Below are 144,179 nucleotides of genomic sequence, written 5' to 3'. Positions count from 1 at the left end.
CATCTTCTCACAGCAAGTATCTTCCCCATCGTTCCCGATTGGCTGACCATCTTCTCACAGCAAGTATCTTCCCCGTCATTCCCGACTGGGTGACCATCTTCACACAGCAAGTATCTTCCCCGTTGTTCCCGACTGGCTGACCATCTTCTCACAGCAAGTATCTTCCCCATCGTTCCCGACTGGCTGACCATCTTCTCACAGCAAGTATCTTCACCATCGTTCCCTACTGGCTGACATCTTCTCACAGCAAGTATCTTCCCCGTCGTTCCCGACTGGCTGACATCTTCTCGCAGCAAGTATCTTCCCCGTCGTTCCCGACTGGCTGACATCTTCTCACAGCAAGTATCTTCCCCGTCGTTCCCGACTGGCTGACATCTTCTCACAGCAAGTATCTTCCCCGTCGTTCCCGACTGGCTGACATCTTCTCACGGCAAGTATCTTCCCCGTCGTTCCCGACTGGCTGACATCTTATCACAGCAAGTATCTTCCCCGTCGTTCCCGACTGGCTGACATCTTCTCACAGCAAGTATCTTCCCCGTCGTTTCTGACTGGCTGACCATCTTCTCACAGCAAGTATCTTCCCCGTCATTCCCGACTGGCTGACCATCTTCTCACAGCAAGTATCTTCCCCATCGTTCCCGACTGGCTGACCATCTTCTCACAGGAGGTATCTTCCCCGTCGTTCCCGACTGGCTGACCATCTTCTCACAGCAAGTATCTTCCCCGTCGTTCCGACTGGCTGACCATCTTCTCACAGCAAGTATCTTCCCCATCATTCCCGACTGGCTGACCATCTTCTCACAGCAAGTATCTTCCCTGTCGTTCCCGACTGGCTGACATCTTCTCACAGCAAGTATCTTCCCCGTCATTCCCGACTTTCTGACATCTTCTCACAGCAAGTATCTTCCCCGTCGTTCCCGACTGGCTGACATCTTCTCACAGCAAGTATCTTCCCCGTCGTTCCCGGCTGGCTGACATCTTCTCACAGCAAGTATCTTCCCTGTCGTTCCCGACTGGCTGACATCTTCTCACAGCAAGTATCTTCCCTGTCGTTCCCGACTGACTGAGATCTTCTCACAGCAAGTATCTTCCCCGTCATTCCCGACTGGCTTACCATCTTCTCACAGGAGGTATCTTCCCTGTCGTTCCCGACTGGCTGACCATCTTCTCACAGCAAGTATCTTCCCCATCATTCCCGACTGGCTGACAATCTTCTCACAGCAAGTATCTTCCCCGTCGTTCCCGACTGGCTGACCATCTTCTCACAGAAAGTATCTTCTTCGCCGTTCCCGACTGGCTGACCATCTTCTCACAGCAAGTATCTTCCCCGTCATTCCCGACTGGCTGACCATCTTCTCACAGCAAGTATCTTCCCCGTCATTCCCGACTGGCTGACATCTTCTCACAGCAAGTATCTTTCCCGTCGTTTCCGACTGGCTGACATCTTCTCACAGCAAGTATCTTCCCCGTCATTCCCGACTGGCTGACCATCTTCTCACAGGAAGTATCTTCCCCATCGTTCCCGACTGGCTGACCATCTTCTCACAGCAAGTATCTTCCCCATCGTTCCCGGCTGGCTGTTCATCTTCTCACAGCAAGTATCTTCCCCGTCGTTCCCGACTGGCTGACCGTCTTCTCACAGCAAGTATCATCCCCGTCATTCCCGACTGGCTGACATCTTCTCTCAGCAAGTATCTTCCCCGTCGTTCCCGACTTGCTGACATCTTCTCACAGCAAGTATCTTCCTCGTCGTTTCCGACTGGCTGAGATCTTCTCACAGCAAGTATCTTCCACGTCATTCCCGACTGGCTGACCATCTTCTCACAGGAGGTATCTTCCCCGTCGTTTCCGACTGGCTGACCATCTTCTCACAGCAAGTATCTTCCCAATCGTTCCCGACTGGCTGACCATCTTCTCACAGCAAGTATCTTCCCCGTCATTCCCGACTGGCTGACCATCTTCTCACAGCAAGTATCTTCCCCGTCATTCTCGACTGGCTGACATCTTCTCACAGCAAGTATCTTCCCCGTCGTTCCCGACTGGCTGACATCTTCTCACAGCAAGTATCTTCCCTGTCGCTCCCGACTGGCTGACATCTTCTCACAGCAAGTATCTTCCCCGTCGTTCCCGACTGGCTGACATCATTTCACAGCAAATATCTTTCCCGTCATTTCCGACTGGCTGACATCTTCTCACAGCAAGTATCTTCCCCGTCATTCCCGACTGGCTGACCATCTTCTCACAGGAAGTATCTTCCCCGTCGTTCCCGACTGGCTGACCATCTTCTCACAGCAAGTATCTTCCCCATCGTTCCCGACTGGCTGACCATCTTCTCACAGCAAGTATCTTCACCATCGTTCCCTACTGGCTGACATCTTCTCACAGCAAGTATCTTCCCCATCGTTCCCGACTGGCTGACATCTTCTCGCAGCAAGTATCTTCCCCATCGTTCCCGACTGGCTGACATCTTCTCACAGCAAGTATCTTCACCGTCGTTCCCGACTGGCTGACATCTTATCACAGCAAGTATCTTCCCCGTCGTTCCCGACTGGCTGACATCTTCTCACAGCAAGTATCTTCCCCATCGTTCCCGACTGGCTGACATCTTCTCACAGCAAGTATCTTCCCTGTCGTTCCCGACTGGCTGACATCTTCTCATAGCAAGTATCTTCCCCGTCGTTTCTGACTGGCTGACCATCTTCTCACAGCAAGTATCTTCCCCGTCATTCCCGACTGGCTGACCATCTTCTCACAGCAAGTATCTTCCCCATCGTTCCCGACTGGCTGACCATCTTCTCACAGGAGGTATCTTCCCCGTCGTTCCCGACTGGCTGACCATCTTCTCACAGGAGGTATCTTCCCCGTCGTTCATGACTGGCTGACCATCTTCTCACAGCAAGTATCTTCCCCATCGTTCCCGACTGGCTGACCATCTTCTCACAGCAAGTATCTTCCCCGTCATTCCCGACTGGCTGACCATCTTCTCACAGCAAGTATCTTCCCCATCGTTCCCGACTGGCTGACCATCTTCTCACAGGAGGTATCTTCCCCGTCGTTCCCGACTGGCTGACCATCTTCTCACAGCAAGTATCTTCCCCGTCGTTCCGACTGGCTGACCATCTTCTCACAGCAAGTATCTTCCCCATCATTCCCGACTGGCTGACCATCTTCTCACAACAAGTATCTTCCCCGTCGTTCCCGACTGGCTGACATCTTCTCACAGCAAGTATCTTCCCCGTCATTCCCGACTTTCTGACATCTTCTCACAGCAAGTATCTTCCCCGTCGTTCCCGACTGGCTGACATCTTCTCACAGCAAGTATCTTCCCCGTCGTTCCCGGCTGGATGACATCTTCTCACAGCAAGTATCTTCCCTGTCGTTCCCGACTGGCTGACATCTTCTCACAGCAAGTATCTTCCCTGTCGTTCCCGACTGGCTGACATCTTCTCACAGCAAGTATCTTCCCCGTCGTTTTCGACTGACTGAGATCTTCTCACAGCAAGTATCTTCCCCGTCATTCCCGACTGGCTTACCATCTTCTCACAGGAGGTATCTTCCCTGTCGTTCCCGACTGGCTGACCATCTTCTCACAGCAAGTATCTTCCCCATCATTCCCGACTGGCTGACAATCTTCTCACAGCAAGTATCTTCCCCGTCATTCCCGACTGGCTGACCATCTTCTCACAGAATGTATCTTCTTCGCCGTTCCCGACTGGCTGACCATCTTCTCACAGCAAGTATCTTCCCCGTCATTCCCGACTGGCTGACCATCTTCTCACAGCAAGTATCTTCCCCGTCATTCCCGACTGGCTGACATCTTCTCACAGCAAGTATCTTTCCCGTCGTTTCCGACTGGCTGACATCGTCTCACAGCAAGTATCTTCCCCGTCATTCCCGACTGGCTGACCATCTTCTCACAGGAAGTATCTTCCCCATCGTTCCCGACTGGCTGACCATCTTCTCACAGCAAGTATCTTCCCCATCGTTCCCGGCTGGCTGTTCATCTTCTCACAGCAAGTATCTTCCCCGTCGTTCCCGACTGGCTGACCGTCTTCTCACAGCAAGTATCTTCCCCGTCATTCCCGACTGGCTGACATCTTCTCTCAGCAAGTATCTTCCCCGTCGTTCCCGACTTGCTGACATCTTCTCACAGCAAGTATCTTCCTCGTCGTTTCCGACTGGCTGAGATCTTCTCACAGCAAGTAACTTCCACGTCATTCCCGACTGGCTGACCATCTTCTCACAGGAGGTATCTTCCCCGTCGTTTCCGACTGGCTGACCATCTTCTCACAGCAAGTATCTTCCCAATCGTTCCCGACTGGCTGACCATCTTCTCACAGCAAGTATCTTCCCCGTCATTCCCGACTGGCTGACCATCTTCTCACAGCAAGTATCTTCCCCGTCATTCTCGACTGGCTGACATCTTCTCACAGCAAGTATCTTCCCCGTCGTTCCCGACTGGCTGACATCTTCTCACAGCAAGTATCTTCCCTGTCGCTCCCGACTGGCTGACATCTTCTCACAGCAAGTATCTTCCCCGTCGTTCCCGACTGGCTGACATCATTTCACAGCAAATATCTTTCCCGTCATTTCCGACTGGCTGACATCTTCTCACAGCAAGTATCTTCCCCGTCATTCCCGACTGGCTGACCATCTTCTCACAGGAAGTATCTTCCCCGTCGTTCCCGACTGGCTGACCATCTTCTCACAGCAAGTATCTTCCCCATCGTTCCCGACTGGCTGACCATCTTCTCACAGCAAGTATCTTCACCATCGTTCCCTACTGGCTGACATCTTCTCACAGCAAGTATCTTCCCCATCGTTCCCGACTGGCTGACATCTTCTCGCAGCAAGTATCTTCCCCATCGTTCCTGACTGGCTGACATCTTCTCACAGCAAGTATCTTCACCGTCGTTCCCGACTGGCTGACATCTTATCACAGCAAGTATCTTCCCCGTCGTTCCCGACTGGCTGACATCTTCTCACAGCAAGTATCTTCCCCATCGTTCCCGACTGGCTGACATCTTCTCACAGCAAGTATCTTCCCTGTCGTTCCCGACTGGCTGACATCTCCTCATAGCAAGTATCTTCCCCATCGTTTCTGACTGGCTGACCATCTTCTCACAGCAAGTATCTTCCCCGTCATTCCCGACTGGCTGACCATCTTCTCACAGCAAGTATCTTCCCCATCGTTCCCGACTGGCTGACCATCTTCTCACAGGAGGTATCTTCCCCGTCGTTCCCGACTGGCTGACCATCTTCTCACAGGAGGTATCTTCCCCGTCGTTCATGACTGGCTGACCATCTTCTCACAGCAAGTATCTTCCCCATCGTTCCCGACTGGCTGACCATCTTCTCACAGCAAGTATCTTCCCCATCATTCCCGACTGGCTGACCATCTTCTCACAGCAAGTATCTTCCCCGTCGTTCCCGACTGGCTGACCATCTTCTCACAGCAAGTATCTTCCCCGTCATTCCCGACTGGCTGACATCTTCTCACAGCAAGTATCTTCCCCGTCGTTCCCGACTGGCTGACATCTTCTCACAGCAAGTATCTTCCCCGTCGTTCCCGACTGGCTGACATCTTCTCACAGCAAGTATCTTCCCCGTCATTCCCGACTTTCTGACATCTTCTCACAGCAAGTATCTTCCCCGTCGTTCCCGACTGGCTGACATCTTCTCACAGCAAGTATCTTCCCCGTCGTTCCTGGCTGGCTGACATCTTCTCACAGCAAGTATCTTCCCCGTCATTCCCGACTGGCTGACATCTTCTCACAGCAAGTATCTTTCCCGTCGTTTCCGACTGGCTGACATCTTCTCACAGCAAGTATCTTCCCCGTCATTCCCGACTGGCTGACCATCTTCTCACAGGAAGTATCTTCCCCATCGTTCCCGACTGGCTGTCCATCTTCTCACAGCAAGTATCTTCCCCATCGTTCCCGGCTGGCTGTTCATCTTCTCACAGCAAGTATCTTCCCCGTCGTTCCCGACTGGCTGACCGTCTTCTCACAGCAAGTATCTTCCCCGTCATTCCCGACTGGCTGACATCTTCTCTCAGCAAGTATCTTCCCCGTCGTTCCCGACTTGCTGACATCTTCTCACAGCAAGTATCTTCCTCGTCGTTTCCGACTGGCTGAGATCTTCTCACAGCAAGTATCTTCCCCGTCGTTCCCGACTGGCTGACATCTTCTCGCAGCAAGTATCTTCCCCGTCGTTCCCGACTGGCTGACATCTTCTCACAGCAAGTATCTTCCCCGTCGTTCCCGACTGGCTGACATCTTCTCACAGCAAGTATCTTCCCCGTCGTTCCCGACTGGCTGACATCTTCTCACAGCAAGTATCTTCCCCGTCGTTCCCGACTGGCTGACATCTTCTCACAGCAAGTATCTTCCCCGTCGTTTCTGACTGGCTGACCATCTTCACACAGCAAGTATCTTCCCCGTCATTCCCGACTGGCTGACCATCTTCTCACAGCAAGTATCTTCCCCATCGTTCCCGACTGGCTGACCATCTTCTCACAGGAGGTATCTTCCCCGTCGTTCCCGACTGGCTGACCATCTTCTCACAGCAAGTATCTTCCCCGTCGTTCCCGACTGGCTGACCATCTTCTCACAGCAAGTATCTTCCCCGTCATTCCCGACTGGCTGACCATCTTCTCACAGCAAGTATCTTCCCTTCGTTCCCGACTGGCTGACATCTTCTCACAGCAAGTATCTTCCCCGTCATTCCCGACTTTCTGACATCTTCTCACAGCAAGTATCTTCCCCGTCGTTCCCGACTGGCTGACATCTTCTCACAGCAAGTATCTTCCCCGTCGTTCCCGGCTGGCTGACATCTTCTCACAGCAAGTATCTTCCCTGTCGTTCCCGACTGGCTGACATCTTCTCACAGCAAGTATCTTCCCTGTCGTTACCGACTGGCTGACATCTTCTCACAGCAAGTATCTTCCCCGTCGTTTTCGACTGACTGAGATCTTCTCACAGCAAGTATCTTCCCCGTCATTCCCGACTGGCTGACATCTTCTCACAGCAAGTATCTTCCCCGTCGTTACAGACTGGCTGACCATCTTCTCACAGCAAGTATCTTCCCCATCATTCCCGACTGGCTGACAATCTTCTCACAGCAAGTATCTTCCCTGTCGTTCCCGACTGGCTGACCATCTTCTCACAGCAAGTATCTTCTTCGCCGTTCCCGACTGGCTGACCATCTTCTCACAGCAAGTATCTTCCCCGTCATTCCCGACTGGCTGACCATCTTCTCACAGCAAGTATCTTCCCTGTCATTCCCGACTGGCTGACATCTTCTCACAGCAAGTATCTTTCCCGTCGTTTCCGACTGGCTGACATCTTCTCACAGCAAGTATCTTCCCCGTCATTCCCGACTGGCTGACCATCTTCTCACAGGAAGTATCTTCCCCATCGTTCCCGACTGGCTGACCATCTTCTCACAGCAAGTATCTTCCCCATCGTTCCCGGCTGGCTGTTCATCTTCTCACAGCAAGTATCTTCCCCGTCGTTCCCGACTGGCTGACCGTCTTCTCACAGCAAGTATCTTCCCCGTCATTCCCGACTGGCTGACATCTTCTCACAGCAAGTATCTTCCCCGTCGTTCCCGACTTGCTGACATCTTCTCACAGCAAGTATCTTCCTCGTCGTTTCCGACTGGCTGAGATCTTCTCACAGCAAGTATCTTCCACGTCATTCCCGACTGGCTGACCATCTTCTCACAGGAGGTATCTTCCCCGTCGTTTCCGACTGGCTGACCATCTTCTCACAGCAAGTATCTTCCCCATCGTTCCCGACTGGCTGACCATCTTCTCACAGCAAGTATCTTCCCCGTCATTCCCGACTGGCTGACCATCTTCTCACAGCAAGTATGTTCCCCGTCATTCTCGACTGGCTGACATCTTCTCACAGCAAGTATCTTCCCCGTCGTTCCCGACTGGCTGACATCTTCTCACAGCAAGTATCTTCCCTGTCGTTCCCGACTGGCTGACATCTTCTCACAGCAAGTATCTTCCCCGTCGTTCCCGACTGGCTGACATCATTTCACAGCAAATATCTTTCCCGTCGTTTCCAACTGGCTGACATCTTCTCACAGCAAGTATCTTCCCCATCATTCCCGACTGGCTGACCATCTTCTCACAGCAAGTATCTTCCTCGTCGTTCCCGACTGGCTGACCATCTTCTCACAGCAAGTATCTTCCCCATCGTTCCCGACTGGCTGACCATCTTCTCACAGCAAGCATCTTCACCATCGTTCCCTACTGGCTGACATCTTCTCGCAGCAAGTATCTTCCCCGTCGTTCCCGACTGGCTGACCATCTTCTCACAGCAAGTATCTTCCCCGCCGTTCCCGACTGGCTGACCATCTTCTCACAGCAAGTATCTTCCCCGTCATTCCCGACTGGCTGACCATCTTCTCACAGCAAGTATCTTCCCCGTCATTCCCGACTGGCTGACATCTTCTCACAGCAAGTATCTTTTCCGTCGTTTCCGACTGGCTGACATCTTCTCACAGCAAGTATCTTCCCCGTCATTCCCGACTGGCTGACCATCTTCTCACAGGAAGTATCTTCCCTGTCGTTCCCGACTGGCTGACCATCTTCTCACAACAAGTATCTTCCCCATCGTTCCCGGCTGGCTGTTCATCTTCTCACAGCAAGTATCTTCCCCGTCGTTCCCGACTGGCTGACCATCTTCTCACAGCAAGTATCTTCCCCGTCATTCCCGACTGGCTGACATCTTCTCACAGCAAGTATCTTCCCCGTCGTTCCCGACTTGCTGACATCTTCTCACAGCAAGTATCTTCCTCGTCGTTTCCGACTGGCTGAGATCTTCTCACAGCAAGTATCTTCCCCGTCATTCCCGACTGGCTGACCATCTTCACACAGCAAGTATCTTCCCCGTTGTTCCCGACTGGCTGACCATCTTCTCACAGCAAGTATCTTCCCCATCGTTCCCGACTGGCTGACCATCTTCTCACAGCAAGTATCTTCACCATCGTTCCCTACTGGCTGACATCTTCTCACAGCAAGTATCTTCCCCGTCGTTCCCGACTGGCTGACATCTTCTCGCAGCAAGTATCTTCCCCGTCGTTCCCGACTGGCTGACATCTTCTCACAGCAAGTATCTTCCCCGTCGTTCCCGACTGGCTGACATCTTCTCACAGCAAGTATCTTCCCCGTCGTTCCCGACTGGCTGACATCTTCTCACGGCAAGTATCTTCCCCGTCGTTCCCGACTGGCTGACATCTTATCACAGCAAGTATCTTCCCCGTCGTTCCCGACTGGCTGACATCTTCTCACAGCAAGTATCTTCCCCGTCGTTTCTGACTGGCTGACCATCTTCTCACAGCAAGTATCTTCCCCGTCATTCCCGACTGGCTGACCATCTTCTCACAGCAAGTATCTTCCCCATCGTTCCCGACTGGCTGACCATCTTCTCACAGGAGGTATCTTCCCCGTCGTTCCCGACTGGCTGACCATCTTCTCACAGCAAGTATCTTCCCCGTCGTTCCGACTGGCTGACCATCTTCTCACAGCAAGTATCTTCCCCATCATTCCCGACTGGCTGACCATCATCTCACAGCAAGTATCTTCCCCGTCGTTCCCGACTGGCTGACATCTTCTCACAGCAAGTATCTTCCCCGTCATTCCCGACTTTCTGACATCTTCTCACAGCAAGTATCTTCCCCGTCGTTCCCGACTGGCTGACATCTTCTCACAGCAAGTATCTTCCCCGTCGTTCCCGGCTGGCTGACATCTTCTCACAGCAAGTATCTTCCCTGTCGTTCCCGACTGGCTGACATCTTCTCACAGCAAGTATCTTCCCTGTCGTTCCCGACTGGCTGACATCTTCTCACAGCAAGTATCTTCCCCGTCGTTTTCGACTGACTGAGATCTTCTCACAGCAAGTATCTTCCCCGTCATTCCCGACTGGCTTACCATCTTCTCACAGGAGGTATCTTCCCTGTCGTTCCCGACTGGCTGACCATCTTCTCACAGCAAGTATCTTCCCCATCATTCCCGACTGGCTGACAATCTTCTCACAGCAAGTATCTTCCCCGTCGTTCCCGACTGGCTGACCATCTTCTCACAGAAAGTATCTTCTTCGCCGTTCCCGACTGGCTGACCATCTTCTCACAGCAAGTATCTTCCCCGTCATTCCCGACTGGCTGACCATCTTCTCACAGCAAGTATCTTCCCCGTCATTCCCGACTGGCTGACATCTTCTCACAGCAAGTATCTTTCCCGTCGTTTCCGACTGGCTGACATCTTCTCACAGCAAGTATCTTCCCCGTCATTCCCGACTGGCTGACCATCTTCTCACAGGAAGTATCTTCCCCATCGTTCCCGACTGGCTGACCATCTTCTCACAGCAAGTATCTTCCCCATCGTTCCCGGCTGGCTGTTCATCTTCTCACAGCAAGTATCTTCCCCGTCGTTCCCGACTGGCTGACCGTCTTCTCACAGCAAGTATCTTCCCCGTCATTCCCGACTGGCTGACATCTTCTCTCAGCAAGTATCTTCCCCGTCGTTCCCGACTTGCTGACATCTTCTCACAGCAAGTATCTTCCTCGTCGTTTCCGACTGGCTGAGATCTTCTCACAGCAAGTATCTTCCACGTCATTCCCGACTGGCTGACCATCTTCTCACAGGAGGTATCTTCCCCGTCGTTTCCGACTGGCTGTCCATCTTCTCACAGCAAGTATCTTCCCAATCGTTCCCGACTGGCTGACCATCTTCTCACAGCAAGTATCTTCCCCGTCATTCCCGACTGGCTGACCATCTTCTCACAGCAAGTATCTTCCCCGTCATTCTCGACTGGCTGACATCTTCTCACAGCAAGTATCTTCCCCGTCGTTCCCGACTGGCTGACATCTTCTCACAGCAAGTATCTTCCCTGTCGCTCCCGACTGGCTGACATCTTCTCACAGCAAGTATCTTCCCCGTCGTTCCCGACTGGCTGACATCATTTCACAGCAAATATCTTTCCCGTCGTTTCCGACTGGCTGACATCTTCTCACAGCAAGTATCTTCCCCGTCATTCCCGACTGGCTGACCATCTTCTCACAGGAAGTATCTTCCCCGTCGTTCCCGACTGGCTGACCATCTTCTCACAGCAAGTATCTTCCCCATCGTTCCCGACTGGCTGACCATCTTCTCACAGCAAGTATCTTCACCATCGTTCCCTACTGGCTGACATCTTCTCACAGCAAGTATCTTCCCCATCGTTCCCGACTGGCTGACATCTTCTCGCAGCAAGTATCTTCCCCATCGTTCCCGACTGGCTGACATCTTCTCACAGCAAGTATCTTCACCGTCGTTCCCGACTGGCTGACATCTTATCACAGCAAGTATCTTCCCCGTCGTTCCCGACTGGCTGACATCTTCTCACAGCAAGTATCTTCCCCATCGTTCCCGACTGGCTGACATCTTCTCACAGCAAGTATCTTCCCTGTCGTTCCCGACTGGCTGACATCTTCTCACAGCAAGTATCTTCCCCGTCGTTTCTGACTGGCTGACCATCTTCTCACAGCAAGTATCTTCCCCGTCATTCCCGACTGGCTGACCATCTTCTCACAGCAAGTATCTTCCCCATCGTTCCCGACTGGCTGACCATCTTCTCACAGGAGGTATCTTCCCCGTCGTTCCCGACTGGCTGACCATCTTCTCACAGGAGGTATCTTCCCCGTCGTTCCCGACTGGCTGACCATCTTCTCACAGCAAGTATCTTCCCCATCGTTCAAGACTGGCTGACCATCTTCTCACAGCAAGTATCTTCCCCATCATTCCCGACTGGCTGACCATCTTCTCACAGCAAGTATCTTCCCCGTCGTTCCCGACTGGCTGACCATCTTCTCACAGCAAGTATCTTCCCCGTCATTCCCGACTGGCTGACATCTTCTCACAGCAAGTATCTTCCCCGTCGTTCCCGACTGGCTGACATCTTCTCACAGCAAGTATCTTCCCCGTCATTCCCGACTTTCTGACATCTTCTCACAGCAAGTATCTTCCCCGTCGTTCCCGACTGGCTGACATCTTCTCACAGCAAGTATCTTCCCCGTCGTTCCTGGCTGGCTGACATCTTCTCACAGCAAGTATCTTCCCTGTCGTTCCCGACTGGCTGACATCTTCTCACAGCAAGTATCTTCCCCGTCATTCCTGACTGGCTGACATCTTCTCACAGCAATTATCTTCCCTGTCGTTCCCGACTGGCTGACATCTTCTCACAGCAAGTATCTTCCCCGTCATTCCCGACTGGCTGACCATCTTCTCACAGCAAGTATCTTCCCCATCGTTCCCGACTGGCTGACCATCTTCTCACAGGAGGTATCTTCCCCGTCGTTCCCGACTGGCTGACCATCTTCTCACAGGAGGTATCTTCTCCGTCGTTCCCGACTGGCTGACCGTCTTCTCACAGCAAGTATCTTCCATGTCATTCTCGACTGGCTGACATCTTCTCACAGCAAGTATCTTCCCTGTCGTTCCCGACTGGCTGACATCTTCTCACAGCAAGTATCTTCCCCGTCGTTCCCGACTGGCTGACATCTGCTCACAGCAAGTATCTTCCCCGTCATTCCCGACTGGCTCACCATCTTCTCACAGGAAGTATCTTCCCCGTCGTTCCCGACTGGCTGACCATCTTCTCACAGCAAGTATCTTCCCCATCGTTCCCGACTGGCTGACCATCTTCTCACAGCAAGTATCTTCCCCGTCGTTCCCGACTGGCTGACCATCTTCTCACAGCAAGTATCTTCCCCGTCATTCCCGACTGGCTGACATCTTCTCACAGCAAGTATCTTACCCGTCGTTCCCAACTGGCTGACATCTTCTCACAGCAAGTATCTTCCCCGTCGTTCCCGACTGGCTGACATCTTCTCACAGCAAGTATCTTCCCCGTCGTTCCCGACTGGCTGACATCTTCTCACAGCAAGTATCTTCCCCGTCGCTCCCGTCTGGCTGACATCTTCTCACAGCAAGTATCTTCCCCGTCGTTCCCGACTGGCTGACATCTTCTCACAGCAAGTATCTTCCCCGTCGTTCCCGACTGGCTGACATCTTCTCACAGCAAGTATCTTTCCCGTCGTTTCCGACTGGCTGACATCCTGTCACAGCAAGTATCTTCCCCATCATTCCCGACTGGCTGACCATCTTCTCACAGCAAGTATCTTCCCCGTCGTTCACGACTGGCTGACCATCTTCTCACAGCAAGTATCTTCCCCGTCATTCTCGACTGGCTGACATCTTCTCACAGCAAGTATCTTCCCTGTCGTTCCCGACTGGCTGACATCTTCTCACAGCAAGTATCTTCCCCGTCTTTCCCGACTGGCTGACATCTTCTCACAGAAAGTATCTTCCCCGCCCCCGACTGGCTGACATCTTCTCACAGCAAGTATCTTCCCTGTCGTTCCCGACTGGCTGACATCTTCTCACAGCAAGTATCTTCCCCGTCGTTCCCGACTGGCTGACCATCTTCTCACAGCAAGTATCTTCCCCGTCATTCCCGACTGGCTGACATCTTCTCACAGCAAGTATCTTCCCCGTCGTTCCCGACTGGCTGACATCTTCTCACAGCAAGTATCTTCCCCGTCGTTCCTGACTGGCTGACATCTTCTCACAGCAAGTATCTTCCCCGTGGTTTCCGACTGGCTGACATCTTCTCACAGCAAGTATCTTCCCCATCGTTCCCGACTGGCTGACCATCTTCTCACAGCAAGTATCTTCCGCGTCGTTTCCGACTGGCTGAGATCTTCTCACAGCAAGTATCTTCCCCGTCGTTCCCGACTGGCTGACCATCTTCTCACAGCAAGTATCTTCCCCGCCGTTCCCGACTGGCTGACCATCTTCTCACAGCAAGTATCTTCCCCGTCATTCTCGACTGGCTGACATCTTCTCACAGCAAGTATCTTCCCTGTCCTTCCCGACTGGCTGACATCTTCTCACAGCAAGTATCTTCCCCGTCGTTCCCGACTGGCTGACATCTTCTCACAGCAAGTATCTTCCCCGTCGTTCCCGACTGGCTGACATCTTCTCACAGCAAGTATCTTCCCTGTCGTTCCCGACTGGCTGACATCTTCTCACAGCAAGTATCTTCCCCGTCGTTATCGACTGACTGAGATCTTCTCACAGCAAGTATCTTCCCCGTCATTCCCGACTGGCTGACCATCTTCTCACAGGAGGTATCTTCCCCGTCGTTCCCGACTGGCTGACCATCTTCTCACAGCAAGTATCTTCCCCATCATTCCCGACTGGCTGACAATCTTCTCACAGCAAGTGTCTTCCCCGTCGTTCCTGACTGGCTGACCATCTTCTCACAGCAAGTATCTTCCCCGCCGTTCCCGACTGGCTGACCATCTTCTCACAGCAAGTATCTTCCCCGTCATTCCCGACTGGCTGACCATCTTCTCACAGCAAGTATCTTCCCCGTCATTCCCGACTGGCTGACATCTTCTCACAGCAAGTATCTTTCCCGTCGTTTCCGACTGGCTGACATCTTCTCACAGCAAGTATCTTACCCGTCATTCCCGACTGGCTGACCATCTTCTCACAGGAAGTATCTTCTCTGTCGTTCCCGACTGGCTGACCATCTTCTCACAGCAAGTATCTTCCCCATCGTTCCCGGCTGGCTGTTCATCTTCTCACAGCAAGTATCTTCCCCGTCGTTCCCGACTGGCTGACCATCTTCTCGCAGCAAGTATCTTCCCCGTCATTCCCGACTGGCTGACATCTTCTCACAGCAAGTATCTTCCCCGTCGTTCCCGACTTGCTGACATCTTCTCACAGCAAGTATCTTCCTCGTCGTTTCCGACTGGCTGAGATCTTCTCACAGCAAGTATCTTCCACGTCATTCCCGACTGGCTGACCATCTTCTCACAGGAGGTATCTTCCCCGTCGTTTCCGACTGGCTGACCATCTTCTCACAGCAAGTATCTTCCCCATCGTTCCCGTCTGGCTGACCATCTTCTCACAGCAAGTATCTTCCCCGTCATTCCCGACTGGCTGACCATCTTCTCACAGCAAGTATCTTCCCCGTCATTCTCGACTGGCTGACATCTTCTCACAGCAAGTATCTTCCCTGTCGTTCCCGACTGGCTGACATCTTCTCACAGCAAGTATCTTCCCCGTCGTTCCCGACTGGCTGACATCTTTTCACAGCAAATATCTTTCCCGTCGTTTCCGACTGGCTGAGATCTTCTCACAGCAAGTATCTTCCCCGTCGTTCCCGACTGGCTGACATCTTCTCGCAGCAAGTATCTTCCCCGTCGTTCCCGACTGGCTGACATCTTCTCACAGCATGTATCTTCCCCGTCGTTCCCGACTGGCTGACATCTTCTCACAGCAAGTATCTTCCCCGTCGTTCCCGACTGGCTGACATCTTCTCACAGCAAGTATCTTCCCCGTCGTTCCCGACTGGCCGACATCTTCTCACAGCAAGTATCTTCCCCGTCGTTTCTGACTGGCTGACCATCTTCTCACAGCAAGTATCTTCCCCGTCATTCCCGACTGGCTGACCATCTTCTCACAGCAAGTATCTTCCCCATCGTTCCCGACTGGCTGACCATCTTCTCACAGAAGGTATCTTCCCCGTCGTTCCCGACTGGCTGACCATCTTCTCACAGCAAGTATCTTCCCCGTCGTTCCTGACTGGCTGACCATCTTCTCACAGCAAGTATCTTCCCCATCATTCCCGACTGGCTGACCATCTTCTCACAGCAAGTATCTTCCCCTTCGTTCCCGACTGGCTGACATCTTCTCACAGCAAGTATCTTCCCCGTCATTCCCGACTTTCTGACATCTTCTCACAGCAAGTATCTTCCCCGTCGTTCCCGACTGGCTGACATCTTCTCACAGCAAGTATCTTCCCCGTCGTTCCCGGCTGGCTGACATCTTCTCACAGCAAGTATCTTCCCTGTCGTTCCCGACTGGCTGACATCTTCTCACAGCAAGTATCTTCCCTGTCGTTACCGACTGGCTGACATCTTCTCACAGCAAGTATCTTCCCCGTCGTTTTCGACTGACTGAGATCTTCTCACAGCAAGTATCTTCCCCGTCATTACCGACTGGCTGACATCTTCTCACAGCAAGTATCTTCCCCGTCGTTCCCGACTGGCTGACCATCTCCTCACAGCAGGTATCTTCCCCATCATTCCCGACTGGCTGACAGTCTTCTCACAGCAAGTATCTTCCCCGTCGTTCCCGACTGGCTGACCATCTTCTCACAGCAAGTATCTTCTTCGCCGTTCCCGACTGGCTGACCATCTTCTCACAGCAAGTATCTTCCCCGTCATTCCCGACTGGCTGACCATCTTCTCACAGCAAGTATCTTCCCCGTCATTCCCGACTGGCTGACATCTTCTCACAGCAAGTATCTTTCCCGTCGTTTCCGACTGGCTGACATCTTCTCACAGCAAGTATCTTCCCCGTCATTCCCGACTGGCTGACCATCTTCTCACAGGAAGTATCTTCCCCGTCGTTCCCGACTGGCTGACCGTCTTCTCACAGCAAGTATCTTCCCCGTCATTCCCGACTGGCTGACATCTTCTCACAGCAAGTATCTTCCCCGTCGTTCCCGACTTGCTGACATCTTCTCACAGCAAGTATCTTCCTCGTCGTTTCCGACTGGCTGAGATCTTCTCACAGCAAGTATCTTCCACGTCATTCCCGACTGGCTGACCATCTTCTCACAGGAGGTATCTTCCCCATCGTTTCCGACTGGCTGACCATCTTCTCACAGCAAGTATCTTCCCCGTCATTCCCGACTGGCTGACCATCTTCTCACAGCAAGTATGTTCCCCGTCATTCTCGACTGGCTGACATCTTCTCACAGCAAGTATCTTCCCCGTCGTTCCCGACTGGCTGACATCTTCTCACAGCAAGTATCTTCCCTGTCGTTCCCGACTGGCTGACATCTTCTCACAGCAAGTATCTTCCCCGTCGTTCCCGACTGGCTGACATCATTTCACAGCAAATATCTTTCCCGTCGTTTCCAACTGGCTGACATCTTCTCACAGCAAGTATCTTCCCCATCATTCCCGACTGGCTGACCATCTTCTCACAGCAAGTATCTTCCTCGTCGTTCCCGACTGGCTGACCATCTTCTCACAGCAAGTATCTTCCCCATCGTTCCCGACTGGCTGACCATCTTCTCACAGCAAGCATCTTCACCATCGTTCCCTACTGGCTGACATCTTCTCGCAGCAAGTATCTTCCCCGTCGTTCCCGACTGGCTGACCATCTTCTCACAGCAAGTATCTTCCCCGCCGTTCCCGACTGGCTGACCATCTTCTCACAGCAAGTATCTTCCCCGTCATTCCCGACTGGCTGACCATCTTCTCACAGCAAGTATCTTCCCCGTCATTCCCGACTGGCTGACATCTTCTCACAGCAAGTATCTTTTCCGTCGTTTCCGACTGGCTGACATCTTCTCACAGCAAGTATCTTCCCCGTCATTCCCGACTGGCTGACCATCTTCTCACAGGAAGTATCTTCCCTGTCGTTCCCGACTGGCTGACCATCTTCTCACAACAAGTATCTTCCCCATCGTTCCCGGCTGGCTGTTCATCTTCTCACAGAAAGTATCTTCCCCGTCGTTCCCGACTGGCTGACCATCTTCTCACAGCAAGTATCTTCCCCGTCATTCCCGACTGGCTGACATCTTCTCACAGCAAGTATCTTCCCCGTCGTTCCCGACTTGCTGACATCTTCTCACAGCAAGTATCTTCCTCGTCGTTTCCGACTGGCTGAGATCTTCTCACAGCAAGTATCTTCCACGTCATTCCCGACTGGCTGACCATCTTCTCACAGGAGGTATCTTCCCCGTAGTTTCCGACTGGCTGACCATCTTCTCACAGCAAGTATCTTCCCCATCGTTCCCGACTGGCTGACCATCTTCTCACAGCAAGTATCTTCCCCGTCATTCCCGACTGGCTGACCATCTTCACACAGCAAGTATCTTCCCCGTTGTTCCCGACTGGCTGACCATCTTCTCACAGCAAGTATCTTCCCCATCGTTCCCGACTGGCTGACCATCTTCTCACAGCAAGTATCTTCACCATCGTTCCCTACTGGCTGACATCTTCTCACAGCAAGTATCTTCCCCGTCGTTCCCGACTGGCTGACATCTTCTCGCAGCAAGTATCTTCCCCGTCGTTCCCGACTGGCTGACATCTTCTCACAGCAAGTATCTTCCCCGTCGTTCCCGACTGGCTGACATCTTCTCACAGCAAGTATCTTCCCCGTCGTTCCCGACTGGCTGACATCTTCTCACGGCAAGTATCTTCCCCGTCGTTCCCGACTGGCTGACATCTTATCACAGCAAGTATCTTCCCCGTCGTTCCCGACTGGCTGACATCTTCTCACAGCAAGTATCTTCCCCGTCGTTTCTGACTGGCTGACCATCTTCTCACAGCAAGTATCTTCCCCGTCATTCCCGACTGGCTGACCATCTTCTCACAGCAAGTATCTTCCCCATCGTTCCCGACTGGCTGACCATCTTCTCACAGGAGGTATCTTCCCCGTCGTTCCCGACTGGCTGACCATCTTCTCACAGCAAGTATCTTCCCCGTCGTTCCCGACTGGCTGACCATCTTCTCACAGCAAGTATCTTCCCCATCATTCCCGACTGGCTGACCATCTTCTCACAGCAAGTATCTTCCCCGTCGTTCCCGACTGGCTGACATCTTCTCACAGCAAGTATCTTCCCCGTCATTCCCGACTTTCTGACATCTTCTCACAGCAAGTATCTTCCCCGTCGTTCCCGACTGGCTGACATCTTCTCACAGCAAGTATCTTCCCCGTCGTTCCCGGCTGGCTGACATCTTCTCACAGCAAGTATCTTCCCTGTCGTTCCCGACTGGCTGACATCTTCTCACAGCAAGTATCTTCCCTGTCGTTCCCGACTGGCTGACATCTTCTCACAGCAAGTATCTTCCCCGTCGTTTTCGACTGACTGAGATCTTCTCACAGCAAGTATCTTCCCCGTCATTCCCGACTGGCTTACCATCTTCTCACAGGAGGTATCTTCCCTGTCGTTCCCGACTGGCTGACCATCTTCTCACAGCAAGTATCTTCCCCATCATTCCCGACTGGCTGACAATCTTCTCACAGCAAGTATCTTCCCCGTCGTTCCCGACTGGCTGACCATCTTCTCACAGAAAGTATCTTCTTCGCCGTTCCCGACTGGCTGACCATCTTCTCACAGCAAGTATCTTCCCCGTCATTCCCGACTGGCTGACCATCTTCTCACAGCAAGTATCTTCCCCGTCATTCGCGACTGGCTGACATCTTCTCACAGCAAGTATCTTTCCCGTCGTTTCCGACTGGCTGACATCTTCTCACAGCAAGTATCTTCCCCGTCATTCCCGACTGGCTGACCATCTTCTCACAGGAAGTATCTTCCCCATCGTTCCCGACTGGCTGGCCATCTTCTCACAGCAAGTATCTTCCCCATCGTTCCCGGCTGGCTGTTCATCTTCTCACAGCAAGTATCTTCCCCGTCGTTCCCGACTGGCTGACCGTCTTCTCACAGCAAGTATCTTCCCCGTCATTCCCGACTGGCTGACATCTTCTCTCAGCAAGTATCTTCCCCGTCGTTCCCGACTTGCTGACATCTTCTCTCAGCAAGTATCTTCCCCGTCGTTCCCGACTTGCTGACATCTTCTCACAGCAAGTATCTTCCTCGTCGTTTCCAACTGGCTGAGATCTTCTCACAGCAAGTATCTTCCACGTCATTCCCGACTGGCTGACCATCTTCTCACAGGAGGTATCTTCCCCGTCGTTTCCGACTGGCTGACCATCTTCTCACAGCAAGTATCTTCCCAATCGTTCCCGACTGGCTGACCATCTTCTCACAGCAAGTATCTTCCCCGTCATTCCCGACTGGCTGACCATCTTCTCACAGCAAGTATCTTCCCCGTCATTCTCGACTGGCTGACCATCTTCTCACAGCAAGTATCTTCCCCATCGTTCCCGACTGGCTGACCATCTTCTCACAGCAAGTATCTTCACCATTGTTCCCTACTGGCTGACATCTTCTCACAGCAAGTATCTTCCCCGTCGTTCCCGACTGGCTGACATCTTCTCGCAGCAAGTATCTTCCCCGTCGTTCCCGACTGGCTGACATCTTCTCACAGCAAGTATCTTCCCCGTCGTTCCCGACTGGCTGACATCTTCTCACAGCAAGTATCTTCCCCGTCGTTCCCGACTGGCTGACATCTTCTCACGGCAAGTATCTTTCCCGTCGTTCCCGACTGGCTGACATCTTATCACAGCAAGTATCTTCCCCGTCGTTCCCGACTGGCTGACATCTTCTCACAGCAAGTATCTTCCCCGTCGTTTCTGACTGGCTGACCATCTTCTCACAGCAAGTATCTTCCCCGTCATTCCCGACTGGCTGACCATCTTCTCACAGCAAGTATCTTCCCCATCGTTCCCGACTGGCTGACCATCTTCTCACAGGAGGTATCTTCCCCGTCGTTCCCGACTGGCTGACCATCTTCTCACAGCAAGTATCTTCCCCGTCGTTCCCGACTGGCTGACCATCTTCTCACAGCAAGTATCTTCCCCATCATTCCCGACTGGCTGACCATCTTCTCACAGCAAGTATCTTCCCCGTCGTTCCCGACTGGCTGACATCTTCTCACAGCAAGTATCTTCCCCGTCATTCCCGACTTTCTGACATCTTCTCACAGCAAGTATCTTCCCCGTCGTTCCCGACTGGCTGACATCTTCTCACAGCAAGTATCTTCCCCGTCTTTCCCGGCTGGCTGACATCTTCTCACAGCAAGTATCTTCCCTGTCGTTCCCGACTGGCTGACATCTTCTCACAGCAAGTATCTTCCCTGTCGTTCCCGACTGGCTGACATCTTCTCACAGCAAGTATCTTCCCCGTCGTTTTCGACTGACTGAGATCTTCTCACAGCAAGTATCTTCCCCGTCATTCCCGACTGGCTTACCATCTTCTCACAGGAGGTATCTTCCCTGTCGTTCCCGACTGGCTGACCATCTTCTCACAGCAAGTATCTTCCCCATCATTCCCGACTGGCTGACAATCTTCTCACAGCAAGTATCTTCCCCGTCGTTCCCGACTGGCTGACCATCTTCTCACAGAAAGTATCTTCTTCGCCGTTCCCGACTGGCTGACCATCTTCTCACAGCAAGTATCTTCCCCGTCATTCCCGACTGGCTGACCATCTTCTCACAGCAAGTATCTTCCCCGTCATTCCCGACTGGCTGACATCTTCTCACAGCAAGTATCTTTCCCGTCGTTTCCGACTGGCTGACATCTTCTCACAGCAAGTATCTTCCCTGTCATTCCCGACTGGCTGACCATCTTCTCAGAGGAAGTATCTTCCCCATCGTTCCCGACTGGCTGACCATCGTCTCACAGCAAGTATCTTCCCCATCGTTCCCGGCTGGCTGTTCATCTTCTCACAGCAAGTATCTTCCCCGTCGTTCCCGACTGGCTGACCGTCTTCTCACAGCAAGTATCTTCCCCGTCATTCCCGACTGGCTGACATCTTCTCTCAGCAAGTATCTTCCCCGTCGTTCCCGACTTGCTGACATCTTCTCACAGCAAGTATCTTCCTCGTCGTTTCCGACTGGCTGAGATCTTCTCACAGCAAGTATCTTCCACGTCATTCCCGACTGGCTGACCATCTTCTCACAGGAGGTGTCTTCCCCGTCGTTTCCGACTGGCTGACCATCTTCTCACAGCAAGTATCTTCCCAATCGTTCCCGACTGGCTGACCATCTTCTCACAGCAAGTATCTTCCCCGTCATTCCCGACTGGCTGACCATCTTCTCACAGCAAGTATCTTCCCCGTCATTCTCGACTGGCTGACATCTTCTCACAGCAAGTATCTTCCCCGTCGTTCCCGACTGGCTGACATCTTCTCACAGCAAGTATCTTCCCTGTCGCTCCCGACTGGCTGACATCTTCTCACAGCAAGTATCTTCCCCGTCGTTCCCGACTGGCTGACATCATTTCACAGCAAATATCTTTCCCGTCGTTTCCGACTGGCTGACATCTTCTCACAGCAAGTATCTTCCCCGTCATTCCCGACTGGCTGACCATCTTCTCACAGGAAGTATCTTCCCCGTCGTTCCCGACTGGCTGACCATCTTCTCACAGCAAGTATCTTCCCCATCGTTCCCGACTGGCTGACCATCTTCTCACAGCAAGTATCTTCACCATCGTTCCCTACTGGCTGACATCTTCTCACAGCAAGTATCTTCCCCATCGTTCCCGACTGGCTGACATCTTCTCGCAGCAAGTATCTTCCCCATCGTTCCCGACTGGCTGACATCTTCTCACAGCAAGTATCTTCACCGTCGTTCCCGACTGGCTGACATCTTATCACAGCAAGTATCTTCCCCGTCGTTCCCGACTGGCTGACATCTTCTCACAGCAAGTATCTTCCCCATCGTTCCCGACTGGCTGACATCTTCTCACAGCAAGTATCTTCCCTGTCATTCCCGACTGGCTGACATCTTCTCACAGCAAGTATCTTCCCCGTCGTTTCTGACTGGCTGACCATCTTCTCACAGCAAGTATCTTCCCCGTCATTCCCGACTGGCTGACCATCTTCTCACAGCAAGTATCTTCCCCATCGTTCCCGACTGGCTGACCATCTTCTCACAGGAGGTATCTTCCCCGTCGTTCCCGACTGGCTGACCATCTTCTCACAGGAGGTATCTTCCCCGTCGTTCCCGACTGGCTGACCATCTTCTCACAGCAAGTATCTTCCCCATCGTTCCCGACTGGCTGACCATCTTCTCACAGCAAGTATCTTCCCCATCATTCCCGACTGGCTGACCATCTTCTCACAGCAAGTATCTTCCCCGTCGTTCCCGACTGGCTGACCATCTTCTCACAGCAAGTATCTTCCCCGTCATTCCCGACTGGCTGACATCTTCTCACAGCAAGTATCTTCCCCGTCGTTCCCGACTGGCTGACATCTTCTCACAGCAAGTATCTTCCCCGTCATTCCCGACTTTCTGACATCTTCTCACAGCAAGTATCTTCCCCGTCGTTCCCGACTGGCTGACATCTTCTCACAGCAAGTATCTTCCCCGTCGTTCCTGGCTGGCTGACATCTTCTCACAGCAAGTATCTTCCCTGTCGTTCCCGACTGGCTGACATCTTCTCACAGCAAGTATCTTCCCCGTCATTCCTGACTGGCTGACATCTTCTCACAGCAATTATCTTCCCTGTCGTTCCCGACTGGCTGACATCTTCTCATAGCAAGTATCTTCCCCGTCGTTCCGGACTGGCGTGGCGGTGCTCGACTTTATGCCGTAAGAATATGTTTGTGTAAAAGTCTTTACAATGCATCTTCTGAACATGGAGGCTGTTTCTTTCATTTCTAAATTGCTTAATCCTGCAAATGATATCTGCGTACATCGTAGTGTGCAAACTTTGGAAAACACAGTCACATTATATGTAACTGCATTATACTGCAACCTATGCAACGGAGATGGACGGTGCATCTTCTTCTTCGAGAAAAGAGACGTAAATATCAGTCTGTAATTGTAGCAGGAGACTGTGGTGGTGCGAACTTAGACACATGAGTTGTTCCTACTTAAAGTATCTGCCAGCCACACACCTGTGGGTAATTCGCACCCTTTGCACCTCCTTAAAGCGTCAGTGCTTAAACACCAGTATAGCACATTCTTCTTTAGTGATGCGGCTATTTCTGCAAATTGTTATAAAAATTTGTATTTTCGTTTGCATTCCAAAAAATGCTCCAACCACAGAGTAGTAATGCAGCTTTGGTAACACTGTGCAACAATGAAAATGTTTCATGCTTAAAAATAGTAAATTTACATGTATTCCCATCTGATGAATTCAAAAATCACCTTGAAAATGACAGACTAGTTCTTGTTTTGAAGATAAAGTGACATTTCATTTTTTAGAGTGAAAATTTTAAATTTGGGGGATTTTTTTTTGTAGTTTGCACACCTGTCAAATAACAGAACACAAATGCTTTTCAGCTGTTTGTAAGTAATAAACATAGATACCTGTTTCTTTGACTGTGAATTACATATACTTTCTACTCAAATTAATGCAAAACTTGTGGTTTGTGAGTGCTTTTTTAGTGTAAAATTTGTAACAATGCCACGAAAATGTGTAAATATTGTGAATAAATTTTGTTATATTTATGGTGAAATAGCATTTTCCTCACAAAAACGTAATCTGACGCCTCTTGTAAGGACTGACTATCAGTATTATTTCGTTATGAAAGTAGGGGACAAGGATAAGTCTTGGGCTCCACATATACGTTGCAACGCATGTTCAGTTACACTCCGAGAATAGCTAGAAAAACAAGAAACGATCTTTGGCTTTCGCTGTGCCTGTGATTTGGCGGGAGCCTACAACCCATACAGATGACTGCTACTTCTGCCTGACTCCGCCTATAAAGGCAGGATTGTCTATGAAGAAAAGAAGAACAGTTCAGTGTGCGAATCTTCCATCTGCTATTCGACCCATTTCACATTCGGGTAGTTTACCAATTCCTACTCCCACCCGAAAATTGTGTGTTTGAAGTAGAAAATGAAGACAGTGTGGAACAAGAAGAACCAAACAAGCCTTCCACATCCCATGACCCTGATTTTGAGGGAAAAGATGGTAAACCGTACAGACTGAGTCAAGCGGAATTGAGTGATCTCATTAGAGACCTTGGCCTATCAAAGGAGACTGCAGAAATTCTTCAGACTCCGACTACAGCAATGAAATCTTCTCCAAAGTGATGTGAGAATCTCACAGTACAGAAAACGTCACATGGAACTGCTTATCTTTTTTTAGAAGAAAAATAGTCTTGTTCTTTGCTCCGACATTAATGGTTTCATGAAATCTTTGAATCTGAACCATGATCTAACTGAATGGAGGCTATTCATAGACTCCTCCAAGCTTAGTTTGAAATCTGTGTTACTTCACAACAGGAACCTTCTTTCATCTATTCCTGTTGGTGTGGCGATACCTGTAAGACACCGCTAGCCCACGCCTCTCGCGGTGTGCGTTTAACCCCATTTAAATGACGCGCCAAGCGCGCGCCCAGCAGCTGTACGATTAATTAAATAATCGGCGTGATAATCACAGTTAAAATCTCTGGTCCAGAGGGACGTGAAGAGGCTGTGGTCCAGAGAGAGAGTAGAGTCAGTCGACTCTTGTTCAGTCTTAAGAGTCAGTCGAGCTAGAAAGTGTCTTGTGAAACGATCATTCTGTGGATAATAATATTGTGATGATTTCTTTTATATGTGTTGTGTTGTCTTCTTCGATGAGTAAAAAAAAAATATAGGTAAAATAAATTTTTGTGATGTCCATCAATAAGTTCATTCCAGTAAAAATAGAACCACTTCCCTTCACCTTTATTCACCCTTTTTTTCTTTCTTTCCTTTCAACAACAAACAAAAACAAAAACAAAAAATTACCACCCTCCCTTTTTTTTTTTAATTCCGGACATCACACTGGCGACCTTTTACAGGACGCCAATCTTCGGATTTTACTGGAATGAACTTAACAAGGGCAAATTAAAGTAAAATCATACGTGTAGTAATATTTATTGTCTTGTACATTGCCTAAAAAACTGTAATTTTCTCTTTCATGCCCAATATGAAAACGAGAGCTAACGTTGTTTCAAGATTAACAAGATTTCTGCAAGCTTCAACGCAGCGCGGTGAGTAGTGCAAAAGCATTTGTTCTGTATGCCATTGTCCAGCGTGCGCCTCCCGCCTATGCTAACTTTTATTCCCATTTCCCATGCCTTTCCCTAAACAAGAATCATACCCTTTGTCAATGGAATTTCTATTATTGTAACATTGAAATTCAACAGTAGGATATGCAGAAGTCATTGTTATGAGTCAATCCTGTTTGTTACGTCATGTCACCACTTTCAGATTAGCTACGCAAATACGGTTACAACCACAATGATAATTCAGACATTTTTGGAAATGCTATCAAGTAATAGTTATTACCGTCTAACTATTTAAATTTTATTTATCTTTTGTACTTTGCAAGCCATCGCCATTCTGGGTGTACTATTTGTATATTTCACGTTTGTTAATTATTGGCAAAAATGGAACAACAGCAACAGCAAACTGATAACGGTGATGCTACTGTATCATCAGCATCCCCTTTCCTAGGCTTTTCCAGCCCAGAGTCTATGGAATTTACTGCAGGTGTATCACATCAAATAATACTAAGTAACGAAAGTAATTCATCAGGTGACACACCCAATAATCCTGACCCTATGGAGAACGATAGTAGACGTGTCCAGCTAGGGATTTCCCACTCCGATTCTAATTTGCACAACTCTAGTGAAAGGAACAATGATCCAAACATTGATCCGAATCAGTACGGAATTTTAATACAACTTCTTACGCGAAGTATGGATAGCATCCTTAATGAAAGGTTTGATAAACTAGACACTAGATTTGATAAACAGGAGCAGAGTACAAAAGAATTAAACAGCAAAATCGATCAATTGTCTTCTGAGGTAACATCTACTCTGGAAAAACAGGCTAACCAAATCTCAGAACTTAATTAAAAAACGACACAATTGACCGAAAGTTTCAACGAATTGTCATGTCGTGTAAACACTCACGAAAATTCCTTTGTTAAATATCAAACAGTGACAAATTCCGAAATGCAGTCATGTAAAACCAAGTTGGATCAGGTCACGAACGCTCAGGCTCAGGTCAATGATCTAGTTCAGAATTTCGTGCAAAATCAAACCACCTCACAAAATAAAATTTCGATGGATATCGAAGGTATTACTCAACAAGTTAGCGTAGTATGCTTACAACAATTAGAAATGAAAGAAAAAATTTCCCATTTGGAGGAAAAAACAGAATCGCTTTCTTTAGAGTGTAACGCTAACATTGCAGAAAAATCAGTGCACGAATGTGGTATTTGCAACAAGCTCATTGAGCAAAGGGTAGAAACCGCTACAAAAGAGATTTTACACCAGGCCATGTCGCAGGTGCAAACCGAGACCAACACTTTAAAAAACCAAATTTCTCAGTTATTAACTCCCGATTCTAACGTAGTTACCGTTCCGCCTACAACCCCACTCACAACGAGTTCACCGCCTAATTTCACTGTGCAGTTTGTTCCACAGTCTAACAGCGAATCACTTGCGAGCGAAAAACATCAAACAGAGCCGCTCTCAGTGATCGCACAAAACAGTAATTCTCAACCACCCTTGTGCCATGAAGTTTCACCAGGGAACAATAGTTCAGGCCCTATAGTGCCTGCCGGTATTGTTGACGGTAACATGATTAAACATGCCTATTTTCCAACGTTTAGTTCCGATGATACCCAAGCGGTGCACCAGATTGTTTTTATTAGGTCTTTTGACGGAATGTTTCCGCACAACTGGTCAGATGCGGAAAAGATTTTTTTTGTAAGTAATCTGCTGAGGGGGCGAGCATCCAGATGGGGAGCTGAAATAAAAAGGCAAAATTTAACTTTCAAGCAATTTGAAGACGCTTTTCTGCAGGAATTCTGGTCAGAACATGAGCAAAAACAACTTCGACGTGAAGTTCACAATCCCGAACCATACAACCCTCGTAAAGAAACTTTGCGTCAATATTTTGAAAGATACCTGGACAAAACACTTTATTGGTCAAAACCGGCCGATCTTGCCGATGTGATTAACACCTTAAAAAGTCATTTACCCCTGCATTACCAGACACAATTAATTGGTGTTCCGGAAACTAACATCAAGAAATTTCTAGATTATTTGAATGAAGTAGACCTTGTGTTTAGAGGAGATTCAGGGAACACTCCACATATTTATAATGCTAATTCCAACTCTTGCCAAAACAATTGCCATAATTTCAATCAAAATAACAACAGCGGTAACATGTGGAATGCAAACCCGCTTCCTCAAAATCAGGGGCAAAAATCACAACAGCCCAACTTCACACAATATTCGCAGCAATCTTGCGATCCCCGATTCCAAAATTCCAACAATTACAACAGTTTTGGTAATGGTCAATTTTACCGAAAAAGTAATAGTAATGGCAACAGACGCAATGGTAGTTTCAACAACAATCAGTACTCCAGAGGCAACAACAACCGTAACCGAAACAACAACAATCAAAACAGACGTCGGGATGGAAGATACAACCCTGGTTATTTTGAGAGAAATTCGCCATATCAGCAGAATAATTCAAATTGTCAAAATTCTAGAGTCAGTTATCCACCCCCGCAGTGGGGAAACCCGAACTATACACCACACAACTACAATTATATGTTTCCGAATGCACGACACTTTGTACCAACAAACAATGCTAATAATCAGGACTGCGGTAATCAAACTCCACCGAATACCAAACATGTCCATGAACAAAGGACAAATATTATTGAGGTAAGTGATGACCAAAATGCGTCGCCTAATAACGCGGCGGAAAACATGAGCAGACCGGCGTAAGCGCCCAACCCCCGGTCGAGAACGTGAGCACGGGCGCAAATAATCTTGCAAATTGTTTTTTGAGATTCCAAGACGGACACACTATGGAACATGACCTTCTTGCCGAGAATAATAAGTCTAGTAATAACGACAAAGTAAAGGTAACGGTTCAGGCAACTGCTGTTTTATCGTTAGAGAAATCCATTGTAGAAGTGTTATTCGACACTGGAGCGTCAGCAAGCGTGATTTCTAGTTCCCTAAAGGTTCTAAACTTCCGACGTTTCCAGTGCAGACCTGCCGAATCATCGGTGCCACTGGAAACAAATCAAAAAATGTCAAATTACAAGCTCTTCTAACTTTTGTTGTTTCCAACGTGCATGTTCGTTATCATTTCCTTGTTGTGGATAATTTAACAGTTCCATGTCTTTTCGGCATCGATTTCTTAAATCAGTATCGAGCAGTGATTGACTTAGGGAATGGTATCTGTCAATTGACGGTTGAAAAGCAAAGAATTTTGATACCTTTATCTAAAACAATTAATAACAACAATTCTTATCGGTACGTACGTCACTTGAAAGTACAATTTGTGCCCATCACTAATTTTTCTATGACAAACAATTGCAATTCTTCTTACAATGCTGATAGTAAAACTCTGTGGGAAAAGTGTGCCGAAGCCTACCATCTAACTGATTTGCAAAAACAGAATCTGTTTCACCTTCTTCAACAATTTTCAGTAGTCTCTCAAGATAAACCTGGTATCATACGTGGGTATGTGTACAAGATGGATGTCAAACCCCACCTAACATTTTGTCGTACACACTACAATATACCGTGGTCTAAAAAAACCAGCGGTTATGCAGGAAATTAACAGAATGCTACGTTGGAAAATCATAGAAAATTCGCACTCGCCGTATTGCAACCCTTTGTTGTCAGTTTCGAAACCCGATGGAAGCGTGCGTCTTGTTCTCGATGCACGCGAAATCAACAAAATTATTATACCGGTAAATACTCGCCCTGTAAATCTGGACGAACAACTCGTGAAATTTCACAACGCCAAATTTCTGACTAATATCGACCTACGATCGTCCTACTACCAGGTTCTTCTACATCCTGAATCACGTAAATATACCGCATTTTTGTGCGAAGGACGATCATACCAATTCCGTGTTTTGCCATTCGGGTTACGAATAAGTGCAGGAATCTTTATCGAGGCGCTTGACGACGTCCTCGGGCCAGATTTACTTTCACAAATCACTCCCTATGTGGATGATTTAGTTGTGGCGACTGCCACCTGGGAAGAACATGTCGATCTTCTAAGACAAATTTTGATTAAATTCGCCGATGCAGGCGTGACAATCAATTTGGAAAAATCAAGGTTCGCCCGACAACAGATTAAGTTCCTTGGCCACATCATCACGCCGGAAGGCATCAGGCCGGACTCTAAAAAGACTGAAGCAATTCGCAACTTTCCTGCACCCCGAACCAAAAAACAACTTAAAGCATTTTTGGGTCTTTCGTCATTTTTCAGAAAGTTCGTGACACAGCAAGCTCTTAACAGCCCACATCTTCTAAATCTTCTAAAGAAAAATTCCCTTTGGCGATGGACTACAGAATGTCAAGCCGATTTTGAAAAAATTAAACAATCATTAATCCACGCACCACTCCTCTGTCATCCGGACATGTCAAAAGACTTCTGCCTATCGACCGATGCGTCATCTTATGGACTTGGGGCCTTTTTGTTTCAACTGTCTGTTGAACATGATCGAACAATAGTAAAACCTATCAGTTTCGCCAGTCGCACCTTAACTGAATGCGAGAGATCGTATTCAGTTACGGAACGCGAGACCCTTGCAATTATTTGGTCTATGCGAAAATTTCAATATTTTCTCTGGGGAAAACATACACGCATCTATACAGACCACCAAGCTTTATCATTTTTACTGTCTTGCAAATTACTTCATTCCCGGCTCACTCGTTGGTGTTTGTCGTTACAAGAATACGATTTCGAAATTATTTACATCTCCGGCGAAACCAATATTGTTGCGGACGCTCTTTCTCGTCTTCCGCACGATGCGAAAAATCTTTCAGATTTGCATGAGCAAACTTCCGACTTTCAGGTCATGTTAATGTATGACGAATCCTACAACCGCTACTATCACCGAATCTGCAGGGATTTTGCACAGTTACAAGATGCCGATCCTAGGTGGTCTACAGTAAAAACAAAATTATGTCAGAATTCAAATTCTAATCTTCAAAATTACTACAAGATCAACAATGGTGTACTGTTTCATCGTTCCCATCTCGTGTCAGAGCGTTGGTTGGTATGTTTACCGGAAGCTTATGTTGACGACTTCATTTTGTTCACCCACAAAACCTGGGGACATTATGGCATTAATAAATGTGCCGCCAAGATCCTACGCTTCTGCTATTTTCCTAACATGCGACGTAGAGTCCTGCAGGTCATTCGCAAATGTATCATTTGCCAGAAGGCAAAATATTTGAACAAACATGCATCAATTGAATTGCATCCCATTCTTCCAAAGCAACCGCTTGATTTGATTTCCGTAGACATTGGCGGACCCTATCCACAATCCCGCGGTGGTGCTAAATACATTTTGGCTATATTGGACGTTTTTACTAAGTATGTGAAATTGTACGCCTTGCGCACAGCCACTGTTGCGGCTATCATTCGACGCTTTTCGGCCGACTACCTAGCCCGCGTCGGAAAACCTGTCGCTGTCCTAACGGACAATGCATCGTACTTTACGAGTGCAAAGTGGAAATCATTTCTACAAGATTCCGATATTAAACATGTTCTTACTTCCCGATTTCACCCACAGGGTAACCCCGTTGAGCGAATTTTTAAAGAATTTAATCAATTTATGCGCATCCATTCTTCTACAAAACATTCCAAATGGATAGAATACCTCGCTCCGTTCGAGTACATTGTGAACAATTTGCCACATAGTTCAACCGGATTCTCACCTGCCGAGTTATTATCAGACGAACCAGAAAAAAACTCATGGTCAAGTCCCCTGTCTAAGTTGTCTTCGAACGATATTTCTTTGCAGGAAAAGGTAAGGCAAGCTGCCATTACCCTGGCACACACTGCGGAGCTCCGGAAGAAAAAATTTGATAAACGGGTCAGACCGACACGTGTGTTCGAAATTGATGATTTGGTATTGCTCACAACCCATCCCAAATCTACGAGGCTAAAACGTTTGCTTAAGAAATGGCAATTAGTTTACTCAGGTCCATACCGGATCGTCGATATTCCTCACCCTGGATGTTATTTATTAGCATACCCTACAACACAGAAATTTAAAGGACTTTACGCCCACCACCACTTAAAGCAGTATGTAAAGTAAGAGAAAGAGAAAGGATGTGCTAGTTACAGCTAAAATGTTAGTGTTAATTGTTAGTCAATGCAAAGAATCATAACGCATTAAACTATAGCAAATCTACGTTAAACATTACATGCAATCCAAGAACTATTTAATCTACGTTATATTTACTATGCTACGAATAATTTGACTACTAGCCAAGGACAACGAAGTTAGCGACCAAACTTACTCCTTAGACAGGCATTTTCTAGAACAGGAAACTATGTACAAGAAAAAAGATTTTATTATGTTAATAACTGTGATGAAATTGAGAGCCACCAGAATGCTATACTATACGCCAGCATGAGTGAATGATTGTGCTGAAATGAGTGTGAAAGAATGAACGTGAATTTTAGTTTATATGGTAGTTTTTATGATGATGATGAGGATTTCGTTGTGTGTGAGCCAATGATGCCACCACGTAGTATTATTTGATGATTTGCGATTTATATTGAAGCTGTTCTATGAGAAGAAAGGTGAATATTAATTATATGAAGCTGTATGAATGAAAACGATACGTGTGTATGAATACTGATAGATGTTAATGAGAAATGATTCGCCGTGTAGGCAATAAAAAAGGAGAAAGAAAAACTTATTTGGTATGTGCCCTATTTAAAAAACCATTATCTCACGCTTGGCATAAAGAGTTTGTGTGCTCTCCATCGTAACAAACGTAAATTTTGTACATAGGTCATTGTGGGGGAAAAATGTTTATCAGCCACAGCGAAATAAATAATCTGCTTACGTAGCGAATAAAAATTGCTGTCGTTATAGAATCTCATTCTTTACACAGGCTAATTGTGTAGTACCATGCATGCAGGCTGCCTTCGTAAGATTCGTATTCTACATTTACGAAGGTCGTGTTTAATGGTTACGAACTTATGAACTCACTAACATTAACACTATTTAAAAAAAATGTTTTTATCCTGTGAAGTAATTTAGGTGAAATCTAGCACTCATTACTTGATACTGTGAGGGCATGGACATATGTATTTGTGTAAGTGGGATAGTATATAAGTTATGCAATTTTATGTCGTTCTGTCTGGACCAGAGTTAAGAAAATGCGACTCTCATAAAACAATTGCTAGGATACGAAGTCTCCCGCTCTCTGCTCATGTTCTCGACCAGGAAACAAAAACTACACGACTACCGGTACGACGTACAATTCACGATTACAAGAAAACATACTTTAGTGTATGAGATTTTCCTTTCTCTTTCAGCAAAGTGGATAAGTTTTTGAAGATTTGTGTGTGAAGCAGTACGACGCAGCTCTCTTCGTGGACACAGCGATTTTCTTGTCTTTATGGAAACTAAAGCGCATTCATTTTCCTTTACCTACAGGAAATTCATATATTTATTTTACTACGTGATACTCACTAAAGTACACCTCTTATGGAAGGATCCTATAGTCATTTATTAGTACGTTTACTGACCGAATTTTTTTCAGGAATATAAACTACCGTGTCATTAAGCGCGTATTTACCTAAACATGACTGATTCAACGAGTGAATTAAACCATATACGGTACTCACATTGATTCTTGCAAAAATCTTTGACTGATTTACAGGAAGTGATTGACAATGATCATTGAATTTCTTTTTGCTTAAACAGCAATTCGGATCAACTTTAAAGGATGAAACTGAATACAACATGGATTGGCTTGAAGTCAGTGACACTTGCGCAATGGCAAAGTTTATGATGCGTACGTTACGCAAACAGATACACTATTCGTCGCACACATGTGTGAAAACACTACTGTATTGATGAAGATTTTGTAAATATGAATATAACCCAATCCTTCTATCTTGATCCTACTCCCACCTCCTTGCCCACTGCTGGACGATGGATAGTGGGGTAGTGAGGTTTTTGCACTATTCTTTTGTATCTTTTGTCCATTCGTAATTTGCAGCACTTAGGGTCTCTCGTCGAGTTTTGCAGAATTCTTGATGGCAGATGCCATAGATTTCAATATTCTGTAAAGAAGGAGATAGTACTCCGTTAGTGCACATGCACAGCAAGAAATAGATGGCACAACCTGAATTTCGCGTACATAAATATGTCATGTCATGTCTAATTGTAAAATTTTGTAAATGTAAACAACTAGCAATCTCAATATAAATCTGAATTTTGTAAAGTTTCACAGGACACGACTAGCAAAACATGTCTAATTGTACGTTTTTGAAGATGTAAACAACTAGTATTCTCTATATAAATATGAATTTTGGGAGAGTTTCACAGGTCACGACTAGCAAAGTATTTCAATGGCTATGTAGCAACTTAGCTACGAAGAAGTTCATTTGTATTATGTATATTGAATTTCATGTCTATAGTAGGTAATCATTTTATGTATATGTACATGTCCATTTTTTCTATGTAATTTTGAACTTGCCTATTCAAAACTTAAATGTCCTCTTGTGAAGGCTACACACAAAACAGTCTTACTATGTGCACCTAATATAAAAGGAGAAAAGATGCAAAGTGTAATTTTGCTCAAAAGTGAAGTGTCTGTGAAAATGTGTTCTCAGAAGGAACAGGACGTCGAACCTCCCTTCTGAACAGTGTAAAAAAAATCAAATAGTGTTGATAAAGAGAAATCAACCAGTCAAGAGTAAAAATATGATAGAAAAGTGTTTTCCGTACAAAGTGATAAGTTTAATCTCAAATTCTACGATAAAGTGCAATGATGCGTATCACAGTGATCCCTACCTTGTAAAGTGCTTGGAAGTCTGCGTTGTACGGTCTTCGGATGCGGCTACCAGTACTGTCGCGTCCGTCGTAAGGGGTGGCGCCGCCAGACGTGTCACCGCCTATTATACCTCAACAGCGGACCCGAGCGCGAGGCTGTACGCAGTGCCGCGGTGCGTGGTGGATGGACCACTTTATCAAAATTACTGCACTCGTGCACGCACAGCCACTCTTAAACACCAACAATACTGACATGAACTTTGTTGTCATCGACAACTTAAAACCAAATTGTATGACCTTTTGTGTTCTTGTGTCGTAAGCAGATTCATTACCTATTGTCCTGATGTGCAAACTGTAAAGTACACAAAGTTGTGGTGCTGTGACTTTTACTGTGCTTCGCACGACGCACCACACTGAACTGAGGCAAAGCATAGTGCTCACTGGTCGACACAATAAGAACTGTGAATACAGGGTAGCAGCTATTGTTTTAATAACAGGACTGCCAACGGTGCAGGCATCTCTCTAAAAAAAAAAAATGAATCATCCATTGATCAATTTCAAAGTGGCTATTTTTTAATGTGCAACAATTTATGTATATTTACTTAAACTTTGTACTTTAGGCTGTAATTCTTTATATATGTATGTACTTGTCATATGTTTGAAAATGTTGTATAATGCTGGTGCAAACACTGCACAACCTTGTTCGTCAACTCAAATCTGGTACTGCCGCGAAGTTTGAAAAACTTACGCACCAGTAGAGGGGGCCGTGTGACGATACCTGTAAGACACCGCTAGCCCACGCCTCTCGCGGTGTGCGTTTAACCCCATTTAAATGACGCGCCAAGCGCGCGCCCAGCGGCTGTACGATTAATTAAATAATCGGCGTGATAATCACAGTTAAAATCTCTGGTCCAGAGGGACGTGAAGAGGCTGTGGTCCAGAGAGAGAGTAGAGTCAGTCGACTCTTGTTCAGTCTTAAGAGTCAGTCGAGCTAGAAAGTGTCTTGTGAAACGAACATTCTGTGGATAATAATATTGTGATGATTTCTTTTATATGTGTTGTGTTGTCTTCTTCGACGAGTAAAAAAAAAAATAGGTAAAATAAATTTTTGTGATGTCCATCAATAAGTTCATTCCAGTAAAAATAGAACCACTTCCCTTCACCTTTATTCACCCTTTTTTTCTTTCTTTCCTTTCAACAACAAACAAAAACAAAAACAAAAAATTACCACCCTCCCTTTTTTTTTATTCCGACATTCATGGTTTCATGAAATCTTTGAATCTGAACCATGATCTAACTGAATGGAGGCTATTCATAGACTCCTCCAAGCTTAGTTTGAAATCTGTGTTACTTCACAACAGGAACCTTCTTTCATCTATTCCTGTTGGTCATGCTGTTCAAATGAAGGAGACATATGCAAATATGACAGCTCTCTTGGACTCAATTAAATATCATGAACACAAATGGAAAATCTGAGGTGATCTAAAAGTCATTGTTATTCTCTTAGGAATGCAACTGGGTTACCCAAAGCATTGCTGCTTCTTATGTATGTGGGACAGTAGAGATAGGAAATTGCATTATATTAAAGAATACTGGCCTGCAAGAAATTTTCGCCCTAGCGAGAAAAATGTCGTTGCCAATCCTCTTGTGGACCCAAAAGACGTTCTTCTTCCACCCTTGTATATCCAGCTGGGTTTGATGAAAAACTTTGTCAAAGTTATGAACAGAGAAGGATGGGCCTTTAAGTACATAAGAGAGAAATTTTCGAAATTAAGTGATGCAAAAGTTGAGGAAGCCATTTTTGTCGGACCACAAATAAGAAAACTTGTAAAGGATCCTACATTTGACCAAATTTTGGAGCTTTTGAAGCCTTCAAGGGTGTTGTTCATGGATTTTTTAGGCAACCAAAGAGGTGACAGCTACAAGCATTTGGTGAGAGTGCTCCTGCCAGAATACCGTAACCTTGGATGCAGCATGTCCCTTAAGATCCATTATCTCCACTCCCACCTGTTAATGACGAACATGGTGACAGATTCCATCAGTACATTTCTGTTACGGAACAAAGATATCAGGGCCGTTGGAATGAAGCAATGCTTGCGGATCGCTGTTGGTCTTTCTGTAGGGATTCTGCGGAACTCCATCACAAGCGGCAAGCTGAAAGGCGACCAAGTCAGTAGGCGACCACATCAATCTCCTCAGACACGACCATCTGCGAAGTATTTTTACAACAATTTAGAAGTCTTAGTATGTAAGTACCAGTTAAAAAATCAAATGCACGTTCATTGTCGTTAGCATGTATGTAATTAAAGTGTATCCTTTTCTCTCAATCCGTTAATATGTAATACTTCCACCTTGTGTAGATCATAGAAATTAGAGCTAATAAAAATTTTTCATTGTCATATTTGTTTTTCTCCATCGAAAAGTAGTAGGAATTTCCTCATGAAGTGATCGAAACATTAAAAAATTATTTTTTTATTGCCCAGTGTAATAGGAGAAATGCAAGTGGGAAAGTGACGGTATATACAAGAAAAATACTGAGTTTCAAGACGAGTCGGAACTCACGACGTAACGCACACCGTTTAGAGACTGGCTCTTCAAATTGCAAGCATGTGTAAATATGGTGAATAAGTTTTGTTTTCAGTGCATTCCGGAGTGAACTTACATTAGTGACTTAATTAGTGTTTTTTACAATATCATCAAAATACTCTTTGTCGTTGATGCAGAAATGTGGTGGTGATAAGAACTGTCATGGCAGCGATCAGAGCGACGTCACAGCAGGCGGTAATTACAGATATTCCTATTTTTTGCGAAGACGCGTAAATTTCATTCAGAATATGGAGTAGAATGTTTAGGGACAGTTGCGAATTTTGTGAGCCGTTTGGAAGATATTCACGACCACAGGAATCTACAATGCACGTACTCATGTTATTGTTGTATGAAATTTTTGCTCTTTTGTGAGTGTGCCTGAGTTTTAATTTTATGTTTTGAATGAATACTGGTATGAGGTTTTTGAAAACCAGAATTGTTCCATGACGTCTATTGTATTATGTGCTGAAAACCAATCGATAGATTTATTACTGGCAAGTAAGGATTTCGTTCACGTTTACGTTCACTTTCTTTTTTTATGTCCACTTTATTTCTGAGGAAAGAAAGTTTCATTTTTTTGTGATTTCGTGTGAATCGTCCGATACACTCACTATCGTATATTTCCTTGGAGAGTTAACAAAGATGAAGCCATTGGGATATTACGTCAGATTGTACACGATGCAAAAGCTCTGCATTGGCAGCGTTTACTGACACTCTGAACATTCTGGAATATATGGCCGGGTCACATTGTATTATTGGGAAAGGCTTTGAGGATTTATACAGGTGTACTCCAGGGCACAGGTCAGCATTTGCACGCCAGTTGCGCAAAAAAAAGAAAAAAAACTGAAAACAGTGAATAAGGTCACTGTTACAAGAAGCTAAGCTCGCCATAGTCACGATTTTTTTTTTTAAAAATGCGAACTGGAAACTTGCCTTTAACGAGATACAAAACATCAAATGCTCCTTTTTATGTAACACGTTTCAGGTGAAATTTGCAAAGTTTGTCATATGCTACAGAAACATAATACAATTGACGGCATTTCTCTCTTTATTAAAATTACTTCAAAATATACTCCTCTAGATTTTATGTACAAAACAAGAGTTTCATTTCATTTACACCTCGGAGAGTGAGAAGCAGTCAGAGTTGCTCGTAAGAATACACGAGAGAACGTTGCGCTCGTCACCGCTGCGTGTTCTCTCCACTCCGGCGTTCAGGGCGATGCCACGAGGGGTCTGTTGTGCACGATCAAAACTGCAACACACAACACAACACGATTGTGCACGATCACAGCTGCAACACACAACACAACACGATTGTGCACGATCACAGCTGCAACACACAACACAACACCACAGAAAATACAGTGCAAGTCCAGCCTTACTTCACTTCCGTTTTGTAATTTGTAATGTAGGGGGAATTGTAGATATGTCATAGTGCTATGCTTTCAGATGCATGGAGCACGTGACCATGCCGAGGGCGCTCCGCTGCTAGTCTGCTTGTTCGGCGTCAGTCTACGCTCTGCTTCAAGTATGTAACTCACATGACCAGATCTCATTTTCTGTAACGTCGAGACGTGTTGAGTGTGCTGTTCGATTATGTTTTGTACTTTCTGGTAACATATGTCTGAAGATGGGTGTAATCCCCAAGCGCGTAACATGTTCTAATAAAGGAGTCAGTTGAACACCCCATGACTTTATTGCCATTGTACATCACTGGTTGCCAATTATTGACATAAAAAATGATCGCAGGCCCCAGACGGGATTCTGTGTCCTGTATGTCATCATCCACTCTGGTCTAAGAATGCAACGTTATAAAGATATTGGAACTGAAGATACAAAATCACGTTGCTAAGAACAATACGCAGCAGAGATGTCGTCTAATATTGCATGACTGACATGCTGAAAAGGCACAGACAGAACGGAAGGAAACGGACAAGTATCATCAACACTGCTTTTACGGATGACGTTAACACTTTGGCACTGCCCACTAACACCTGAGTGCGCTGGCTAACTTGAAAACGTAACCGCAGGGCTGAAGTGCCCGACTGAGCACGTGTCGCTGGAAAGTCAGTGCCCAGTGGGTCACTAAGACACCTCAGGGCCCACAGCACTACTGTGCAAATCATCTGTTTGTCAAAGCTTTGGTTAGTAGCACACCATCGCCGGAAACAGTGCAGGGTTGGATTTTTCTAAAGTCTGTCTCTCTGAATTCTAGGGACCAGCCATTCACTCGTCGCATTAGCCCAAATTATTCTACAGAATGCACTCTGGAATTCGTGTAATACACACTTTGAACTGCCACAGACAATTTATTTCCCGTTCTACAATGTTACATATCTGTGAGAAAGTAATGTTATGTTTCTTCAACAGGTGGTAGCAGTGGCAAGGAAGTAACTGCAACATGGTGCACGGGCGCTTGAGCTTTGAAGCACGGAAGCAGATAATTAAGTGGTGCTGGAAGTTTGAGAGTGTAGCTACGGTTCGAAGACAGTGGAGAAGTGGGTATGGTACAGAACCACCTTCAAGGTTAACGATTACACGTCTACGAGACAAATTCTAAATTCGCGGAACAGTGTGTGACGTGCATAAAGGTCGATCAGGGCGACCTCGTACGGCTACAAGTGACGATTCCACAACTGCCGTCTCTGAACTGTTTCAGCGTTCGCCTCAAAAATCTCCGAGGCAAGCGGCACGCGAGAGTCATGTAAGCGCCAGCAGTGTGCTACGAATTCTGAAGAAAGGCGAGTTCTGTGTGGCTGGTGCAACACCTAAGTGACGACGACCCATATCGAAGGTTAGAATTTTGTTAATGCGTTCAGGAGATGGTGAGACGTGAACCGGGATTTACGGGTAGCATAATTTGGTCGGATGAAGCCCAATTCAAACTCCGTGGAACTGTCAATAGGCACAATTGTGTGCACTGGGCTGAAGATAATCCTCACATTACAGTTGAGAAGGCTGTGAACTTGCCTGGTGTAAATGTGTGGTGTGGTTTGTCTGCAAGGGGACTCGTTGGGCCTTTCCGCTTTGAAGGTACTGTTACTGGAGAAACGTACCTAACAATGCTTGCTGACTCCATATTCCCTGCCATTCGTGCACTATACGGTAATGATGAGTTTTATTTCCAACAAGATGGCGCCCCACCGCACTATGGTAGGGACGTACGAGCACACCTGGATCACAATGAGCCAGGCCAGCGGAAAGGACGCAGGCGACTGATCGAGTTTCCTGCACACTCTCCAGACCTCACGCCGCTGGATTTCTTCTTACGGGGCACAGTAAAAGATGAGGTGTACCATCTTAAACAGCGTAACCTCGACACACTTTGGAATGAGATTCAGGCGGTGTGCGCAGAAATCTCACTGGACGCTTTGGTGCGATGCGCGGAATCAGTGGTGACTCATACTCAGAAGTGTATTGGTGCTGAAGGCCACCAGTTTGAACATTAATCACATTTGCAAAGTACATTTATTTTTCCAATTAAACTTTAAGCTTTTCATTTCCAGAAATTTAACATTGTAGAATGGGAAATATATTTTCTATGACGCTTCAAAGTGTGTATGCACTTTTTGCCGCACCCTTTATAGTTCACAGCTTACAAGGGTTAGAGTTTCACGAAATTGTCATATTTATTTTCCTTGTGCCTCGCAGAAACAAGTTTAATCATCTTCCAAGGATGAATGTACAGCCAGGTAGCATCCCACCTAGGTCCGAACTTACTCCAAATCCTCGAAAAATTCCAAGTCCAGCTCGGTTCAGAATCAAGTTAAAGTCCTCAGGTGCTAACTGGCAAAAATCGCAAGTCGGAATCCACACTCTGCGTCGGCGGTAAAATTTCAAAGTTCGGAATCGTCCCCTGACGAATCAGATCAAAAATATTAATAAACTCGGAAGAATCTAACTCGATACTTTCGCGAGACAATCAGATCTCGGGCGACCCAGCTCACGCCGAGATGCGTCGCGAAAACCGCCCGAAAGCAACCCGGCCGAGCCAAGATGGCGGCCCGGTATGCGTACTCTCGCTTACCGGCAGGTCACGCGAGACAAATCAAGTGTGTCTGCTTCCTGATCATCTAGAAGTGCAAATCCATTGATACACACAATGAATATATGAAATCACTTCCAGATTTTATCGGTTGAAATTATATTTTTAGTACGCGCGCAGATTTTTGCATAAAATTACGCTTTTAACTTGAAAACTTTGGTTTTGGTGATGTTATTGTTAACAAATATAAAGAACAAGCTGGATTACCCAGCTCCGTTCAGAGTTGAGATGAGGTTGTGCATCAGTTGGAAAAAAAGATAAATTTTAAACCAAGTAAAAAAAAACATTGAAAACATATTCTAACTATTTACAATACTTGTTAATGCATAAGAGGCAAAAAAAATCTGTTGAGAGTATATCCTAACTATTTACAATACTTGATTATAAACAACATTTTTCATTTTGTAATCCGTGAAATATATGCACACAGTTTTCGAGTTTCCAGCTAGGGAGCAAGCTGTCTACAGTTTGCCGTGAGAGAAGCAGTAGTCTTGATGAGGTTCATGCTTCAATACTTTAAAATTTGTCCTTGCGCTTTGTTGATTGTAAAACTATAGGCTATTTTGGCTGGAAATTGCAGCTTTTAAATTGGAAAGCAGTTCAGTAGAGACCAGTGGTATTGTGGGCATAAATGGTGTGTCCTTGGCGCTACCCAGTCACAAGTTCGGCTTCGGTGACGTTGTTCGACAGCTGTTCCACGATCACTCTCGTTCCAATACAAAGTTTTGGTGAGTTGAGATTTCTGAATAGTTTGATCCGAGATCCAATTTTAAGTATAAGGCAGTGTAATGACATTCATGGTACTTGTAAAGAGTTTATAAATTCTCTAGGGAAGTTTACACTTTCTTCATCGTTTACCATTGTTTCGATCACTTGCTACATTCTCTCGTCACCCGAAATTTTCTTTTGAATGTTAAAGTCGATACCGTCGACAATGTTATTTTCAGTTGCCAAAATTGGCCTTCAGTATAGCCAACCGGGATCGGTATAATTGTGAACAATGTCGGGACAGTAGGATGTATGGCTCCGTCTACATCTACGTCTACATCCGTACTCCGCAAGCCAACTGACGGTGTGTGGCGGAGAGTACCTTGAGTACCTCTATCGGTTCTCCCTTCTATTCCAGTCTCGTATTGTTCGTCGAAAGAAGGATTGTCGGTATGCTCCTGTGTGGGCTCTAATCTCTCTGATTTTATCCTCACGGTCTCTTCGCGAGATATACGTAGGAGGGAGCAATATACTGCTCGACTCCTCGGTGAAGGCATGTTCTCGAAACTTCAACAAAAGCCCGTACCGAGCTACTGAGCGTCTCTCCTGCAGAGTCTTCCACTGGAGTTTATCTGTCATCTCCGTAACGCTTTCGCGATCACTAAATGATCCTGTAGGAAAGCGCGCTGCTCCGTTGGATCTTCTCTATCTCTTCCATCAACCCTATCTGGTACGGATCCCACACTGCTCATCAGTATTCGAGCAGTGGGCGAACAAGCGTACTGTAACCTACTTCCTTTGTTTTCGGATTGCATTTCCTTAGGATTCTTCCAATGAATCTCTGTCTGGCATCTGCTTTACCGACGATTAAGTTTATATGATCATTCCATTTTAAGTCAATCCTAATGCGTACTCCCAGATAATTTATGGAATTAACTGCTTCCAGTTGCTGACCTGCTATATTGTAGCTAAATGATAAGGGATCTTTCTTTGTATGTATTCGCAGCACATTACACTTGTCTACATTGAGATTCAATTGCCATTCCCTGCACCATGCGTCAAATCGTTGCAGATCCTCCTGCATTTCAGTAGAATTTTCAGTTGTTACCACCTCTCGATATACTACAGTATCACCCACAAAAAGCCTGAGTTAATTTCCGATGTCATCCACCAGGTCATTTATGTATATTGTGAATAGCAACGGTCCCACGACACTCCCCTCTGGCATACCTGAAATCACTCTTACTTCCGAACACTTCACTCCATTGAGAATGACATGATGCGTTCAGTTATCTAGGAACTCTTCAATCCAATCACATAATTGGTCTGATAGTCCGTATGCTCTTACTTTGTTCATTAAATGACTGTGGGGAACTGTATCGAACGCCTTGCGGAAGTAAAGAAACACGGCATCTACCTGGGAACCCGTGTCTATAGCCCTCTGAGTCTCGTGGACCAACAGCGCGAGCTGGGTTTCACACGATCGTCTTTTTCGAAACCCGTGCTGATTCCTACAGAGTAGATTTCTAGTCTTCCGAAAAGTCATTATACTCGAACATAATACGTGCTCTAAAACTCTACAACTGATAGATTTTAGAGATATAGGTCTATAGTTCTGCACATCTGTTCGACGCCCCTTCTTCAAAACGGGGATCACCTGTGCCCTTTTCCACTCCTTTGGAACGCTACACTCTTCTAGAGATGTAGAAGAGCGCAGCGTTCCAAAGGATTGGAAAAGGGCACAGGTCTATTTCTAAAACTGCGCAAACTGTACTGATGTTTCGTCTTTCGATGGTTTAGCTCTCATATCTTTTGTTACTCGCAGTATTTCTATGTGTGCCCACAAACTTTCTTTTTTAAAAAAGAAAAAAAAAAGCGTGCACTGAAGTCGTCTGCTGGTGTTGACTTGGGGATAACTCGAAGTGTTTGTCGGAAATCTCCCGCCAATATGAGTAGGGCGTCTCCCCCGTCGCTTCTGACTTTCCTCGCAATTTTCTGTCCATGGTTTAGAGTGATTTTCTTCCATATGCCGTTGTGCATTCGTCCCAGAAGACAGTGTTAGCTTGGTTTTTAGCTTCTACCCGTGCAGATGCTCTTGGGGTGTTATATGCCGGGAATCGCTCTTCGGCTACGTTCAGCGGTAGTTGTAGGGCGAAATGAGCAGTCAATCCTTCGGTAGGCGTGGCAGCCGTGTCTGACGACGCCGGCGCTTCGCTTAGCCCACTTCTCCGCCAGCGCCGGATCTGTTGGAGACGCTTTGGAGCCGCCGCCTGGTGCGTCCAGGTGAGTGACTCCGCCGGTGTTGTTGTCAGTCCAGTCCACGACAGCGCCGTAACTTTCCTTTCGATTGTTACTGAGGAGCGGTTATACCCTATCAAGGTATCTCTCTGGCTACGCACAGGAGACTGTTCCTCTTCATTCACTCACTGCACTACTTTTTCGTTTCCTCCCTTCGTCACCTTCGACCGACGACGGGTCTGGCTTTGTACACGCCTCTTTAGGAATCACACGTTTGTCTGGCCTCTCAACAGATACCCCTCCGTTGTGGTTGCACCTACGGTACGGCCATCTGTATCGCTGAGGCACGCAAGCCTCCCCACCAACGGCAAGGTCCACGGTTCCCAAAGAAAGCAGGTGTTGACAGATGTGATGATTACCGAACTATCAGTTTAATAAGTCACAGGTGCAAAATACTATGGAAAAACTGATAGAAACCGACCACGGGGAAGGTCACTTTGGATCCCGTAGATATGTTGGAACACGTGAGGCAATACTGACCCTACAACTTATCTTAGAAGAAACATTAAGGAAAGGCAAACCTTCGTTTCTAGCATTTGTAGACTTAGAGAAAGCTTTTGACAATGTTGACTGGAATACTCTCTTTCAAATTCTAAAGGTGGCAGGGGTAAAATACAGGGAGCGAAAGGCTATTTGCAATTTGTACAGAAACCAGGTGGCTGTTATAAGAGTCGAGGGACATGAAAGGGAAGCAGTGGTTGGGAAAGGAGTAAGACAGGGTTGTAGCCTCTCCCCGATGTTATTCAATCTGTATATTGAACAAGCAATAAAGGAAACAAAAGAAAAATTCGGAGTAGGTAATAAAATCCACGTAGAAGAAATAAAAACTCTGAAGTTCGCCGATGACTTTGTAATTCTGTCAGAGACAGCAAAGGACCTGGAAGAGCAGTTGAATGGAATGGACAGTATCTTGAAAGGAGTGTATAAGGTGAACATCAACAAAAGCAAAACGAGGATAATGGAATGTAGTCGAATTAAGTCGGGTGATGCTGAGGGAATTAGATTAGGAAATGAGACACTTAATGTAGTATAGGAGTTTTGCTATTTAGGGAGAAAAATAACTGATGATGGTCGAAGTAGGGAGGATATAAAATGTAGACTGGCAATGGCAAGGAAAGCGTTTCTGAAGAAGAGAAGTTTGTTAACATCGAGTATAGGTTTAAGTGTCAGGAAGTCGTTTCTGAAAGTATTTGTATGGAGTGTGGCCACATATGGAAGTGAAACGTGGACGATAAATAGTTTGGACAAGAAGAGAATAGAAGCTTTCAAAATGTGGTGCTGCAGAAGAATGCTGAAGATTAGGTGGGTAGATGACATAACTAATGAGGAGGTATTGAATATAATTGGGGAGAAGAGGCGTTTGTGGCACAACTTGACTAGAAGAAGGGATTGGTTGGTAGGACATGTTCTGAGGCATCAAGGGATCAGAAAGTTAGCATTGGAGGGAAGCGTGGAGGGTAAAAATCGTAGAGGGAGACCAAGAGATGAATACACTAAGCAGATTCAGAAGGATGTAGGTTGCAGTAGGTACTGGGAGATGAAGAAGCTTGCACAGGATAGAGTAGCATGGAGAGCTGCATCAAAGCAGTCGCAGGACTGATGATCACAACAACAACGACCAATGGGTTGCTCCATCAGTGGCGAATTCCAGAACATTCTGCAACACTCGAGAGTGTTCTGGATTGTTCCACAACGTTCTGGGATGTTCCCCAATATTTTGGAACAGACCGGAATGTTCCAGACTATTGTCGAACATTCCAGAATATTCCGGATCATCGTGGAACATTACGGAACAGGGTGGAATGTTGTAGAATGCTCTCTAATACTCACGAATGTTCTCGAATACTCCGGAATGTTCTGGAAATTATTAGATCCTCGAAGACACACCTTTGTTCACGGATGGGGGACAGAGGGCTACCACACCGTATAACTCCCTCGATCACACTTCGACTCGTTTCTCAGTACACTTGCGCTTTTATTATATTCTGAAGCGCCACAGAAACTGCTAAAGGCATGCGCATTCAAATGCAGAGATATGTAAACAGGCAGAATAGAGCGCTGCCTATGTAAGACAAGTGTGTGTTGTTAGATCGGTTACTGTTGCTACGATGGCAGCTTATCATGCAAGCCCCCACTGGGTTGCACAGTCCCCTGCTGACGTGAAGGGTCTACAGATTCGTGAGGTTGTCCTGACACCTGTATGCGTCCATCCGTTCTATACAATTCGAAACGAGACTCGTCCGACCAGGGAACATGTTTCCAGCCATCAACAGTCCACTGTCGGTGTTGACGGTCCCAGGCGAGGCGTAAAGCCTTCTGTCGTGCATTCGTCGAGCGTAAGCGAGGGGGCCTCAGGCTCCGAAAGCCCGTATCTTGATGATGTTTCGTCGAATGGTTCGCACGCTGACACTTGTTGATGGCCCAGCACTGAAATCTGCAGCAGTTTGCGGAAGGGCTGTTCTTCTGTCACGTCGAACGGTTTTCTTCAGTCGTTGTCAGTACCGTTCTTGCAGGATCTTTTCCCGGCCGCAGCGATGTCGGAGGTTTGATCTTTTAGCAGATTCCTGATATTCACGGTACACTCGTGGAAATCCCCACTTCATCGCTTCCTCTGAGGTGCTGCGAAACGTCGCTTGTGTGGCAACTGTACCACCACGTTCAGACTCACTTAAATCGATAACTTTCACTATGAGACTTAACATCGGAGGTCATCAGTCTCCTAGACTTTGAAACTACTTACACCTAACCAACCTAAGGACGTAACAGACATCCATGCCCGAGGCAGGATTCGAAACTGTGATCGTAGCAGTAGCGCAGTTCCGGACTGAAGCGCCTAGAACCGCTCGGCCACAGCGGCCGGTCCGAGCAACAGGAGATCTAACAACTGCACCAGTCACCTGTTGCCTTATACAGGGTGCTCCATTGATCGTGACCGGGCCAAATATGTCACGAAATAAGCGTCAAACGAAAAAATTACAAACAACGAAACTATTCTAGCTTGAAGGGGGAAGCCAGGTGGTGCTATGGTTGGCCCGCTAGATGGCGCTGCCATAGGTAAAAAAAAAAAAAGAACCGCCATTTTTTATTACATATTCGTGTAGTACGTAAGGAAATAGTCACAAACGTACAAGTACGTGGTATCACGAAACATTCCGCCACTGCGAACGGTATTTGCTTCGTGATAGATTACCCGTGTTAAAATGTCCGTTTACCAATTGTGGGAAAGGTCGATATGGTGTTGATGTATGGCTACTGTGATCAAAATGCCCAACGGGCGTGTGCTATGTATGCTGCTCGGTATCCTGGATGACATCACCCCAAGTGTCCGGACCGTTCGCCGGATAGTTAGGTTATTTAAGGAAACAGGAAGTGTTCGGCCAGGTGTGAAAAGTCAACCACGACCTGCAACAAATGATGCCCAAGTAGGTGTTTTAGCTGCTGTCGCGGCTAATCCGCACATCAGTAGCAGACAAATTGCGCGAGAATCAGGAATCTCAAAAACATCGGTGTTGAGAATCCTACATCAACTTTGATTGCACCCGTACCATATTTCTGTGCACCAGAAATTGCATGGCGACGACTTTGAACGTCATGTATAGTTCTGCCACAGAGGACAAGAGAAATTACGGGATGATGGCAGATTTTTTGCACGCGTTCTGTTTAGCAATGAAGCGTCAGCATACAGCGGTAACGTAAACCGGCATAATATGCACTATAGGGGAACGGAAAATCCACAATGGCTGCGACAAGTGGAACATCAGCGACCTTGGCGGGTTAATGTATGGTGCGGCATTATGGGAGGAAGGATAATTGGCCCCCATTTTATCGATGGCAATCTAAATGGTGCAATGCATGCTGATTTCCTACGTAATGTGCTACCGATGTTACTACAATATGTTTCACTGGATGACAGAACGGCGATGTACTTACAACATGATGGATGTCCGGCACATAGCTCGCGTGCGGTTGAAGCGGTATTGAATAGCATATTTCATGAGAGGTGGATTGGTCGTCGTAGCACCATACCGTGGCCCGCACGATCACCGGATCTGACGTCCCCGGATTTCTTTCTGTGGGGAAACTTGAAGGATATTTCCTATCATGATCCACCGACAACGCCTGACAACATGCGTCAGCGCATTGTCAATGCACGTGCAAACATTACGGAAGGCGAACTACTCGCTGTTGAGAGGAATGTCGTTAGATGTATTGCCAAATGCACTGAGGTCGACAGACATCATTTTGAGCCTTTATTGCATTAACCCTAGCACACCGAAGCCTTTTTTTCTAACTTGTGTGCCTAAGGCATCGGTTTATAAATGTTGTTAATTGTGTGGGGTGGCGTATGGAATTTTTTGTTAATGATAAATGAAATGTAATGTGGAAAATGTCTTTCCTGGCGATGCACCATATGTGGGGCAGCGGATGGAAATTTTGTTGTTATTAAAATGTTCCTATGATTTATTTAATGCTGTTGTTTGCTGTTCTCAGCACTGGCTCTCTAACTACAATATTGGCAACCAGAAAGTGGTTAACAAAACGTGAAGCCTGTAATTAGAATTCCTAGTGCCCACTTCAACTGGGAAATACACTTATAGCCACAGCTTATAGCTCTGAGGAATTAGGAGACTGTCTGGGATTCATAATCAAAATACGATTCTTTCAAAAATGTTCACTACATTCTGAAATTCAGACCAAAAAGTATCCACACAATCCAACTACCAGAGCAGTTCAGAGTCTAATGCGCTGATGAAACTATAACTGTTCAAATTAAATGTTTAAGTGAATGCTCGCCATAATTTGATGATAATGTTCATCAACGCGACGCTAAATAATGGTAGAATATCTGTCCCGCGGCGGCACGTGAAAATACGACATACGCTAACTGAAGATAGATCATCAAAGTCATACCAGAATTCACACATCACTCGAAAACGATTTCTTGGCTGCGCGTATCCCGAGTAACTTATTACGGCATCCGAGGCTGTTTATAGCAATGACACCGACGCGGCGCGACTCCCGGCACAGGTGGTGCGCAGATCAGCGTCAGGAGAGAACTGGGGCCTTACTCTCTCGCGCAGCGTTCTTATATATGAAGCCGCGGTGCGGACGGCTAAGGGAACGCCTGATCAAATCTGCTCGCCCGACTAGCCGCCGGGCTAGTAATGCTCCACTTTAAGTTATTGAATAAATCATTGATTCCTTTGCTGATGGCCGATGAAGCTCTCAGTTTGAATGTGCAATCAGCACACAGGTAAGTAATCATAATAAAAGTCTGACGTGGCTAAGTCAAATATTTTGGGCGAGAGAATTAATTTAACTGCACTACATGCAGTAGGCGAGCTCTGAACTTGCCCTTCGGAGATACGCTATCGCTATAGTTTTATAGACATTCAGTTGAAACTTGTTACATCTTTATGATTGCAGCGTATCTCCCCTCTACTTAAATTTAAACATCCTAGCTTCATTCATTCACCTACTTAATCTATCTTGCTTCCTTAATTTTTAAGACAAAAACCAGAAAATTATGAATCTCAACTATAATTTTAATTTGTGGGATACAGAACACTGTTTCTACTAAATTATTATGCAAACGGAATCTAAATATGAATTTTTAAGTTTCTAGCTCTTTTCTGTTGCACCAATGATTTTTACAGAAAAACGTCCAAATCTCGAAAATGGTTAAAGTTATTGAACTGATATTCAACACATATTGGTTTAGTATTACTCTTGACATTTTAGAAACGTTTCTGGTTATTTACTTGGTTTTTAAAGTATTGCACAACATTCATGACGTCAGAGCTAGTTACAGTGGACTGGCTGGCACACAATGGAAAGAATGATGTGAATTTTATACGGCGTGAGTAGGCTGCTTCCCTACAATTGTTATAAATATTGGATTGAGCGAATGAAAAATTGACATATTACAATTCAAAATACAGATGTGTTTATATACAATAGACTACTCTCAATCCTCAACTTCAAGGCAAGAGACACACTTCACAATTTTTTCTATATGTGTGTTACAAACATGTTTATGACACTGTCCACAATTCTGTTTTGGTTGACTTAGATTGTTGTACTTGTTCTTCATTGTTTTAGCTTCTCTTACACAAATATGGCACCGACCTTTCCCTGCAGGAGGCTGACGTGCTTCTGTCGTCACTTCTTCGATTTCCTTTTGTAGAATGGTCTCCACTGATTGAACAATGTGGTTAGATAACCATCTTGCATTGTCGCTTCTTTCTTCTACCTCCAATTTCACTATTTCCATCCCAGCTTGCAGAAGATAAAGTTTCCGCTTTTTGTGTTTCTTTTCATTCCATCTCGGATGTTGCTGGATGAATATTGTGTTTGCATTGACAGCACAAATGTCGATGAGAGAGTAGAATACAGACAGAGGCCATCTCTGTGTTCCCCTCTTGCAGGTGTACATACGCGCCATTTGATCAATGGTATCAATTCCACCTTTAGTGGAATTATAATATGCATTTATCTCGGTTTTATTCTTCTTCCTCCAACAGTGCCTTTATCTTGGGGCATTGTTGACAACATCAGTAAGTTTTTACTTGGTTTCGTTTTTACTTGGTTTCGTTTTTGCTATGTAGGACACCAAAGTTAATGGGGGCTTACGTGTTGGGAACTGCACTAACTCACTGCAGGTTTAGAAAATGAATAACAGCTGACTGACATCAACAAACACTTCCTCTGAAAGTAAACCGATTGTTGTGAATATCAAGAATACCAACGAACAAGAAACTAACTTGCATTGTTGTAGAGATGAAAAATAGAACATCCTACTAAGGGAAATTTTCTATAGCGTGTAAGCCTAAGGGGCGGGGGGTTGTTGGACCCATAATAACTATTTATTTTTTCTTTCAAAGCAGGAATGTTCTATAAAATATATTGACACTAACGTTTCATAAAATAGCCAACAAACAATAACTCAAAGGGAATATGTAGTATGAAAGTTACTTGGGCAAAAGCAGAGGACATAAAAAAATCGTGGGTTCAACGAACCCCCCCCCCCCTTAGGCGTCCTAGGGTTAATGTGGTATTTACAGGTAACCACGCTGTAACAGCATGCGTTCTGAGGAATGATAAGTTCACAAAGGTATATGTATCACATTGGAACAACCGACATAAAATGTTCAAACGTACATAAATCCTGTATTTCAGTTTAAAAAACCTACCTGTTACCAATTGTTCGTCTAAAATTGTGAGAGATATGTTTGTGACTATTACAGCGCCATCTATCACAAAGCGAGAAAAGTGGTGCAACTAAAACATTCATATTTCCTTAGGTACTACACGAATATGTAATAAAAAATGGGGGTTCCTATTTTAAAAAAAACACAGTTGATATTCGTTTAACCCATGGCAGCGCCATCTAGCGGGCGAACCATAGAGCCATCTGGTTTCCTCCTTGAAGCTAGACAAGTTTCGTTCTTTGTAGTTTTTTCGTTTGATGTTTATTTCCTGAGATATTTGGCCTGGTCACGATCAATGGACCAGCCTGTATAGTCGTTGCCGACGGCAGCGCCGTCTTCTGCCTGTTTACATATCTCTGCATTTGAATACACATGCCTGTACAAGTTTCTTTGGGGCTTCACTGCATCTCCTACGCTGGCACCCTCCGCTGAGGCGCGGCGCATTTGCGGGCAAACGCCCCCGCCCCTGCTGGAACACCCCCGCCCCCGCCCCGCCCCTGCTGGAACACGCCCGCCCCTGTCGCCCGCCCCCGCCCCTGCTGGAACACGCCCACTCCCGTACCCGCCCCTGCTGGAACACGCCCACTCCCGCCTCCGCCCCCGCCCCTGCTGGAACACCCCCGCCCTCGCCTCCACCCCGCCCCTGCTGGAACACCCCTGTCCCCCCCCTGCTGGAACACCCCCGCCCTCGCCTCCGCCCCGCCTCTACTGGAACACCCCCACCCTCGCCCCCGCCCCTGCTGGAACACCCCCGCCCTCGCCTCCGCCCCGCCCCTGCTGGAACACCCCCGCCCTCGCATCCGCCCCGCCCCTGCTGGAACACCCCCGCCCCCACCCCGCCCCTGCTGGAACACCCCCGCCCTCGCATCCGCCCCGCCCCTGCTGGAACACCCCCGCCCCCGCCCCGCCCCTGCTGGAACACCCCCGCCCTCGCCTCCGCCCCCGCCCCTGCTGGAACACCCCCGCCCCCGTCCCCGCCCCTGCTGGAACACCCCCGCCCTCGCCTCCGCCCCGCCCCTGCTGGAACACCCCCGCCCTCGCATCCGCCCCGCCCCTGCTGGAACACCCCCGCCCCCACCCCGCCCCTGCTGGAACACCCCCGCCCTCGCATCCGCCCCGCCCCTGCTGGAACACCCCCGCCCCCGCCCCGCCCCTGCTGGAACACCCCCGCCCTCGCCTCCGCCCCCGCCCCTGCTGGAACACCCCCGCCCCCACCCCGCCCCTGCTGGAACACCCCCGCCCTCGCATCCGCCCCGCCCCTGCTGGAACACCCCCGCCCCCACCCCGCCCCTGCTGGAACACCCCCACCCTCGCCTCCGCCCCCGCCCCTGCTGGAACACCCCCGCCCCCGTCCCCGCCCTGCCCCTGCTGGAACACCCCCGCCCTCGCATCCGCCCCGCCCCTGCTGGAACACCCCCGCCCCCACCCCGCCTCTACTGGAACACCCCCACCCTCGCCTCCGCCCCACCCCTGCTGGAACACCCCCGCCCCCGTCCCCGCCCTGCCCCTGCTGGAACACCCCCGCCCTCGCCTCCGCCCCGCCCCTGCTCGAACACCCCCGCCCTCGCCTCCACCCCGCCCCTGCTGGAACACCCCCGCCCCCACCCCGCCCCTGCTGGAACACCCCCGCCGGCTGCTCCAGCGCACTCATACTCACTCTGTCCCGGCCTCGCCCTCCGGCCGCAGCAGCAGCAGCAGCAGCAGCACGCTATGAGGCCTATGAGGACCACCGCCGCCGCTATGGCCCCCAGCGTCACGTACGTAGTGCTGCAACAAAGGCAAAACACGGGCCCAGTTCGTAAATGAAACGCATTCCGTGTGCTGTCTGCACAGGTGTTACAGTTCCACAGGCCTCGGTCTAGCGCTGCCTGTGGATCACAGAGCCCCGGGTTCAGTTCCCGGCCGGGTTGTGGATTTTCTCTGCTCAGGTACTAGGACTCTGTGTTGATGTCATCACCACCATCATCATTCGTGACGAAAGGGTACAGTACCGCCCGACATTGAAACTGGTACAACATTCATCGTTATTCTTGTCAGAACAACATTTTTTTGTAATAATAACTCAGTTTCACTTAATACACCAAAGCCGGATACCAGTATACGAAACGATGACAATCTATTTATTTAATTTATCACATGTGCACTCTCACAAAATAAATCCCTTCATCCAATTTGGTGAGATCTGTGAAATGAATGAATGTACGGTCGTCTGCTAACCGCAGATAGTGAATGTGCAATATATGATCATCTTTGAAACGGTCCTTTGGTCACCTTTGGTGAAACCAAAGAGATGAAATTTACCTGAGCTTTTGAGCGCCTGAAATGTGGCTGACCAATACGGTAGCAAGGTGCTCCCCCACTTCGGCGGAGGTAATGACACGTAATCAGCATGGCATCAGAAAACATCGCTCTTGTGCAACGCAGCTAGCTCTTAATTCGCACGAAGTAATGGCCGCTATCGACAGGGGATCTCAAGTTGATTCCGTATTTCTAGATTTCCGGAAAGCTTTTGACACCGTTCCTCACAAGCGACTTCTAATCAAGCTGCGGAGCTATGGGGTATCGTCTCAGTTGTGCGACTGGATTCGTGATTTCCTGTCAAGAAGGTCGCAGTTCGTAGTAATAGACGGCAAATCATCGAGTAAAACTGAAGTGATATCAAGTGTTCCCCAGGGAAGCGTCCTGGGACCTCTACTGTTCCTGATCTATATAAATGACCTGGGTGACAATCTGAGCAGTTCTTTTAGACTGTTCGCAGATCATGCTGTAATTTACCGTCTAGTAAGGTCATCCGAAGACCAGTATCAGCTGCAAAGCGATTTAGAAAAGATTGCTGTATGGTGTGTCAGGTGGCAGCTGACGCTAAATAACGAAAAGTGTGAGATGATCCACATGAGTTCCAAAAGAACTCCGTTGGAATTCGATTACTCGATAAATGGTACAATTCTCAAGGCTGTCAATTCAACTAAGTACCTGGGTGTTAAAATTACGAACAACTTCAGTTGGAAGGACCACATAGACAATATTGTCGGGAAGGGGAGCCAAAGGTTGCGTTTCATTGGCAGGACACTTAGAAGATGCAACAAGTCCACTAAAGAGACAGCTTATACTACACTCGTTCGTCCTCTGTTAGAATATTGCTGCGCGATGTGGGATCCTTACCAGGTGGGATTGACGGAGGACATCGAAAGGGTGCAAAAAAGGGCAGCTCGTTTTGTATTATCGCGTTATAGGGGAGAGAGTGTGGCAGATATGATACACGAGTTGGGATGGAAGTCATTACAGCACAGACGTTTTTCGTCGCGGCGTGACCTTTTTACGAAATTTCAGTCACCAACTTTCTCTTCCGAATGCGAAAATATTTTGTTGAGCCCAACCTACATAGGTAGGAATGATCATCAAAATAAAATAAGAGAAATCAGAGCTCGAACAGAAAGGTTTAGGTGTTCGTTTTTCCCGCTCGCTGTTCGGGAGTGGAATTGTAGAGAGATAGTATGATTGTGGTTCGATGAACCCTCTGCCAAGCACTTAAATGTGAATTGCAGAGTAGTCATGTAGATGTAGATGTAGATGTAGGTGCGAGATGACCTCAAGAACAGCCATGTTTCAGCACTCTGGCGCTGGATCTTGTGTTGGTAAGACCTGTCTTAGGAGTGGAGAGAATGGTATGCGTCTGAAATACTTAAGAGTAATTTGGAATAATTATTTATCTATTTCAGGAACTTTAGGGGGGGGGGGGAGAATTAAATGTCAGGCAGGTAATATTAAGTGAATTGTAGTAATCTTCGGAAGCGACCAACGGTCACAATGAAACCACGTGTAGCAATAAGTTGAAATACTTGCGAGTGCTAGTACTAAGTTGAAATACTTCCGAGTGCTAAAGTTAAGCTGAATTACTGGCGCGTGTGCTATAAGTCGGAAATATTTAAGAAATGGCGTGAGCAGGACTTGTACTGTGTGAGTCTCAGTCTGTGTACGAGACAAAGGATAAAGAGAAGTACTTGTCCATGGTATCAGTTGAGGACTCGTCTGTGTGACGAATATGTTCTTACCATTACTTTGCGTGTTATGTTTCCGTGTGACGCTGGATTCAAACTAGAATACTCTCAGAGTTAAGCAAGGTGAGTCAGCCGTCTATCCAGCAACGCCACTTGGCTTGCATTGCACAGGAAGACGTGCACATATGCTCCAGAGTTCATAGTAGGAAAGAAAAGCTACAAAGTGGGGCAGTGTCGTGTGAAGCTGCGATGAATACTAATTGAAGTGAGAAAGCTGAAACTGAAGTGATTCTAACGTTGCGACTATTCTTTGTGATGTATTGTATGTTGTCAGTGTGATGTATGTCATGCAATTTAAGTATGTGTGGTTTGCATGTGAGAGTAGCAAGATAGGTTCAGAGGCAGTGGGTTACGCATGTTCCTGTTTGCACCGCTCGGTCTGGAGTAAATTTTCGTGATGATGGGTGAGAGAGTCGAAGTTTGAGATGTAGCAAAAGATCCACCATCCTGTCCAGAAAGTGCGCTGCAGCCTTAGATAATTACAAGATAGAGAATCACCAACGTAAAGCCGTGCCCACTGGGCGGAGTTTCTCATGTGTAATTGTTGTATAAAAATGTAATAATAGAATTTATAGGAATAAAAAAAGATAGTGAAAAGAAAAAGATTGGTGGCCTTGTTCTTCGAATAGTGTGTAGTCATGATATCCAGAATTTATAATGTGTGCGGCATTCACATTCAGTGCGATGGCCACTTGTTGATCAAAGCCGTTAAATAAGAAAGAAAATGTGGTACTGCCAGTGCGTAGTGAACAATCAGAGTTGTGTCAATTACTAATAGTCAGATCTGCGTTATCCGTTTCCGTTGCGTAATATTCAAACACGAGAGCAATTTGTAGCTTAACTGTGAGTACTGGGACTCATAATGAGTCGCTGATGGTTCGCGATGAACAAGAAGTGAGTCCACTCGCCCGGCAGACCACTCGTCCTGCAGGCCTGACTGCTTGGTGCCGCAGCATGAGCAAGGCGTGCGGGAGCACGCTACATTGGGCTGAGCTAAACGCCGGACTGTATAAAAGTTAGGGCTTTTTAGAGGCGCTGACGACCGAGCAGTTGAGCACCTTGCCAAACTAAACATCATGATCATACGAAACTTCCTGGCAGATTAAAATGTGTGCAGGACCGAGACTCTAACTGCCTAGCTCGAGTCTCGGTCCGGCACACATTTTAATCTGCCAGGAAGTTTCGTATCAGCTCACACTCCGCTGCAGAGTGAAAATCTCAGTCTGGGATCATCATCGTAGCTGTTAGGGCGAGATACCGTAAGGTGGCAATAATCTGGTACTCACCAAACCAGCAGACCGGGTACTCTGGTCTGTCTATGAAATTTTCCAGGATTTTTGGCTCGTTGCATTAGGCAGTACAGTTGACTGCCTATAGATTGACGGAGGGCGTCGAAAAAGTCCAAAGAAGGGCAGCCCCTTTCCTGTTATAGCGCAATAGGGGCGAGGGTGTCACTGATACGATACGCTAGTTGGGGTGGCAGTCACTGAAACAAAGGCGGTTTCTTTGTGGCGAGGTCAGTTTACGAAATTTCAATCACCAACTTTCTCTTCTCAATGCGAAAATATTTTGTTGACACCCACCTACATAGGGAGAAATGATCATCATAATAAAATGAGAGAAAGATTTAGGTGTTCCCTTTTCGCACGCGCCATTTGAGAGTGGAATGCTAGGGAAGTAGTACGAAAATGGTTCTATGAACCCTCTGCCAGGCACGTAAGTGTGAATTGCAGAATAACGGTGCAGATGTAGTTGTAAATGTAGACGAGAGACATCAGGACTGTTCTCTGTGGCATTCCATAAGTAACAATTCCGGCCCGGCTGTAGCGAGGCTTAACGCCTGCGTTGTTGTCAGGAAACGACATCACGGGAGTGCTTTGAAGATGCCCGATATTCGGGGGACAGTTCTTGCGGAGGGAGGTTGCCTTGCTGTGCTGGCCGCGGGGGCCGATTCTCTTCCACGAGGCTCGCGATCGGGGACGTGCCGGTTTGTGCTGGCGCAGAGATGAAGTGCAGAGACCGATTAGTAGGCGCTGGATCGGGAGCACCGAGCACGAGAAGCCAGAGACACACCCACAAGCGAAAAGGCGCCAACGCTCTCTCGGCAGCACGCACTTAGGCCGCCACCAATGAACGGAGGGCATCGCTCACTCGCTCTCTCACAGTTTGGCATCCGGCAGTTTAGCCGCAGAGTGCGTTTAGTTCGTCACAGGGTATGACAGCACCTAGTGAGCAGATTACAGAGTGACTAGTTTCATTGACTGTATGTCAGTCTGCACGGGTTAAGCCTCTTCCACTTTGCTCTGTCCACAGCCAGTCTTTTCATTTCTGAATACTTGCCTCCTCTGATATTCTCCAGCATTTGATATCTTGTTTTTCCTCTTCCCCCTTTTCCCTCCACCATTCCTTCTATTCCTTCCTTCAATAAACAGCCTCCCCTCAAACAATGTCCAATGAAGCTCCATTTTCTCTTTCTGATGACTTTCAGCATCTTTCTTTCTTCTCCAACTCTTCTTAATACTTCTCCATTCCTTACCCGGACTTCCCATTTCACTTTTTCCATTCTCCTCCACATCCTCATCTCTAGTGCCCCCACTCTTCTTTCATCGCCCTTCCTCAATGTCCAGGTCTCTGCTCCATGCAGTGCAATGCTCCATACATAACATTTGGCAATTGTTTTCCTCAGATTTTTGTTTAGTGGTCCACAAAGTAATTTCTGTTTCCTCTTTCCGTTGCAAATTCTTTTCCTAATTACTGTTGAGAAATACGTATCATCCTTTATTACACCTCTCAAGTAACTGAAGTTATTCACTTGTTCCATCTCTCTTGCACTCCCTGCCATCACAACCGTGTCGCCTGCAAATCTTATACCCTCCAATCTCTGACCCCCTATACAAACTCCTCTTCCATCAAAAATTTCACTAATAGTTTCCTCCAGATATAAACAGCAACCTTGTCTTACACCTTTTCCGAGTTCAATTTCTTCACTCATAACACCTCCGATTCTTACTCTTTCTCTCTGGTTCAAATATAAATGTCTAATTTGCTGTCTATCCTTCCAGTCCATGTTCCCTTAGGATTTCCATCAGTTTGTCCCATCTGACACAGTCAAAAGCCTTCTCAAGATCAATCAACACAACATACACCTTCCTTTTCTTCTCCATGTATCTCTCCCCTAACAATCTCAGTAGCCCAATGGCATCTCTAGTTCGCACTCCTCGCCTGAAACAGAATTGTTCATCTCCTATTACGCAATTCAGCTTTCCATATACCTTCTGTTGAGCGTCCTCAGCAAGGCTTTGGCTGCATGCGATATCACGCTCACTCTTCTATGTTCTTCACACTTTTGCTGTTCTTTTTCTTTTCTATAGGTATTAAGATACTTTCTGTAAAGTCCTATGGTAATTTTCCATTTTATTACACAATTCAATCGACTCCCTTTTCCCTTCTCCAATGACTTTAACAGTTCCGCAGGAATCTCATCAATTCCCATTGCCTTTCAATTTTTCATCTCCTCCATAGTATTGCATTTCCCTTGTCATCATCTGCGATTTTGTCTTCTTCTTCTATCCTAAGGTCTTCCTCACTCGGTCAGCTGTCTGCAGCGTACGAGAAGATGCGGAGAGTATATAGAATGGATATTCTTCCCATCTTCTCATCATTTCTTGGGGTTCACTCACCATTTCACCGACTGCTGCCTCTACTTCCATTAGTCCATTGTTGTTTCTCTTTTCCCTGAATCTCAAATCCATTGCTTCTTTGTACATCAAATCATATTTTCCTTTCTCTAATTCCTCTATCCTGCCACACTTTTCTGTCAGCCATTCCTCCATTGCTTTTGCTGTCTCCCTTCTTAATTCATTATGGACAGACAAAAGTGGAAGAGGCTTAACCCACGGCAAGACCCTACTACTGGTGCTATCAGTTTGCCAGAGGACTATTGCTGATGAGCTTGTACGCCTCCTGTTCCGTCCGTGTTGCAGGAGCAGGACACCGCCCACCCGTAACGTCGCCTCGTCCCCACTTCCTCATGATACAACACTCCACGTAAAAGGGGCCAGCTGCGTCCTAGAGCCGAAACGTATTTAGTGCAGCGCTCAGCTCAGAGCACACTGTTTCTTTCCTGTGCCAAGCGCCGATCCTGCAGGGGTTCGGTCACTCGGGGCTGTGTATCGAGTTCCGCCTGCACGGCTCCACCGCCGTTTATGCCCGGCTGCACGACCCCTGGAGCCGCCAGCTGAGCGGTCGCGGTGTTTCTGGCCCTGTCACTGAGGAAGACGAGGAGTGTGTCACTGTGGGAGACTTGTGGTCTTTTTAATTTATTCCTCTTCAAGTTTCAAATGGCTACACGCTCGACAAACGAATTTTTTATCCCTGCTGGACTTGAAACTTCGTTCATTTACTTCCTGCTTTCGCTCTCAGTGTCCTACGGGACTTTTACTTTTATAAAGTGTCGCTTCAATGAACTTACACTACTGACCATTAAAATTGCTGCACCAAGAACAAATGCAGATGACAAACAGGTATTAATTGGATAAATATATTATACGAGAACTGACATGTGATTAAATTTTCACGCAATTTGGATGCAGAGATCCTGAGAAATCAGTACCCAGAACCACCACTTCTGGCCGTAATAACGGCCTCGATACGCCTGGGCACTGACCCAAACAGAGCTCGGATGGCCTGTACAGGTACAGCTGCCCATGCTGCTTCAACACGATACCACAGTTCATCGAGAGTAGTGACTGGCGTATTGTGACGAGCCAGTTGCTCGGCCACCATTGACCAGACATTATCAATTGGCGAGAGATCTGGAGAATGTGCTGGCCATGGCAGCAGTCGAACATTTTCTGTATCCAGAAAGGCCCGTACAGGACTTGAAACATGCTGTCGTACATTATCCTCCTGAAATGTAGGGTTTCACAGGCATCGAATGGAGGGTAGAGCCACGGGTCGTAACACATCTGTAATGTAACGTCCACTGTTCAAAGTGCCGTCAATGCGAACAAGAGGTGACCGAGACGTGTAAACAATGGCACCCCATACCATCACACTGCGTGATACGCCAGTATGGCGATGACGAACACACGCTTCCAATGTGCGTTCACCGCGATGTCGCCAAACACGGATGCGACCATCATAATGCTGTTAACAGAAACTGGATTCATCCGAAAGAAATGACGTTTTGCCATTCGTGCACCCAGGTTCGTCGTCGAGTACACCATCGCAGGCGCTCCTGTCTGTGATGCAGCGTCAAGGTTAACCGCAGCCACGGTCTCCGAGCTGATAGTCCGTGCTGCTGCAAACGTCGTCGAACTATTCGTGCATATGGTTGTCGTCTTGCAAACGTCCCCATCTGTTGACTCAGGGATCGAGACGTGGCTGCACGATCCGTTACAGCCATGCGGGGATAAGATGCCTGTCATCTCGACTGCTAATGATACAACGCCGTCGGGATCCGGCACGGCGTTCCGTATTACCCTCCTGAACCGACCGATTCCATATTCTGCTAACAGTCATCGGATCTCGACCATCTCGAGCAGCAGTGTCGCGATACCATAAACCGAAATCGCGATAGGCTACAATCCGACCTTTATCAAAGTCGGAAATGGGATGGTTCGCATTTCTCCTCCTTACACGAGGCATCACAACAAAGTTTCACCAGGCAACGCCGGTCAACTACTGTTTGTGTATGTGAATCGGTTGGAAACTTTCCTCATGTCAGCACGTTGTAGATGTCGCCACCGGCGCCAACCTTGTGTGAATACTCTGAAATAATAATCATTTGCATATCACAGCATCTTCTTCCTGTCAGTTAAATTTCGCGTCTGTAGCTCGTCGTCTTCGTGGTGTAGCAGTTTTAATGGCCAGTAGTGTATATTTAGTTACAATCTAACAGGTCTTCGTCCACCGTAAGTATGGTTGATAATAGTGGAAGTATCATTGTTATATTTCAAGAAGTGACTTATTTTGTACGAATGCGTGGTTTCGTGGCGATATACAGGGTGAGTCACTAACTACTGCCACCTAGAATAACTCCAAAAGTGTGACAGTAGGTGAAACGTTTCTGGGGCAAATGTTGCATGGGCCAACAGGGGACATAATATGACGTTAGTTTTCGTTGCTAGGTGAGGTCGGTTCAGCAATATGGTCAACTTATTTTTTTTTAAATGGGATGCAATCGTTTGGTACTTACTTTCTTGTAGCGGCTATCGAGACGAATCCATTTACGTGTAACAGTAAGGTCTTTGAAGGTCAACGAAGATCACGAAGGTCGCAGGAACGTCCGTTTACAGAAGGTGTTCGAAGTGGTGACCTTTAGTATGAATGCAGTGCTGCAAATCTTCTTATCGTGGATTGAGTGGTATTCCTTATTACGTCAGTACTTATCGAAGCACGTGCTCTCACAATTCTCTTTCAGATATATTCAGGTGTAGTCGGAACGTCTTTATAAACAAATGTTTTTTACGAATCACGAATCTCCACAAGAAAAAAAATCCAGAGGCGTCAAGTCTGGCGAACGAGCCGGCCACGACACATCTCCTCCATGTCCAATCCACCTGTGTCCACAACTCACCTCTGGCCACCAGCGACAGACGTGTCGCCCACTCGCCGTGCTGATGCCACGTAATTTAGCTCTCAGTGAACTTGCCGGCCGGTTTTCTAGGCGCTTCAGTCTGGACGCGCGCGACCGCTACGGTCGCAGGTTGAAATCCTGCCTCGGGCATGGATGTGTGTTATGTCCATAGATTAGTTAGGTTTGAGTAGTTCTAAGTTCTTGGCGACTGATGACCTCAGAAGTTAAGTCCCATAGTGCTCAGAGCCTTTTTTTTTCTCAGTGAATTTCGTTGGCGTTCTCCGTAAATGGGAAGGATACCGACTTGTTCTTCCAAGGAATACATGATTCAGACTCAACGATACTAGCCTCACCCTTCCCATTAGTGTTGTATTGGGAAACTGTCAAATAGTGGCACGCCGTACTCGGCGCTTATCTACTGTTTGCACGATATGCGAGAGACGATTGTCAGAGCATGTGCTTCGATAAGTGCCGATGTGATGAGGAATGCCAAAGTCCACCTTCGTATCTCTGACGCGATCCGACATAGCAACAAAAAAACCAACGTCTTATTATGGTCCCCGTTGTCCCATGCAACATTTGTGCCACAAACTGTTCAGCTGCTATCATGCTTTATGAGTTATTCCTGGTGGCAATACTTAGTGGTTCAGCGTGCATGTGAAATTGGAAAACAAAATGAATCTGTACATCACACAAAATATTTTTTTTTCATCAAAGAGCTGAATCCAAGAAAAAAGGTATCGTTTTCCAGAGGACTCAGAAGAAGATTTGAGCTAAACCATCAGTGGCAGATAGGTTAGATTAGATTAATTATTCATTCCATAGACCCATAAAAGAGGGAATCCTCCTGGATGTGGAACATGTCAGATAAACACATTACAAAAATGTAATTAGAAAAACTTGAGTTTCATTAATTCAAATTACCCTCAGTCAATGTACAGTACAATTACGTACGTGAATTAAATTTAAACTTCTAATATTTACTGGTCTAATACTTACATCTGCTTTCATTAAACCCATCATTCAGACATTTGCTAGATTCTTGCCTATTACAACCAAGTATTGTCAAAAATTAAAGTAAATTATTCGTTTCAGTGATCCTCATTTAAGAACAGTCAGATTATGTGCAAGATTTAAAATTAAACTTCCACTATTTACATACTTAAGACTTAGATCTGCTTTCCATACATCCATCATTCACACAGTAGGTAGTTATTTGGCTGTTACAACCAAGTATTGTCAAAAATTAAAGTACAGTAAATTTTCATTAAAATGGTCTACTGCACTTGTTGAGAAACTCACGGATGGAATAGAAGGAGTTGGCCACCAAAAATTCTTTTAAATTATGTTTCAATTGTGCCTTGTCTGAAACTAAACTCTTAATGGTTGCTGGTAAATTATTGAAAATATGCGTTGCTGAATACTGGACTCCTTTCTGGGCAAGAGTAAGCGATTTTAAATCTTTATGTATATTGTTCTTATTCCTAGTGTTGATACTGTGTACTAAGCAGTTAGTTGGAAAAAGAGATGTAACATTTACAACAAACCTCATTAAGGAATAAATATACTGAGAAGCTGTATATACGTTTTTGGATAGGGTCCGCCTTTAGCAAAACACAACTGTGTTTTGAAAAAGGCGGACCCTATCCAAAAACATATATATTGTTAAAGCAAACACGGAAAAAAGAGCTTCAATACCAAGATGATTACTGAGAAGCTGTCTTTAATATGCCCATTTCTTTGAATAGGTTTCGACATGGTGTTCTTGGATTTACACAAATCATTGCTCTTATTATACCCTTCTGTACTCGAAAATGTTTTTCTCTGTTTGTCGAGTTACCCCAAAATATGATACCATATGACATAAGGGAGTGAAAATAAGCAAAATATGTCAGTATTTTTATATTAATATCTCCTATGTCTGACATCATTCGCATTGCAAACACAGACTTGTTTAGGCGCTTTAGCAGGTCGTTAGTATGTTGCTCCCAACTGAATTTATTGTCAAGTTGTAATCCCAAGAATTTTACACTCTCAACTAGCCCTATTTCCATGTCGTCATATTTTATACACACACCAGAAGGAAATCTCTCGGATGTTCTGAACTGCTTATAGTGGGTCTTTTCAAAGTTTAATGACAGTGAATTGGCTATGAACCACTTATTAATGTTTAAAATTTGATTAGCTGCCCTTTCTAAATTTATATTTGATTTACTAGACTACTGGCCATGAAAATTGCTACACTAAGAAGAAATGCAGATGATGAACGGGTATTCATTGGACAAATATATTATAATAGAAGTGACATGTGATTACATTTTCACACAATTAGGGTGCATAGATCCTGAGAAATCAGTACCCAGAACCACCACCTATGGCCAAAATAACGGTTTTGATACGCCTGGGCATTGAGTCAAACAGAGCTCGGATAGCGTGTACAGGTACAGCTGCCCGTGCAGCTTCAACACGATACCACAGTTCATCGAGAGTAGTGACTGGCGTATTGTGACGAGCCAGTTGCTCGGCCACCATTGACCGGACGTTTTCAGTTGGTGAGAGATCTGGAGAATGTGCTGGACAGGGCAGCAGTCGAACATTTTCTGTATCCAGAAAGGCCCGTACAGGACCTGCAACATGCTGTCGTGCATTATCCTGCTGAGATGTAGGGTTTCGCAGGGATCGAGTTAAGGGTAGAGTCACGGGTCGTAACACATCTGAAATGTAACGTCCACTGTTCAAAGTGCCCTCAGTGGGAACAATAGGTCATCGACACGTGTAAACAATGGCACCCCATACCATCACGCTGGGTGATACGCCAGTATGGCGATGACGAACACACGCTTCCAATGTGCGTTCACCGCGATGTCGCCAAACACGGATGCGACCATCATAATGCTGTTAACAGAAACTGGATTCATCCGAAAGAAATGACGTTTTGCCATTCGTGCACCCAGGTTCGTCGTCGAGTACACTATTGCACGCGTCAAGGGTAACTGCAGCCACGGTCTCCGAGCTGATAGTCCGTGCTGCTGCAAACGTCGTCGAACTGTTCGAGCAGATGGTTGTTGCCTTGCAAACGTCTCCATCTGTTGACTCAGGGTTCGAGAAGGGGCTACACAATCCGTTACAGCCATGCGGATAAGATGCCTGTCATCTCGACTGCAAGTGATACGAGGCCGTTGGCATACAGCACGGCGTTCCGTATTACCCTTCTGAAGCCACCGATTCCTTATTCTACTAACAGTCATCGGATCTCGACCAACGCGAGCAGCAATGTCGCGATACGATAAACCGCAATGGCGATATGCTACAACCCAAGCTTTATAAAAGTCGGAAAAATGATGGCACGCATTTCTCCTCCTTACACGAGGCATCACAACAACGTTTCACCAGACAACGCCGGTCAACTGCTGTTTGTGTATGAGAAATCGGTCGGAAACTTTCCTCCTGTCAGCACGCTGTAGGTGTCGCCATCGGCGACAACCTTGTGTGTATGCTCTGAAAAGCTAATCATTTACATATCACAGTATCTTCACCCTGTCGGTTAAATTTATCGTCTGTAGGGGGTAGCATGTAACCTTCGCAGTGTAGCAATTTTAACGACAGTAGTGTATTTATTTCAATGTTTGTGTCATCTGCAAGTAAGACAAACTTGGCATCTGGTAATGTAACAGATGACAAGTCATTAACATACACAAGAAACAGTGGACCCAGTATGCAGTCCAACACGTTCGTACGTGTCTAGGCGACCAGGCTGGCCACATTCGTGTAAGTGGTTTGCCTCGGTGGGCAGAGGGGGCGGGCCGCCGCTCAACACAGCTGCCTGGTGTGCGGGAGGTCCCTGTTTCGAATCCTGGCGCAGCACGCTCTCTCATTCGTCGGCGATGAAACTGACACCGTCAGTCCGTTCCAATTCCTTATTCCTGTCCACCTTGAATCTGCGTATTGGTGATTAAAAAAACTGCACGCAATTCTGAGTAATTATTTTCTTTATTAGCTTGTTGTCAATCTTCTGAAGTCAATGGTACTTGTTTTGTTCAGTACATACCTGTATTGAACTTTTGTAAATCTTTGAACTGATTTAACAGAGGAGTACAGTATTCTTTTCTTAATTCAGTTTTGTTTGTACAAGAAAAGTAATACAAACTTTTAATTTTTCACGCTGTAATCTTAGTAACGGTTACGTGTTTCTGTGTGTTAAAACTTTAGGTTTAGCTGAAATCCCTCACTGAAACCAGGTTTTACATGACCTCGATAGTCGACCATATGCAATAATCCAGCGCTGAGATATTCCCGAGCTACAGCTTTCCACAAACACACCACCCTGGTAGACCGCCCGCTCTGGCCTTCTTTACTGCTCAAGTACGGCCTGGAGGAGACGAAAGTGGCCCAGCGAGCAGAGTTCCAGAGAGACACGGCACAGGAGGGGAAGCGGGCTACAGAACTGACGCGACCACTGCACGTGTGGAACGCTTTTGGGGCCCCGCCAGCGAGCTGCCGAGACCGGATCGATGCCGGACTGCCGCGCTTCTGATCGCTCAAACTGCATGTTTCCGGAGTGAGCGTCGGCTTCCGAGCAGAAGCTGGTTCTACTGGGGGCGGTCAGCGTGCTCCAACCAGGCTGTGTTCTGGATGTCTGGCGAGAGGCAGGCGAGCGATACAGGACAATAGCTCTCGTGATAGTGGCAGGTAATCTGGTTTTCGAGCAGAGCTCGGAAGGTTTCCTTAACCCTGGATCTGCAGATGACAAACTTGCAGCTGTACGCTATGTATGGGAACTGTTTCGTGACAAGTGTAGAAATCCAATGATTCCCAATGATTCGCTCACAGTTGACGAACAGCTAGTCCCATTCCGTGGAAGATGCAGCTTCACCCAGTATATGCTCTCTAAACCAGCCAAGTATGGCATAAAAATATTTTGGTTGTGTGATGCTACGAGGGCTATCCACAAAGTACATAACGCTTTTGTCTGTGTCCGTCAGGGGCGGAGCTAGCGCGACCACCTCGGTGTCGTGGCATTCCGCCGCTCGGTCTGCATCCTGCCGTGCTAGCGAGAGGTTCGTGCTGTACTCTGCTGAGTTACTGTGACAGTTTGAAATGTCAGCCTTAATTGAAAATGCCGCGAAGTGTGAAGTGCGTGCTGAGTGCAAAAACTGCACACCGATAGAGATCTATCGGCAGCCACAAGTTTTGTCCAAGATGGATACCAAAAATCTTGACACAGATTCACAAAAATCAGCGAATGGCTCCAGCGTTAACGTTTTTGGACGCTTACGAGAAAGATGGCGACTCAAGAAAGATGGCGTCTCATTACTCGATCGCATCGTTACTGGTGACGAAACGTGGGTTAAGCATGTAAACTGCGAGACAAAATTGCAGTCAATGCAGTGGGGGCACACAAATTCGCCCCCAAAACCCAAGAAATGCGTGCAGACAATGTCGGCAAGAAAGGTGACGGCGACTGTTTTTTATGACAGAAAAGGTGCGATTTTTGTGGATTTTCTGGAGAGAGGCACTACTATAAACTGTCAAAGGCATTGCCAGACTCTGCACAACCTCAGAAGAGCAATACAAAACGAGCGCAGGGGAAAGCTGGGCTCAGAGACCTTGCCGATTCACAGCAACGCCCGGGCCCACACGGCAAACGCCGCTCGCTGAGTCCTCGAATCTTTCAAGTGGGAGTTGTTTCCTCGTCCGCCGTACAGTCCCCACCTGGCACCGAGCGGCTCCCACTTATTCCCAGCAACGGACAAGTGGTTGGCTGTGCAGCCTTTTGATGACGACGCACAGCTTCGAGGAGAAGTGACCACGTGGCTGGAGGCGCAGGCGGCCGAATTTTACGACGAAGGAATTTCCGAGCTCGTCCATAGCCACGATAAGTGCCTTAATTTAAATGGCAACTATGTTGAAAAGTAGTATTTAAGTGTGGCTTTCATCTACACATAATAATAAAAAATTCCAATACTTCATTTATTCCAAAACCTAATGTACTTTGTGGATAGCCCTCGTACATCTGCATATGCTTTAGACGGAATTGTTTACACGAGAAGGAAGCCCCATGAACCTACTCAGAAAAATCTTGAATTGAATGTGGTGAAAGATCTTGTTAAAGCATTGAAAGGTCTTAAAAAAATATTACTGTTGACAACTTCTTTACTAGTGTGCAGCTGGGAAAAGAGATGCTTCAGAAGCACATTACAGTGGTGGAAACAATGAAACAAAATAAACCACAAATTCCTAATGAGATCAAATCCTCTGCCTCAAGAGCGATTCATTCCTCTTTGTTCGCATTTAGAGGTGACAATACAATGGTGAGTTATGTTCCCAAAAAGAGAAAGTCTGTAGTTCTCATTAGTACAGTGAATCACGACACAAACATTGCTGAAACACGTGCAAAAAAGAAACCAGATATAATAAAGTTCTATAACTCTACGGAGGGTGGAGTAGGTCAAATGGACCAGAAAATTCGTTATTACACTTGCAAGAGACAAACAAGAAGATGGTCATTTGCATTATCGATGAATATGATGGACGTCGCAGCAATGAACAGTGAAATTTTATTTTCCGCCCAACATCTGACATACCATACTGGAAAAAGTGATCAAAGGCGTTTGTTCCTAAGGGATTTAGCAGAGGAAATCGTAACACCACTCAGGGAACTGCGTTTTCAGATCCCTAACCTTCCAAAGATAATCGTTGATGCCATGCAAAGATGTGGTGTTCAAAAAGATATATTGCCAAACCAACTACCTGTTTCAGGAAAAACAAGAAGATGCAATTATTGTCATATAATAAACACACGAAAAGTGCTGTGACATGCATTAAGTACAAAACCAACATTTGTAACAAACACAGTGGCGTTCTTTGTGCTTCTTGTTTGTCACATGTTGAAAACTAAGTAAAGTGCAATTTTATGTGAACAATGAATAATAACTTTTTGTCAAAATATTGCCTATATACATAATATTGTGAATAATGAGCATGTTTTAATTAAAGAAAATTGTTGTAATAAATGTTATAAAATGTAAATTGCAACGTATAAGTGAATTAATAAAATCATTTCTCTATGTTGTATGTAAATGAATGTAACTAATAAAAATTCACTCTTGGAGTTCTTTTTTTAATTAATAAAATGTTAATCTGTTAATTAATAAAATGTTATCTTAGGTATCTTTCAATATGACACTAAATTTGTCAGAAATAAATTTAACTCCAAAGAATGATTATATTAAAAGAGGAAAATTTTAAATTAGGCCAAGCCCTTGGATTCCCTGCATACGCATTCATGTGTGTTTCCGTCACCATTCATCCTAGGGTTAAAGGAAGGTTCACCGACGCAAAGCAGACGCACTCGAGACATAGGCAGGAATGTGGGAAAGTGTAGCGGAACGGTGCCCACAGCGGCGGTCAGCGCCCACACTGAGCCACGCTGGAGGAGGCGCTGCTGTACTCACTTGCAGCACCTGTCGTCGAAGCAGCAGAAGGTCCCGCTGGGGCAGAAGTTGAGCGAGCCGCAGTACTCTGCAACAGACGGAGGCGAAAGTCACAGCGCGCTCAACCCAACTCCAGCGGGATTACGTACCAGAGATACACCAAAAGTAACGTAGTAACGGTACATTAAGCGGGAATATAAATTCATTCGTCTACTCGGAAACATTACATTTTATTTTACTTCCGTGAATGCGTTTTTCGCCTCAATTTCACGGCAGCCACTTTTCGCCACTGCGTCTGAAGCTAATGACGGCGAGTCACACAAAAAAAATTTACCGTACGTCGAATGTTGACAATTATAGAGCTATTTCTATGCCGTCGGTGTTTGCTAAAGTTATCAAGAGGGTTGTATATACAAGGTTACTGGAGCATTTAAATTCACATAATTTGCTGTCAAATGTACAGTTTGGTTTTAGAAATGGTTCAACTGAAAATGCTATATTCTCTTTTCTCTGTGAGGTTTTGGACGGATTAAATAAAAGGTTGCGAAAGCTAGGTGTTTTCTTTGATTTAACGAAGGCTTTTGACTGTGTTGACCACAAAATATTACTGCATAAGTTGGACCATTATGGAGTAAGGGGAGTAGCTTACAATTGGTTCGCCTCTTACTTTAAGAACAGAAAGCAGAAGGCAATTCTCCGCAATATTGAGAGTGGTAGTGATGTTCAGTCCCAATGGGGCACTGTTAAGTGGGGCGTTCCCCAAGGGTCGGTGCTGGGGCCACTGCTGTTTCTTATTTATATAAATGATATGCCTTCTAGTTTTACAGGTGATTCAAAAATATTTCTGTTTGCTGCTGGGACCAGATTGGTACTGAACGATCTTTTGTGCAATATTGTAATTTAGTTCATGAAGTAAGTTCATGGCTTGTGGAAAATAATTTGATGCCAAATCACAGTAAGATTCAGTTTTTACAGTTTCTAACTCACAATTCAACAAGAACTGATGTTTTGATCAGACAGAATGGGCATATTATAAGCGAGATGAAACAGTTAAAGTTCCAAGGCGTTCGGATAGATAGTAAGCTGTTGAGAAACTAAAGCTGCTTTATTTACCATTAGAACAGTATCTGAAATAAGTGATACTTCAACACGAAAAGTAGCCTACTTCCCATATTTTCATACGTTTATGTCATATGGTATTATTTTTTGGGGTAATTCATCTGATTCAAAAAGGGTATTTTTGGCTCAAAAAGGGGTTGTTCGATCTACGTGCGGTGTAAGTTAGAAAACCTCTTGTCGACCCCCTGTTCAATAGTCTGGGAATTCCGACATTGCCCTCACACTATATATTTTCTTTAATGTCGTTTGTTGTTAGCAATATTAGCTTATTCCCCAAGAGTTAGCAGCTTTCACTCAGTTAATACTAGGCAGAAGTCAAATCTGCATGTGAAATGCACTTCCTTGACACTTGTGCAGAAAGGAGTGCAGTATTCTGCTGCATCCATTTTCAATAAGCTACCACAAGAACTCAAAAATCTCAACAGTAGCCCAAACGCTTTTAAGTCTAAACTGAAGAGTTTCCTCACGGCTCACTACTCCTATTCTGCCGAGGACCTCCTGGAAGAGCTCTAAAATTAAGCAAATTCCAATGTGACATTGTTGATTTTCTTTATTTAAACCTACGAATTGTATTTCATTTTATCTGTTTCTACTATCGTGTTATAATTTCATGTATTGACTCGTTCCATGACCATGGAGACTTCTCCTTAATTTGGTCCCAAGGAACAATAAATAAATAAATAAATAAATAGAGGGAAGGGCATAAAAAATTTGAATATCTTTATGCAGCTCGATAAGAAAAAACTCTTATAATATCTCTCTCTCAAGACAATGTTGAAACCTTGTGCTGTACGTCTGAAACGTGTATGAGTCCGTAGCACCACCGTCTGAATTGCAGTGGCAGCGCAGCTGAAGCCATCGCCGCCGACGGCTGTCGCAGGATCCAACTGTGTGGGCAGACCTGCAGCGTGGGAGCGTTTCCGTCTGAAGATGTGAACCAACCGCGCACATGTCCGCCGTCTGCATGTATTTACGTCACTCTAAAGTACGACTGACTGTAACAGTTTACTGGTATAGAGCGCCAGAGACTGACTACCAAGAATTTATTAATACAATCTTTGTAAATGAAAGTATACACAATCTAATATTTCGTTTTACGCTTGTTCTACTGCCAGATTCGTTTAAGGTCCTGTAACGTTGACATTCGTCTTCTTCTCAGCATCGTTTTTCGACACTTATAATCGTCGGATACACAAATTTTTCATTGAGATTGCACATCAGTTTAGACAGAGAAACATATCAATCTGGGAAAAAACGTGAGATTTGTAACATCTCTACGAATTTCCACTTGACGGCAATGTGTGTAACACTGTCCCTCACGCACTTGAGGAATAGACGCTAAATACCTTTATTTCAGGAATACGTGTCTTTAATAATTAAAAATGTTTCATTTCTGGTTTGGAAATATTTTCTTGCATTTTTTCTTCTGTTCACAGCGATTTTCTCAAATTTATTTCGGAAGGAACTGAGGAGTAGCATTTTTATATCAGCCTAAATAATTAATTTATATATATAATTTAATATTTTTCGTTTCAAAAATTACCAAATTCTGTACAGAGAGGACGTCACGTACCTCAACATCGCCATTCTCTTTTAGAAGAACTCTTACTACGATAATCTCCACGTGACAGCGACCTATCGTAACGCTGCAATCGTTCCACGTACGTTGTAGGTACGAACAATGAGGAAATCTTATTTCTTTTATGTCTTTTGGAGTATTCACGCAAACACCCGATGACTGAATGATGGTTTCTAGGTAACACTTACGTACACTTTATTTGCAAGAAACACAAAAAGTCTAAGTAACACAACTAAGAGAGTCTCCTGCCCTGATATACTCGTAAGTACGACAGACAAATTGACAGTCCGTACAGATGTCGGCGGCGGCGGTCGCTACAGGGCTTAAGTTCCGCACGAGCGACACCGGTACAGCACGATACGAAAAGAAAGAACAGACTACAATCGTTTATTACAGACAAGAAATGTTATTGTTCTTCTTGTTGTTATGATCTTCAGTCCAGAGACTTGTTTGATGCAGCTCTCCATGCTACTCTGTCCTGTGCAAGCTTCTTCGCCTACGAGTTACTACTGCAGCCTACATCCTTCTGTATCTGCTTAGTGTATTCATCTCTTGGTCTGTCTCTACGATTTTTGCCCTCCACGCTGTCCTCCAATACTAAACTGGTGGTCCCTTGACGCCTCAGACCATGTCCTACCAACCGATCCCTTCTCCTAGTCAAGTTGTGCCACAAACTTGTCGTCTCCCCAATTGTATTCAGTACCTCCTCATTACTTACGTGATCTAGCCATCTAATCTTCAGCATTCTTCACTTCGAAAGCTTCTATTCTCTTCTTGTCTAAACTAATTACCGTCCATGTTTCACTTCCATACATGGCTACACTCCATACAAATACTTTCAGAAACGACTTCCTGACACCTAAATCTATACTCGATGTTAACAAACTTCTCTTCCTCAGAAACGCTTTCCTTGCCAGTGCCAGTCTACTTTTTATAACCTCTCTACTTCGACCATCATCAGTTATTTTGCTCCCCAAATAGCAAAACTCATCTCCTGCTTTAAGTGTCTCATTTCCCAATCTAGTTCCCTCAGCATCACCCGACTTAATTCGACTACATTCCATTATCCTCGTTTACTTTTGTTGATGTTCATCTTATATCCTCCTTTCAAGACACTGTCCATTCTGTTCAACTCCTTTTGAGCTCCTTTGCTGTCTCTAACGGAATTAACAATGTCATCCACAAACCTCAAAGTTTTTATTTCCTCTCCATGGAATTTACTTCCTACTCCAAATTTTCCTTCTGTTTCCTTTAATGCTTGCTCAATATACATAATGAATAACATCAGGGATAGGCTACAGCCCTGTCTCACTCCCTTCTCAATCACAGCTTATCTTTCATGCCCCTAGACTCTTATAACTGCCATGTGGTTTCTGTACAAATTGTAAACAGCCTTTCGCTCTCTCTATTTGACCCCTGCTACCTTCAGAATTTGAAAGAGAATATTCCAGTCAACACTGTCAAAAGCTTCCTCTACGTCTACAAATGCTAGAAAGGTGACATCTGTGGACTGAGGATGACACGGCGTTCGGTCGGTACCGTTGGGCCTTCCGAGGACTGTTCGGACGGAGTTTAGTAGTATCTCTTGCTCACCAGATGGAAGAGTTTTCTCATGGCTAACATACCCAAGGCTATCAGTCTTTCTAATGGAATGTTGTCTACTCCCGAAGCCTTGTTCCGCCTTAGGTCTTTACGGGCTCTGTCGAATTCTTCACGGAGATCATATCTTCCATTTCATCTTCATTTACGTTCTCTTCTATTTCCATGATATTGCTGTCAAGTACATCACCCTTGTATAGTCCGTCTATATAGTCCTTCCACCTTTCTGCTTTTCCTTCTTTGTTTAGGGCTGGTTTTCCACCTACTCACAAACAATACAAGACAGAAATACGCTGTGCCTGTCACTGGATGCATACAGGTTCAGAGTTTTGACATATAGTACCTGCTCTGCCTCTTGTTTATAGCAATATGGCAGCCACAGCACACCAGAAGTCACTCTGTGTGTTGGAATTATCACGAAGGGAATCATTTGTTAAAGTCGAACACGGATTCCACTTCGATTCAGCAAGAAGCCGCCTCTGCACCAGCAGATTTATGGCTGGCGTACAAAGTTCTTGCAAGTTGGTTGCACATGGAAAGGGAGGAGCTCTCACTGGTCGGCCACGCGCGTCTGACAGAAGTATCGAGCGTATCGGAGACGCGTTATTTTAACAACACTGTCCCACAACGTTCGGCTGGAACAGATGCACAACGAGATCTTCATTGCTTTTGGCCCCCACAGGTCAGCACACGTTGCGATTTTTTTTACCCGCGGTTTTGCATAAGAGTCTTTGTACCACCTATGGCAGATACTCTTTAAAATCTGAGAAAAAGAGTTGTTGAAGCTATCGCTTCAGTAAACATTAACATGCTGATTCGTGTGGGTAATGAAACGGATTATCATTTCTGTATTTCTCCAGCAACGAATGTTGCTCATGGTACAGTCTTCCTTCGTCCACTGGCACAGGCAATGTGTTTTTTTTTTCAGAGTTTCTCTTTTACAGACGCTGGGAATCTGTTCTTTCTTTTTGCCCGTTCCTGTGTTTGCGATGCTCGGTGGGTGCGGAGCGCCTACAGCCGCTGGGGCAGACTACCCGCTCGGCGCGAGCGTCGTGCCGGAAGCATAAGTGGCACGGTGAACGGCGACATACGAGAATAATCTCGTATTTTATATTACTGGTAATTCTTCACGGTACTACTCAAACGAAACAAACATCAAAAGATGTTTTCGTTCCCTTTTTTTATTTAAAGTAATAAGTAATTTAGTGTTTGCAAGTTAAGTTTTTTATTCACAAAATACTATGGAAAAACTGATAGAAGCCGACCTCGGGGAAGATCAGTTCAGATTCCGTAGAAATGTTGGAACACGTGAGGCAATACTGACCCTACGACTTATCTTAGAAGAAAGAATAAGGAAAGCCAAACGAACTTTTCTAGCATTTGTAGACTTGGAGAAAACTTTTGACAATTTTGATTGGAATACTCTCTTTCAAATTCTGAAGGTGGCAGGGGTAAAATACAGGGAGCGAAAGGCTATTTACAATTTGTACAGAAACCAGATGGCAGTCATAAAAGTCGAGGGGCATGAAAGGGAAGCAGTGGTTGGGAAAGGAGTGAGACAGGGTTGTAGCCTATCCCTGATGTTATTCAATCTGTATATTGAGCAAGCAGTAAAGGAAACAAAAGAAAAATTTGGAGTAGGTATTAAAATTCATGGAGAAGAAGTAAAAAGTTTGAGGTTCGCCGATGACATTGTAATTCTGTCAGAGACGGCAAAGGACTTGGAAGAGCAGTTGAACGGAATGGACAGTGTCTTGAAAGGAGGATATAAGATGAACATTAACAAAAGCAAAACGAGGATAATGGAATGTAGTCAAATTAAATCGGGTGATGCTGAGGGAATTAGATTAGGAAATGAGACACTTAAAGTAGTAAAGGAGTTTTGCTATTTAGGAAGTAAAATAACTGATGATGGTCGAAGTAGAGAGGATATAAAATGTAGACTGGCAATGGCAAGGAAAGCGTTTCTGAAGAAGAGAAATTTGTTAACATCGAATATAGATTTAAGTGTCATGAAGTCGTTTATGAAAGTATTTGTTTGGAGTGTAGCCATGTATGGAAATGAAACATGGACGGTAAATAGTTTGGACAAGAAGAGAATAGAAGCTTTCGAAACGTGGTGCTACAGAAGAATGCTGAAGATTAGATGGGTAGATCACGTAACTAATGAGGAGGTATTGAATAGGATTGGGGAGAAGAGAAGTTTGTGGCACAACTTGACTAGAAGAAGGGGTCGGTTGGTAGGACATGTTTTGAGGCATCAAGGGATCACAAATTTAGCGTTGGAGGGCAGCGTGGAGGGTAAAAATCGTACAGGGAGGCCAAGAGATGAATACACTAAGCAGATTCAGAAGGATGTAGGTTGCAGTAGGTACTGGGAGATGAAGAAGCTTGCACAGGATAGAGTAGCATGGAGAGCTGCATCAAACCAGTCTCAGGAGTGAAGACCACAACAACAACAACAGCTGTACTGATCGACTTGCTCCCCCGAAAACACCACGAGTGAGAGAGGGCGTCCGTCGAAAGAGTCTCTGGTTTCAAAATTAAATCTCACGATAACTAAGAACTTTAGATGAATGAAATAAAAGGTATGTTCATTGTGAAAGGTGTAAGAATTGTAGAGAGAATTTTCTAAATGGTTGTAAAAGCTGCGCACAGACGCCCCTGTATGCTGTCAACGTCGCGCAATGTCTGCGTGCACAGTCAAATTCTCGTCCCCAACAAGTCTTTGCAGTCATTCCGAAACGTCCAGCGCTCGCAGTACTGAGGTGGCGCAAGTGGAAACTGAAATTTACCATCACATCCTGTAGGGCCTCAACGGAAATGGATTCAGACGCCGCACAGACAGTCGATTCGAGCTCATCCAGCATGATGGGATGGTTCCGACAGACAGTGTCTTTCGATGAGCCGCACAAAAAATACGAAGGGTGAGACCGGGCGAATATGGGTGTCAGTCCATCCCTGGGCCAGTAAATTTGCAAAAATCAAACGTAATGACTCAATTCCAGAAGTATTCATCAAGAAAGGGAAACACTTGTTCGGTGCGATGTGTGTTACACGAAGCATCCTACACATGTTCGACCCTCGAACGCTAGAAGTGCAGCGACAAACTGTTCCAAAATTGCGACGTAACGGCCACTAGTGATCGCTTTCCGCCCTTAATGCCTCTGCTGGGTACTGCAGCCCAAACAGTAACTTTGCGAGAATATACACCGCATTCGCTTCACACGGGTGGTGACTTACGGATTCCAAAAGTTCTCCACATTCTGTTTATTCACGACTTTCGATGGAAGTCGTGTGTGAACCGTACGCCGCCAACATCAAATCCCCGATTTGAGAATCTCGTTCGCAAAGTCTGCCCTCTGCCGCACAGCTGGCACACGTACGCCTGGTGGATTTGAGGTCTGAATGGAAACGTGCAGGCTCCGTCTGAGCACTTTCTGCACGCTGGATCGTTCTGTCCACTCTCTGTTGCAATTCGTCGGACGGGTTTCTTCGAATGTTTCTGAGTAATCCCAGACATCGTGGCGACGTTTTCAGGTGTGACTACAATGTACGTGGGGCCCACGTGCCCCGTCAGGCCACCGGCCGCGCCGCCTGTGCCTCGGAGTCTGGCGAGGTGCGTGGGAGCGGCTGCCGCTTCGTGCCGTTCCTGAGCGTCAGACCGTCTCTGGAATGTGGGGCGGTCACTGGAAACAGCCGGTGCCGACCTCTCCCCCTCCCAAGGCGGCCCAACTCATCGCTCACAGCGGCGTCTGGCTGCAGCTTTCACAACAATTTAGAAACTTCCGTATAACATTCTTACAGCTTTCACGACGAAAATACCGTCTGTCGCGCACGTCTACCTACCTCAGTTTCCGAGATACCGAATTCTGAAATGTGGGATTGCTTCGCTAGACGCCCTGTAACTGGTAGGTTAATGGAGAGCGATTGCTGCTCAGAGTGAAAAAGGGAAGGGACGGGACGGCATAAAAGCAACAACGACGGCGCTTTCCGACTGCTTCCGCACTTTGTTCGTCTGCTTTTGTCTGAATATGCGGCTCTCCAGGGTTGCTCAAACAGTTTCGGGGCAGGTTGGCGCCGCCCTTCGACCATAAATATAACAGGCTGGCCCTGGCGTCGTTCCCGTGGCTCCAACATCTCTGCGCTAAAGTCTCGCGAATGTTGGCGTTTCGTCGGGGGAACGGCGTTACATTTCACGTGTAACTGTTTCTATGGTAGTGCAGATGCGTCTATTGAAATCTGCTGACGTGACTTTTATACCTTTTTTTAGACTTGACATGGAGTATCACGTAAATTAAAGTATTGAGAGTGATGCCTGCAAAGTCAGACTCGTATTACATTTTGGAAAGTATCTGTGATAATTCGGCTACAGAAGTAAGCATAACTGTTTCTCGTTCCTACTCATAAGTTCCCTAAGGATGAAAACCGAAGGCAGCTTTGGATACACGCCCTGAAACGGAACAACTTTAAGCCATCTCCACATACGCACCTTTTTGTATATACAAGAGAGATCATAATAAGGTAAGAGCACCTATAGTCGACACATGAAGAGAATTTTTTTCTACCTTACTGTTAAATAAATGTAGGCTCCAAAATTATTTTCCGAAACTTCAAAGTATCACCCTTCATCTAAAATATCATTTTTTTAAAACTGACAGTTTAAACTTTTGTAAAAATAGTAGGAACTGAACCTTTGAAGTGCACCTAAAAACAATACTCTAAAATGGACCTGCTCCTAAAGTCGACAATTTTGGCACCTATAGTTGTCATAATTCCCATATCCCATTTTCTTTTATAAGTGACTAGAGCTCAAAAAGCGGCGAATCCAATGTTTAAAGTTTTGACACGAGCCCACTCTTTAAAAGAACTTTAACGACATTTCACTTTCATTGATAGTTTATAGTAACTTCGTCCCGCTGCCCACCAGAGTGGCGTTCGATGTATTTGTTCGATTTTATAAATGGTACTGTGAACAAATCCAGGTCAAATCTAGTTCTCATATGTTGTTGTTGTTGTCTTCAGTCCTGAGACTGGTTTGATGCAGCTCTCCATGCTACCCTATCCTGTGCAAGCTGCTTCATCTCCCAGTACCTACTGCCACCTACATCCTTCTGAATCTGCTTAGTGTACTCATCTCTCGGTCTCCCTCTACGATTTTTACCCTCCACGCTGCCCTCCAACGCTAAATTTGTGATCCCTTGATGCCTCAAAACATGTCCTACCAACCGACCCCTTCTTCTAGTCAAGTTGTGCCACAAACTTCTCTTCTCCCCAATCCTATTCAATACCTCCTCATTAGTTACGTGATCTACCCATCTAATCTTCAGCATTCTTCTGTAGCACCACGTTTCGAAAGCTTCTATTCTCTTCTTGTCCAAACTATTTACCGTCCATGTTTCATTTCCATACATGGCTACACTCCATACAAATACTTTCAGAAACGACTTCATGACACTTAAATCTATATTCGATGTTAACAAATTTCTCTTCTTCAGAAACGCTTTCCTTGCCATTGCCAGTCTACATTTTATATCCTCTCTACTTCGACCATCATCAGTTATTTTACTTCCTAAATAGCAAAACTCCTTTACTACTTTAAGTGTCTCATTTCCTAATCTAATTCCCTCAGCATCACCCGATTTAATTTGACTACATTCCATTATCCTCGTTTTGCTTTTGTTAATGTTCATCTTATATCCTCCTTTCAAGACACTGTCCATTCCGTTCAACTGCTCTTCCAAGTCCTTTGCCGTCTCTGACAGAATTACAATGTCATCGGCGAACCTCAAACTTTTTACTTCTTCTCCATGAATTTTAATACCTACTCCAAATTTTTCTTTTGTTTCCTTTACTGCTTGCTCAATATACAGATTGAATAACATCAGGGATAGGCTACAACCCTGTCTCACTCCTTTCCCAACCACTGCTTCCCTTTCATGCCCCTCGACTTTTATGACTGCCATCTGGTTTCTGTACAAATTGTAAATAGCCTTTCGCTCCCTGTATTTTACCCCTGCTACCTTTAGAATTTGAAAAAGAGTATTTCTCATATAATTTCTGGAAAATAAAAAAGTACTTTTTGTTGGAAGCATTTGGCAGCCAAATGAGAAATGTGGGTAAAATACGATACAAACGTATGATAGCAGGCCGCTGATTTGAAATCCCGCACCGTTTTGGCAATAGTCACGTCGTTTATGTTGGAGCCACACCAGGCCTGTAGCCACTGCACAGCAAGGCCAGCCTACTACCACTGTCTATGGTCGAAGGTGGCGCCAGACTCCTCTGTGATGGGCGGCTCGTCCCCTCACAGCCAGACTCCTCTGTGATGGGCGGCTTGTCCCCTCACAGCCAGACTCCTCTGTGATGGGCGGCTCGTCCCCTCACAGCCAGACTCCTCTGTGATGGGCGGCTCGTCCCCTCACAGCCAGACTCCTCTGTGATGGGCGGCTTGTCCCCTCACAGCCAGACTCCTCTGTGATGGGCGGCTCGTCCCCTCACAGCCAGACTCCTCTGTGATGGGCGGTTCGTCCCCTCACAGCCAGACTCCTCTGTGATGGGCGGCTCGTCCCCTCACAGCCAGACTCCTCTGTGATGGGCGGCTCGTCCCCTCACAGCCAGACTCCTCTGTGATGGGCGGCTTGTCCCCTCACAGCCAGACTCCTCTGTGATGGGCGGCTCGTCCCCTCACAGCCAGACTCCTCTGTGATGGGCGGCTCGTCCACTCACAGCCAGACTCCTCTGTGATGGGCGGCTTGTCCCCTCACAGCCAGACTCCTCTGTGATGGGCGGCTCGTCCCCTCACAGCCAGACTCCTCTGTGATGGGCGGCTCGTCCCCTCACAGCCAGACTCCTCTGTGATGGGCGGCTCGTCCCCTCACAGCCAGACTCCTCTGTGATGGGCGGCTCGTCCCCTCACAGCCAGAATCCTTTGGGATGGGTGGCTCGTCCCCTCACAGCCAGACTCCTCTGTGATGGGCGGTTCGTCCCCTCACAGCGAACTCACCAGCTGACCTCGCAGACGCCGGCGGTGCACTGCACGCTGCCGCCGTCGCACTCTTTGTTGTTGTTGTTGTTGTTGTTGTTGTTACGTCACTCAGTCTGGAGTCTAGTTTCCTGCGGCTCTCCGTAACGACCTCCGGGTGGCCACGCCCACTCTGCCCACGAGAATCCATTTCACCGTCACCCCCCCCTCCCCCCTCCAACCCAATCCCGCCCTTTTGTTTCCGCGACCGACTAAACTATTCTTCGCCGCCTCACACTCTCTCCTACCGAACTATCCGCGCTTTTAGTCTGGTTACGCATTAAACGTCTCTTCTCGTAAAGTCCGCTCAGTACCTCTCAGTTATTCGACTCGCTTATCCAACCTTTAGCATATCTCGGCGCATTTTAAGAGCTTCTGGTCTCCCTTCGCGTGCACTGTCGGCCGTCCACATTTCGCTTCTCCCAGAGCTATATACCAGGGTAACACTTTCATAAAAGATTTCGGCACAACATTCCATGTTTTTTTCTACTTTTGCTGCAATGTTTTCATTTCTTCTGTCTAAACTTTTAATTACCCCAGGTTTTTCACTGCTTCTCCTCACCGCCTGCTCTACTGCTCTGTGTGCAGATTAAACGAACGACACGCAGCATTCGCTGCGATCCTGCCGCACTCCCTTCTCAGCCGCGGCTCCGCTCTCGTGTCGATCTCTAGTCTTGCTTCCGTACAACTCGCATATAACTTCTTACTAACTGTGTCTCATTCTTGATAACTTTACCGTTTCAGGGCACATATTGCGGCTTTTTCGTGAGTCTAAAATCGTGCATCTTCAAACAATAGGAATCTCCTAAGATGACTCGTAGGTTCAGTACTGCTTCACACGTTTCCACACGAGTGATCTTTGCCAATGTATGCTTCCACCAGCCGATCCAAACTGCTGCAAATTATTCGAGCTATTGTTTCACAATCACAACAGGAAAGGGACCAGCAGAAGATAAGGAGGCACGGTGGTGGAATGAGGAGTTGAATTACGAGGAACAGAAAGCGATAAAAGTGAAGAAGATGCAAAAATATGGGAGTTAGCAGGAAGAGAGGAGGATAGGGAAGCCTACAACATTGCAAAAAAGATGGCAAAAAAAGCAGTGGCAAAAGCAAAGGCTGAGGTAGCAGAGGAGGCGTATGCAGAGCTGGAAGGAAGACAGGCTGGCAGGCGAGGCCTGCGGACTGCTAAGGCGAGAGGTGAGGCGAGCGAGGACATGACGTCAGGCAGATAAAGGATGAATCGGGAGTATCCCGAATAGGTGGTGGGAGTACTTTGGAAGGGTATCGAATGAGGAAAATGTACGAGAGACGTATGAGGATGGAGGTATAAATGTAGGAATGACCCGAAGTAGGGAAGAAGTCGAACACGCGATGAAGAAAATGAGAAATGGGAAGCTCTAGGGGCAGACCAAATCCCAATAGAAGTCTGGGACAACAGGGAAGTGATACTCCCTGGGATGTAATGCAGAAGATCTTGAAAGAAGAAAGAATGCCGAATGCGTGCAGTATACTGCTTCCCATATATAAGGGGACACGGGATATCCAAAACAAAAATTATAGAGGGATAAAACTGATGTTCCACATAATGAAGATCTGGGAAAGGATAACTGAGAAGAGGTTGCGTCTAGAAATGGAATTATGTGAAGAACAGTTTGGATTTATTCTGGGAAGAGCAACAACCGACGCAATATTTGTAGTAAGGCTACTGGTGGAGAGGCACAGGGAAGTACAAGCCGAACTCCGTACGCCCTTTATCGATCTCGAGAAGGCATGTGACAGAGCGGCGAGGCAAGAGGTACGGAGATGTCTGAGAAGTATACGCCTGCCAGCAAAATATATCGGGGTGCTAGAAGACGTGTACGAAGGTGCAGTGAAGCAGGTCAGGAGCGGCGCAGGTGCATCAGGGGCGTCTCCAGTGAGGGAGCTGCTCTCAGCCCGTATCTCTTTCACCTTTCCACGAGCGTACTAGTCAAAGGTGAGGAAGAAGAGGCACCTCGGAGCAGGGTGTTTGCCGACGGTGTTGTAATCTGTGAACCCACCTGTGAGTCACTTCGAGACAAGCTGGAACAGTGGGGAAGAGCTCTAGAGGAAAGCGCAATGAGAACTAGCAGGGTGAGAACAGGGTGTATGTGTACAAAGCCTGCCAAAGACCTATATATTAAAGTGCAAGGAGAAAAACTGGCGCTGGTCTAGGTATTTAAATACCTAGGCTCTTACATGCAAAGTGGAGGACTGGAGGAAACTGAGTGGAGTGACTAAGGAGTTTAGCTGCAGAATGAAAGAAAAGCTTAACAAGTCGGTGGTGAGGCCTGCGATCTACACCTTCATCTACATTCATACTCCGCATGCCACCCAACGGTGTGTGGCGGAGGGCACTTTACGTGCCACTGTCATTACCTCCCTTTCCTGTTCCAGACGCGTACGGTTCACGGGAAGAACGACTGCCGGAAAGCCTCCGTGCGCGCTCGAATCTCTCTGATTTTAGATTCGTCATCTCCTCGGGAGGTATAAGTAGGGGGAAGCAATGTATTCGATACCTCATCCAGAAACTCACCCCCTCGAAACCTGGACAGCGAGCTACACCGCGATGCAGAGCGCCTCTCTTGCAGAGTCTGCCACTCGAGTTTGCTAAACATCTCCGTAACGCTGTCACGCTTACCAAATAACCCTGTGACGAAACGCGCCGCTCTTCTTTGGATCTTCTCTATCTCCTCTGTCAACCTGACCTGGTACGGATCCCACACTGATGAGCAATACACAAGTATAGGTCGAACGAGTGTTTTGTACGCCACCACCTTTGTTGACGGACTACATTTTCTAAGGACTCTCCCAATGAATCTCAACCTGGTACCCGCCTTACCGACAATTAATTTTGTATGATCATTCCACTTCAAATCGTTCCACACGCATACTCCCAGATATTTTACAGAAGTAACTGCTACCAGTGTTTGTTCCGCTATCATATAATAATACAATAAAGGATCCTTCTTTCTGTGTATTCGCAATACATTACATTTGTGTATGTTAAGGGGAAGTTGCCTCTCCCTGCACCAATTGCCTATCCGCTGGAGATCTTCCTGCATTTCGCAACAATTTCCTAATGCTGTATAGTGCAGAAACTTGGCCAATTACAAAAGTCCAACAGAAAAAGACGGAAGTGGCAGAAATGAGAATGTTAAGGTGGATGAGTGGGGTGACACGAAAGGAGAGGTTAAGGAATGAGTACGAGAGGGGAACAGTGAAAGTGGGGCCGACAGCGAAGAAGATCCGCCGTGGTACGGACACGTGCAGAGAAGGGGGGAGGAGAGTTGAAGGCGTAGAAAGCGAAGGATCGAGGAGAAGTGGAAGGCCGAAACTGAGGTGCGGGGACGAGGTAGCAGGAGAGCTACGGGAGAGTGGATGGCTGAGGGAAGAGCCACTGGACAGGCACTCGAGGAAGAGAAGGACCCAGCGAAGCTGCGCCCACCCCACACGACGTGCGATAAGGCCGAGCTGATGACGGCGGCAGCGTTCCACAATCTCGACACGGCCTGCTGATGGCTCGGTAACACTAGCCTCCCTCTGTAGTGGATTTAATGAATCGCCTCCGAGCTGCTGCTTTTACATTTGAAGCATTTGCTGGCTAAGATATGTAGCACGATCAACTGTTGGAAATTGAGTCTGCAAATATTTCTGGGGAGAGCTTCTTTTGTATTGAAAGAGTTTCGTGTAAGCCACCATTTTGGTGGTATCGCTATGTAGACGACACATTCGTGGTTTGGACACACGGTAAAAAAGCCTTATACGAATTTTTTGATTATCTTAATAGCATAAACCCTAAAATTCAGTTTAGCATTGAAGTGGAAAAAGACCAGGCTATTTCGTTTGTCAATGAGTTAGTCATGAGACAGACCGATGGCAGTCTAAAACATAAAGTGTTTCGGAAGAGCACACATAATGATATACTTACACAAGAACAAAAAAGAGGTGTAATCAAAAGTTTAGTGGACAGGGCAAAACGGATTTGTACGCCGGAACATCTGGACACGGAACTGAATTATCTGAGACAGGCCTTCGAAAAGAATGGGTACTCAAACAAAGAAATTAATAGAGTTTTAAGACCTAATTACAGCAGGCCAAAGGACAAGGATGGTACACAGCAATGGAAGAACACGGTGTCTTTACCTCTCGTTAGTGAGGTTACAGATCGAATCGGCAAAATTTTGCTGAAACATCAAGTGAAACCGGTATTGAAACCTACCAGAAAAATAGGACAAGTACTTCGTTCTGTTAAAGATAGAAGGCCACCATTATCATCTGGCGGTGTGTATAAAATTCAGTGTACCTGTGGCAAGGTCTACATTGGTGCTGAGAAAAGAAGTGTGGATACGGGAGTAAAGGGGCGTGAAAGTCTTTGCCGACTGGGAAAAACAGATAAATCGGCCGTTGCGGAACGTGCACTTCAGCCCGGTGGCCGTGTAGTTAAGTTTGCTGAAACTACAGTTTCAAGTGCTGCCACGAACTATTATCGACGACTGTATAGGGAGGCTATTGAAATTTCTAAACATGAAGATAATTTTAATAGGCAAGAAGAGGGCTTGAAATTAAGCGAGATATGGATTTTTATCTATGACGGACTATTATCGATAGTTACATTTTATCTCTGACTATTTTTCTCTCTGCTACTATGTGCAAGCTAGACAACGCCCACTTTCCTCGGTATTTAGGACGCTCTAATCGACGAAACGTTAGGAATCGAAAAATTCCATGGACCACGGCCATATAACCAGGAGGAATTATCAACAGCAGTACCATCCGGTCGTGAAAGCCTTCACTGTATGATTAGAATTATCAACAACAAGCCACAGACTGTCCTGCAGGCCTGTGGCTTCCCTGAGGTGAAACACACTTTCAAACCCAGACTTAGGAGACGTCACTCGTCTCAAAATAGGTCTCCCGCTCACTTTGCTGAACCGACGATCCTCTGATTCTTCATCTTTACAATTCACTCTCGGACAGAATAAGTGTGCGAAGTGTAGAAGACGATTCAGCAGTCTGCATGAAGTAACTGGCAAACTATGTAATAACGTATCTGGTACGAAATAGTATATCATCCGAAACTAGCAGTAACGTTTACCACCTAATTTAACCATGTTGTTGTGGTCATCAGTCCTGAGACTTGTTTGATGCAACTCTCCATGCTACTCTATCCTGTGCAAGCTTCTTCATCTCCCAGTACCTACTGAAGCTTACATCTTTCTGAATCTGCTTAGTGTATTCATCTCTTGGTCTTCCTCTACGATTTTTTTCCCTCCACGCTGCCCTCCAGTACTAAATTGGTGATCCCTTGATGCCTCTGAACATGTCGTACTAACCGGTCCCTTCTTCTAGTCCAGTTCTACCACAAAATCCTCTGCTCCCCAATTCTATTCAATACCTCCTCATTAGTTATGTGATCTACCCAACTAATCTACAGCATTCTTCTGTGGCACCACATCTCGAAAGCTTCTATTCTCTTCTTGTCCAAACTAGTTATAGTCCATGTTTCACTTCCATACATGGCTACACTCCATAGAAATACTTTCTGACACTTAAAGCTATACTCGATGTTAACAAATTCCTCTTCTTCAGAAACGCTTTCCTACCCAATGCCAGTCTACTTTTTATATCCTCTCTACTTCGACCATCATCAGTTATTTTGCTCCCCAAATAGCAAAAGTCCTTTACTACTTTAAGTGCCTCATTTCCTAATCTAATTCCCTCAGCATCACCCGACTTAATTCGACTACATTCCATTATCCTCGTTGTGCTTTAGTTGATGTTCATCTTATACCCTCCTTTCAAGACACTGTCCATTCCGTTCAACTGCTCTTCCAGGTCCTTTGCTGTCTCTGACAGAATTACAATGTCATCGCCGAACCTCAAAGTTTTAATTTCTTCTCCATGGATTTTAATACCTACTCCGAACTTTTCTTTTGTTTCCTTTATTGCTTGCTCAATATACAGATTGAATAACATCAGGGATAGGCTACGACCCTGTCTCACTCCCTTCCCAACCACTGCTTCCCTTTCATGCCCCTCGACTCTTATAACTGCCATCTGGTTTCTGTACAAATCGTACATAGCCTTTACTTCCCTGTATTTTACCACTGCCACCTTTAGAATTTGAAAGAAAGTATTCCAGTCAACATTGTCGAAAGCTTTCTCTAAGTCTACAAGTGCTAGAAACGTAGGTTTGCCTTTCCTTAATTTTTCTTTTGAGATAAGCATTAAGGTCAGTATTGTCTCACGTGTTCCAACATTTCTACGGGATCCAAACTGATCTTCCCCGAGGTCGGCTTCTACCAGTTTTTCCATTCGTCTGTAAAGAATTCGCGTTAGTATTTTGCAGCTATGACTTTTTACACTGATAGTTCGATAATTTTTACACTTGTCAACACCTGCTTTCTTTGGGATTGGAATTATTATATTCTTCTTGAAGTCTGAGGGTATTTCACCTGTCTCATACATCTTGCTCACCAGATGGTAGAGTTTTGTCAGGACTGGCTCTCCCAAGGCCGTCAGCAGTTCCAATGGAATGTTGTCTACTCCCGGGGCCTTGTTTCGACTGAGGTCTTTCAGTGCTCTGTGAAACTCTTCACGCAGTATCGTATCTCCCATTTCATCTTCATCTACATCCTCTTCCATTTCCATAATATTGTCCTCAAATACATCGCCCTTGTACAGACCGTCTATATACTCCTTCCACACTTCTGCTTTCCCTTCTTTACTTAGAACTGGGCTGCCATCTGAGCGCTTGATATTCATACAAGTGGCTCTCTTTTCTCCAAAGGTCTCTTTAATTTTCCTGTAGGCATTATCTATCTTACTCCTAGTGAGATAAGGCTCTACGTCCTTACTTTTGTCCTCCAGCCATCCTTGCTTAGCCATCTCATTTTTGAGACGTTTGTATTTCTTTTTGCCTGCTTCATTTACTGTGTTTTTCTATTTTCTCCTTTCATCAATTAAATTCAACATTTCCTCTGTTACCCAAGGATTTCTACTAGCCCTCGTCTTTTTACCTACTTGATCCTCTGCTGCCTTCACTACTTCATCCCTCAGAGCCATCCATTCTTCTTCTACTGTGTTTCTTTCCCCCATTCCTGTCAATTGTTCCCTTATGCTCTCTCTGAAACTCTGTACAACCTCTGGTTTAGTCAGTTTATCCAGGTCCCATCTCCTTAAATTCCCACCTTTTTGCACTTTCTTCAGTATCTACAGTTCATAACCAAGAGATTGTGATCAGAGTCCACATCTGCCCCTGGAAATGTCTTACAATTTAAAACCTGGTTCCTAAATCTCTGTCTTACCATTATATAATCTATCTGATACCTGTCAGTATCTCCAGGATTCTTCCATGTATACAACCTTCTTTTATGATTGTTGAACCAAGTGTTAGCTATGATTACGTTATGATCTGTGCAAAATTCTACCAGACGGCTTCCTCTTTCATTTCTCTCCCCCAATCCATATTCACCCACTATGTTTCCTTCTCTCCCTTCTCCTACTCTCGAATTCCAGTCACCCATGACTATTAAATTTTCGTCTCCCTTCTCTACCTGAATAATTTCTTTTATCTCATCATACATTTCATCAATTTCTTCATCATCTGCAGAGCTAGTTGGCATATAAACTTGGGCTTTGTGTCTATCTTGGCCACTATAATACGTTCACTATGCTGTTTGTAGTAGCTTACCCACACTCTTAGTTTTTATTCACTATTAAACCTACTCCTGCATTATCCCTATTTGATTTTGTATTTATAACCCTGTATTCACCTGACCAAAAGTCTTGTTCCTCCTGCCTCCGAACTTCACTAATTCCCACTATATCTAACTAACCTATCCATTTCCCTTTTTAAATTTTCTAACCTACCTGCCCGATTAATGGATGGACATTCCACGCTCCGACCCGTAGAATGACAGTTTTCTGTCTCTTGATAACGACGTCCTCTTGAGTAGTCCCCGCCCAGAGATCCGAATGGGGGACTATTTTACCTCGGGAATATATTGCCCAAGAGGACGCCATCATCATTTATCCATACAGTAAAGCTGCATGCCCTCGGGAAAAATTACGGCTGTAGTTTGCTCTTGCATTCAGCCGTTCGCAGTACCAGCACAGCAAGGCCCTTTTGGTTAGTGTTACAAGGCCAGATCAGTCAGTCATCCAGACTGTTGCCCCTGCATCTGCTGAAAAGGCTGCTGCCCCTCTTCAGGAACCACACGTTTGTCTGGCCTCTCAACAGATACCCCTCCGTTGTGGTTGCATCTACGGTACGGCCATCTGTATCACTGAGGCACGCAAGGCTTCCCGCCAACGGCAACGTCCATGGCTCATGGGGGCAGGGTATTTACCTTAATAGTGTTCAAAAGTCATTATATATATATATATATATATATATATATATATATATATATATATATCAGTTCATGACATCCAGTCTTACAAATTTACTGTCTCTGATGGACAGACGTCCAGATCACCCGCTCTCAAAACTCGGCCATCTCTCTCCCCACGTCCACCACTGCTGGCGGCTCACCTCCAACTGCGCAACGCTACGCGCTGTTAGCATCCAACTGCCGCTGCCCAACACTACAATAGCGAATATTCCAACAATGCAAAGCAGCCACAGACTGCACACAGCACGGCCAGTGATTTTCATACAGAGCGCTACTTGGCGTTACCAACATAGAAACTAAACAGCGTACATACGTGATGTTCAAAATGCATAACTGTGTAATGTCTCACAGCTGAAGAATGGCATTGCACAGAACCTATTTGTTATGTACACTGGCGTTCTGTTGTTTGTAATTTTCGTGTTTACCAGCGTAGATACGAAGAAGGTTGATTGGTATTTCTTTCTCGCGCGCCTCTTTTGCTAAATGCGCAGTTTTTTTTATGTACGAAACGAGCAAAGAACCGTGTGGTACCTCAAAGTACCGCCTGGCCACGTGTGACTGTTTCGTACAGGCCCGATGCTACACGGGTGTGTTTCTCGCTTTCTTGGGTTTTTCCCGTTGTATTTTACTGCATTTGTCGATATACTCGTATAAAGGCAAGAATTCTTTTAGTCTCAACACGATTGTCATCTTTGTTAGTGTTTTCTTCGACAGAGAAGTGTCACTTGTCGTGTGTAGAAAACGCTAACAGATGACGAAATTGCTGCAGCTGTTCTGGAATGTATCTCGGATGATAATGTTGTTACAGTCAGGGAGGAGTCAGGGATCTAGAAATGAGTTTACCTCAAATTGTAGAGGATTCCGAAACACGAGAGATAAAAGGCTGCTCGCACAAAAGGTGAAGATGTGGCTGAGCGTCCCAGCCTGGAGCAGCCCTGGCCGACATTGCTGCTGCGACGCTCCCGTGTTTGCGTAGGTTTTCCTTCTGGAGATACGGCTGATGTGGTGCTTTTCTTTTAGCATCCAACACCAGCGGTGGGTTTATTCGGAGAATTTCAGGAACCTGCCGTTCACAGGTGAAACCTAAAACTCAGCCCGCAGGCCACGAAGGCCGGAAGGTACCGACCGGCCGCCACTGCATGCGGATAGGGAGGGGCGCGTGGTGAGCACGCCGGCATCCCGGCCGTGTGTCAGTTTCAGAGACCGGTGCACCTGCGAAGGGCGCCGCGTGGAGCACACCGGAGCGACCTATTCTCGAGTACTTCTCGACTGTTTGGGACCCGTGCTGCGAGTTCGGGTCGAGGGAAGACACCGAAGCGAGTGAGAGGCGGGCGCGCTGCCGGGCTGGTTTGCAGTAGGTTCGAGCAGCAAGCAAGTCTCGCGGAGATGCTGCGGGAACTCAAATGGGAATCCATGGAGGGAAGCGGGCGTATTTTTTTCGCAGTACACTACATTAGAGGAGCGGCATCTGAAGCTGACTGCCGGACGATTCTAGTACACCCAGCGCACTTTTCGCCAGAGGACCACGCAGGTAGGGTAAGCGAAGTTACGGCTACTATGGACGCATACAGACGCTCGTCTTTTTCCTCGCCTTACTTGCGAGTGGAACAGGAAAGGAAATGAGTGAAGAAGGTACCCTCCAACGCGCACGATACGGTGCCTTGCGGAGTACGTATGTAGATGTAGATCTGGACTCGATGCAGATCCTCTCGCTGGAATACATCTCTCTTCCACGAAGCCTTGCATTAAGTATATCTGCGAAAATGAGAAATTTGGTCCTGTCTGATTACATTGCTTTAAACTACTTTTAAGATCTTTCGCGTTACTTTTGAAATTACATTTGGAGGCAAATAAATATTACATGAAATAACTGCAGATTTTAATCGAAGATTTCGAAAACGTAAAATTAAGAGTATACAAAAGAAACAAATTAGGGGCTCCACACAGCAGTGCACATGTAGCAGGGTCCGGTGTACGGGACTCCCTGTCCTGAAAGTGAGGGCACGAGGCGTGCTAAGCGGACGCCGCCTTGACGGAGTGCGGAGGGCCCCACTGTGCGTCGTCTTCTAATCTCTGCCTGCGCCTCCCTCAGTCACTGCTGCTGTCGCCTGCGACAAACCGTCGCTCCGAGTGGAGCCAAGTTGGTTCACACAATGCGTGCAGACCCGTGCAGCCGCCGCAGCAAGTAGCCCCCCTCTCTCTCCCTCTCCCCCCCCCCCCCTCCCTCCCGGCTGCAGCTGCAGCAGGTCACGTGACAGTGACGTCAGCTGCGAGTCGCGCGCAAACCCGACTTCCGGACCGCAGAAGGACGACGGCTGTGCTGGGAACGCCGGCAACGACGGAGCAGACACTCTGCCAGCAGGCGTCACACGTGCAGCGCATTTCGCGGACGCCTTGTCGCACAAGAGACGCGCAGCCGCTTACTGCGCCACCAGTTCGGGTCCAGCCGCCCACCGCGACCCCTCAGCAGGTGGTGCCTACCGCCCGGCGGCGCTCTTGCAGGCTGCAACTGCTGGCGGAGCACACGAGTTCGTCCAGCAGCTGTCGACGTGTTTTTCAGCACGAGTTTCAAAAACTCTGTACCCGTACAAAGTAACACAATGTTGACAGTTAACGCTTTTTCACAAAGTAGCACGCTCGTAAACGACTTTTACGCGGGGGAGCCGAAAAGTTTCTAGCCTAACAAATACAGAATGACAGAAATTTCGTAATACCTATTCACTTTTCAATACAACACCCGCATACACTAAAACACTTGCGTCCACGCATCTGCAAACGATTCGGATAGAAGCCGATTTCGAGTCTAACCGAGCGTTTACAGCATCAATCACTCCGCCGTCGTTGCCAAATCGACTTCTCTTGAGGACCGTTCTAAGGTTTAGAAAAAGAAAAAAGTCTGACGGAGCCAAATCTGGAGAACACGGCGGATGACGCGACAATTCGAGCCCGCAATCACGCAGAGTTTGCAGGTGTTTTTGCGAGTGCTCTGTGCGCCGGTGCGTTGTCCCGATGCAAAAAAACGCCGCGCGCTAATTTACCACGCCTTTATTTTCTTTATCTCTTCTGTCAAACGGCGCAGGAGGGGGAAACAGTACGATTCGTTGAAAGTTACGCAGTTTTGCGAATAATCCACTGTAATTACCCCTTCTGCATCCCAGAAGATCGACGCCATCACATTACCGGCTGATATTTGCACCCGGATTTTTTTGGAGTAGCGGATGAAGGATGTTCCCTTTCTTGTGACTGTTGTATGCTCTCAGGATCACAAAGGTGTCACATACGTTGCGAGAAAGCCGTCTCCACCCGCTTCGAATTGCCAGACGATTTCCTCACAGCACTGCACATGCTCCCGTCTCTGGGTCTGCGTTCGAGACGCACCGAGGTGAGATTTGCCGCATTCGCGCAATGTCCGCAGTAATATTAGGAGCACTCCCGTGGGAGGTCTGAAGGTGCTGCAACGTCGTCCGACAATCCTGCACAGTTGTGTCGTAAACTGCAGTCATTGTTTCGTCGTGCGCGCCCTCTACGCTCCAAGGCTGACGGCCAGCTTCTCGCCGTCGCACAAGGCGGAGCGCTGTGCCTAAGCGTGTTCCGACCTCCGCAGTTTCCTCGGACGTCATTCCTTTCCAATGAAGACATTCAGTCACAGCACCACTCTCCACATTCGCCATTCAAAACGCCTCTCCGCAGTGCCGTGTGACTGTTCGCCTGCCTGGGTTTCTTCCCTTCAAGCGGGCTCTCCCGGCATTCCACTGTTTCGTTCACCTCGGCCAGCGCCGTCCGTGTGCGTCACCACGTGTCCACGTGGACGTTCAAGTTTACTTCCTTTGTTCGTTTGTTTCGTTTTTGCCACTGTGAAAATGCTAACCGTCGAAGAACGTGTGTTTTCCGTCGAACAAGTGTTCAAAGTTGGCGGTAAATACACAGTTTCAGTTCGTCAAACATTTAATTCAGTTTTCCCGGAGACAACACTCGCACAGCGCGATACTGTGCGAGATTTGATTAACAGATTTCGAACTACGGGTTCAGTGACAGATGCACCGAGAAGTGTTCGTCCTAACGTTTTGTCCGAGGATAAACTGCTCGACATTTCCGATAAAATGTCCACGAGTCCGAACTAGACAGTAAGAAAACTCGTCCAGGAATTAGATGTTAGTGTCGGGGCGAGCCACACAGCTCTAAGGAAAAAATCAGAACTTTTTCAATAGAAAGCGACAGTCGTGCAACAACTGAAAAATGCTGACCGTGGCAAGAGGCTGCATTACTGCCAATGGTTCACCAACTTCGTTCAACAAAATAAAAGGGATATTCGTAATGAAACGTTTTTCACTGATGAGGTGCGGTTTCATTTATCCACGTACTTAAACTCGCAAAATTCTCGTATGTGGAGTACAGCAAATTCATTGTATATTCACGAGGAACCGCTTCATTATGTGAAAATAGGAGTTTGGATTGCAAATTCTAGACGTCGGATTCTGGGTCCGATACTTCTGAAAAAGCAATAAACGCATAACGATACTGCACTGATATTCTGTTCCCATTCGTAGAAGAACTTGTGTGAATTGCCGAACGGTTATTTTGAACAGCATGGCACAACCGCGCATACAGCTCGCGTTTCATAGTCACTGCTCGCGGATGTTTTTGGTGATCGAATAATTTCACAGGGACTTCGGCCTCCACGATCGCCTGAGCTAGCACCACCTGACATTTTCTTCTGGATTGCAGGGAAAGCAACTGTCTATAACAACCGTCCAAAATGCACTGACGAACTGAAAACTGCAATATACACCTTCACTGCTTCTGTTACAGAACAAATGTTGCAACCTGTGTTTGGAAACATGATTAGACGAATCGAATTGTGTATTCGAGAACAGGGCGACACTTTCAACATTTCATGAGAAAATTTTGTAAGTAAAAATGAATATTCAATAAATTAATAACTTGTATTTCACTGCGGCACACGGCACGCGCGGCTAACAATCAGACGGCACTGCGGAGGGACTTCTTGGACAGCCCGTCCAACGGTACGCAACGCACCCCAGCGACAGAAGCGAGAAGCTGCAGCCAGTCCTGACCAAACTCTACCACCTCGTGAGCAAGATGTATGAGGGACTTCTTGGACAGCCCGTCCAACGGTACGCAACGCACCCTAGCGACAGAAGCGAGAAGCTGCAGCCAGTCCTGACCAAACTCTACCACCTCGTGAGCAAGATGTATGAGGGACTTCTTGGACAGCCCGTCCAACGGTACGCAACGCACCCTAGCGACAGAAGCGAGAAGCTGCAGCCAGTCCTGACCAAACTCTACCACCTCGTGAGCAAGATGTATGAGGGACTTCTTGGACAGCCCGTCCAACGGTACGCAACGCACCCCAGCGACAGAAGCGAGAAGCTGCAGCCAGTCCTCACCAAACTCTACCACCTCGTGAGCAAGATGTATGAGGGACTTCTTGGACAGCCCGTCCAACGGTACGCAACGCACCCTAGCGACAGAAGCGAGAAGCTGCAGCCAGTCCTGACCAAACTCTACCACCTCGTGAGCAAGATGTATGAGGGACTTCTTGGACAGCCCGTCCAACGGTACGCAACGCACCCTAGCGACAGAAGCGAGAAGCTGCAGCCAGTCCTGACCAAACTCTACCACCTCGTGAGCAAGATGTATGAGGGACTTCTTGGACAGCCCGTCCAACGGTACGCAACGCACCCCAGCGACAGAAGCGAGAAGCTGCAGCCAGTCCTCACCAAACTCTACCACCTCGTGAGCAAGATGTATGAGGGACTTCTTGGACAGCCCGTCCAACGGTACGCAACGCACCCTAGCGACAGAAGCGAGAAGCTGCAGCCAGTCCTGACCAAACTCTACCACCTCGTGAGCAAGATGTATGAGGGACTTCTTGGACAGCCCGTCCAACGGTACGCAACGCACCCTAGCGACAGAAGCGAGAAGCTGCAGCCAGTCCTGACCAAACTCTACCACCTCGTGAGCAAGATGTATGAGGGACTTCTTGGACAGCCCGTCCAACGGTACGCAACGCACCCTAGCGACAGAAGCGAGAAGCTGCAGCCAGTCCTGACCAAACTCTACCACCTCGTGAGCAAGATGTATGAGACAGGTGAAATACCCTCAGACTTCAAGAAGAATATAATAATTCCAATCCCAAAGAAAGCAGGTGTTGACAGATGTGAAAATTAGCAAACTATCAGTTTAATAAGTCACAGCTGCAAATACTAACGCGAATTTTTCATAGACGAATGGAAAAACTGGTAGAAGCTGACCTCGGGGAAGATCAGTTTGGATTCCGTAGAAATATTGGAACACGTGAGGCAATAGTGACCCTACGACTTATCTTAGACGAAACATTAAGGAAAGCCAAACCTTCGTTTCTAGCATGTGTAGACTTAGAGAAAGCTTTTGCCAATGTTGACTGGAATACTCTTTTTGAAATTCTAAAGGCGGTAAGGGTAAAATACAGGGACCGAAAGGCTATTTAGAATTTGAACAGAAACCAGATGGCAGTTATAAGACTCGAGGGACATGAAAGGGAAGCAGCGGTTGGGAAGGGAGTGAGACAGGGCTGTAGTCTCTCCCCGATGTTATTCAATCTCTACACTGAGCAGGCAGTAAAGGAAACAAAATAAACATTCCGAGTAGGTATTAAAATTCATGGAGAAGAAATAAAAATTTGGAGGTTCGGCGATGACATTGTAATTCTATCAGAGACAGCAAAGGACTTGGAAGAGCAGTTGAACGGATTGGACAATGTCTTCAAAGGAGGATATAAGATGAACATCAACAAAAGGAAAACAAGGATAATGGAATGTAGTCGAATTAAGTCGGGTGATGCTGAGGGAATTAGATTAGGAAATGAAACACTTAAAGTAGTAAAGGAGTTTTGCTATTTGCGGAGCAAAATAACTGATGATGGTCGAAGTAGAGAGGATATAAAAAGTAGACTGGCATTGGGAAGGAAAGCGTTTCTGAAGAACAGAAATTTGTTAACATCGAGTACTGAGATTTATGTGTCAGGAAGTCGTTTCTGAAAGTATTCGTATGCAGTGTAGCCATGTGTGGAAGTGAGACATGGACGATAAATAGTTTGGGCAAGAAGAGAATGGAAGCTTCGGAAATGAGGTACTACAGAAGAATGCTGAAGATTAGATGGGTAGATCGCATAACTAATGATGAAGCATTGAATAGAATTGGAGAGGAGAGGAGTTTGTGGCACAACTTGTCAAGAAGAAGGGAGCGGTTAGTACGACATGTTCGCAGGCATTAAGGGATCACAAATTTAGCGTTGGAGGGCAGCGTGGGGGGTAAAAATCGTAGAGGGAGACCAAGAGATGAATACACTAAACAGATTCAGAAGGATGTAGGCCGCAGTAGGTATTGGGAGATGAAGAAGATTGCACAGGATAGGGTAGCATGGAGAGCCGCATCAAACCAGTCTCAGGACTGAAGACAACAACAACAACAACAACAATAACAACAACCACTGAAAATTAGAACAGTGAAAAATTCCCGGAAATCTAGCAAATTGCAGCTTTTGCCCGGCTTTTTCCCGGACGAAAAAAACTGCACCCGCATGCAGCCAGTCCTCGAGCACTCTGCAGCCGTGAGTTCGGCGGGCGCGCAGAGACTGCTGGTACCTCAGGCGGTGGCTGCAGTCACGACGCGACTGCCGCAGCTGCCAACTGGCAGTCGGAAACAGCATTATTTTTGCAGTTCAGTGGCTTTCGGGACTGGCTGAATCAGCCAAATAGAGAGTTGAATTTTTGAGGATACGGGCCTCACAAGAGCCAGTCCCAGACGGGAGGTGAAGTTGGGAGCAGGCCGACAATGGAACCCGGGCCCTCCGTTCAGCCACCAGCCGACCCAGGAGGGAAGACGGCGCCGCCCGCCGCTCTGGACGCGGTGGTCAGCCGTGAGGGGCGGAGCGCGCTGCGCGGGTGTCCCTCTCGTACAAAGCGCGCGTCAAAAGGAATCATCCGATTTAAAAAAAGAACCTATAACTATTATGTTATTTCAGATATGTGCGTGAGCAATGTACTGTTAGAAAGACCAAACTCTCGACTTGAACTTGGTTTCCGCTAGGTAGCAGCAGTGTGGCCTACTTCAGTTCTATAAAAAAAAGTTGAATTATTTTGTCTTGGCGGTTCGCGCATGCCCGCCCTGCGCGGGAGATTGCTGCGTTGCCAGTTGTACGCGCCAAGAGAAAGAAGCAGTCAAATTGTATAGTTCTCAAACTTACGTTTGGGGGGGAGGGGTGGAGGAGGGCGGAGCGCGCAGTTTATGAAGGAAAGCCGCCACGGCCGCATTAACCCTTTCGCTGCTACAGAGACGTGCTGCCCGCATTCCCGATTTTGCCATCACTGCACTGCTCGCCTGTGCAGACACACGGTGTTCTGACTGCTTTGGCACAATTTATCATTCGATTTCACAAAAACTATTTGGGCAAAAATTTTATTTTTACACATCTTCTTGACTGATACCTTCCCCCCATAAATGACTTAATTTTGTTTCGATGTTCAACGCAGTTACTGTGCAGCATTAGATGTAGTAAACCACTGCACGAAATTGTGAAGAGTTTCCAGAGGTAAAGTCCATTAGCGTATACTTTCCGTATGGTCGACTTTAGTTACAACTAGAAATTTCAAAAAATTACATTCAAACTAATAAAATTCATGACGTAAGACACTTCGATATTGTTTTTAAATAAAGAAAATATTAAGCACCATATAAGGTTCACTCAGAACCTTTCACTAAGGAGCCACACACTTTAACCATTACGCTAACTCAGCTCGTCATTCAATAGAACTCCCGGAGGACTTTAAAATGTCACGCAAAAATCCGACAAACGCTGTTGGTATGCCTATGAATCACTCACGTGCCGTCGAGGTACAATAGGAAGTAAACAATTACCGCTGTTCTTTATTACCAAAAACCCGTTAGTGAGAATGATACAAACACCTTTCCTTGCTATCGCCTGAAATAGGAGGCTTATTGCTTGTTTCTTTTAATTAATTAATACACTCCTGGAAATGGAAAAAAGAACACATTGACACCGGTATGTCAGACTCACCATACTTGCTCCGGACACTCCGAGAGGGCTGTACAAGCAATGATCACACGCACGGCACAGCGGACACACCAGGAACCGCGGCGTTGGCCGTCGAATGGCGCTAGCTGCGCAGCATTTGTGCACCGCCGCCGTCATTGTCAGCCAGTTTGCCGTGGCATACGGAGCTCCATCGCAGTCTTTAACACTGGTAGCATGCCGCGACTGCGTGGACGTGAACCGTATGTGCAGTTGACGGACTTTGAGCGAGGGCGTATAGTGGGCATGCGGGAGGCCGGGTGGACGTACCGCCGAATTGCTCAACACGTGGGGCGTGAGGTCTCCACAGTACATCGATGTTGTCGCCAGTGGTCGGCGGAAGGTGCACGTGCCCGTCGACCTGGGACCGGACCGCAGCGACGCACGGATGCACGCCAAGACCGTAGGATCCTACGCAGTGCCGTAGGGGACCGCACCGCCACTTCCCAGCAAATTAGGGACACTGTTGCTCCTGGGGTATCGGCGAGGACCATTCGCAACCGTCTCCATGAAGCTGGGCTACGGTCCCGCACACCGTTAGGCCGTCTTCCGCTCACGCCCCAACATCGTGCAGCCCGCCTCCAGTGGTGTCGCGACAGGCGTGAATGGAGGGACGAGTGGAGACGTGTCGTCTTCAGCGATGAGAGTCGCTTCTGCCTCGGTGCCAATGATGGTCGTATGTGTGTTTGGCGCCGTGCAGGTGAGCGCCACAATCAGGACTGCATACGAACGAGGCACACAGGGCCAACACCCGACATCGTGGTGTGGGGAGCGATCTCCTACACTGGCCGTACACCTCTGGTGATCGTCGAGGGGACACTGAATAGTGCACGGTACATCCAAACCGTCATCGAACCCATCGTTCTACCATTCCTAGACCGGCAAGGGAACTTGCTGTTCCAACAGGACAATGCACGTCCGCATGTATCCCGTGCCACCCAACGTGCTCTAGAAGGTGTAAGTCAACTACCCTGGCCAGCAAGATCTCCGGATCTGTCCCCCATTGAGCATGTTTGGGACTGGATGAAGCGTCGTCTGACGCGGTCTGCACGTCCAGCACGAACGCTGTTCCAACTAAGGCGGCAGGTGGAAATGGCATGGCAAGCCGTTCCACAGGACTACATCCAGCATCTCTACGATCGTCTCCATGGGAGAATAGCAGCCTGCATTGCCGCGAAAGGTGGATATACACTGTACTAGTGCCGACATTGTGCATGCTCTGTTGCCTGTGTCTATGTGCCTGTGGTTCCGTCAGTGTGATCATGTGATGCATCTGACCCCAGGAATGTGTCAATAAAGTTTCCCCTTCCTGGGACAATGAATTCACGGTGTTCTTATTTGAATTTCCAGGAGTGTAGAATATGAAGCAATTGGTATAAAGAATGCTTTTTCCAAACTTTCTATAAAAGAAAGTCTGCTATCAACACTTTTGTTCAGGTACTTTATTTACGACTTAACGTGTCTAAAACTGAAGACACTCGTCCGTGCTCTGCACTGCAGTTGAGCTCTGGCAACGTCGTTCTCTGTTCATTGGCCGACTGTTTTGTGACGTCAGATGCGCAGAACGAACCTAAACTCGGCCGCCGTCGTAAACGACACGAACTGTAGTAGAAATGGTGTCGGCACAACAGAAAGCGTCTTTGTGCTGTGCGTGTCGCGCGGTGCGGGTCAGTCACAGCTGTTCTGAGTGACTTCCGCGCTGGGTGCGTTGTGCGTCCCCCTACAGCACAGAGCATCAGGCGAGGCACCAGAGCGGTTCGTAATTTCCTTCACTTTACGTCTGCGGTCACAAAGTTTTTGTCATCAGCCGGCCAGTTTCCGTCCAGAATGACCATCTTCACACGTGTTTTATAAAAACATGTCGCAGTGTGCTGCAGCCACAGTAGCACCGTGAAATGTTAAACACAGAATCCGCAACAGCGTCGTCAGATATACACTGTGTGATCAAATGTGTCCGGACGCCAGACTGGAAGGGACAGGTTCGTGGCGCCCTCCATCGCTAGTGCTGCCGCAGCCTCGATGACGGCTGCACTGAGGAGGGGCATCGATGTCGCTCGGCGAGGCCCGGCACGATGTCGGCGTTCCAAGACATCCCACAGGTGTTCTGCGGGATTCCGGTCAGGACTCTGTGCAGGCCAGTCCACTACAGGGGTGTTGTTGCCGTGTAACAACTCCGCCACAGGCGGTGCGTTATGAACAGGTGCTCGATCGTGTTGAAAGATGCAGTCGCCATTCCCGAATTGCTCTTCAACAGTGGGAAGCGAGAAGGTCCTGAAAACACCAGTATAGACCTGTGTTGTGAAAGTGCCACGCAAAACAACGGGTGCAAGCCCCCTCCGTGAAAAACACGACCACACCATAACACGACCGCCTCCGAATTTTACTGTCGGCACTACACACGTTGCCAGATGACGTTCACCGGGCATTCGCCACACCCGCGCCCTGCCATCGGATCGCCACGTCGTGTACCGTGAATCGTCGCTCCACACGACGTTTTCCCACTGTTCAATCGTCCAACGTTTACGCTCCTTACACCGAGCGAGGCGTCGTTTGGCATTTACCCGGCGTGATGTGTCTCTTATGAGCAGCCGCTCCACCGTGAAATCCAAGTTTCCTCACCTTCCGCCTAACTGTCATAGCGCTTTCAGTGCATCCTCCTGCAGTTTGGAATCCCTGAGTTACGGTCTGCATAGATATCTGCCTGTTACACATTACGACCATCTTCAACTGTCGGCGGTCTCTGTGAGTCAACAGACGAGGGTGGCCTGTACGCTTTTGTGCTGTACGTATTCCTTCACGTTTCCACTTTGCTATCACATCGGATGTTTAGGACTGCAGAAGTCTTGCGTACAGACGTACGACAAAGTGACACCCAATCACCTGACCACGTTCCAAGCCCGTGAGTTCCGCGGAGCGCCCATTCTGCTCTCTCACGATGTCTGATGTCTACTGAGGTCGCCGATACGGAGTACCTGGCAGTAGGTGGCAGCACAATATAGCTAATGTGAAAAACGTATGTTTTTGGGGGGTTGTTCGTCCCCGAGTGTCTGACACAGACGTCGAACGCATCCGCCACGTGTAGTTCCACGAGGAGCCCGCAGAAATCCGTTCGCGGTGCAGCTCGACAGCTCATCAGGGCCCCGTGTTGCGTCGACGTTTAGACGTGAGAGCGCGCAAAATTCAGCTGCTGCAGGCTCTTCTTCCAGGTGACAAACAACAACGTTTCGTGTTCTATAATTTCGTTCTTGGCGAAATGGACGGTGACAGTTTTCTTCCACGCTAAGTGTTGACTGACGAGGCAAGATTCCATTTAAATGGAAAGGTGAACCGTCACAGTGTGAGCATATGGGGTACGGAACAACCACACGAGGTTGTACAGCAAGAGAGCGACTCTACGAAATGTAATGTGTTTTGTGCAGTTTCGCTGGAAAAGGTGGGCAGTCCCTTTCTTTTGCCGAGTTATTTGTATAAACGATATGCCTTCTAGTATAACAGGTGATTTAAAAATATTTCTGTTTGTTGATGACACCAGCTTGATAGAGAAGGATGTTGTGTGTAATAGTGAAACATTATCAAATAATGTAGTTCATGAAATAAGTTCGTGGCTTGTGGAAAATAATTTGATGCTAAAACACAGTAACACTCAGTTTTTACAGTTTCTAACTCACAATTCAACAAGAACCGATATTTTGATGAGACAGAATGGGCATATTATAAGCGAGACGGAACAGTTCAAGAACCTTGGCGTTCGGATAGATAGTGAGCTGTTGTTGTTGTGCAAAGCCCATGTTCAGGATATTGTTCAGAAACTAAATGCTGCTTTATTTACCATTAGGACAGTATCTGAAATAAGTGACAGCTCAACAAGGAAAGTAGTGTACTTCGCATATTTTCATACGCTTATGTCGTATGGTATTATTTCTTGGGGTAATTCTTCTGATTCAAAAAGGGTATTTTTGGCTCAAAAACGGGCTGTTCGAGCTATATGTGGTACAAGTCCGAGAACCTCTTGTCGACCCCTATTCAGTAGTCTGGGAATTCCGACATTGCCCTCACAGTAAGTATTTTCTTTAATGTCGTTTGTTGTTAGCAATATTAGCTTATTCCCAAGAGTTAGCAGCTGTCACTCAGTTAATACTAGGCAGAAATCAAATCTGCGGGTGGAATGCACTTCCTTGACTCTTGTGCAGAAAGGAGTGCACTATTCTGCTGCATCCATTTTCAATAAGCCACCACAAGAACTCAAAAATCTTAAGAGTAGCCCAAACGCTTTTAAGTCTAAACTGAAGAGTTTCCTCACGGCTCACTCGTTCTATTCAGTCGAGGAGCTCCTGCACGAGCTGGAAAAATTAAGCAAATTCCAGTGTTACATTGTTGATTTTCTTTATTTAATCTTAAGAATTGTCGCCTGAATACGTTTCTTGTATTTCATTTTATCTGTTTCTACTATCGTGTTATAATTTCATGTATTGACTCGTTCCATGCCCATGGAGACTTCTCCTAAATTTGGTCCCACAGAACAATAAATAAATAAAAGAAGCACACATCTGGATATCCTTGAGAAGTTTCGTTTCGCGCAGATGGAGGCTGATTCGAACGAATTGGTGTACCAACCGCTACACTATCATCTGGGAGAGCGGGAATTTTTTACATCGAAGGATTTCCGAAGTGTGGATCGGTCGCACCGGACCAAATGATTCAGCCTCACGTGAGGGCGTATAAAAGATTCTGTTCGTGTGCCTGCGTTACCAACGGCAACGAGTGACGTGAGACATCGCATAACAGCAGCTGCGGAAGCCGTGACTCGAGACACGCGCGCTGCGGTGTGGGGACAATGTGAACACCGCACTGACGTACGCCGTGCGTCTGAAGGTGGGCGTATTCAACACATGAACAAAAAATTCTTTTTTTGAGTGTCTCGTTCGTCACAAAAGAAAATTCATTGCATATGTTTATTAGTTTCAGAAATAAAGACGCGGCAAAGCGTATGATTCTTCCTGATAAACCCTGTATATTATTGAGCCATCTAGCACAGTCTTCAACCTCTGACATATCGGCGCCAGAGGGACGAAAATACGTCAGTTCGCTGTTAGGATAAAAAGCTGCGACTGACCCCAACCTCACAACGGACTGCAGGGTGCAGAGAAAGACCTAAATGTGGAGCGCCACACGGAATGTGTCTGCATCATCTATAATACACTCAGCAAGCCAGCTAACGGTGTGTATGTGGGGGGAGGGGGGTGGCGTATTTTCAATGACTCGGCCTAAAAAAACTTTGAGGCGCTCTTTACGTGGTGTGGTACCATTGGGCGACGGTCAGGAAGAAAGACCGCGTCACCAGAAAACCAGAAAACCAGAGGGGCAGTCGTGTTGCGAGATGTTGCCGACCCAGCGTCACTCAAACGCGAGAATCATACAAGGCTGGTCGGACGGTGGGAAAAGCTTGTAACGTCGTTTGCAGCGGATGTTGTGCTGGGAAACAGATGCTGAAGCAAAAATACGCCGGCCAAAAGGAATGGCGCGGTCGAGGTGCCGTAGACTTTTAACTACCTGCGGACACGACGTACAGCGAACAACAGTTGGTGCATTCCGGCAATCGAAAAGCTCGGTCTGTTCTCCGTGTTATCGACGCTGACACTGGCAAGATATCGATTCCAGGGGTTACAAGAGTTTCGAGAAAGACTTAATTTCGATAAAATAAATACGGCATAGAGTCATGCTCTACGAGGCGGGCGTGTAATTTTACAATAATCACCAAGTTCTCCATCTCGCCACACCAGTGAGCGAATGTTTGTTTGACACGCTCGAAACGTCGCATTTGCGTGCAGTAATCGCTCCCGGATGTCTGACGAGAGATAAATTGCGTAACGCCTCAGATGAGCAGTAAAACCGTTCCTCGGCCGACAGCTGACTCGTACCGTTGCAACCCGGTCAGCCGGAAAGGAAAAAGACTAACGCTTTTAATTTCAAGTCTGACATAGGATAACAAATGACAAAAGAAATTTCCTTGTTCGATGTTATTACAAATTAACAATTTTCGGATTCTTTTTTTCCTCCGTCGCTTCTTGCCAAATTTCATGATCTTAGGTCAATGACAGAAGAAATACTGAATGTAACTGATGAAAGAAAAAATATAAAAATGCAGTAAGTCAAGCACGCAAAAAGGAATACAAACGTCTCAAAAATGAGATCGACAGGAAGTGCAAAATGGCTAAGCAAGGATGGCTGGATGACAAATGTAAGGACGTAGAGCCTTATCTCACTAGCGGTAAGAAAATTAAAGAGACCTCTGGAAAAAAGAGAACCACTTTTATGAATATCAAGTGCTCAGATGGAAACCCAATACTAAGCAAAGAAGGGGAAGCACAGAGGTAGAAGGAGTATATAGAAGGGAAATAAAGGGGCGATGTTCTTGAGGGCAATATTATGGAAATGAAAGAGAATGTAGATGAAGATGAAATGGGAGATACGATACTGCGTGAAGAGTTTGACAGAGCACTGAAAGACCTGAGTCGAAACAAGACCCCGGGAGTAGACAACATTCCATTAGAGCTACTGACAGCCTTGGGAGAGCCAGTCCTGACAAAACTCTACCATCTGGTGAGCAAGATGTACGAGACAAGCGAAATACCCTAAGACTTCAAGAAGAATATAATAATTCCTATCCCAAATCAAAGCAGGCGCTAACAGATGTGAAAATTACCGAACTATCAGTTTAATAAGTCACAGCTACAAAATACTAACGCAAATTCTTTGCACACGAATGGAAAAACAGGTAGAAGCCGACCTCGGGGAAGATCAGTTTGGATTCCGTATAAAAATTGGAACACGTGAGGCAACACTGACCCTACGACTTATCTTAGAAGAAAGATTAAGGAAAGGCAAACCTACGTTTCTAGCATTTGTAGACTTAGAAAAAACGTTTGACAATGTTACTCTCTTTCAAATTCTAAAGGTGGCAGGCGTAAAATACAGGGGGCGAGAGGCTATTTACAATTTGTACAGAAACCAGATGGCAGTTATAAGAGTCGAGGGACATGAAAGGGAAGCAGTGGTTGGGAAGGGAGTGAGACAGGGTTGTAACCTCTCCCCGATGTTGAACAAGCAGTAAAGGAAACAAAAGAAAAATTCGTAGAGGGTAATTAAAGTCCATGGAGAAGAAATAAAAACTTTTAGGTTCACCGATGACATTGTAATTCTGTCAGAGACAGCAAAGGACCTGGAAGAGCAGATGAAGGGAATGGACAGTGTCTTGAAAGGAGGATATAAGGTGAACATAAACAGAAGAAAAACGAGGATAATGGAATGTAGTGGAATTAAGTCGGGTGATGGTGCAGGAATTAGATTAGGAAATGAAACAAAGTAGCAAAGGAATTTTGCTATTTGTTGAGCAAAATAACTGATGATGGTCGAAGTAGAGAGGATATAAAATATAGATTGGCAATGGAAAGGAAAGCGTTTCTGAAGAAGAGAAATTTGTTAACATCGAATACAGATTTAAATGTCAGGAAGTCGTTTCTGAAAGTATTTGTATGGAGTGTCGCCATGTATGGAAGTGAAACATGGACGATAAGTAGTTTGGACAAGAAGAGAATAGAAGCTTTCGAGATATGGTGCTACAGAAGAATGCTGAAGATTAGTTGGGTAGATCATATAACTAATGACGAGGTATTGAATAGGATTGGGGAGAAGAGAAATTTGTGACACAACTTGACAAGAAGAAGGGACCTGTTGGTAGGGCATATACTGAGGCATCGAGGGATCACCAGTTTAGTACTGGAGGGCAGCGTGGAGGGTAAAAATCGTAGAGGGCGACCAAGAGATGAATACACTAAGCAGATTCAGAAGGATGTAGGTTGCAGCAGGTACTGGGAGATGAAGAAGCTTGCACAGGATCAAAGAAGTCCCAGGACTGAAGACCACAACAACAACAACATCGGTGTTGTGGCTGCTTTGGCACAGCCCACCAGGAGCAGGACGTGCAACGTACGTCCTCAGTTGTTTGCTGGATATATTCCAGTCTTACTCTAAAGTTTCTGCCCTCTACAGCTGCCTCTAGCAGATCTCCTATCAACCTGTACCTTCTCCTTGCCAGTTTTTTCCATACATTTCTTTCCTCTCGGCTCTGCGCGGAACCTCCTCATTCCTCACTCGATCACCAAATTTTCAACATACCGTCTGTAGTACCACATCTCAAATCCTTCGGTTCTCTTCTGTTTCGCTTTTCCCACACTCTTATCTTTCAGTACCACTAAGTGCTGTAGGCCAGACGTACATTCTCTTAAATTTCTTCCTCAAATTAATGCTCGCTTTACGCTAGAAAGTTATCGCAGCAATTTACTTGCGCGGAGGAACGTGCCGCGCGATTTGCGAGTGTAAACATGGCGCCAAGTGGACTTGCGACCGCGGTAGTTTATTGCGGAAGTGACTTGCTGAACGTTTTCCGCTTCCAGTGTGAACAGCACGTGAGAAGTACCTGCGAGTAACTTGCAGTTTTCAGGATTTATTTCTATTTCCTGTAAGTAGGAAGCGCAAGTCCCAGTAAGTATGTCGTCTGCACAATGCTCATATTTAACATTTTACTTGATGTTGTGGCTTAATTTTATGCGACCATCTTACGTATTTTATGCAAACAAATTTCAGAAATGGAGGAGAAACGGGAATGGATTAAGCAGGATAGAGAACATTTTATTGAAGCCGTGGAGAGCTACCCCGAAATGAGGAACGTGCGTAACCGAGACTTTAAGGATAGAGTGAAGGAGGTGAGCGCATTAAATGAAATCTCGTCGATATTCGCCACATCTCTGGAAGAAGTACAGAGAAAGTAGCGTAACTTGAAGACGCAACGCGTTTGCCACCTGCATCCACTCGCGTGTTGTTTTAGGAGTCTACAAAAAGACGATTTATAATTATTACATTTTCTATTTAATTAGCTTGTCACTTTCCATTTTATGAGCATTAGAAAAAAAAAACATTTTTATACGCATATCATTCTGTAAAATGCAGTTTATTTGAATAAAAATGTAATTTCGTTGTTGTGCTTTCACATACCCTCATAATTTTTCCTTTTCAAGACGTTAAAAAAAGCTCTACATACATTGGGTACGATCCGAGAAACAGTGCTGGCGGGATATAAAACAAGTACATTAGTGACTTGCATGAATCTCCTACAAAGAAAAGATTTCAAAATTCAAACTTTTTTTTGGTTGTGTGTTTCACATAAATAAGTGAAATGCCTATTTTATTCGTAGCTCACCGGTAGCTATAAATCGTAGAGTGACTAGCAAACGTTCCTTTGCTGAAATAGCAGTACGGAAGTTTGTGTCTCGTTTTGATATGACGGGCGCTATTAACGTCAACAAATACTCCAGATCATTTGAGGACATTCTGCAAAAGTTTTCAAAAGTATCCATGCTCTCGACACTAAGTCCTTGCAAAAGACTGTCAAAGGCGCTATTTTGCGATCTTCTCATTGTCTACTCTCTAACCCAAACACTTCTCTTTTTCTTGTTCACGTTTTTCCACTACAATTGCAAGAGCGGCAGCACACCTCAGCCGCCTGTTCGACGCTCGACACTTCGGCTGACACTCGTACTGGTACTGAGAGCATATGCAAGAACAGTACCAGCAAGTTGTTGGCGCAAGTTTCTTGCCACAGAACTTGCGGAAGAATCTTGCTTAATTCTTGCGCTGCTGCGTTTACACAGCAATAACTTCTGCGAGCGACTTGCCGGTGTGAACGCAGCTTAAGGCGTGCGTTTGCTGCCAGCAGACTCCCCTCGGCCAGGAACGCTCTGCTCGCCAGTCCTGCTGCACTTTTCGTGTCGCCCTCGCTCCGTCCGTCATCGGTTATTTCGCTGCCCGGGTAGCAGGATTCCTTAACTCGATCTACTTCGTGACAATCCATCCTGATGATAAATTTCTCGCTGATCTCATTCTAAACATTCATGGTGGTGTCTGATTGTTCTATATCGTGTCTCCCTACCACTTTCGCGCAACGACGCTCTGAGCGTGTTTTTTAGGGAATTGACTAGTTCGAACCTGGGACCTGTTGCTGGTAAGGAGACGCCAGACCACACATGACATGTAGAGTTCAGAAGAGTTCAGTGAGACTAGCGATGATATAACCAAATACCTAATGATCTCAGCGTCAGCTCCACTGCACTCCCTGTAAAAGAATCTTAATACTAACTAAATTTAGTGGAAAGGGTTCAAGGCTTTCCTATTTTTAGTTAGCTGGTAAAATAACGTCGAAAAAGCAGTTAAGTTTACCATTGGAAATTTTATTCTACTCACAAAACATCGTTTATAAATTGCACTATTGATAAAAGGAAATGTTTTAATACAGGATGGTAAAAACCAACTGCGTTCAACAAAAATGTGAACGAATATTCCCTGAATGGGTTTCCAAGTTCTACAATCGATCGAAGGATGACCTATGCCATATCACATCTATACTCTCGGTTTAATTTAAGTTTCACAAAAGAGAAAACTATCAAAATGGTCTACAACTATCAAAATGGTCTACAGTGACCCTCAATTATCTTTAATTACTTATTTAACTTGTCGTAAATTACAGTGGCTGATGTGGCTTCTCAATAAGTATATAAAAGAAAAATTATCGCGTTTCAGATTTTTACTTCAAGTGGCAAATGTGAACACCATGAGCTTTAATTGACGATCGACACTAGTATTACGCAAAAAGGGGGTGTAACAGATGAGACTTCTGCAGTTCTGAGTGAAGCCTTATGCGCTCAAGAATGCGGCATCGCGTGCGTTCATTACCTTGTCGGTGTTTAAGCAGCGTCTGGGCGGCAGCGGCCGGCGCAGCAGCCATCCAGCTCGCCGTCTCGGAACCAACTCTTTTAACTTCTCCTTACTACAATTTACCGAAGTTGGTTTAAAAAAACTATCTGGCTGTGTTTTCATCTGACCAATCAGGGTATCAATGTTAACCTTAAGCTCCGCCTACAAAAATTCTGTCTATCCAATGAGAAACGTTATACTTTTCGTGGTGGGGCAATTTTTTTTTAAAGTTTGCAACGTAACAGAGACGCTAAAAAGTCTCACGCTAAAACCTGCAGCTGGTGTGGTCCTTTTAGTGTTATCGTGAGATCTATACTGTTCTTCTGGAGGGCTCTATCTTTTAACATGGGCTGGAGGATTGTCCTAATGAAACAGACACGCGAAAAAGTCTCACGCTAAAACTTGCGGGTGGTAGTGGCCCTTTTTGTGTTATCGTAAGATCTATACTGCTTTTCTGGAGGGCTCTAGCTTTTAACATGGGCTGGGGGGTGGTCCTTGACGAACCTGAGACGCGAAACAGTCTCACGCTAAAACGTGTGGGTGGTGAACCCTCGTGGTTAGCTGGAGACGTGGGTGTCCGTCCCTTATCGTAGGGCCTTCTAGCTTAACACGGTTCTGCTCTCGGCTTCTGTTCTCGTTTCTCCCCTCGGAACTGCGTCTGCCTCACGGTGGGAAGGTACGACATGCATTTAGGCATTCTTGTGTTAGTCTGTGGTATTCCACTTGCTCACTCGTTACTCGTATTACTTTGGTTAATTTAGTGTCACGATTTATTCGGAGCTATGTGACATACTAGTAGATTTGCTTATTATGTCAGGGTTTTCATGGAAGGTGTTGGATTTACCTGACACCTTACATCATTTTTGCCACTTGTCACTACTTTTGTCTAAACGTCGGTAATGACAGAGGTTTTTCTAACAGTAGGACAGACAGACAGAGGGTAACGGTTAGCTTCTGGACCGAGTGAGACAGGGAACCCTAAATTTCAAATAACATCCGGGAATTCAGCCAGGTAACACTTTCAGCGACCGCCGATACTTCGGCGGGAGAACACCCCGCCATTTTCGAGGCAAACTGCGGCGTCGTACATGCAAATTTAAAGCCTAGGTTCTCGGAATCAAGCAGGAAAGATATCACACACACTGAACACTAGTGTCACCAAAGTCAGAGATATCGATGGTGAGACTATGAATCCGCAGGTGAGGTAGCATTGAGTCTGTCCCTCTGTTTCTTGACAAGGTAGAGAGCCGGATTCCAAACAGAGTTTAAACAGAAACCTCCATCCCTGTTAACGAGGTTGCTCGCTAATTTAATCTCAACTGCCTCTCTTATAACACTGTCCAAATAGCTGGACGTACATGCCAGTATCTCTGTGTTATTGTTTAACATGGGCAATGTTCGGCAATAGCAGATCTACTTGGCTGCCGTAACCGTGTGTGCCGTTTGTGCTCAGTACATCGGTCCTCCACGGTCCTGGTAGTTTGACCAATATATACCGTGCCGCAGCTACAGGGAATACGATATACACCCACCTTACGCAGTCCAAGATCATCCTTAACGGAACTCGAACGTGCTCTAATTTTAGACGCTGGTCGGAAAACACATTTCACATCGTATTTCCGTAAAATACGACCGATCTTGTTGGACGTGTTTCCTACGTGAGGCAAAAAGGCAGTACACTTAGGTGTCGACTCAGAATTATCGTCAGTCACCCGACGTAGAGTTGGTCGATAGCGCAACGCACGTTCAATCTGTGTATCACTATAACCATTTTGACGAAATGTAACTTCAAGACGGGACAGCTCAGCTGGCAAAGTCTCAGCGTCAGAAACGACACGTGGCCTGTGTACCGATTTACGAAGTACCCCTCCACCCTGAGCCGGATGGTGACAACTAACTGTCAAGTTACACCACTGGCCAATAAAACTGCTACACTACGAAGGTGGCGTGCTACAGACGCGAAATTTAACCGACAGGAAGAAGATGCGGTGATATGCAAATGATTAGCTTTTCAGAGCAATCACACTAGGTTGGCGCCTGTGGCGACACCTACAATGTGCTGACATGAAGAAAGTTTCCAACCGATTTCTCATACACAAACAGCAGTTGACCGGCGTTGCCTGGTGAAACGTTGTTGTGATGCCTCGTGTAAGGAGGAGAAATGCGTACCATCACGTTTCCTACTTTGATAAAGGTCGGATTGTAGCCTATCGCGATTGCGGTTTATCGTATCGCGACATTGCTGCTCGCGTCGGTCGAGATCCAATGACTGTTAGCAGAATATGGAATCGGTGGGTTCAGGAGGGTAATACGGAACGCCGTGCTGGATCCCAACGGCCTCGTATCACTAGCAGTCGAGATGACAGGCATCTTATCCGCACGGCTGTAACGGATCTTGCAGCCACGTCTCGATCCCTGAGTCAACATATGGGGACGTTTGCAAGACGACAACCATCTGCACCAACAGTTCGACGACGTTTGCAGCAGCACGGACTATCAGCTCGGAGACCGTGGCTGCCTTTACGCTTGACGCATGCGATAGTGTACTCGACGACGAACCTTGGTGCACCAATGGCAAAACGTCATTTTTTCGGATGAATCCAGGTTCTGTTTACAGCATCACGATGCTCGCATTCGTGTTTGGCGATATCGCAGTGAATGCACATTCGAAGCGTGTATTCGTCATCGCCATACTGGCGCATCACCCAGCGTGATGGTATGGGGTGTCACTGGTTACACGTCTCGGTCATCTCTTGTTCGGATTGACGGCACTTTGAACAGTCGACGTTACATTGCTGATCTGTTACAACCCATGGCTCTACCCTTCATTCCGTCCCTGCGAAACCCTACATTTCAGCAGGATAATGCACGACCGCATGTTGCAGGTCCTGTACGGGCCTCGCTCGATACAGAAAATGTTCGACTGCTGCCCTGGCCAGCACATTCTCCAGGTCTCTCACCAATCGAAAACGTCTGGTCAATGGTGGCCGAGCAACTGGCTCGTAACAATACGCCAGTCACTACTCTCGATGAACTGTGGTATCGTGTTGAAGCTGCACGGGCAGCTGTACCTGTACACGCCATCCGAGCTCTGTTTGACTCAATGCCCAGGCGTATCGAGGCCGTTATTACGGCCAGAGGTGGTTGTTCTCGGTACTGATTTCTCAGGACCCATGCACACAAATTGCGTCAAAATGTAGTCACATGTGAGTTCTAGTATAATATATTTGTCCAATGAATACCCTTTTATCATCTGCATTTCTTCTTGGTGCAGCAATTTTAATAGCCAGTAGTCTATTTTATAAAACATGTAAATGCATGGCTACGACATTCCAATTTGATTGAGAAACAGTTGGCGCGAACTATAATACACCTCCAGAACGATATTTTCACACTGCAGCAGAGAATCCCCTGATATGAAGCTTCGTTGCAAGTCAAAACAGCGCGCCAGACCGAGACTCGAACTCGGGACCTTTGCCTTCCGCAGGCAAGTCCTCTACCGTCTGAGCTACCAGGCCAGGACTCACGCCTCGTCCTCACAGCTTCACTTGCGCCAGTACCTCGTCTCCTGCCTTCCAAACTTGACAGAAGCTCGCCTGCGAAACTTGCAGAACGAGCACTCCTGCGAGAAACATCGTCCAGGCTGTGGCTAAGCCGTGTCTCCGCAGTATCCTTCCTTCCTGGAGTGCCACTTTTGCGAGGTCTGCAGCGGGGCTTCTGTGGAGTTTGGAAGGCAGCAGACGAGCTGCTGGCGCAAGTGAAGCTGTGAGGACACGGCGTGGGTGGCTCAGCTGACCCCGGCAAGGCAGCTCAGCTCGGCCGCCCTCTGTAACAAAAAACTGAGTTAACGGACCGACAATGAACTCGAACAAGATCAACGAGAAAAGAAAGAAAAAATAAGTCGATAGGGTAGTTGCCCGCGGATGGGAAAGGTCCCGTGTTCGAGTCTCGGTTTGGGACACAGTTTTAATGTGCCAGGAAGTTTTGTGAGACACCTGTTTCCAGTTGTACACGAAACAAACGTGCGTGGACTGCTGACACAACTGTGCACAGAGCGCAGCGGGCGGCATTACAGAATGTGCAGCGGCGGCAGCTACTGAGGGCCCCAACCCGCTACCAGCAAGCACCCACAAGGCGCTGTCGTTGTTGTTGTGGCCTTCAGTCCTGAGACTGGTCTGGTGCAGCTCTCCGTGCTGCTCTATCCTGTGCAAGCTGCTTCATCTGCAGTACCTACTGCAACGTACATCCTTCTGAATCTGCTTAGTGTATCCGTCTCTTGGCCTCCCTCTACGATTTTTACCCTCCACGCTGCCCTCCAATACGAACTTGGTGATCCCTTGATGCCTTAGAACATGTCCTACCAACCGATCCCTTCTTCTAGTCAAGTTGTGCCACAAGCTCCTCTTCTCCCCAATTCTATTCAATACCTCCTCATTAGTTATGTGATCTCCCCATCTAATCTTCAGCATTCTTCTGTAGCACCGCATTTCGAAAGCTTCTATTCTCTTCTTGTCCAAACTATTCATCTTCCATGTCTCACTTCCATACATGGCTACACTCCATACAAATACTTTCAGAAACGACTTCCTGACACTTAAATCTATACTCGATGTTAACAAATTTCTCTTCTGCAGAAACGCTTTCCTTGCCATTGCCAGTCTACATTTTATATCCTCTCTACTTCGACCATCATCAGTTATGTTGCTCCCCAAATAGCAAAACTCCTTTACTACTTTAAGTGTCTCATTTCCTAATCTAATTCCCTCAGCATCACCCGACTTAATTCGACTACATTCCATTATCCTCGTTTTGCTTTTCTTGATGTTCGTCTTATATCCTTCTTACAAGACACTGTCCATTCTGTTCAACTGCTCTCCCAAGTCCTTTGCTGTCTCTGACAGAATTACGATGTCACTGCGCTTAATAACACCAAACACGAAAACAATGTCATGCCAGTCAGCAGCACAGCCATCATCTCCATGGAACACATCAAGTATTTCAGTGGCAGCAAAAGTCGGGCGGTCGGCCATCCGAGTGCTAGCACAGCGCGACAGCGCTGAACTTCGTGATCTCACGGGAGGCGGGGCTACAACTGCTGCAAGGCCGCTGGCGTCTCTGGCCGTCGGCTATAAAATACTTTCGTATCTGACGTTTTACGATGTCCGACGATGAACAGATTCCGAAACGCGTCGTATGGTCCATGAAGTCATTCCTCAGCCCGAATGCCGACCTGTCGGTTGCCACGGCAGCGGCCGCCTGCCCCCTGCGGGCCTCTACGCCACTTTCGTATTGCCGCCTGCCGACGTTTCTGCGACGTTCTCTCCGTTCCCCGCCTCCGTTCGCACGGCACACCGGCCGCTCATGCCACCCTATTAGATTAGATTAGATCAGGACATGAGGCACCTAAAGTAGTAAAGGAGTTTTGCTATTTGCACAGGCTCGACGTGTTGAAACCTCCCCTCAGAAAAAGTTATGAATTACTGTGCTGATGAACCTCTTACGTTATTTGATTAGCAAAACAAAGATTTTGATAGAGAACAAACAATGTATTTACCTTAATAATGTTCAAATATATATATATATATATATATATATATATATATATATATATATATATATATATATATATATATATATATGACAGGTGTCCGACAAGGCGATCGCCTGTCACCTCTTCTTTTCAATCTGGGGTTAGATAAGGTAATAAAAGAATGGGAAACATTACGGCAGGGGATAACCTTAGGAAATCTACAGATTAAATGCCTGGCTTTTGCAGACGATTTGGCGATTGTCACGAAAAGTATAAAAGAAACAAAAGACGCTATTGAAAAACTACACGAAATCGCTTCCAAAACTGGACTACAGATCTCTTACGAAAAGAAACAGTTTATGAGAACAAAGAAGCTCTCATCTCTGAACACAAATTACGGCACCATTTACAAAACGGCAAACTTCAAATACCTCGGTGAAACACTACAAATGAGTGGACATAACAGAGACTCAAACGAAGGAAGAAAGACTAAACTGGACGGAGCATACGAAGTAGTGTGGCATCCATTACAATAAGAAGTCTATCTCACAAAAAGCCAAATTACGCCACTACGACACGGTGGTGCTCCCCGAGGCACCATATGCAGCAGAGACCCCCCTAATTCTAGGGCATACACGTATCAGACAACTAGAAAAAGTAGAACGGAAGATAGTTAGGAAAATATTTGGCGCAACTAACAACAATGGAATATGGATCAAGAAACCTACAGCGGAACTATACAAACATGCGGACAGAATCACAGAAAAGATTACAAAACGCAGACTACAATTCTATGGACACCTATACAGAATGCCATCACACAGACTGGGTCACCACTAGAAACAACAAATGGGTGGCAGAGGTAAAAAACTACCTGAACCAACTCAACTAAACAGCAGACACAATAAACGACAGAATGAAATTCAGAAACATCATTAAGAAAAATAAACTACGTGAGATACAATGTGATAAACGAACAGGCGTAAAATGGACCGAAGAACACAAGCAAGATCACAGCCGGAAGACGAAAGAAATATGGGCAACCAAAAAGGCAATCGAGATGAAGCCGGAGACACGAAGCCCACAAGAAGCATCGACAGACGACCGGAAACAGAAACTCAGCGAGCGGGTGACGGAAGTTCGGGCAGCAAGGAAGGCAGCAGATGCGCTCTTTAAGGGCAAAACACCACAGTTCATGGTATCCAATATTACAAATTTACTCTGATGGACACACGTCCAGATCGTCCGCTCTCAAAACTCCACCATCTCTCTCCCCACGTCCACCACTGCTGGCGGCTCACCTCCAACTGCGCAACGATACGCGCTGTTAACAGCCAACTGCCCAACACTAGAATAGCGAATATTCCAACAATGCAAACCAGCTACAGACCGCACACAGCGCAACCAGTGATTTTCATACAGAGCGCCACGTGGCGTTGCCAACATAAAAACCTAAACAGCCTACTTACATAGCCACCATGCTCCACACAAAAAAATTTACAAATTGTTTTGGGCAGTGCCCCACATATTTGAAATTTTTTTTAATTACAGTAACAAAGATATCAAATGCACACACTTATTGATACACTGTTGGTCAAAAGCAAACAACTGTTTTCATAAAGACAGTCTTGATCATTCGCCACAATAGTAATTGCATTGCACAAAGTCTGATCAGAAAAAGAAAATGCACACGGAAGTAGTGGATTTCCATGCAGTCTTGAAGAAGTAGGGTTGTCCTTCCAACGGAAAGATACTGTTGCACGCAGACAGGTAATGTTCCACAACAGAGCAAACTCACAACAGAGTCAGTCGAATTTTTCACGAATAAAATATGTAAGTAGGCTGTTTAGGTTTTTATGTTGGTAACGCCAGGTAGCGCTCTGTATGAAAATGACTGGCCGTGCTGTGTGCAGTCTGTGGCTGCTTTGCATTCTTGGAATATTCGCTATTGTAGTGTTGGGCAGTTGGATGTTAACAGCGCGTAGCGTTGCGCAGTTGGAGGTGAGCCGCCAGCAGTGGTGGATGTGAGGAGAGAGATGGCGGAGTTTTGAGAGCGGACGATCTGGACGTGTGTCCATCAGAGTAAATTTGTAATATTGGATGTCATGAACTTATATATGACTTTTGAGCACTATTGAGGTAAATACATTGTTTGTTCTCTATCAAAGTATTTCATTTGCTAACTGTGCCCATCAGTAGTTAGTGCCTTCCGTAGTTTGAATCTTTTATTTAGCTGGCAGTAGTGGCGCTCGCTGTATTGCAGTAGTTCGAGAAAGGAAGATTTTTCTGAGGTAAGTGACTCATGAAAGCTATAGGTTATTGTTAGTCGGTTGTAGGGATTTTTGAAAGTCAGATTGCGTTGCGCTAAAAATATTGTGTGTCAGTTTAGAATCAGTAAAGAGAGAAATGTCTGAGTACGTTGAGTTTTGCTGAGCTATTTGAAAATCAAATAACGTAAGAGGTTTATCAGCACAGAAATTCATGAATTTTTCCGAGGGGATGTTTGAGTGCTGTGCTGGTCGTACCTGGCTGCGGGCCTACACTCTACACTCTACACTCCGTTCGTTACAAGAATAAACCTGATGTAGAGCGGCCGTTACGCCCTTGGAGGTGGCTCCTACTTACATGTCACGTCTCTCATCACTACGTCACTCTAAGACATTCTGATGTGCCAATTGCCATCAAAGTTTTCTTTAATTCTACTTTATCTCAGAAATCGTCTGCAGTCACAGTCTCTGGTGCTCTCATTCACAACGATACGTTGCGGGAAGGCGTGTCAACTAGCATTACATTAGTTAAAATGAGGGCTAAATAGACTTTATTTTGGAAGAATTAAAAAGGGGAAACTAATACGAAACTTTAATAACTGCACAGTGTTACTGAGAAGCAATATAATGAAAAGTAATAAAAAGCAAAGTAGCAAAGACCAATATAAATTTTAATACATATAAAAGAACATGTATCACATTATTGAGCTCTCTACCTTCAGTTATCGCGATCGGGCTAGGCGATGAAAAAGTGGTACGCGACTGCGAAATTCGTTAAGGAGATTATATAAAGACTCTTCAGGCACGTTTGAAATACATCACGTGTGACGAAGTGATCACAGACGTTTATTGTCGGGTAGAGTGAAAATGAATCCGAAAACATAATTCGAACTTTGTGTTAGCTGAGAAAAATACTCTTGCGAAACTATTATGGTTGTGGAACCCACGAAAGTTGTGCGCAACGGAAAGCTATAGTTTACGTAATTCTGCATTTTATAGTATGGTGAAACGGATGTGCGCGGAACATTAATAGAATCTTGTCCTTGGACGGTCGCGGGGGTAACTGATACAAACAACGCGCCAGCATAAAAAATAGTTCGCTTGCTAACTACCAGATATTGATTAACGGGGACCTAAAATACTTAAAAAGAAGGATAGGATCATCACCTCCAATCCCGATTCATATTTCATATTTAATTAGTGAAAAGAGAAGTGTTAATAAACAAACTACATTTCAATTTTATCCACGATTTTGGCTTCGTTACGTAGTCTTGACTACATGATAAACAATATCTGTGGAAGTTGCATGCAGTGTATCGTCATAATATTTAGCCAACCTATATTGTGGGACACCAAAAATGTAAATGCATGAAATCGTTCTTACAGCGGATGTATAATGTGTAAGTGCGACGAACTACACTCCTGGAAATGGAAAAAAGAACACATTGACACCGGTGTGTCAGACCCACCATACTTGCTCCGGACACTGCGAGAGGGCTGTACAAGCAATGATCACACGCACGGCACAGCGGACACACCAGGAACCGCGGTGTTGGCCGTCGAATGGCGCTAGCTGCGCAGCATTTGTGCACCGCCGCCGTCATTGTCAGCCAGTTTGCCGTGGCATACGGAGCTCCATCGCAGTCTTTAACACTGGTAGCATGCCGCGACAGCGTGGACGTGAACCGTATGTGCAGTTGACGGACTTTGAGCGAGGGCGTATAGTGGGCATGCGGGAGGCCGGGTGGACGTACCGCCGAATTGCTCAACACGTGGGGCGTCAGGTCTCCACAGTACATCGATGTTGTCGCCAGTGGTCGGCGGAAGGTGCACGTGCCCGTCGACCTGGGACCGGACCGCAGCGACGTACGGATGCACGCCAAGACCGTAGGATCCTACGCAGTGCCGTAGGGGACCGCACCGCAATTTCCCAGCAAATTAGGGACACTGTTGCTCCTGGGGTATCGGCGAGGACCATTCGCAACCGTCTCCACGAAGCTGGGCTACGGTCCCGCACACCGTTAGGCCGTCTTCCGCTCACGCCCCAACATCGTGCAGCCCGCCTCCAGTGGTGTCGCGACAGGCGTGATTGGAGGGAATGGAGACGTGTCGTCTTCAGCGATGAGAGTCGCTTCTGCCTCGGTGCCAATGATGGTCGTATGCGTGTTTGGCGCCGTGCAGGTGAGCGCCACAATCAGGACTGCATACGACCGAGGCACACAGGGCCAACACCCGGCATCATGGTGTGGGGAGCGATCTCCTACACTGGCCGTACACCTCTGGTGATCGTCGAGGGGACACTGAATAGTGCACGGTACATCCAAACCGTCATCGAACCCATCGTTCTACCATTCCTAGACCGGCAAGGGAACTTGCTGTTCCAACAGGACAATGCAAGTCCGCATGTATCCCGTGCCACCCAACGTGCTCTAGAAGGTGTAAGTCAACTACCCTGGCCAGCAAGATCTCCGGATCTGTCCCCCATTGAGCATGTTTGGGACTGGATGAAGCGTCGTCTCACGCGGTCTGCACGTCCAGCACGAACGCTGGTCCAACTGAGGCGCCAGGTGGAAATGGCATGGCAAGCCGTTCCACAGGACTACATCCAGCATCTCTACGATCGTCTCCATGGGAGAATAGCAGCCTGCATTGCTGCGAAAGGTGGATATACACTCTACTAGTGCCGACATTGTGCATGCTCTGTTGCCTGTGTCTATGTGCCTGTGGTTCTGTCAGTGTGATCATGTGATGTATCTGACCCCAGGAATGTGTCAATAAAGTTTCCCCTTCCTGAGACAATGAATTCACGGTGTTCGTATTTCAATTTCCAGGAGTGTATATTGAGAAACTGAGCATCCATTACGTACTGGCATGTTTATCTGCGAAAATGGCCCTTGTCGCTACATCAGCATAGAGTTCGAATAGAATCGCTGGAACATTGCAAACCATTCAGATTAATCGAACATCTAAATACGCATAATGCTGGTACCACCAGGATGTGTTCTTTCTCCTCACCCCGGTGGCAGTAATTGAATTAAGAGTCAGCCGCGAAATACATTTAAATCAATTGACGACCACTGAGCTAGCGTCACGAAGTTTCAAACGTCCACTGCCATGTATGAAGGCGAGTGACACCACAAGCGTTAACGTCGATCGCGGGGTGTCGTCGTGATCGTACTGAATGACACTGAGCGGTCACACGTCGTCCCGCCGTCCACAGGTGCCGTGGAAACGGATCGCACTCCTTGCTGCTTCCTAGCGAAACGCGAAAACAGAACACCGCCAATGACAAGAAACACGTTGTCGTTTATGTTTTTTCATAGGATTACTGAGAAAAATCAGGTCTCACATTTTTCGGGAAACATTATGTAAGAAACAAAATGTCGTGTTCCAATTATGTGATGGGCGTAATCGGTAGCGTGACAGGATGTGTATGTTGTGGGCCGGCGGTTCGATCCTCTTGTGGCTTCTAACGCTCTTTTGTTCTGTCTGAATACCTAAATCATTCAAATATGAAATTCATCAAATATACACTACTGGCCATTAAAATTGCTTCACCAAGAAGAAATGCAGATGATAAACGGGTATTCATTAGACAAATATATTATACTAGGACTGACATGTGATCACATTTTCACGCTATTTGGGTGCATAGATCTTGAGAAATCAGTACTCAGAACCACCACCTCTGGCCGTAATAACAGCCTCGATACGCCTGGGCATTGAGTCAAACAGAGCTCGGATGGCGTGTACAGGTACAGCTGCCCGTGCAGCTTCGACACGATACCACAGTTCATCGAGAGTAGTGACTGGCGTATTGTTACGAGCCAGTTGCTCAGCCACCTCTGACCAGACATTATCAATTGGTGAGAGATCTGGAGAATGTGCTCGCCAGGACAGCAGTCGAACATTTTCTGTTTCCAGAAAGGCCCATACAGGACTTGCAACACGCGGTCGTGCATTATCCTGCTGAAATGTAGGGTTTCGCAGGGATCGAATGAAGGGTAGAGCCACGGGTCGTAACATATCTGTAATGTAACGTCCACTGTTCAAAGCGCAGTCAATGTGAACAAGAGGGGACCGATACGTGTAACCAATGGCACCCCATACCATCACGCCGGGAGATACGCCAGTATGGCGATGACGAATACACGCTTCCAATGTGCGTTCACCGCGGTGTCACCAAATACGGATGCGACGATCGTCATGGTGTGTAGGGTGTCAGGCAAATCCAACACCTTCCATGAAAACCCTGATATGATAAGCAAATCCAGTAGTATGTCATATAGCTCCGAATAAATCGTGACATTAAATTAACCAAAGTAATACGAGTAACGAATGAGCAAATGGAATACCACAGACTAACACAAGAATGCCTAAATGATGTCATACCTTCCGACCGTGAAACAGACGCAGTTCCGAGGGGAGAAACGAGAACAGAAGCCGAGAGCAGAACCGTGTTGAGCTAGAAGGCCCTACGACGAGTGACAGACTGGACACCCACGTCAGGGCGATTAGTCTGACGGGGAACGATATGAATGTCGTGTATGTGACTGTACTCGAGAGATTTGATATGAAAATCGATAAACAAATGGAGGACGATCAGTTGGTTTCAGGAAAGGAAAAGGGACAAACGTTACAGATGGCAGTTTGAGAATATCAGAACAAGGAATGCTAGCATTTCACAGGGATACATGCGTCGAAGTTTACTAGGAAGGACAAGGTTGACACACTTGGCTACAGAAGTCGGCTGAAGGCCTCGGAAGGTGCCGGTGTTGACTGGAACGACAGGAGACTGATAACCGAACCGTAAACAAGACGAAAAGTATGCACAGGGTGTATCGAAGGGGGGCGGGGGTGGGGGGAGATCCGTTAGAGAGCGCGATATTCAGTATGTGTGCATCCAAACTCACAAAGCATTAGGAAAAAGAAGCGGCGTATTTAGTGGGAGCAAAAAGCATGGAAGCAGTTAAGTATGCAGGTTATCAAGCCAAGAGACTCACCGAATACTACTGCAATGGAAGACCCCAGCACAAGTACAACATTACTAACCTAGCGCCCGCTCGCGTAGGCTGAATGCGCTGCACTCATTTTTTTCCATCATATTTTTATTTTGTTCACAAATTGTGACCTCCCTCACACTTTTTACGCTAATCGAAGCCACAGAAGCATGGTCTTTTCCAATACTACCTCTGGCCAAACCGCTGTTCTCTAAGCTGTGGTAATATTTCCATAACAGGTTTCAACCCGTATCCAACACATCTTTACAAGTTAAATACCAGTTCTCACAGACTTAGCTTTAGATATGTTTAAATGTTGTTGTTGTTGTTGTTGTCTTCAGTCCTGAGACTGGTCTGATGCAGCTCTCCATGCTACTCTATCCTGTGCAAGCTGCTTCATCTCCCAGTACCTACTGCAACCTACATCCTTCTGAATCTGCTTAGTGTATTCGTCTCTTGGTCTCCTCTACGATTTTTACCCTCCACGCTGCCCTCCAATGCTAAATTGATGATCCCTTGATGCCTCAAAACATGTCCTACCAACCTATCCCTTCTTCCAGTCAAGTTCTGCCACAAACTTCTCTTCTCCCCAATCCTATTCAATACCTCCTCATTAGTTACGTGATCTATCCATCTAATCTTCAGCATTCTTCTGTAGCACCACATTTCGAAAGCTTCTATTCTCTTCTTGTCCAAACTAGTTATCGTCCATGTTTCACTTCCATACATGGCTACACTCCAAACAAATACTTTCAGAAACGACTTCCTGATACATAAATCTATATTCGATGTTAACAAATTTCTCTTCTTGAGAAACGCTTTCCTTGCCACTGCCAGTCTGCATTTTATATCCTCTCTACTTCGACCATCATCAGTTATTTTACTTCCTAAATAGCAAAACTCCTTTACTACTTTAAGTGTCTCATTTCCTAATCTAATTCCCTCAGCATCACCCGATTTAATTTGACTACATTGCATCATCCTCGTTTTGCTTTTGTTGATGTTCATCTTATATCCTCTTTTCAAGACACTGTCCATTCCGTTCAACTGCTCTTCCAAGTCCTTTGCCGTCTCTGACAGAATTACAATGTCATCGGTGAACCTCAAAGTTTTTATTTCTTCTCCATGAATTTTAATACCTACTCCAAATTTTTCTTTTGTTTCTTTTACTGCTTGCTCAATATACAGATTGAATAACATCGGGGAGAGGCTACAACCCTGTCTCACTCCTTTCCCAACCACTGCTTCCCTTTCATGCCCCTCGACTCTTATGACTGCCATCTGGTTTCTGTACAAATTGTAAATATCCTTTCGCTCCCTGTATTTTACCCCTGCCACCTTCAGAATTTGAAAGAGAGTATTCCAGTCAGCATTGTCTAAAGCTTTCTCTAAGTCTACAAATGCTAGAAACGTAGGTTTGACTTTTCTTAATCTTTCTTCTAAGATAAGTCGTAAGGTCAGTATTGCCTCACGTGTTCCAACATTCCTACGGAATCCAAACTGATCCTCCCCGAGGTCCGCATCTACCAGTTTCTCCATTCGTCTGTAAAGAATTCGCGTTAGTATTTTGCAGCTGTGACTTATTAAACTGATAGTTCGGTAATTTTCACATCTGTCAGCACCTGCTTTCTTTGGAATTGGAATTATTATATTCTTCAAGTCTGAGGGTATTTCACCTGGCTCATACGTCTTGCTCACCAGCTGCTAGAGTTCTGTCATGACTGGCTCTCCCAAGGCCGTCAGTAGTTCTAATGGAATGTTGTCTACTCCGGGGGCCTTGTTTCGACTCAGGTCTTTCAGTCCTCTGTCAAACTCTTCACGCAGCATCTTACCTCCCATTTCGTCTTCATCTACATCCTCTTTTATTTCCATAATATTGTCCTCAAGTACATCGCCCTTGTATAAACCTTCTATATACTCCTTCCACCTTTCTGCCTTCCCTTCTTTGCTTAGAACTGGGTTGCCATCTGAGCTCTTGATATTCATACACGTGGTTCTCTTCTCTCCAAAGGTCTCTTTAATTTTCCTGTAGGCAGTATCTATCTTACCCCTAGTGAGATAAGCTTCTACATCCTTACATTTGTCCTCTAGCCATCCCTGCTTAGCCATTTTGCACTTCCTGTCGATCTCATTTTTGAGACGTTTGTATCCCTTTTTGCCTGCTTCATTTACTGCATTTTTATATTTTCTCCTTTCATCAATTAAATTCAATATTTCTTCTGTTACCCAAGGATTTCTAGCAGCCCTCGTCTTTTTACCTACTTTATCCTCTGCTGCCTTCACTACTACATCCCTCAGAGCTACCCATTCTTCTGTATTTCTTTCCCCTATTTCTGTCAATTGTTCCCATATGCTCTCCCTGAAACTGTGTACAACCTCTGGTTCTTTCAGCTTATCCAGATCCCATGTCCTTAAATTCCCACCTTTTTGCAGTTTCTTCAGTTTTAACCTACAGGTCATAACCAATAGATTGTGGTCAGAGTCCACATCTGCCCCTGGAAATGTCCTACAATTTAAAACCTGATTCCTAAATCTCTGTCTTACCATTATATAATCTATTTGATACCTTTTAGTATCTCCAGGATTCTTCCATGTATACAACCTTCTTTTATGGTTCTTGAACCAAGTGTTAGCTATGATTAAGTTATGCTCTGTGCAAAATTCTACTAGGCGGCTTCCTCTTTCATTTCTTAGCCCCAATCCATATTCACCTACTATGTTTCCTTCTCTCCCTTTTCCTACTGACGAATTGCAGTAACCCATGACTATTAAATTTTCGTCTCCCTTCTCTACCTGAATAATTTCTTTTATCTCATCATACATTTCATCAAAATGTATGATGAGATAAAAGAAATTATTCAGGTAGAGAAGGGAGACGAAAATTTAATAGTCATGGGTTACTGCAATTCGTCAGTAGGAAAAGGGAGAGAAGGAAACATAGTAGGTGAATATGGATTGGGGCTAAGAAATGAAAGAGGAAGCCGCCTAGTAGAATTTTGCACAGAGCATAACTTAATCATAGCTAACACTTGGTTCAAGAACCATAAAAGAAGGTTGTATACATGGAAGAATCCTGGAGATACTAAAAGGTATTACATTTCATCAGGTCCGCAGCTCGTGGTCTCGCGGTAGCGTTCTCGCTTCCCGAGCACGGGGTCCCGGGTTCGATTCCCGGCGGGGTCAGGGATTTTTCACCTGCCTCGTGATGACTGGGTGTTTGTGTCGTCTTCATCATCATCATCAATCATCCCCATTACGGTCGGAGGAAGGCAATGGCAAACCACCTCCACTAGGACCTTGCCTAGTATGGCGGCGCGGGTCTCCCGCGTCGCTCCCCTACGCTCGGTAAACGGAGTATGGGACTCATCATCATCATCATCATCACATTTCATCAATTTCTTCATCATCTGCAGAGCTAGTTGGCATATAAACTTGTACCACTGCGGTGGGCGTGGGCTTCGTGTCTATCTTGGCCACACTAATGCGTTCACTATGCTGTTTGTAGTAGCTTACCCGCATTCCTATTTTCCTATTCATTATTAAACCTACTCCTGCATTACCCCTATTTGATTTTGTGTTTATAACCCTGTATTCACCTGACCAGAAGTCTTGTTCCTCCTGCCACCGAACTTCACTAATTCCCACTACATCTAACTTCAACCTATCCATTTCCCTTTTTAAATTTTCAAACCTACCTGCCCGATGTAGGGATCAGACATTCCACGCTCCGATCTGTAGAACGACCGTTTTCTTTCTCCTGATAACGACGTCCTCTTGAGTAGTCCCTGCCTAGAAATCCGAATGGGGGACTATTTTACCTCCGGAATATTTTACCCAAGAGGACGTCATCATCATTTAATCATACAGTAAAGCTGCATGTCCTCGGGATAAATTACGGCTGTAGTTTCCCCTTGCTTTCAGCCGTTCGCAGGCACCAGCACAGCAAGGCCGTTTTGGTTATTGTTACAAGGCCAGATCAGTCAATCATCCAGACTGTTGCCCCTGCAACTACTGAAAAGGCTGCTGCCCCTCTTCAGGAACCACACGTTTGTCTGGCCTCTCAACAGATTGCCCTCCGTTGTGGTTGCACCTACGGTACGGCCATCTGTATCGCTAAGGCACGCAAGCCTCCCCACCAACGGCAAGGTCCATGGTTCATGGGGGGGGATGTTTAAATACAAAGAAATATTTTCATAAAAGTTTTCATCCCCTATTTCACCAGGGGCTGAATTTCTACAGAAACAGGTATTTTGTTATTTCTAACCGAGAAGCCAAGTAATACTTTCAGAGATTGTTTCAAAAGTGCTAGCATAATGAAATATTTCCATAACATTTTTCATCCCCTATTTCATCCTCTTTGGGGGTTGAAGTTACAAAAACACTGAAACACATATTTTTACTTCCAACCGAGAAACCGAGTACAAACTTTCTTGGGGCGACGAATTTTGCCTTATCCGAGACACCTTTTACTTTGTTTTGTTTCACCCAGACACGTTTCAGCACTTTTGTGCAATCATCAGTGAGCTGTTTTTATTTTTTAACTGTAAAATTGTTGTTTCATAATAACATAACGTGTAACTCTTGGTACATAATATTTACGATTCTGAATAAATAATTGTTCCATGAACCATGGACCTTGCCGTTGGTGGGGAGGCTTGCGTGCCTCAGCGATACAGACAGCTGTACCGTAGGTCGAACCACAACGGAGGGGTATCTGTTGAGAGGCCAGACAGACGTGTGGTTCCTGAAGAGGGGCAGCAGCCTTTTCAGTAGTTGCAGGGGCAACAGTCTGGATGATTGACTGATCTGGCCTTGTAACAATAGCCAAAACGGCCTTGCTGTGCTGCTACTGCGAACAGCTGAAAGCAAGGGGAAACTACAGCCGTAATTTTTCCCGAGGGCATGCAGCTTTAATCAGTTTAATAAGCCACAGCTGTAAAATACTAACGCCGATACTTTACAGACGAATGAAAAAACTGGTAGAAGCCGACCTCGGGGAAGATCAGTTTGGATTCCATAGAAATATGGAACACGTGAGGCAATACTGACTTTACGACTTAACTTAGAAGAAAGATTAAGGAAAGGGAAACCTACGTTTCTAGCATTTGTAGACTTAGAGAAAGCTTTTGACAATGTTGACTGGAATACTCTCTTTTAAATTATGAAGTGGCAGGGGTAAAATACAGGGAGCGAAAAGCTATTTACAATTTGTGCAGAAACCAGATGGCAGTTATAAGAGTCGAGGGACATGAAAGGTAAGCAGTGGTTGGAAAGGGAGTGAGACAGGGTTGCAGCCTCTCTCCGATGTTAACCAATCTGTATATTGAGCAAGCAGTAAAGGAAACAAAAGAAAAATTCGGAGTAGGTATTAAAGTCCATGGAGAAGAAATAAAATCTTTGAGGTTCGCCGTTGGCATTGTAATTGTGTCAGAGACAGCAAAGGACCTGGAAGAGCAGTTGAACGGAATGGACAGTGTCTTGAAAGGAGGATATAAGATGAACATCAACAAAAGCAGAACGAGGATAATGGAATGTAGTCGAATTAAGTCGGGTGATGCTGAGGGAGTTAGATTAGGAAATGAGTCACTTAAAGTTGTAAAGGAGTTTTGCTATTTGGGGAGCAAAATAACTGATGATGGTCGAAGTAGAGAGGATATGAAATGTATTCTGGCAATGACAAGGAAAGCGTTTCTGAAGAAGAGAAATTTGTTAACATCGAGTATTGATTTAAGTGTGAGAAAGTCGTTTCTGAAAGTATTTGTATGGAGTGTAGCCATGTATGGAAGTGAAACATGGATGATAAATAGTTTGGCCAAGAAGAAAATAGAAGCTTTCGAAAGGTGGTGCTACAGAAGAATGCTGAAGATTAGATAGATAGATGACATAACTAATGAGGAGGTATTGAATAGAATTGGGGAGAAGAGGCGTTTGTGACAACTTGACTAGAAGAAGGGATCGGTTGGTAGGACATGTTCTGAAGCGTCTAGGGATCAGAAAGTTAGCATTGGAGGGAAGCGTGGAGGGTAAAAATCGTAGAGGGAGACCGAGAGATCAGTACACTAAGCAGATTCAGAAGGATGTAGGTTGCAGTAGGTACTGGGAGATGAAGAAGCTTGCACAGGATAGAGTAGCATGGAGAGCTGCATCAAACCAGTCTCAGGACTGATGACAACAACAACAACAACAACAACAACAACAACAACAACAATAAATATTGCCGCGCGGGATGAGCCGAGCGGTCTTAGGCGTTGAAACAGTGGGCTGTGCGGCTGGTCCTGGCGGACGTTCGAGTCCTCTCTCGGCCCTGAGTGTGTGTGTGTTTGTCTTTAGGATAATTTAGGTTAAGTAGTGTGTAAGCTTAGGGACTGATGACGTTAGCAGTTAAGTCCCATAAGATTTCACACACATTTGAACATTTGAACAATTGTAAATATTATGTACCAAAAGTTTTACTAAATGTTAATATGTGACAACACTTTTACAGTTAGAAAATAAAGATAACCGACAGAAAATAAAGATAACCGACTGAAGACAGCACAAAGAGTGTTGAAACATGTCTTGGTGAAACAAAACAGAAAAAAGGTGTCTTGCATAAGGCGGAATTCCTCATCCCATTTTCGTAGCAAGCACGGGCATAACAAGAAGAACTGCGACAGCACAAGACGATCAGACTTTCTTACATTTAGACATCTTCAACTTTTGTAGTCCTGTCTTCCTCACTTGCGTGTAATGTTACGGTATACTGATAATTTGTACTTATTTGCCGTCTGACAGCAACTGAATAAAACACAATTTTAGTGCCATACGCGTTTCGCCTTTATTTTCTGCAAGGCATCATCGGTGACCTGGAATATGTGCATAAGTTAGCTATTTAATTTACATTTTTGTCACTGTGCCTATAGGATATAAACAGTTCAGGTGGTTGGTATTTCCTATTAAGTAGTAATGTTTCGAACTGTGCTTACAGGTTGCGTGGACAATTTGTTACGTATTACGCTCCTGTTGCATTTGTGGTGTTTTTCTTCTTAGGAATGGCTATTTGCGGTTTTTTCCCCACATTCCACAGCACTATGAACTGAAAGCTTGTTTCAATGCAGTGTTTTGGTTTCTGTTGCCGACTGTCGAATGTTTTAGCCAAAGATCGAATGCTTTTGCCGAACTTTCGAGTGTAATTATTGAAGTATCTGTGATTTGTTCACGTATGCATTTGTGTGTGTGTGTGTGTGTGTGTGTGTGTGTGTGTGTGTGTGTGTGTGTGTGTATGTGTGTGCGTGTTACAGTGTGGTTTTTTTTGCTGTGTTTGTGTGTGTGTGTGTGTGTGTGTGTGTCCAGATGGTGTGTGTGTGTGTGTTGTTTTTTTTTTTTTTTTGTTTTATGTTATCATTTCCTTTATTAAGTGTAGTAGGGAGGCTGTGCTGATGTGTGTTTGCTCATTTATCACGTATTTGTTTTCTGCTATGGCTTTCTGGATGTGGAAGTTTTCTTGCGTTTGTATAAGATGTTTGACATGGTGGCTCATTCTCATTACTTTCATTTCTTGTTCCATGTTTGTAGGATGATGGTTGTGGTGTTTTAAATGCTCTGCAAATGTGGAATGGTTTGTTCCATACTTCCAACATTGATGCCTTGCAGAAAATAAAGGCGAAACGCGTATGGCACTAAAATTGTGTTTTATCCAGTTGGTGTCAGACGGTTCATAAGTAAAAATTATCAATATACCGTAATTCTTAGATTTAGCTTAAAAAATACTTTTGTAACGAAATTTTCATAAAAATTTGCATCTTCCACTTCACCACTTCAGGAGTTGAAATTCCAAAAACACTAAAGCACGCCACTTTTTGTTTGTAACTGAAATCCAGTTCCAAATTTTCACAGATTCAGATTTAGAAGTGCTTTCATTACGAAGTGTAGGGTGAGCGAGCAGGTGAAGGCACGCGCTTTGACGGGAGACAGCCGCCACAGCGACGGCTCTCTTCACGTTTTCTGCGGCACACGCACTGACTTGGTGGGCCTCCGTTTGAGGCGGCGGCGCTGCGTCACGGGATCGCCCCCCGCCCCGCGGAGCCTCTGCCTCGCACCTCCCGGACACCGACGCGGAGGAAGGCCTCGGCGCCCGGCGGTGACGTCACGGCAGCCGGGCACTGCTGCAGGCGCGCGCTCTCACTATAAACCTCCTACTTGTGGACAAACTGTTTGCTATTGTTTTGGATTCTGCACTTTTATTTACATGAAAGATTTTCTTACTATCGTAAAGCTGCAAATCAAGATCGTAGTTCCGTATTACCGAATCCTGTCCAAACAAACGTAGATCATTATGAGAAGATGCTTTGCCCCATTGCAAGCTTCGGAAATTTTACATTCGTGTAACTATATTTGCTTGATCCATTTTGTTATCGAAACTTACCCCAACCTCCGTACAATTAACTCGTTTCTTTCATTTATTTATTTATTTGCGTTTCACATCGTCACTGTAAATATGAACTAATTTCCATGTGTAAATGTCCAATTGTTGCCAGTCATAAGATTACAGTCGTTTTCAACAAAAGGAATTTTAAACAGGAAACAAAATAACTTCATACATCGAAAATACTGCAGAGCTTAAACTTTTTTAAACATGCACATTAGAAAAGATAAATATTCCCCTCCTGCAACTGAAAGGAGAAACTTCATAAGTAAAAAAAAATTTATTTGATAAAACAAATATCTCTCTTTTGCCTCTTTTTCTGTCCCCCACCCCCTCCCCTAAAGAGTACAATCGCAAGATATTTCATTAACATTCAGTGCTGCTCAACCGAGACACCTAAAGAAGAGCACCAATATGTTCACAGTCTCTTGTAAAAGCAACCCAGTAGAAATTTAACTTCCTCTGTTGCTGCTCGACCGTGAAGTTGTTTTTGTATGTCAATCCTCAAAACAGGTGGAAACTTAAGTTCAGGACCACACTATTTGTTAAGAAGAGTAATGAATTGTACAATTAATTGACTGCAGAAATATCTCAGAACAATGTGTGTCGGTCAAGTACCGCCAGTGGCTTCACCTGTTCCTGTGTCAGGGAGGCAGTTTGCCTGCGACAGACCGGGCGTTGGCCGTGCCTGGCTGACGTGACGTCACGAGCAAGCGGCGAGGCCTCGCGTTGAGCCGGTGTCGGTTTCACACGCACGCGCTCCTTCAGTGAAGGGCAACGCACAGGCGACGCAGCACAGGCGGCTAGTTGTCTGTGTCCGGACACCACTGGCCGTTACAGGACAGCGCCTCGTCTTCTGTCACCTCCACTCGCCTGTTTCCCCCCTGTTTTCACTAGTATCGTCGCAAACTGTTAAATAGAGGACATGCAGGGGACAGGCAAAACAGCGTGCACAGTGGCGGTGAAGGGACGGCTGCGTGTGGCGGCCAACAAGGCGTCAGCGCAGCATGTTTGACGAGTTGTTGTTGTTGTTGTTGCTGTCGTTTGATGCGGCTCTCCATGCTACTCTATCCTATGCAAGCTTCTTCATCTCCCAGTACCTACTGCAACCTACGTCCTTCTGAATCTGCTTAGTGTGTTCATCTCTTGGTCTCCCTCTACAATTTTTACGCTCCACGCTGCCCTCCAATACCAAATTGGTGATCCCTTGATGCCTCAGAACATGTACTGCCAACCAATCCCTTCTTCTAGTCAAGTTGTGCCACAAACTCCTCTTCTCCCCAATTCTATTCAATACCTCCTCATTATTTATGTGATCTACCCATCTAATCTTCAGCATTCTTCTGCAGCTCCACATTTCGAAAGATTCTCTTCTCTTCTTGTCCAAAGTAGTTATCGCCCATGTTTCACTCCATACAAATACTTTCAGAAACGACTTCCTGACACTTAAATCTACACTCGATGTTAACAAATTTCTCTTCTTCAGAAACGCTTTCCTTGTCATTGCCAGTCTACATTTCATATCCTCTCTACTTCGACCATCATCAGTTATTTTGCTCCCCAAATAGCAAAACTCCTTTACTACTTTAAGTGCCTCATTTCCTAATATAATTCCCTCAGCATCACCCGACTTAATTCGACTACAATCCATTATCCTCGTTTTTCTTCTGTTGATGTTCATCTTATACCCTCCCCTCAAGACACTCCCCAATCCGTTCAACTGCTCTTCCAAGTCCTTTGCTGTCTCTGACAGAATTACAATCCCAAGGGCGAACCTCAAAGTTTTTTTATTTCTTCTCCATGGATTTTAATACCTACTCCATATTTTTCTTTTGTTTCCTTTACTGTTTGCTCAATATACAGATTGAATAACATCGAGGAGAGGCTACAACCCTGTCTCACTCCCTTCCCAACCACTGCTTACCTTTCATGTCCCTCGACTCTTATAACTGCCATCTGGTTTCTGAACAAATTCTTAATAGCTTTTCGCTCCCTGTATTTTACCCCTGCCACCTTCAGAATTTGAAACAGTATTCCAGTCAACATTGTCAAAAGCTTTCTCTAAGCCTACAAATGCTAGAAACGTAGGTTTGCCTTTCCTTAATCTGGCTTCTAAGATAAGTCGTAGGGTCAGTATTGCCTCACGTGTTCCAATACTTCTACCGAATCCAAACTGATCTTCCCCGAGGTCGGCTTCTACCAATTTTTTTTCGTTTGTAAAGAATTCGCGTTAGTATTTTGCATCCGTGGCTTATTAAACTGATTGTTCGGTAATTTTCACATCTGTGAACACCTGCTTTCTTTGAGATTTCACGAGTAGTTCACACTTATACGAGGGTGTTTGAAAAGTCCTTGCAGAAATAATAAGTAATTACGTATTTGGAATAAACCTTTTTTATTTTTCGACATAGTCTACTTTTTGACTTATACACTTCGTCCAACGCTGATCTAATTTGTCGATCCCTTCCGAATAGTAGTAACTGTGCAAGCCTGCAAAATAGCTGTTTGTTGCTGCAATCGCCTCCTCGTGGGAATAAAATCGTTGCCCCGCCAGCCATTTCTTCACATTGGGGAACAAATAGTAGTCCGTAGGAGCCAAGTCTGGAGAATAGGGGGGATGTGAAACGAGTTGGAATTCTATTTCCATTAATTTCGCGAACACAGTTGCTGAGGTGGGTGCTGGTGCATTGTCGTGATGGAAAAGGATTTTTTTGCGGTCCAATCGCCGGCGCTTTTCCTGCAGCTCGGTTTTCAAACGGTCCAATGACAATGAATAATATGCACCTGTAATAGTTTTACCCTTTTATCGATAGTCACTGGGATTATCCCCTGCGAATTCCAAAAGACAGGCGCCATAACCTTTCCGGCCGAAGGAATGGTCTTCGCCTTTTTTTTATGTGCAGATTCTCCCTTGGTAACCCATTGCTTAGATTGTTGTTTGGTCTCAGGAGTGTAGTAATGTATTCATGGTTCATCCAGAGTGACGAAACGACGCTTAAAGACCTGCGGATTCTTCCTGGACAGCTGCAAACCATCCTTGCAACACTTCTCACGATTCCGTTTTTGGTCAAGCGTGAGCAACCGCGGAACCCATCTTGCGGATAGCTTTCTCATGTCCAAATGTTTACGCAAGATATTATGTAGCCGTTCATTAGAGATGCCCACAGACTACCAATCTCACGCGCCTTAACTCTTCCCTGATCCCTCACCGTAACATGCATTTTGTCGATGATTTCTTGAGTCGTGACCTCCACAGGGCGTCCAGAACTTTTCAAACACCCCTCGTATTTAAATTCAGAGGTCGAGGTGGACGTGCAATGAAAGACCCAACACAGTTCCAAAGAGGTCAGATCGTGGGGGCTCCATTAGCTAGAGCTTCAGTAACCGGGACAGCCAACTTGTTGAATGTTTCTACTCTCCCGGCTGCTCGGTTCCAACGTGGAAGTGGAAGTTTGATTATGTGGGCAGCCATATCGCGGTACTCTGCTGGTCCCGTTATCACTCTCAGAGGCGGTGTTGCAGCCAACGGTTACGTGGATATTTTAGGCGATCAGGTGCACCCCACGCTTCAAATGTTGTTTCCCAACGACGATGCCATGCTCCAGGAGGATAACGCACCCGCTCACTCAGCCAGGACGGTGCGGCCGTGGTGTTGGAGCGTGCGGCTGGACTGCAGCCTCTTGCCCGGCCAGCACGGTCGCCGGACTTCTAACGCTATGGAACGCTTGTGAGCGGCATTTGAACGCAGACTCCGGCGCAGATTTCCACCTACCTCGTCACTGCAGGAATTACAGGAGGTAATGACTGAAGACTGGCAGAACATTCCACTGGAGACTATATAACCATTATATGGCAGTATTCCAAGAAGAACAGGCATTACGGGTCGAACCCCTTACTAATAAACCGTTCGCAAGTAAGTACAGGTGTTCACATTGTTTTACCTATCCCTGTATGTCGGTATGACGTTTTTCCCGTAACGACTATCACACCTTCGCTTCTGGTTCACCCTGGATTTTCATGTTCTATTTCACGCCATTAGAGACGGAACATCAAAAAACAGAGACATGTGTGAGTTTTTTTCAGTTGTAACAGAGAAGTTAAATGTCAGTTTTTATAGATGTAGTTTGAAAAATGCTTCGGCAGTTCTTTATTAATGAATTATTTTACAAAAAATGGTTCACCACTATTTCACCGGCATAGAGGTTAAATTTCCAAAAATGCTGATGCTGTTACACCTCCTTTACTTCTGTCCGCAGTAACGGCTTCAATATTGCCTCAATAGCGACATATTTTCAAAAGACCTGGACTAAGTTACACCGTATCAGAACGGGCCATGCAAGATGCAATGCACGTAAGTACAAGTGGGATCTATGCGACTCACCAGCCTGTGACAGTGGAGCACCAGAACAGAGCGCCCGCCATGTTACTGGGGAATGCCCCTTTGAGGCGATACGCCGGACCTGCCTCTGAGGATATCTATGTGAAACCGTCTGCTTCGGATTGGCTGTGGAATCTAGATACTGAGCTTTAAATATATGAATGAGCTTCTAGTCGGGCTTGCCAAGCTTTTAACGTGTAGTTATTTTGTCTTGAGTGTTTCTACTTTATCCTTTTGTGCTATTGCTTGTTTTTTACACATGTACTACTTACAGATCGTTTTGTTCTATACATTTCTTTTACATATTGTTGTACTTATATACAATACTGTCGCAGTATTGCCATACCCAAAATAAAATACATAAACTGAAAACACCTTTGAGCCCCCGTTTCCCTGACAGGCGGGACACAGGAAAATGCGTTGTTTAGCGGCGCCCGCTGTATATGAGACCGGCAGCAGTGGCAGCGGTCTCTGTGTCCTCTGTGCCGGGCCGCTGAGTCAGCGACCGGCTGAGTCACGCTGTCAGCCCCGGCGCCGGCCTTTGTGCGCGGCTACAGACAGCTGCGTCTGTACACGGGGGTCCTGGAGTTGCGTGTAGGATGCTCAGTGAGTGCCTCCGCTGTGTGCAGCAAACGAGAAGCGGAACACAGGCACTGCGTGGGCGGAGGGGAGAGCGTGGAGAACACAAAGAAAAGGTTCAAATGGCTCTGAGCACTACGGGATCTGAGGTCATCAGTGCCCTAGCACTTAGAACTACGTAAACCTAACTAATCTAAGAACATCACACACATCCATGCCAGAGGCAGGATTCGAAACTGCGACCGTAGCGGTCACGCGGTTCCAGCGCCTAGAACCGCACGGCCACACCGGCCGGCTATGGTCACGTTTATAACCGTCGAGGAAAGAGACAAATTCTTGGATAGGTTTCAGACACGACTGCTGTGCGAAATACTTCAAGTGGACTGACGCAATGAGGAATAAAGAAGTACTTCTGGGAATGGGAGAGGAGAGAAACTTCTTGGAAACGATTAAAATGAGGAAAAGATATTCACTGTCAGCACACGTACTGCGAAGAGTCGCCGAGAAGAGGGTGCGGGTGGAAGGAGAGGGCTCGTGAACGCCTGATGCCGGCAGGCAAGCCGCAGTCTGTAGCGCACAAGTAACAGCCGGTGTTTGCCGGGAGAGCGGTGTGGGCCCTCTGCTGTTCATGATCTGCATAAACGGTTTTGGGCGCAAACTGAGTGACACTCTTAGGTATGCTGTCGTGTGCCGTAATGTCATCCGATCACTGAAACGAATTGTAAAATGATACAAACAAGATATCTGTATCGCCCAAAAAGCGGCAATTGACACTAAATCACGAAAAGTGTGAGCTCATTCACATGAACACTGAAACCGAAACGCTGAATTTCAGTTACACGACAAATAATACAAATGTAAAAGCTGTCAACTCGCGTAAGTAGTTAGGAATTACAGTTGCGAACAACTTAAATTAGAACGATCACATTGATATGTTAACTTAAATTGGAACAATAACGTAGATAACCTTGTCGCCAAATCAAACGAGACACTGATATTTATTGGCTTAACAATTAGAAAATGCTTCCAATCCACCTGTGGCATACAGCAAACCAGTGCTTAACAGTATTGGTTAAAAAGAGTCTCGGTTGCAATTTCAGTTTTTTATTCTTCACCGACGCGTTTCGCCTTATTTAGGCATCTTCAGGTTATCTACATAGAAAACAGAGAACAAATACATCTGTTTAAGAATCGCGATCGAGTTGTGCACGCTTCGATAACTTATAAGCATGTATAAACAGATCAAGTATTAAAAGAGCAAATACCTTAATTTGGTATTTCCTAGAAGAATGCTTTAGTCAGTGTAGCCAAAGGGCATCGTCGGATATATCAGGCCAACATCGCCTTTGTTAAAATCCTTAAAAATTATAAATATAAAGTAGTAAAATCATTACCTTTTCTAGATCTATGCAGATCTCGGTGCCTCTCGCGTCCATCTAGAAAAGGTACGATTTTACTACTTTATATTTATAGTTTTTACTGAGTTTAACGAAGGCGATGTTGGCCTGATATATGCGACGATACCCTTTGCTCTTTCAATAGTTGATCTGTTTATACACGCTTACAGGTTATCCAAGTCTGCACAACGCAATCGCGATTCTTAAACAGATGTATTTGTTCTCTGTTTTCTATGTCGATAGCCTGAAGATGCCTAAATAAGGCGAAACGCGTCGTTGAAGAATAAAAAACTAAAATTGCAACCGAGACTGTTTTTAACCAATTTTAGAAAATGCAGCAGGTCTACTCGAGAAAACTGCCTACACCACACTTGTCCCCCCTCTTCTGTAGTACTGGTGTCCGGTGTGGGGCAAGAAGCATTGGGTAGGTTTGACAGATGACATCGGAAAAGTTCAGAGAAGCACAGCTCGTTTCGTATTATCGGGAAATAGGGGGGATACGGTACAGTATTTTCAACAAAGGCTTATTTCGCTGCGGTGGGATTCTCTCGTGGAATTTCAAACACCAACTTCCTGCTCGCAGTGCTATAATATTTTTTTGGCGCCTAACAACATACGGGGAAAGTATCATTGTAATAAAATAAAGATTGAAGCGTTTGAAGTTAAAAACCCCTGGGTTATTAGGCCGCGTCATGTTTATTCTAAAACGTTCGACGTTTCGACCCCTCTGCTGGGATCTTCCTCGGGATCTTTCGGTGCCACGGACGAGTGTCGCGTCCGCTTATAAAGGGGGACTTTTCTGGCGTTTCCAATACTGTCACTTCTCCAGGACGACCGCCAGAAAAGTCCCCCTTTATAAGTGGACGCGACACTCGTCCGTGACACCGAAAGATCCCGAGGAAGATCCCAGCAGAGGGGTCGAAACGCCGAACATTTTAGAAGAAACATGACGCGGCCTGATAAGCCAGAAGCCACGAAGCCACGAAGGCCTGCAGACTTACATTGAACCGTTTGTTTTCCCCGCACGCTGTTCGAGAATGGAACGGTAGAGGTTTGCAGGTGGTACGATGAACCCTCCGCCGGGCACTTAAATGTAATAACATTGGAAACCGGCCTAGTTAGCAGCAGATTCAGAAAGAGCGACAGCACAAGAGAAAAGCGGACGGCGCGCGGCTTCTGCCTGTTGAAAGGTGAGACACAAGGAGGCTGGAGAGTTTAGGCTGAGCGGGCTGGAGCGCCCTGGACAGCGCCGGCTCTGTCTGTACTCACCCAGCGCCGCGGCCGCCGGCAGGCTGGAGCAGAAGCAGGCCAGAAGGCAGAGTAGGCGGCGCTCCAGGCGGTGGCGGTGCTCCATGGCAAGAAGTCGCTGTGCGAGTGCGGGCTGGCGGCCGGCCCGGCGCAGAGCTGCAGCGTGCGGGGGAACCCCCTGCACCGCTCCGGGACTTCCCCTACCAGCGCAGCGCGTCAGTAGACAGGAAGGCAACTACTGGGCAAGAAACGACACTGGCGCCGCAGTCGCACGCTTCGGCTCCAGGCGTGGCCATTAACAGTGCTACACTACAGAGATGATTTGCTACGGACGCGAAAGTTAACCGACAGGAAGAAGATGCTGTGAAACGAAAATCATTAGCTTTCCACAGCATTCACACCGGTGGTGACACCTACAACGTGAAGACATGAGGAAAGTTTCCAACCGATTTCTCGTACACAGCAGTTGACCGGCGTCGCCTGGTGAAACGTTGTTGTGATGCCTCGTGTAAGGAGGAGAAATGCGTATCGTCACGTTTCCGGCTTTGATAAATGTCGGATTGTAGCCTATCGCGATTGTGGTTTGTCGTATCGCCACATTGCTGCTCGTGTTCGTCGAGATCCGATGACTGTTAGTAGAATATGGAATCGGTGGGTTCAGGAGGATAATACGGAACCCCTTGCTGGATCCCAACGGCCTCGTATCACTAGCAGTCGAGATGACAGGCATCTTATCCGCACAGCTGTAACGGATCGTGCAGCCACATCTCGATCCCCGAGTCGACAGATGGGGACGTTTACAAGGCGACAACCATCTGCACGAACAGTTTGACGACGTTTGCAGCAGCACAGACTATCAGCTCGGAGACCGTGGCTGCGGTTACCCTTGACGCTGCATCACAGACAGGAGCGCCTGCGATGGTGTACTCGACGACGTACCTGGGTGCACAAATGACAAAACGTAATTTTTTTGGAAGAATCCAGCTTTGTGATGGCCGCATCTGTGTTTGGCGACATTGCAGTGAACGCACATTGGAAGCGTGTATTCGTCATCACCATACTGGCGCATCACCCGGCGTGATGGTACTGGGTGCCATTCGTTACACGTCTAGGTCACCTCTTGTTCGCACTGACGGCACTTTGAACAGTGGACGTTACATTTCAAATGTGTTACGACCTGTGGCTCTACCCTTCATTCGATCGCTGCGAAACTCAACATTTCAGCAGGATAATGCACGACCGCATGTTGCAGGTCCTATACGGACCTTTCTGGATATAGAAAATGTTCGACTGCTGCCCTGGCCAGCACATTGTCCAGATCTCTCACCAATCGAAAACGTCTGGTCAAAGGTGGCCAAGCAACTGGCTCGTCACAATACGCCAGTCACTACTCTCGATGAACTGTGGTATCGTGTTGAAGCTGCACGGGCAGCTGTACCTGTACACGCCATCCGAGCTCTGTTTGACTCAATGCCCAGGCGTATCGAGGCCGATATTACTGCCAGAGGTGGTTGTTCTGGGTACTGATTTCTCAGGATCTACGCACCCAAATTGCGTGCAAATCTAATCACATGTGAGTCCTAGTATAATATATTTGTCCAATGAATACCCGTTTATCATCTGCATTTCTTCTTGGTGTAGCAGTTTTGATGGCCGGTAGTGTAGATACACTCAAATCATGATGAGACTGAACCTCACCTATACAACATTATACTGTGCATTCTACCGCGTTTGCTGGAATCTCATTCGTTGCGCTTCGGTTGGAGCGGATGCCAAGCTGTCTCGAGTACAGTCAAATACGACGACGTGGATACGTTTCGTGCTGTGCTTTACTGGCGCATTTGACTTGGACAGCACTGGCCAGGCAAGCGATCCCGCCTTACCTGCAGTGATGCGGACAGCTGCAGCAAAGACGGAAAACGACACCAGCAGAGAACGATATAGCTTTGAATGTCATTTAATTTTTAAACAGAAATTACGTTACAGGATTTGTGATTTCCTATCAGAGAGGTCACAGTTCGTAGTAATTGACGGAAAGTCATCGCGTAAAACAGAAGTGATTTCTGACGTTCCCCAAGGTAGTGTTGAAGACCCTTTACTGTCCCTGATCTATATAAACGATTTGGGAGACAATCTGAGCGGCCGTCTTCGGTTGTTTGCAGATGACGCTGTCGTTTATCAACTAATAAAGTCATCAGAAGGTCAAAACAAACTGCAAAATGAATTAGAAAAGATATCTGAATGGTGTGTAAAGTGACCATAAAGAACGGAATGTGTGTTGTCATCCACAAGAGTGCTAAAAGGAACTCGTTAAACTTCGGTTACATGATAAATCAGTCTAAGCTAAAAGCCGTAAATTCAAGTAAGTACCTAGGTATTACAATTAGGAACAACTTAAATTGGAAGGAACACACAGAAACTGTTGTGGGGAAGGCTAACCAAAGACTGTGTTTTATTGGCAGGACACTTAGAAAATGTAACAGACCTACTAAGGAGACTGCCTACATTACGCTTGTCTGTCCTCTTTTAGGATAGTGCTGCACAATGTGGGATCCTTACCAAATAGGACTGACGGAGTACATCGAAAAAGTTCAAAGGAAGGCAGCACGTTTTGTATTATCGCGAGATATGGGAGTGAGAGATACTGAAATGATGCAGGATTTGAGCTGGAAATCATTAAAAGAAAGGCGATTTTCGTTGCGGCGGAATCTTCTCACAGAATTCGTAAAGGAATTACATAACTTTTTTTATGAATATATAGCCGCTAGTTCAACTACCATAGACTATGAAACGTCCCCTTAGAACAATTGTACAAGACTGGTCTATATGAAACTTCCCCTTAGAAAAATTATTACACGACTGTGCTTAAACTGACACACAATAGTTTTTAGCGCAACGCAATCTGACTTTCAATAATCTCTACAAAAGAATGGCAGTGACTAACATTAACCTATACCTTTCACAAATCACTTACCTCACAAAAATCTTCGTTACTCGAACTACTGCAATACAGCGAGCGCCACTACTGCCAGCTAACTAAAAGATTCAAACTACTGAAGGCACTAACTACTGATAGGCATAGTTAGCGAATGAAAGATTTTAATAGAGTACAAACAATGTATAGTCATAATATATACATCAGTTCATGACACCAATTCTTACAAATTTCAAAACTCCGCCATCTCTCTCCCCACGTCCACCACTGCTGGCGGCTCACCTCCAACTGCGCAACGCTACGCGCTGTTAGCATCCAGCTGCCTCTGCTCAACACTATAATGGCAGACCACAATGCAAACTAAACACACACTGCGCACAGCACAGCCAGTGATTTTTCATACCGAGCGCTAAGCGGCGTTTTACCAATAAGAAAACCTAAACAGCCTACTTACAACTAATGCGTAAAGCATCTGCTGAACAAAAGAAGCTTTACGCCCTTCGTTTATTACTTCTACAACAAGTTACCTTTCGCGGTTATGCTGTCCTAGTGCTAAGACGTGTTGCGCCATTTCTTACTGATACAATTGGGTTAACTAATGAAAGTGATTTTTAAGCAGAGCGATTTCGTCTTTTGTCATAGCATGGATCCCAGCTTCTGAAATTCTGGAAAATTGTTACCGTTATTTTAGTTTTATGCAGTGAACTCAGACGGAGGCGCCGCTGCTCAACAACAGAGGCACCTGCAGGTGACCGCCTTCTTGATTTCGTGGCCGCTGCCGCCCATTTCAACGTATCTGCCGCGACATCCACATACCTGCGGTCTTTCTTTTCATTTAATTTCGAAGTCCACCCATTTACGTTCTAGGATGAATAAAGTGCATTTAACTGTAATTCCTTTTATTCGGGCCGCCCGGGATGATTGCACTCAAAATGTACGTGCCTCTATCCCGTTAGTATGTTCGCATACATTTGAGTGTGTAGAAGCGTAACTATATTTAAGACTCATTTCCTACACAGCATTAACGCTTTTTTTTTTTTGACCACTCATTCACAAATGTACGTGCCCTGTTATTTGATGCAGTCAGTCGGCCGTATTCTTCAATAACATTATTTTCTAATATTCAGTGCCTAAATCTCCACTATTGATCTCTGTCTGTGTCGCAACAGCGCTCCACGCAAAATGTTTATTACGCGACATCCACAATAACTTTTATTTCAAAATTTCGACGACCGACTGAACAAAGATTTCTCTAACAATAACAATAGCAAAACATAATAATGTAAGGGGACGAGTTACAAATTCCAATCACCAACTTTCTCCTCCGAATGCGAGAAAATTTTGTTGACACCGGCCTACATAGGGAGAAACCATCACCACGATAAATCAGAGCTCGTACGGAAAGGTATAGGTGTTCATCCTTTCCGCGCGCTATTGGAGACTGCAACAATAGAGAATTCTGAAGGTGATCTGGTAGGCACTTAAATGTGATTTGCAGAGTATCCGTGTAGATGTAGGAATGATTTAGGCAAAACATAGGCGTTACGCTTCTTAGGCGACATAACACAACACGCTCTCGATGTTAGCTGACATTGTAATGTAATTAAAAACAAGAGTGACGAAAGTTCCTGACTTTAACGAGGGTAATTTTTCTGCTCGAGCTATGCGTGGCGTAGAAGCGCACTGCTGTGATCTCACCCTGTTATTAAATATTGGAGCCACTGAGATATGACAGTCAGCCGTCCGGTAACCTCTGAACTCAGTGCGTATCGCACTGCGACGAATGGGGTACGTGTCAGAACTGCTACAGCGATAACAGCGATACCGGCAACAGAATCCCAAACGACCACAAAATCCACATTTACTACTCCTTATTTATGACGTGCTGTTCTGCATTTTGCCGTCGTTCGGCACTGACGTGTCACGAAGCTTCGTGCGTTAGTTCTACTACGTTTAGCTTCTTAAAAATTCTGTTATTTCTCGGGACGAGTCCCTTAACGTACTCCAGATCAACTATAATGGCTTCAGATTGCAGTGTCAAGGTTGTTGTTTTTGTGGTCTTCAGTCCTGAGACTGGTTTGATGCAGCTCTCCATGCTACTCTATCCTGTGCAAGATTCTTCATCTCCCAGTACCTACTGCAGCATACATCCTTCTGAATCTGCTTAGAGTATTCATCTCTTGGTCTCCCTCTACGATTTTTACCCTCCACGCTGCCCTCCAATACTAAATTGGTGATCCCTTGATGCCTCAGAACATGTCCTACCAACCGATCCCTCCTTCTAGTCAACATTCGCCACAAATTTGTCTTCTCTCCAATTCTATTCAATACCTCCAAATTAGTTATGTGATCTACCCATCTAATCTTCAGCATTCTTCTGTAGCACCACATTTCGAAAGCTTCTATTCTCTTCTTGTCCAAAATATTTATCGTTCACATTTCACTTCCATACACGGCTACATTCCATACAAATACTTTGAGAAACGACTTCCTGACACTTAAATCTATACTCGATGTTAACAAATTCTTCTTCTTCAGAAACGCTTTCCTTGCCATTCCCAGTCTACATTTTATATCCTCTCTACTTCGACCATCATCAGTTATTTTTCTCCGCAAATAGCAAAACTCCTTTACTACTTTAAGTGTCTCATTTCCTTATCTAATTCCCTCAGCATCACCGGACTTAATTCGACTACATTCCATTATCCTAGTTTTGCTCTTGTTGATGTGCACCTTATATCTTCCTTTCAAGACACTCTCCATTCCGTTGTCAAGGTGGCAACTGTAAAAAGGGACCATTTGTACGGTCGCTCGAACCTGTAAAGATGATTGTTTTCCGTGTTTCTACGTTGGTAACACTGTGGCCCGTGTAAGGACATATCTGGGGCATACTCAAACAAAAAGTAACTGATTTTTCGTTTTTATTCAATAAACTTAACTGTGTAATCTTTTACGAACTCCGACAATCTTTAACAGTCTTTTATAAAATATCTATAATTAAGAACATTCATCTGCAATGCAAACAAGAGTTTTGTGTGCGATATCTAGTTAGAAACTAGAAGACGTGCATTTTTCTGGAAGAAATGATGGTCAAGTATGAATTACTTACCATATATTTGATGAATTTCATACTCAAATCGTTTACTCATTCAAATCGAATTAAGAAAATAAACATCAGAACGGGATTCGAACCACCGACCGCCATCCCGCTTGAATAATGATTAATGATGCTACCGATTCCGCCACACATTTAATTTGAGTAGTACTTCTTATATTCAATATGCACTGTTTCTCTAAAACCGTTTAAGCTGATTTTTCTCAGTAATCTTGTGAAAAAATATTAAGAACGACTTGTTTCTCGCCATTAACTTTGTTCCACGTGCGTATTTCACTGCGC

At 45.9% G+C, this 144,179-nt stretch overlaps 1 protein-coding gene across 1 annotated transcript; it reads right to left on the bottom strand.

The window, feature by feature from the left end:
- Positions 1–38,103: 38,103 nt before the first annotated feature.
- On the bottom strand, positions 38,104–137,992 carry LOC126295494 (uncharacterized). Its single transcript, XM_049988055.1, has 4 exons — positions 137,869–137,992; positions 69,428–69,494; positions 52,993–53,102; positions 38,104–38,325 (listed from the first exon to the last, which is right to left on the bottom strand). The coding sequence occupies exons 1-4, from the start codon at positions 137,951–137,953 to the stop codon at positions 38,285–38,287; spliced, it is 303 nt and encodes a 100-aa protein (XP_049844012.1). The 5' UTR covers positions 137,954–137,992; the 3' UTR covers positions 38,104–38,284.
- Between the last annotated feature and the right edge of the window lie 6,187 nt (positions 137,993–144,179).

Source organism: Schistocerca gregaria, chromosome 11 (genome assembly GCF_023897955.1).
Source record: "Schistocerca gregaria isolate iqSchGreg1 chromosome 11, iqSchGreg1.2, whole genome shotgun sequence".
Lineage (NCBI taxonomy): Eukaryota > Metazoa > Arthropoda > Insecta > Orthoptera > Acrididae > Schistocerca > Schistocerca gregaria.
Note: the sequence above shows the minus strand (reverse complement) of the source record. Positions and strands in the feature narration are given on the sequence as shown.

What these genes read in the sequence shown, in the direction of transcription:
- LOC126295494 (XM_049988055.1), bottom strand. Translation starts at nt 137,953, where the DNA reads ATGGAGCACCGCCACCGCCTGGAGCGCCGCCTACTCTGCCTTCTGGCC. An exon ending in GCCGGCGGCCGCGGCGCTGG is followed by an intron (nt 69,495 to 137,868) that starts GTGAGTACAGAC and finishes CGTCTGTTGCAG; the next exon opens with AGTACTGCGGCTCGCTCAAC. An exon ending in TTCGACGACAGGTGCTGCAA is followed by an intron (nt 53,103 to 69,427) that starts GTGAGTACAGCA and finishes CCTTTGTTGCAG; the next exon opens with CACTACGTACGTGACGCTGG.